Source organism: Colias croceus, chromosome 10 (assembly GCF_905220415.1).
Source record: "Colias croceus chromosome 10, ilColCroc2.1".
Taxonomy (NCBI): domain Eukaryota; kingdom Metazoa; phylum Arthropoda; class Insecta; order Lepidoptera; family Pieridae; genus Colias; species Colias croceus.
In genome coordinates this window covers 6,470,764-6,614,942 of record NC_059546.1, presented here as the reverse complement: position 1 = coordinate 6,614,942, position 144,179 = coordinate 6,470,764, and the positions used below count along the sequence as shown (strand labels likewise).

General features: G+C 33.1%; 6 protein-coding genes across 9 annotated transcripts in view; 2 read left to right on the top strand and 4 right to left on the bottom strand.

Annotated features, from left to right (window-relative positions):
• Window positions 1–8,227, bottom strand: part of LOC123694776 (neogenin-like) — an 8,788-nt gene extending 561 nt beyond the window's left edge. Inside the window, exons 1-17 of one of the 2 annotated variants that reach the window (XM_045640337.1) lie at window positions 8,013–8,227; window positions 7,386–7,578; window positions 6,879–6,982; window positions 4,653–4,806; window positions 4,191–4,395; window positions 3,933–4,119; window positions 3,601–3,725; window positions 3,393–3,527; window positions 3,077–3,274; window positions 2,686–2,986; window positions 2,490–2,605; window positions 2,129–2,340; window positions 1,703–1,863; window positions 1,505–1,633; window positions 1,058–1,230; window positions 433–893; window positions 1–149 (exon numbers count right to left, since the gene is read on the bottom strand). The exon at window positions 1–149 is cut by the window's left edge and continues 561 nt beyond it. In XM_045640337.1, coding sequence (XP_045496293.1) covers window positions 68–149; window positions 433–893; window positions 1,058–1,230; window positions 1,505–1,633; window positions 1,703–1,863; window positions 2,129–2,340; window positions 2,490–2,605; window positions 2,686–2,986; window positions 3,077–3,274; window positions 3,393–3,527; window positions 3,601–3,725; window positions 3,933–4,119; window positions 4,191–4,395; window positions 4,653–4,806; window positions 6,879–6,982; window positions 7,386–7,578; window positions 8,013–8,100 — 3,024 coding nt within the window. In that variant the 5' untranslated portion in view covers window positions 8,101–8,227 and the 3' untranslated portion in view covers window positions 1–67. The remainder of the gene's footprint in view (window positions 150–432; window positions 894–1,057; window positions 1,231–1,504; window positions 1,634–1,702; window positions 1,864–2,128; window positions 2,341–2,489; window positions 2,606–2,685; window positions 2,987–3,076; window positions 3,275–3,392; window positions 3,528–3,600; window positions 3,726–3,932; window positions 4,120–4,190; window positions 4,396–4,652; window positions 4,807–6,878; window positions 6,983–7,385; window positions 7,579–8,012) is intronic. The other variant, XM_045640338.1, reaches the window with a different exon arrangement.
• Window positions 8,228–21,283: 13,056 nt separating this feature from the next.
• Window positions 21,284–22,126, bottom strand: LOC123695205. Its single transcript, XM_045640972.1, has one exon. The coding sequence runs from the start codon at window positions 22,124–22,126 to the stop codon at window positions 21,284–21,286; it is 843 nt and encodes a 280-aa protein (XP_045496928.1).
• A 9,178-nt stretch (window positions 22,127–31,304) lies between these two features.
• Window positions 31,305–33,886, top strand: LOC123694791 (probable salivary secreted peptide). The gene is made up of 2 exons (XM_045640358.1): window positions 31,305–31,703; window positions 32,464–33,886. The coding sequence occupies exons 1-2, from the start codon at window positions 31,518–31,520 to the stop codon at window positions 32,602–32,604; spliced, it is 327 nt and encodes a 108-aa protein (XP_045496314.1). The 5' UTR covers window positions 31,305–31,517; the 3' UTR covers window positions 32,605–33,886.
• A 12,949-nt stretch (window positions 33,887–46,835) lies between these two features.
• LOC123694785 (protein held out wings) lies at window positions 46,836–111,792 on the bottom strand. Of its 3 annotated transcripts, XR_006751863.1 has the most exons (8): window positions 111,475–111,792; window positions 67,646–67,779; window positions 56,518–56,634; window positions 55,885–56,025; window positions 55,064–55,184; window positions 53,535–53,858; window positions 51,330–53,059; window positions 46,836–49,260 (listed from the first exon to the last, which is right to left on the bottom strand). XR_006751863.1 is itself a non-coding variant. In XM_045640351.1 (7 exons), the coding sequence occupies exons 1-7, from the start codon at window positions 111,599–111,601 to the stop codon at window positions 53,031–53,033; spliced, it is 993 nt and encodes a 330-aa protein (XP_045496307.1). In that variant the 5' UTR covers window positions 111,602–111,792; the 3' UTR covers window positions 50,191–53,030. The 3 variants fall into 3 exon arrangements, 2 of the variants coding, with proteins under 2 accessions (XP_045496307.1, XP_045496308.1); XM_045640351.1 differs by lacking the exon at window positions 46,836–49,260 and having other exon boundaries at window positions 50,191–53,059; XM_045640352.1 differs by lacking the exon at window positions 46,836–49,260 and having other exon boundaries at window positions 50,191–53,059; window positions 55,079–55,184.
• Window positions 111,793–114,678: 2,886 nt separating this feature from the next.
• On the top strand, window positions 114,679–131,590 carry LOC123695204. Its single transcript, XM_045640971.1, has 32 exons — window positions 114,679–114,700; window positions 115,622–116,684; window positions 116,794–117,034; window positions 117,102–117,219; window positions 117,605–117,859; window positions 118,239–118,825; window positions 118,989–119,143; window positions 119,493–119,678; window positions 119,857–119,980; window positions 120,189–120,342; window positions 122,535–122,758; window positions 123,143–123,356; window positions 123,598–123,794; window positions 123,989–124,153; window positions 124,749–124,955; window positions 125,130–125,334; window positions 125,647–125,833; window positions 125,965–126,142; window positions 126,251–126,472; window positions 126,559–126,726; window positions 126,948–127,046; window positions 127,126–127,200; window positions 127,276–127,379; window positions 127,506–127,555; window positions 127,721–127,919; window positions 128,023–128,235; window positions 128,745–128,886; window positions 129,106–129,250; window positions 129,787–129,965; window positions 130,173–130,394; window positions 130,658–130,741; window positions 131,429–131,590. The coding sequence occupies exons 1-32, from the start codon at window positions 114,679–114,681 to the stop codon at window positions 131,588–131,590; spliced, it is 6,546 nt and encodes a 2,181-aa protein (XP_045496927.1).
• A 720-nt stretch (window positions 131,591–132,310) lies between these two features.
• On the bottom strand, window positions 132,311–134,683 carry LOC123694786 (non-structural maintenance of chromosomes element 1 homolog). Its single transcript, XM_045640353.1, has 5 exons — window positions 134,463–134,683; window positions 134,073–134,371; window positions 133,560–133,718; window positions 133,091–133,224; window positions 132,311–132,535 (listed from the first exon to the last, which is right to left on the bottom strand). The coding sequence occupies exons 1-5, from the start codon at window positions 134,569–134,571 to the stop codon at window positions 132,373–132,375; spliced, it is 864 nt and encodes a 287-aa protein (XP_045496309.1). The 5' UTR covers window positions 134,572–134,683; the 3' UTR covers window positions 132,311–132,372.
• Between the last annotated feature and the right edge of the window lie 9,496 nt (window positions 134,684–144,179).

Genomic DNA, 144,179 nt, shown 5'->3' with positions numbered 1-144,179 from the left:
TATATACACTTATTATAATTATTGCTTTCATTACACTTTAATGATATTTTGTTCTTAATTGAATAAGTTAGCTCCGGTACGAATGTCCTGAACAGCCCGAGGCACCAGTTTGGGTGCCGTATGGATGCATTTCTCGATATGGCGATTCCCTGTTTAAATTATAACTCATGTTATTTTCAAATTTTATGAATATAATATGACTCTGCTGCGAAAATTACATTTAAACTGTCATGAATGCGTTAAAAAATTAGATGAGATAAAAAGTACATTTACATCATTGACAACAAGGATAAACAAAGATTTTTGCCTAAAGTTCAAAAAAATTGGTAAAGAGTGATAAGATTTATTGGAAATTACTGATTATTATTTACTTTTCGATTATCCATTATTAATGTTAATTACGAAATTGACTCTTGTACTAACTGTACTAACCTTTCATACGGCGGCGGTGGGAGAATATCACACAAATTCATTCTACAGTTCTGGTCACTCCTCGTAGATCTTGCTTGAGTCGCGTACCTCGGTTCTTGAGATACTTGTCTGAAACTGTTCTCCCTTGCCAACCACTGCCACTGAGGGTAATCATATTCTACCTCAGCAATTGCTGTCCACTCTTTGTTACCATCATGCTGACTGGATGATTTAGATTGCGCAGTTTTACACGAAGGACATTCTTCTATTGAAATGTCTTGGTCATCGCCATTACCACATTTCGTCATATCACTATAGTCCTTTGTTAGTGTTGAACTATTGCTACTACTTCTACAGCATGTGGAACATTCTTCGTTAGAATACTGGTTGCTATCCGCAAACGATCTAACCATACTATTGTCATAGGACCCTGGACTAACTGCACATTTGATGCAGGAATCTTCTGCATCTGTGTGATGGTCCTACGTCAAAATAAAAATAAAAATAATTTATCAAATTCGTTTTAAAGAAGGCTCCCAAAAACAAACAAAAGGAATGGCATACCGAAGAACAATAATTTGATTTCAACAATTGAAATTATATTTTCATTGAAAAGGTTTAAAAAAGAATAAAAATTAGATCTTACAATAATCAGACTGCTGACCTGGTAATTTAATTCGCTGTATATAGCACTGGAAGCATACGGTTCTGGTGGATATTTCCTATTGTCCTCTTGTAGGATTATATTGCTCGTAGCACTTGCGTGTTGAGGTAGACTGTATTCAGCTTCCATAGTCATCGTACCGATAGTATTGCTACCTATAAATTAATCTTTGTTTTGTTTTCGAGATTTTAAATAAATATGGAATTGAATATTAAATAAAAAAGCGGCTAGATGAAATAAAATTAGAGAATAGTTTAGTCTTAATTAAATCTTATCAAGATTTTAATTCACAAGTTGATTGAAATATACAAATCTTTAAAGCATTCATAAGTTTCGTATGTTAATCAAAACGATGAACTCATGAGACAATTCAAGTAAAAGCCTTTAAAAAGGATAAAGTAACGTTAATTATGATGATGTGCGACATACCATGTAAAAGACTTTGATGACAATTCAGCATTTCAACGCGCGGCTCATTAGTTTCGTACAAAGGCCTTTCTCGCATCCACACTGCTTCTTTGCCGAGCAAACATTGTTGAGTATTCGTAATTGGAGTGCCTGTTCAAAAGTATTACTTAATATCTCTAAATGTGAGAAATAAAATGAATATGGGCCTGTAATACGTACTCGCTGCATTGTGACTCTTCCGTTGTTTCGATTGCTTTTGTCGTAAATAAATTATAATACCACCTCCGACTAGAATAATTCCCAATAAAATCAAACTTAAAATTAAAAGCCAAGTTTCTTGGAACACTGACAAGATTGCCTTATCTCTAGCTGGCTCCGTTCTGAAACAAGATTATTTAACTGAACCATCCATCCTTATTCTGAATAAATGTAAAAGATGCAGAATTTTTTTTGGCATGTGACTGCAATTACACATCATAAGTACTTTAGGAAATTCTATCTTTTTAAAAAAATACCTTTCTACCGTGAGTCATAACTATATTGAAAAATTTACTTATTTCCTATTTTTGCAGAGAAATAGTACATTTTACATAAGAATATAATCCAAACAAGCAAAAAACAAACAAATAATTAAAGTATACTCACTGCACATAATGCCGCTGCGACTGAGTAGGCAGCATGTGAATCTGCGCTGGAGCACTGAAGGGCCCGTGGCCCCGGCGTGTAACCGCCGCGGCTCGAGCGATATACCGTCCCCCTGCGCGCAAGGAACTTGCGGCAGCCGCGCGTGTACGAGCGCCTAGAGACATCTGACCCACTACGCGACCGTTATTGCTTCCTCCCACTCGCACCTCGATCTAGTCAATTAATTTTGACAATTTATTCACATACCAATCAGACACAGAACATATTATCATTCAAAAATTGACAGCCATTATTTCCAATTTTAAACATAGAAAGAAAACCTTATGATGAATGAATTATGTAATCAAAAAAGTGCACAAACCAAATATCCTGAAATATCTCCATTCCACGCGTAAACTGGTGGCGGTTCCCAACGAATCCACGCTGATGTTGAATTTATAACTCCAGCTGTGACACTTTGCGGTGAAGCTGCAGGAACTACAGACATCATTTAATTATTATTATAAAAACTAGGAGCCATGAATTTTATACTGAAAAACTATGAAGGTAATATTTACCATCTTCCTCAGTAAAACCGGTCTTCATGTTGGACGGTTTTCCAAGTAACAACTTATAAAATGGCATCAAAAATATGTTATACTTGGCATATGGTATCAACCCTGTTAGAACGTGGCTCGACGATCCACTATTGTGAACCGTAGTCATAGTGAAATTCTCAAATTTAGTTAATTCTATTAAACTATCTACACTACTATTGGTTTGTATGTCTGGAAATTCTAATGCATGTTGTTTATTTAAAGATGTTCCATTAAACCATATTTTCACGCCTTCTAAATATTCGTTGTAATCTGTAAGTACCTAAAATAATAATACAATTATAAATAATAAATTTTTCTCTTTTCAATATAAACATTCGCTATTGTGCGATTAATTGCTTTCTATGCTTACATCCCAAACAATTTTCAGTGTTGTTGATGATATTCCTTCAACTCTCCTTAAAACTAGAACATCTTGTTGTAAGTATCTACGGGCTTGTACGAGTTCGTATTGAGTCATTGGCGGATGATTTTGAGGCTTATTTAAATCAGGATAAGGCGATGATGATTCAAGATTACCATTAAAGGAATTTGCTTCTCTTCTTAAGACCTAAAAACATAAATTTTTATTCATAGAAGTACTTTGTAATGGGGTTATTAAAGATATGAACTTAGTAATGACATTTTATTTTAAGTTAATTTATTTATGAACCTATTATGATTCTAACCTGTAAAGTAATAGTATGTAATGCACTTCCTGCAGCACTGACAGCGACACACGTCAATCTACCCGCGTGGCGAGTCAAAACTCGATTCAAATAAAGCGATCCCGAAGCGTGTTCTGAATTTGGAAATATGAGTTCCTGCATTAATACAATCATTGTTATTAATAGCTCAGACGGAAATAAATCATTTCAAAAGATGTTAAATTTTCACCTGAGACCCCTCCATTGTCCAAAATATGATTGGTTTTGGTGAACCATCTGCTTCGCATGGAAACGAAACTGATTCTCCCTCCCAGGCAGTTTGATCAGAAGGCACACGTGTGAAATGAGGTAAAGCTAAAAGATAAGTTCATACAGTTGTATATTTTTAATTGCGTAGGTGCGTGATGTTATATTTTGAACAATATAAGCAATCGATTTTTTATATTTAACCTTTATAAATTACAAATATGTTAAGACATCGATGAACACAGAGAAATTTAAATAAATTTTCGTGATATAATTTAAGATTTTATTTATAAGTTATGATATCATTATCCTTACAATGTACAGTAAGAGTTGCACTAGCAACACTAGTTCCCGCTTGACTTTCAGCTCGACATGTATAAGTGCCAGCATCGGAAGACACCACTCTATCAATTCTCAAAGAACCTCTTCGTATTATCGCATATGGAGATAGTTGACCTTTGTCTCGAGACCATGTCACTGACACATCTGACTCTGGTGAGGCCTAAAACGTAATAACATAACTGAATGCATGCATTGACTTTATCTTCGGTTGCAATTTTATAGCTCACTTACTTGACAATGAAACTCAACGTTCTGGTTAATCAGTGCCGTTATATTATTAGGTTTCACTAGAAAATGTGGTCTTCGTAATACGAGTAATGTGGCAGGGCGAGATTGTCGTTCTCCGGCCACATTAGACGCCACACATTTATATACACCGCTATCGGTTGGAAGACTTTCGATAATCTTTAAATTACCACCATCTACTATTGCTATCCTGGAAAAGGGTTCTCAATTTATACACTGGTACATTTTCATCTTATTTCGCTATTTGTTAATTTTAAAGTTATTGTGACAAAAATAAAGTAACTATACTAAAATGATATTATACGTGTTATTTTACATACATAGAGTTAGCCAATATTTGCATATATTAAGGATCGAATATTGGCATGTCAATAACTTTATTGTTAGCGTACTTAATAGAATATTCATAACCTATCAATAATATTCAAATTCGCATTAATATTATACCTTCCATTGACATCAACATCTAACGTCCGTCCATCTTTAACCCAATGAACTGAGGGGTCTGGTGCCCCTTTCGGTGACGCACATTCGAGCAGCGCTGGCTCCCCACTTGCCACTTTTACGTCTTTTGGTTCGTTTCTGAATTCATCTCGAAGCACTGTATAGACAATTTCAAAAATTGCATTGGTAATCGGTATCTATTGGCACCAACTAGTATAATATTATAGCTTTGATTGAACTGTACAGTAGTACATAACATACTGTACAAATGAGATTAATTTCTGCTTCACAATAGTAAGCAATTATAGCATATTTTAGTATAACAGAATACAACTATGATTAGATTAATTTTATATGGTGCAAATAACATTAATTCAGTTACACCGCTTAAATTGGTTTATAGTTGGTATTATACGTTGGTATTTCTACTGTATTAAATATAGATTCAGATTCCATTTTATATTATTCAAATATGAGTATCGTTTATTTTGTATTATTTTCCATGATTCAGAATTTAAATTCTCGAATGAAACAAAAACATGGCGGTCCGACGTGAAATGATATTTTGATCGCCTCCGATCCACAAAACCCAACAAAAAATAGTGAAGTTATTTAAAATCGCTCCAAATACTTTTCGCTATCATTTTATCCGTATATTTGGGAGTTTATGCGAATTTACATAGATATCAATTGGATAGAAGCACTTTTAGCACCTAATATTCAACAGCATTGGCAAGAACAATACCACACAATACACTTTAAAAAAATTGCACTTGTTTCAATATTTTTAATTAAATTTAAAACGAAATAAATGCACATTGCATTTATATGGAAAACCGTAAGTGAACATTTTAATATTTTAATACTAAAAGTTATACAAATTAAATTTCAAAACATTGTTATTACTTAAATGCAATTTTGTTTTTAATATCACACGTTTTAATAACTGCATCTGCTTGCTTTCAGACTGAAGTCGTTAAAACTTCTAATTAATACACAGCTATTAAGACAATTTAAAAGTTAAGTAAAGTTGTCTCTTGTGCGTACTTTGGAATGCAAGAATATAATCTGAAACTGCATTATCTTAAATGAAGATGGAATAATATTAGGCTAAAGCGTAAATAATTTTAAAAATCTGATTCATGCAAACCAACATCTTAAATATGCATAAAATACAAGAAATCTTGAGTTTGATTAAAATGTCAGAATCAATTCAACTAATTCAAATTATAATGAGCTAATGGATTAGGTATTCGTCCATTTTTATCTACCTATGTCAATAAAGAAAATTTCTGCATAAACTCTAGCAATTAATAATATCAATAATTGATATCTATATATTTAATTGCATTCTAAAATTAAATGGATACAATAAGTCAACCATATCTATTGTTTATCATGCCTCATAATACGAGATGTCATATTAATAGATAACCATACACTAACTATAAAAAACTTCATTATGCATTCAAATAGCGTTCATTGACTCGCAATTCTAATGCGCAAGTCTATATATATAATATATTTAACACGTATGTTTGTTATGTCTACAGAAATTATTTTCACCTGCTCAAAATAGTTCGCAACTGTTAATTTTTAACGAAAGCTCTTTGCAATGTTGATTCTGAGAATTACTTCTATGAAGTGTCAATTATGATTAATTATTTATCTACTTAGAATGTAACTGTTATTTGTCTTAAATAAATTATCATATTATTATAATTGATACCTACCTACATGCTTAGTTATAAAAAAGTTTATTATAGATACAGGTAGGTACGAAAGCTCGATTCGATGTAGTAGTGAAGTGTATCGCAATTCGCAATTAAGAACACCAAACATTAATTATTTGCATAAACAATTTGATTACCTATACAATTATGTTTATGAAAATAAGAATTACTGATTAATCTAATTATTTTTCTCTGCTTATAAAAAAGGCATAATAATAATTATATGCATAACAATTACAAGCAACAAAATAACCTGGTGAATAACTATAACATTAATAAATTTTATTAATGTGGTACCTGCTTTATTGATTGCAGTAATTTAAAACTTTCTTAAATTACCATCTTAAGCATATATACTTAATCATCAATCAAATTGGTGAACAATTACACGCACTACATTCCATTTCCGTTCCGTAACGCATAAACGTTTGTTTTACTTAAACGTATTACATTGCTCCCTCTCTATAACCGTAGTACTGAAAGCTCAATACATTACCTGCAATGGTCAGCGTCGCGTTCTTGCTAACTGCTTCCCCGACAGTGTTACGTGCGACGCACCAGTAGACGCCCTCGTCACTCTCCTTCTTACCACGCATAACCCTATAAATATAACTAACTAAAGAACCAGGATTTGTCTTTAAAAAGAAATATAACATGCCTAAACCAAGTTTTAAGAGAATTAAATATAATGGTATTCCATAAAGGTAAAAACTAAAGAGTACTCATTGAACAACAGTATTATTTATACAATACAACAAAAAAAAATATTTATTAATTTATGAATGCTTTACTGCTCAAGATAAGTTACAAATTGAGACTCAAACTAGGATACATTGTAACAAACGGCGGCCTTATCGCTAAATAGCGATTTCTTCCAGATAATAATATATAAGTAATCTTTATTCGCGTCTTTATTTATTTCAATATAATCGTCACCTATATCCTACCGTTATAACATATTCACATATTTAAACAATAACATTATACAAAAATATTCAAATACCTGAGAAACAATAAACCATCTTCAAGTAAAACCCTATGTGGGTGGTCAGTAGGTGCAACTGGGCTCCCGTCTTTGTACCACAGGATCGTTGGTTTGGGCTTCCCTTCAGCCACGCAGCGGAGGGTAGCAGGTTCGCTTCTGCCTACTATGGTGTCAGCTGGATGCTCCTTTATACGGGGAGCCCGGCTTTGGGCTTTAAATATGGGAACTTTAGTGGTGTCTATTTAAGTCGGTTAAATAAATTTATATTTTAATGTTAATTTTTTTTGTAATTGAGCCAAAAATAATTAATTAATCCATAATAACAATGAAACAGATAAAATTATAATAATGAATAATAATTCACGTTCAGGTAGAGCAAAAGCTCTAGCTCTAGAGGAAAGTTGCGGAAATATCATGGAAGGTAAAAGCGGATGTATGGATAGTTATTGTTATCATGAATTCATTATAATTTGGCATTATGCATCACTGAATATATTTTCTTATTCGTGTTATTTATATTATGAGCTTTTATTAAATACATAAAAAATATTCAACCTGCGATAAATAGCTATTACTGTTTAATACTCCACTCTTATTCAATGTTTACAATAACATATTAATAATAATTATAAATAAAATACATACCTAAACACGCCTGGAAAATAATCAAAACATTCAAAAGTACTAATAACTGATTGCACTTTCTATCACTTCTACAAAATCCCGCGACCATACTGACACTTATCACTTATCACGGTTACACATATTCACTACAAATCATTCATTGTTGTGATACCGCGAATAGTTCATTCGATCATCGCGATGTATGGAGCGGCGGGTGACACAACCACCCCGCTTGACGTCCCAAAGTTTACTGCCCCCCACTAAAGATAGTATTTCGCGCCGACTCAGTACCACGCACTTGCCAATGTGAACTTTATGAAAATCACTGCAGGTAAGCCTATAGGTAATTAAATTTTCAGCGACTTTTCCGTTGCAGTTTTATTTAAACAGCGTTCCTTTCCGGAACGTTATTCAACGTAATGGACTCTACGTTACAAATGCAGCGATTTCTGCTGCTATTTGTCAAGCGGTACGAGAGTTTTCATTAAAATGCTCTTCAATAGTGACAGATTAAAATATAATTCAGCTTTAGTAGGTTTAAAAAAATATTTATGGAGTAGTTAATTTAAAAATGAAATGAATTTGCTAGCAAATTAAATTAGAATTATTGTTATAGTGAGAAAAGTATAATAATTATCTCTACACTAAATAACTTTCGTAGTTCGCTTCGCTTAATAATTCGTTTCTTGTGTCTATGTTGAAGAATTCTTAGTTCATTCATATTTAGTGTGCATGAAAGCTTTCACACGGATATTTTGTTTAAGAACAGAAAGTGGTCTCCCAAAATCGCGCATATTATGATAGAGCTCTAGAAATTTTCGCAGTTCTCAAAGAACACGAGGCCGCCCAAACTTAGCATACGCTAGACCAGAAGCATAATGAAATGACGTCACATCATCCTGAATCCAGGATTATCTCCCGCCAATTCCACACACGTGTTGGGGACGTGTCAATTGTGAGTCAGCGATGCGGCTCACGTCCCTTGTTACCTAACTGTTTTGCGGGCAGGCATCCTGATTAGAGGATGTAAGGATATTTGGCGGTACGCATACGAGATAGTGAATATAACGGTTGTAGTGTTTTTATAGTATTTAATAGGTAGGTACTTAAAATATTAAGTATTTACTCTACATAATTTCTGGTATGATATGATTTTTTTTTTTACGAGAAAGTACTATTTAACGTAAATTATTTGTTAGCTCTATGAACATTGTTGGAATAGATTTATAAAAATAAAAGAATTACTACATGAATCTTTAGCTGATTGCTTTAAAATAACTATACATAATACTAGCTTTCCGCCCGCGGCTTCGCCCGCGTTTTCATAGAAAACCCCGCATAGTTCCCTTTCCCGTGTGTTTTCCGGGATAAAACCTATCCTATCTCTCAAGTTGGATTAAACTGCACATGGTGTGTGAATTTTATTATAATCGGTTAAGTGGTTTAGGAGTCCATTGAGGACAAACATTGTGACACGAGATTTATATATATTAAGAAGATGTAGATATTACTTAGTAATGATTAGGTATTCATTAATTGTAATCAATTCCATTATTAGAGCCACTCTCTTTTATGTGCTACACAGTAAACATAAATACATACAATTATTATTACATGCTTATTAAACTTAATATATCTCACTTAATATTTATAAGAAATGTTCGTAAACATCATGGATATAACCAAAAATACGATACGAATTAAGAGCCTTTCCGTTCCTGAGAAGTCGGACAAAAAGAGCAACTTTTGATGTCTGAAAGAGCAATTATCATACACCAGCCATGTTGATTTTGTTAATTACAAAAGTCGATGTTAGAATTTATTGAGGTTAAAATGATGATTACATGAATATTTATTGTTATTGCGCTATAACGCAATAAAACGAACAAGTACTAGAGTCGAAGGTTATAAATTTGTACATTAAAATAACAATACGCAAGGATTGAGAAAACTTATATTGACTGTTATTGTAAAAACTTTTAATTTTTCGCCAATAAAAGAATCTACTTAAAACTAGTAGATATGGTTTACATGCCTGGCTTATGAACTGTGAAAACAGAAGAAATGCTATGTGATTAAATTTAGAAAACTTTTTCAGTTTTAAATGAAATTCAACTTCTCTTATAACCGCCAACTAATTTAAACATAATGTGTAATATCTACTAATAATCGTTTATTTTCCTAAATATTATCTTATGTATTTTATATTAGTTTGTTTTTATATTCGATTATATGTAAATCAAGGTGGTAGCATTATTAAATTATGTATTCCAATGAGTCCGTGAAGGTACAGAGTACAGAGTCAGGTTACATAATCAACCTATCAGTTGAGAACAAAGGAAGGCTTCATTAACTCTATTTCATTGAAATATTCATGAAGTGTGCCAAACGGTAAACTGAGATGAGCCAGAATATTCAGTTAACCATCCAATACAACCAAATAGGTATTTACTTAGCATGTTGCGTTAGATACACAACATGCTAAGTAAATACCTATTTCATTTAATGTTGATTACTCCTTTCATGTTTTAATCTGACTATGTTTAGATATACGTTTTGAGAGGTGCTCAAAAATAGATCAAATAAATAAAATGAAGATTTGAGTTTACCTAATGGAATAGTTTCATTCATCTCTTGTATAAATATACAGTCCTTTTTCATACATAGTTATTCCATTGTTGCACGGATTTATGCTTTATAAAAAAAAATGAATGTAGCATTGTAGACGACAACTGTATTACATTGCATTTCGATATTCAATATCCCCATTACCGCTCATATCAATACCACAGCCCGGTACGGTACCCAAAATGTCTCAATAAAAATGCACAGAAGCACTTCCTTGCGAAGCGATAGCATAAATGCACCTTTATTTATTTCCGAGAGATAAACATGCAAGGTTTGCGAAGATAGTGCATTCCCTGCACGTACACTCGGACTTATGTCAGGTGAAGCTTAGCGGCACGTGCGGCATCGGCTTGCGGGACTATGATAAGAATGTTTGTTCGAGAAATGGGTGCGTGGCTATTTTTAGAGAATTAACACTGAGGGGCGATAAGGCTAACTATTAAGGTTTTGTTGTATCAGATGTTTGAGAATAAAAACGACAAAGCAGCTCGTTATGATCAGATTTTAGAAGTTTCCTTACAGCTAGATCGTTTTAATGTTTATTGTACAAATAGTTAATGTTCGCAAGGTAAATCCTGATAGATAGTGCAGGTTCCATATAATACCTTATGAAAACATTATCGTTCGAATTGAAATATAGCAGAAGTATTAATAATTAAAATAGAACTGCATCAACATTGGTCCAAAATCGAATAAATAATATTTAAACACCAGTTTAAATAGGATTATAAAATCCCCTTAAGATTTTACACAAAACCATTAACTGCGTAATTTACAAGACATTAGCACTTCAAAATGTGATTTAAATTATAGCGTTAAAAGGAAAAAAAACCCGACACAGTAAAAGTTTTTAACGTCGGAGCGGCGCTTGCCAAGTAAATTCCCATCGACATAAAGCAAGCTCGGACAAGCGCCTTAGGGGCCACTAATTCAATCAATTGGCTGACCATAAATAAAACGGAAGGCATTCTCGATACTCACGTAATTGAGAAGCAAGGATACGGACGGCTTAAGCGACAAATCAATTAAGCTAAGATAAAAAGGATGCATTAATAATGAGGGGACGAATTTGATAACGTCAGGTTGGCCCACGTGATACATTCGTATACGGATTACTGCAGATACGGGATACTTCTTTTTGTTAAGAGCATTTTATCGACGAGATGTTTAGTTTCTTTTCTGTTCTGCTCTGCTCAAGAAAGAGAGGTTATTTGCCCGTAAAATATATTAACGTTTTGTAATTACCTATCCATAATTCGATATGAAAATAAGCGAAACAAAATTGATCGGTTTATTTTGGAAACGAAGCTTAACGTAAACATAAACAGGCTTCCCCTAAATAAATACGAAATGAGAAACCAATACCTACAGAGCTTAAGCTCTAATCCTTGTTTTTGTCAAGGGTGCCTGCACACAAATGAAACTGACAGCCTCTACGAAATAAAAGTGAAAAATCTCATCTCACGAGCGCACTCTCTAGGTTAACAACAGTGCATTCGAAATTGTGCTGCATGTTGTTTCATTGTTTTATTGCTGTAAGAATGTTTTAAATTCAATAATTTGTTGTTTCTGTAGAGGCTAGTTTTTCTTAGAAGACAAGTAAAGTGTAGTTCCATAGCTCACGAAAAAAAAACAAGTGCATTGATTATTAATCAGTTGATCGATGGATTATTATTAATTGATAAGAAAGACAATATATATAATTAGTAATATTACATGGAAGTAAATTAATATTATAATAATTAAAAAAACAATACCGCCCATGAGACCATTATTTATTAAAACTTTACTTAGACGATTCAGCAAATATTTATTTTGTATTAATTACCATGATATTATATTCGTCTTCTATGTTTTATGGAAATAACCCATCCATCTTTCGACTCCCGCGAATCTAAGTTTAATTGTGAACAAACGATAGAAAACAAAATGGCTGCGCTAAATCCGCCACGTGTTCTGTCTATTAGCAGTGACAGTTGACACTATTGGGCTAATGCCAAGGGGTGACTCAGTTTTAAGTATTAAACTGAGATTAACGTAATAAGCGCTAAGCGATCCCCCTTTGTTTATTCCTTTAAATAATTCATCAATTTTATATAAACGCTCTATCTTTACTCTCTGTGGTATATAATGTGACATTTGTTTTACTAATGGTATAATATAGAATGTAGACCACCGCACAATAGTAGCGCCGTTTAAAAAACTGCTTGTGTGCCGAAATCACGTGTCAGAAGTGAAACTTCTCTGGCAAGATTCAAAGATACCAAAATCGTCACCTTACTCCATGACGTGACAGCATTGGCATGAATCGACTTTGAAATTTTACTCTCAACACGCCTAAAGAAGTTTTACTTCAACAATAATTAAAATATAAATGGAGTAATGTACTATTTATACAAGCGATATATTATAACGCATACTTTTACTTAAAATTGTATGTACCCAACGGTGTGTTTCATATCCCTAAAACAATAAAGGAAATCTGGACACATTTGTGTTTATTAAATCAGTCCTAATCATTCCATATAAGTTACACAATAAAATATTCACTAAACATATCACAAGTGATTCTGAAGTCCGAACTTCCCGGCGATATTTCATTCGGTTGATCCTCTTATTATGTTATTACTTATCGAAGCAATAAGACAAGAGTAATGGATAACAAATTACTATAAATGCCCTCTATTATCTTGGACGGAATTGTCAATCGTATTGCGTAGGTCTGTGCTTGTTTATAGTGTGTGTCACTGAACTGGTGGGATGGCTGGACCGATATTGATACAATTTTGTTTGGGTGGATTGTTACACGGTTCAACCTAGGTTAGATTAGACAAAACATGTTGCGAAATATAATAATTTAAATATATTTACTTAATATGGTCAACTGTTACACAACTACCATTCTAAAATATTCGTAAACCTCGATATTTTATACTGAAGTCTAAATTCCACAGCCGTTTTCAATCCGAAAGTCCGTCCTGTTGATTATATTTGACTGCTTTAGAGAAGGTGATTTTTTTTTGTCGAGTTCACACTAATTACCGAATTTCTCAATTATTCGTAGATTTTTTTAAGTAAGCAAATAAAATTGCAAAAAGAAGTAAAAATAAATGTTTATAGATAAAAAATATGCAACACTGTGAAGTGTTAATAACAATAATTACCTACTTCATTTAAAACAAATCCAAACATTACATTTCTTATATTACTACTAACGCGAACGTTACTAACATTACCCTTCGAACAAATTAGGTACTGATAACGCTTATCAGCCGGCTATCCCTGGGGTCGGGAACACGGGACGAATTCGCTTATCAATGCCTTAGTATAGTAATATGTTTTTGCGAATGTTTGGAAGATATTTCGCACTTCTTACGAGATGTTAACATGATAATAATTCTGTTCTTATTTGATTCAAATATTTTTTTCGTGGTAATATACAAACTATTATAATATTATTGTTATGTATACTTTATAAAATTTGTTGTTTCTTCTAGCATTTCGTCTAAGAAAATTTGAAATAAATAATTTATATACGTACCTACGATTAATTTAATTATTGCAAACATTTTGACATTACTTTCACTTTATTTGCCAGTAAATATCCTGTTATAGTTTTTAAACGTATTTTGCTTTATCTATAAATATTTTTGTTCAGTCATATTTTACACATAATGTTATTTACGTAGGTAGTATCTAAACCCTATTCTGTTGCGATCATCAACAAACATTTCTTGAGCTAATGTACTGTAAAAAATACATTACTGTTATATCTACAGAATATATGGTGTCGTTATTTTAACGTAAATCTACATAATAGATAATATTATGTACCATGTCTCTCTATTTTGTAGCAAAAATAGAACGCGTTATGAAAAATTTTAGAAATTCCGGTTATTTATACTCGATTTCTTTTATAAAATTATGCCGCCTATAAATAATTAGAAGCATTTATTACATTGCACATGTTGCATTAACGTTTTTAATTTTATTTTATAAAAGATAAAATAAAAAGTTATTTCTATGCTAATTAGTGGGTTCCCGTCGCAGTCCAATTATTCTGCCTTCTAATAACAAAGGGTCGGCTTTTTAGAACCAATTTTATTTGTCTCATTTTGGGTATACTATATAAGCAATCCCATGTAAAAAATTAAACAATAATATGTCTGTAGAATGTATCAATATGGAAGTGTAGCGCTACATTAATTTTTCTATTTCATTTTGAATGCTTATTACAAGGAATTTCCAAATAATATTACTAAGAATCAAAAGGATTCAAACCTTATTCCACATAAACCATTGTACAATACAAACCCGTTTATAAATCCCAACCCTAAAATACTTCCCGTAAAACCGTGAAGTAGATTGTTTCCAATATTCTGGCGGAAAGCAGCGAATGGATTTGGTCAAATAGGGACCCTTCCTTGAAATAGGATGTGCGAGCGATTTCCGCGGCTTCATTCACCCGAGTTATCTCTGTTTTGAAAAGGAAATGCTGTAATATTGTGTAACGAAGGTGTGACTTGAGACGTGTCAATATACGTAACACAATGGACCATTGTCGTCGCATTATTTGTGATCGGATATCGCAAATGCGTTTCATGAACGAGGTTAGATTAAATGAGTGAACGGTAATGTGACGGTAAAGAGAATTCTTTATGTTCAACCTTTTCTGGGTTATTTTTGTGATATGAGGAAAAAGGTGTGTACAGAAATACGTGTGATACAATAAATTATTACCTAATACATAACCAGTCACAAAGTTATTTTTTTCTTAAGTGCCTGTTAAAAATATTTGTTTAAATTTTCAAATAATAATTAATTCATTGAAATTGACAAATCGCTCACTCCGGCTCAATAAATTCTATCCCAAATAAAATACAACAAACATGCACAGTCAGTTCACACAAAATTATAAAAAAAGTTTATATTTTTTATTATGAAGAGGCCTGTAACCGCTCAATTCTTCACAGAACCGTTGAAATGATATGAAATGAAATGAAATGAAACGAAATGTCGTTACAGGCTTTCATAAAAACCTCTATACTGTTCTTGTTAATGCGAACATTTTTACATATCCCCGAGGCTGCAAACGTTGTCTAGACTCGGGCGTATTTCACAGAAATGCGAAAGGGTATGTATTAACGTTTGGTTCGGAGCGTGGTGGTGTGACAACCAAATTGGAGACGACAACATGCTTTTAGCGAGTCTCGTCGCAAACCCCTGCGGATAGTGGAATCGCATCATCGCGGGTGTGGCTTAGTGGATAAGCGAACTTTATTCAGTAATTACATTACTCTATGAAAGGAATGGCATAAAATCTTGGTTTCCATTTGAAAAAATAACTGTTATGATCTACTTATACGAGTTTATCTGCTGTGTTTGTGTTATTTTTCCCTGAATTTATAGTTATAAATCGTACTAGTGATAATTGCTTAAAACTAGAAAAAATGAACTAATAACTACAGGTAAATAAATTTTACGTGTATCCTGTTTTGTATGTAAGCCTTAAAGACTTAAACTACGTATTAAATTTACAACATCCTACAATTTACTACGTACCTATATGTTTATAAATCGTGTTGTGACTAGTAACATTTTCAATTTCAAAGTTTACCTACGTATGAATTCAGCCAGAGCCGATGCCATATAGCCTATAAGTAAATAAGCTGTTGTATCTGGCAATGATCAAAAGTTTTGGCATGAAGAAGTAACAAAATCCGAATAGGTACACCTTTATAGCCAAGTAAATGGGGTTTTATACGCTACTTTATTGTGTACATACCTAATAATTACTTATTCAAGGTATTTAATGTAATGGTATTCTAATGAAATTGTAGTTCTGTTATTCCAACCCCTGTGATTTAGACCAAACCACAATGCCACGTCTTTGCCAGTAACTATAATAAGACATTGTTTTAACCAGGTCTTTCAAAACCGTAGACAATACATTAAACAGGCTACTGTAAAATATGTTTATAACTGACAGTAGTTTTGTAAAAATTTTCAGATTGTAGCTCGCCAAAAGAATAATTTAAACGTGGTTCATATGTTTTAAATTATAACTATTTTGTTGTTTTAAAGCAATGTAATGTGTGTTTTTCAGATAAGAATCTTATCTACCCTTTTAACTTTTTGACTATCAACAATCGATCTTATTTATATAGTTAAAACACGTAAGTAAAACGCACAAAATAAAAGCTTATATTAATTCAGCAAGACTGTAACCTCGCATTCCAATCCCATTCTATCTCAATCGGGTGACTAATATCTTAATTTAGTGTGGACAAAAAATAATCAAAGCTCCAAATATCAACCACGACTTGTCTGACATCAATAAAAGAAGTCAACGTGAAGGCACAATTAGCTTGCATGTGACAGCTCGTTCGTCATCCACTAAGGGTGGATCAATTAATGCTTAGCCGAGCTAACGGAACGTATGTAAATTAAAAATTATTTGCCGGTGGTACTTTCGGTAAGGTTAGCGATAATAATCAATAATATATTGATCACGGCCAATTTATGTTAATTATTTAGTTAACATGTTGATGTCGCGCAGATTTGCGCATGGTCTGTTTGTTTTCTGAATAGCATGATGTTCTTTTTTTAATCAAGGATGAGCAAACATGGCAAAAATTCAAATTTAACTATTCAAAAAGCCACATAATTAACGTTATGCTAATCGTACACAAATCAATTTAATTAGCAACATCGTCACAACGATTTGCAATAAATTATCTCCGAATAGGTATATATGTAATTCACGTTAGGCGCCAACAATCGCATCGAACTAATCTATTCGACTGTCACAAAACCGGATAATTAGGGCTTACACGGATATCCGTATCGATTTGGTAGACCTTCTAAAAGTATTTGTATTGGCGTGCTCTCTAGATGTAGGTACTATATTAAAAGCATCTTTGCTATCATAGGATAATGAGTTATTCCGTAACATGCAGATTCATATGATAGAATAATTTGTAATGTGATAGATGTGAAAGATAAAACGTAGGGTAAGGTTAAAATTTTATACAATTTTTATTCAATTTTGTACCTTAATATATTATATTGTTTTAATTAGGTTTCTACTTTCTGAAAGTAGGAGTTTCTGAAAGAAAGTTTGGAGTCGTAAGTAGTGAGGTAAGTAATGAAGACTGAGAATTGAAATAACAACAAGAAGAATAGAGGAAGATGTATATATTCGTAAATACACGTTTTACAATAAATGAGAACAAACGACATACGCTCCGCGTCGAGGTCAGAACACGACTGCCTCTCTGCGGCCGGCCTGCGCTCGCGCAGCGTGATGCGCCCCCCGCGCGCGGCCCCGCATCATGCGATTGGACGGAGCTTATCGCGGCCTAACGGTACTCCTCGGTTCTAGTGAGGAGCATCGGTCGATAAAGTATTATCGATAATTTAAAGAAGTTATCTATCGATAATTTGGAGTACGCATCGCTTGTAATAAAAATGTAAATATAATAAATACAATATAATGTGTATAATATAATAATATGTATAATGAGTTACTTACATAATAAATATAATATAATATGTTTATGATAATATGTGTAATGAGTTACCTACACCACCCCCCTCCAGAGACCGTCAAGGGCGATAAAAATCAGTAAATCTTACCCGGCGCCCAGAACGAGTGACATACTCTTTGGGTATAACTGGCGGAGGTTCATCTTTATGGTCGGACAGTATGAAGGCCGGTTTAATACGGTCTATCGATACTGTGACCTCATTGTTCTTTAACAATATCTTAAAAACTTTACTTCCCCTTGATAAGACTTTATGTGGACCTGAATAAGCCGGTGTTAGAGAACCACGTGATGCGTCTTCACGGAGGAAAACGTGATCACAAGTGGCGAGATCCTTATAAACGAAGGTATTCGGCTTACCATGGCGAGTTGTTGGTGTTGGCTGCAGCTGTCTGGCAAAATTTCTGATGCGAGCTATGAAATCAGAAGTATCGGTAGTACCTACTGTGATGGGGTTAAAAAATTCACCCGGTAACCTCAGAGGTTCACCGTATACCAGCTCAGCCGATGAAGACTGGAGATCTTCTTTAATAGCTGTTCGAATGCCTAACAGAACCCATGGTAAAGACTCGGTCCATCCCTCATTCCCATGACATACGATAGCGGCTTTGAGTTGTCGATGGAAACGTTCCACCAGCCCATTGCATGCTGGATGGTAAGCAGTTGTATGCTTATGTTCGAATGCGGCCATCTTGGACAAACATTGGAATAACGCCGACTCGAACTGACGACCACGGTCGGTTGTAATATTTGTAGGGCAGCCGAATCGAGCTATCCAGCCTGAGAGCAAGGCTTTGGCAACTGTCTCCGCTGTGATGTCCTCGATCGGTATTGCTTCTGGCCAACGAGTAAACCTATCTACCGCCGTCAGACAGTACCGGTAACCATTGGAGAGAGGAAGGGGTCCCACAAGGTCAATGTGGATGTGTTTAAACCGTGCCCTGGGTAAACTGAACGTACCTAATGGAGCAGTCACGTGGCGTGTTACCTTGGCACGTTGACATGGGATACAGGCTCGTGCAAACTCTCTGCAGTCCTTGCGCACTCCTGGCCAGACGTATCGCTCAGCAACTAATTTTGCCGATGCATTAGCGCCAGGGTGGCTGAGTGAGTGCAGGCTGTCGAAGACCTGCTTCCTGAAAAACTTGGGTACATATGGTCTGGAAGTCGGCGTACTTACGTCGCAGTACAGAGCTATACGACTTCCAGGTATGTGTAGTTTCTCCAGGCGCAATGATGAACCCTCTTCTAGTAACTTAGAAAGTTCGTTGTCCGCAGCCTGGGCCTTGGCTAAATTCTCGAGGTCGACAGGCGCTTCCAGTTCCTCGATCCGCGACAGGGTATCAGCAACGACATTGTCCTTACCCGCTATATGTCGTATATCAGTTGTGAACTGGGAAATGAAGTCTAAATGTCTATACTGCCTGGGCGAACAGTTTTTCTTCCTTTCATGGAATGCAAAACTGATCGGCTTATGGTCAGTATAGACTATGAAGTGTCGGGCCTCGAGCATATGCCGGAAGTGTTTAACCGCTTCATAAATGGCAAGTAGTTCCCTGTCATAAGGTGAGTACTTTACCTGAGAAGGGCTTAACTTTCGTGAGAAAAAAGCTAACGGCTCCCACGAGTTATCCTTACGTTGTTGAAGAACTGCACCGATCGCCTTGTCTGACGCATCAGTCACCAGGGCGAGCTTAGCGGAGCAGTCTGGATGTGCTAGAAGAGCGGCGTTAGTCAAGCTCTCCTTACAAGCTTCGAAGGCAGCTAGGGTCTCCCTTGTGAGCTGGATAGGGTGTGATCCTTTTACTGAACCAGTTAACAACGCGTGCAATGGGGCTTGAACTTCAGCAGCGTGAGGAAGGAATCTCCTATAAAAATTAAGCATGCCCAAAAATGCCCTTAGTTGCCGGACGTTGGTGGGTGCAGGGAAATCTTTAATCGCCTGGACTTTGACGTCAAGTGGTCGGGAGCCTCGTTCGGAGATACTATAACCTAAAAATGTTACCTCTTTAGCCCCGAAAACACACTTCGACGTGTTTATCACCATGCCGTAGTCCCTCAGCCTACCAAAGATGATCCGGAGGTGCTCTTCATGCTGCTTGCCATCGCGCGAAAACACTAAAAAATCGTCGAGATAGCAGTACACGAAATCTAGTCCCCTAGTCATCTCGTCCACAAACCTCTGGAAAGTTTGGCCCGCATTTCGAAGGCCAAAGGTCATGAAAGGGAATTCAAATAATCCAAACGGTGTGGTTATTGCCGTCTTGGGAATATCCTCTGCGCTGACAGGTATCTGATGATAGGCTTTGACCAAATCGAGGGTGCTAAAGATCTTGCAACCTGCTATAGAATGGGCAAAATCGTGAATATGACGAATTGGGTACCTGTCGGGCACAGTGCGGGCGTTCAACATGCGGTAATCGCCGCACGGCCGCCAACCGTTGTCCTTCTTACACGCTAGGTGAAGCGGAGAGGACCATGGACTCTTCGAAGGTCTGGCAATCCCGCTGGCGAGCATGGACTGAAATTCCTGCTGAGCAATTTTTAATTTATCAGGCGCAAGACGGCGGGGTGATGAGGAAACTGGAGGCCCTGGCGTCGTGAGTATGTGATGTGTGGTGTTGTGGAGTACTGTGCGATGCGTACCAGCTGGTCGAGTGATTTCTGGGAACTCGGTAAGAATTTTATGGTAAGGAGTATCACCAGTTACAACTTTGACAGAATAAAGGCTAGTATTACAATCAGCTACAAGGCTAGCTACAGCAGTTACAGAAGTAGTATTATCAACTAAGCGCTTATGTCTACAATCTACCATAAGATTATAAAAGTTCAAAAAGTCTACGCCTATGATAGGTTTTGATACATCTGCTACTACAAAACGCCAAGTAAAGCATCTGCGTAAGCCAAAATCTAAATTTAAATGGATGTAACCGTATGTTGAGATATTGGACCCGTTGGCGGCGCACAGTTGAAACCCTGTTGGAGCACGACGATCTCGCAGCACCGAGCGTGGGAAGACACAGAGGTCGCTACCAGTGTCGACCAGAAATTGCGTCTTCGAGGATCGGTCGGTGACGAAGAGGCGACCAGTAGAGGATGGGCAATCGTCAGTCGCCATTATCGACCGCCCATGGAGTTTTCCGCCTTGAAGTCACAGGGGCGAATGCATTTACTGGCCCTGTCTCCAAATTTGCCATGGTACCAGCATAGTGGGTACTTTCGGTACTGGGACTGCGATCGTTGCCTAGAAGTTGACTGGCGTCGCGGTCGAGCAGTTCTGGATCTCGATCTTCCACTTCTCTCCGACCCAAGCTTCTGTAGTTGTCTCCGGAGTTCGGCCACCTCACGCGTTAGGTCGCTGAGAACTGCGCCGGCGCTTTCCTGGCTCACGGAGGCGACGCCAGGAGCTGAAGTAGCCAAGTCATAGACTCTGTCCGCTAAATCAGCGAGATCTTCTAGCTTAGCCGTACCCGGTTGGCCCGCCAAGACAGTCTGCGTGCCATAGGGGAGACGGCTGATCCAGATGGTTTTCAGGAAGTCGTTCGGGACATCGGATCCTGCCAAGCTCTGTAGGTGTCGAAGGAATCGGGAGGGCTTCCTGTCTCCAAGCTCCTCGTGCATTAGGAGTTGCTTCAGCTTTTTTTCATTTGACTCCGTCAGGCGTTTGATGAGCGTCGCTTTCAGTGTCTCGTATTTATTCTCCTCAGGAGGATGTATAATGATGTCCTTGACTTCTTTGGAGTATTTGTTATCCAGTTGGTTGATAACATGGTTGAACTTGGTTTGGTCACTAGTTATTCTGTTTATTGCAAACTGTCCCTCCACCTGGGCAAACCAAATCTCCGGCTCTTCTGGCCAAAATGGTGGGATACGCACGCTCATTTTGTACACCTCGTTGTCGGCATCTATCGATACTTTCCCCTCACTAGACGACTCCATGATACGTGTTTTCTCTGTCATATTTGCGTTCTTCACGGGGTCACCAGTTTGGAGTCGTAAGTAGTGAGGTAAGTAATGAAGACTGAGAATTGAAATAACAACAAGAAGAATAGAGGAAGATGTATATATTCGTAAATACACGTTTTACAATAAATGAGAACAAACGACATACGCTCCGCGTCGAGGTCAGAACACGACTGCCTCTCTGCGGCCGGCCTGCGCTCGCGCAGCGTGATGCGCCCCCCGCGCGCGGCCCCGCATCATGCGATTGGACGGAGCTTATCGCGGCCTAACGGTACTCCTCGGTTCTAGTGAGGAGCATCGGTCGATAAAGTATTATCGATAATTTAAAGAAGTTATCTATCGATAATTTGGAGTACGCATCGCTTGTAATAAAAATGTAAATATAATAAATACAATATAATGTGTATAATATAATAATATGTATAATGAGTTACTTACATAATAAATATAATATAATATGTTTATGATAATATGTGTAATGAGTTACCTACAGGTACCTACTTAAGCAAATGAACGGACTAGGTAAAAATGACATTCACAAAATTGTTACAATTATTTGGCACAATAGCCTGAAAACGGTTTATATCAGTAAAAATTGAATACTAATAAAATATTAAGGTTAGTATAATTTAAGAAACATTAACGGGGGACGAATGAGAAGGGTTCACTGGCCGCGCCCAAAACCAATTAATTTGACCGGTCATTCTTGGCGTAATTAGTAATATATTATTGTTATAGTATGTTTTTCGATCCAATTCAATTCAGAATATGAATATATTATCAAGGATATTTATATTATAAGGATATATTATGTCTAAGAATATTCAATTATTCCTATTCTCGAAAGCTTCGTCTACATAATTCAGTGACCTGACGTAATGCCTATTAATCTTCACAATATATCGTAATTAGACCATTAAAATAAAATTTCATAAGTTGAAGTAAAATTTGCATTTTGTTAATTATGCTCTTATTATATTTTAATAGAAATTCACTCTAAAGAAATTCATCTCTTGCAAAGGTTATTTTGTCAAGCAATGGTTACAACCATTAAGTTACGGTCTAAAATCCGTACAGCATTCGAAATCTATAATAATGCATTGAATCGTTTCGCAAACCCATCAAGAAATTCAAATTAGCCGCTATTGAAATCCTAACCACAGGTTGCATCAAACGCCGCCCGTTTAACAAACAGACGACAATCGATTATGACTAATCTAGTCCTTCAGTGGGCCGGGCAATTAGTGCCCGGATATCCTGGTATCAATTTGCGAAGCATTTGTAGGTAGATATACATAAGTCCACCCTCGTGGTTCTGTTGACCGCTATAATATTCACCCTTGTTGTAGTTTCTATCGCTGCGCTTTTAGTATTGAATTTGCTAAAGGTAAACTTGATGTTGTAGTAAAATATTTGATGCATCAGATAAGAAAAATGAAAGATTGGTGTTCAGTTTTATAATAATAATATGTAGAATAATAGTGAGAATTTTTAAAGAATAGAACAAATTCGATCACGCGGCGGTATTCTACTACTTAATCATTTTTTAGAAATGCACTATTCCAAAGTTTTTCATAAAAATATTCAGATTATGTTTTAAAAATATAGATACTTATTGATTAGTTATTCTAAATGCATCTAGATAATGAAGATGGTATTAAAACGACGAAGGTTAAATATTTGTACGAATTTCTGAATATACATATAATATGAATTCTTTCACAATATGAAAAGTTGTTGAATGTTGCAAAAGCACAATCTGTCCCAAATTTCTAAATGTTTATCATCCCAGTTTGTTTTCTATAGCCTATTTCTGAAGGCACACAAGACACCTTATCTAGATTGAATTAATTCGTATCTAAGGAGATTTTTACTGAAGCCGTGTGTGTAATTCTATTTTCCCGGGATTACAAGGGTCGCTGCATGCGTTGATTTAATTATGAGGCTCTATGCTGTGTGATTGAATTTTTCTCCCTATGGGCCTTGTTAAAAAGGACAAAGGGCCCATATTCAGGTATCGTTCGTTTCGTTCGTTCGTTTCAGCCGTGGGACGTCCACTGCTGGACAAAGGCCTCCCTCAAGGATTTCCAGTACGACCGGTCACCGGCGGCCTGCATCCAGCGGCTCCCTGCCACTCGGACCAGGTCGTCCGTCCATCTTGTGGGAGGTCGTCCCACGCTTCGTCGTCCAGTTCGTGGCCTCCATTCCAGAACCTTTCTGCCCCAACGGCCATCGGTTCTACGGGCTATGTGCCCCGCCCATTGCCACTTCAACGTACTAATCCGGCGAGCTATGTCGGTGACTCCGGTTCTCCTACGGATTTCCTCATTTCTGATTCGATCTCGTAGGGAAACTCCGAGCATAGCCCTTTCCATAGCACGTTGGGCGACGCTGAGCTTGTGCACAAGGCCCAGGGTTAGAGGCCACGTCTCTGTTCCGTAGGTCATCACTGGTAACACACACTGCTCGAAGACTTTAGTCTTCAGGCACTGAGGGATTTTGGACGAAAAGATGTTCTTTAACTTCCCGAACGCTGCCCATCCGAGTCGGATTCGACGATTGACCTCCTTCCCGAAGTTGGACCTGCCTAATTGGACGGTTTGTCCTAGGTAGACATATTCGTCAACAACTTCGAGAGTAGAGTTTCCAACAGAGACTGGAGTGGGCACAACATGGACATTCGACATGATTTTCGTCTTGTCCATGTTCATGCTAAGGCCCACTTGTTGTGAAACTCTGTAGAGGTCATCGAGCATTGCATTAAGGTCTTCCATGGATTCTGCCATGACTACGATATCATCGGCAAATCGAAGATGAGAGATGTACTCGCCATTAATATTGATGCCAAGTCCTTTCCATTCCAACAGTTTGAAGGCATCTTCCAAAGCAGCGGTAAAAAGTTTGGGCGAGATCACATCGCCTTGTCTTACACCGCGCTGCAATGGGATTGCCTTTGTACACTGATCTTGTACTCGGACTGACATGGTGGCGTGTTCGTACAAGCTTCTCAATACTTCGATGTACCGATAGTCAATACGGCACCGCTGGAGAGACCTTAACACGGCCCAGGTCTCGATCGAATCGAAGGCTTTTTCATAGTCCACAAACGCTAAGCATAGTGGCAAATTATACACCTCGGTTTTCTGTATAATTTGCCGCAGCGTGTGGATGTGGTCTATGGTGCTAAAGCCTTTACGGAAACCGGCTTGTTCGGGAGGCTGGAAGTCATCTAACCTGCGTTCGAGACGATTCGTGATAACCCTTGAGAACAGCTTATAAACATGGCTCAAGAGTGATATCGGTCTGTAGTTCTTCAATAGGGTCTTGTCTCCCTTTTTGAAGAACAGAACAACCACACTCCTGCTCCATGCTTCAGGCGTTGTGCCCTCGAGTAAGGCGGAATTAAATAGCCTCTGTAGCATTCTGAGGATTGGTTTTCCACCCACTCTCAGAAGCTCAGAGGTGATTCCGTCCTCACCCGGCGCCTTGTTGTTCTTAAGCTGTTTCAGAGCTATCCTAATCTCGTACAGGCTGATGTCCGGGATATCTTCGGTGAAATGTCGGGTTAGTCGGGCTCTTGGGTCTTTCGCCGGACTAGAAACAGGCTTGGCAACTGAGGTGTAAAGTTGCCGATAGAACCTCTCGACCTCTCCTAATACCTCTGGCTTGGCCGACACTACTACGCCACGATCTGTCTTCAGCTTCGTCAGCTGGCTCTGCCCAATAGACATATCTCTTGCAAACACTTTCGAGCCTTGGTTTCGCTTAATCGCTTCCTCAATGCTTGAAGCATTAAAGGAGCGAATGTCGTGCCGCAGAGATTTAGATATCCGTCTATTGAGCTGCCTATATGACTTAGCATCTTCAGATGTGCGCAGTGGCATAGAGCGCCGGTCTGCCATTAGTTTCAGAGTTTGGTCCGAGAGTTTTTGCGGATTTACTTTACGGGTTTTAAAGTGGGACCCAACCGCGCGGATAGTTTCTACCAGCCTGTTATTTAGATCGTCCACAGAGACGCTACTGTCGAGGCAAGCGAAGCGATTTTGGAGCTCCAGTTGAAAGCTTTCGGGGTTTTGGATCTGGGCATGGCAAGGGCGGAGCGTAGACTTCATTAGACGTGATCTTTCACGTTTGACATTAATATTCAAGATGCCTCGTACCATTCGGTGATCACTTCCGGTTTTCACCCTATGGATCACAGAGACATCTTTGAATATTTGTCTCTTCGTGGTCATAATGAAGTCTATCTCATTTTTCGTCCTTCCATCCGGGCTCAGCCAGGTCCACTTCCTGTGATTCGGTTTCTGGAAGAAGGAATTCATCATAAAGAGTCCTTCCTTCTCCAGAAAATCAGCAAGTTTCTGGCCCCTCGGATTACGTTGCCCAAACCCAAATTGCCCCACTCTCAACTCATCATCGCCTCTCTTCCCCAACTTTGCGTTGAAATCTCCCATCACAACATTGAAGTGTGTTTTCGAGGTATGTATGGCTCTACTTACGTCCTCATACATAATCTCCACTTCTTCATCGGAGTGAGCCGAGGTCGGTGCGTAAACCTGTATGACCTTCAGCGAATACCTTTGAGATATTCTGAGTATAAGGCACGCTACCCTGCTCGACACGCTCTCGATGCTTACGATGTTGTTGACGAGAGATTTGTGGACGATAAACCCGACTCCACCTTGGGACTGTTGGTCGCCCTCCCGGTAGAAGAACAAATTACCAGACGTCAACGTTATCGTGTCCTCCCCCTCTCTTCGGACTTCTGATAACCCTATGACATCCCATCGTAATTTGCTCAATTCTTCTTCCAGCTCAACTATCTTTTCGTCCGTCCTCAATGTGCGTGCATTGTATGTTACCAGGGCCAGGGGTCGTGTGGAGTGGTAGCCGGATCTCATCCGGTGATTCTTAGCACCCCTTGCCCCGCCGTTACCATGGCCGCTACTGTAGCCTGGAATAGCGGGGCTGCCGGGTACTAGGGGCCTGGTTGGTGGTGTGCTATCCATGAGGGGATAATGCCAGTACTCGCCACGCTTGGCAGGCGGGTTGGCGAGCGCAGTTGGTGGTAGGTAATGAATCGCGGAACGCTGCTGCCCGTTCCGGTATGATGTATCCCTTAGTCGCCTTTTACGACACCCACGGGAGGAGATGGGGAGGTGCTATTCTTATTATATTCAGGTATCAATAGAGTTTTATTATAATATATTTAAAGGCGCTTATTTCAACGTTCTACGTATTTCTATACAGTAATTTACTCTGAAACTTGAAAATTATTTCACTCAACTAAAGTTCATTTTATTTTACTCTGTCACATTCTTACAATTTTGTACCTACACTTTAATATGTGATCATCAATACATAAATTATGCATATCATGTGAGAATATACCTAGTTTTACTTATCTTCAAAGACCTTCATAAGAAAAAATAACCTTGAAACGTTGTGCAATACCTACCAGTTTATTTTTCTTTTTTCACTCCTGACCTACTTTCAACTAGCTGATAAGATGTGTACGTTTAATTGATTTTTTATAGTCATCATGCAGAAGTAGAGCATATTTACGTAATGCAAGGAAATATTGAAGGTTGGGTAAATGAAAATATTGTTCGTTCTAGTAAAACAATATTTAATCCTTATTTTTCCCATAAATTATTCCAACTCAGCTCTCATATCATACTGAAAGATGCACAAATTCGTATAGTCTCGTCGTTCGCCTTCATTACGCTAACAAAAGGGATACAGTTATTATATCAACGTCTACGAGAAACGAAAGATTGGCAGAACAAACAAGTCAAGATATTTTCGCTCCACGGTGTAATGCAATTTAAAGTTTTCGAGCCCACATGAGCCTTTGGCGGTTGCCATAGCAACGCCCTCTGTCCCCATGGCATGCTAGCGAAATTTCGGTAAACGCACGTTGTACATAAAGGAAACAGTTTACTGAAGTGAATATCATTAGCTCATCCAAGGCTTGAGCCCCAATTCCATTAACGAAAGCATCTAACTGACATCGTTTTATAAAACAGAGCGAAACAGCTTTCAAAATTTAAATAAATTCATATAGCATGCATGCACCATGCATGTACAATACAGGTACTAATTATATTTTTACATGATATTTATATGTTTATTTGAACACATATTTAAAAAAAATCAATGTTTGTTTGAAATTAATTTTATTGACTGAACATTTTACAAAACACTAATGGCATAAAATAAATACAGTGACTTGAAAATTACTTTTTTAGTTTATTCGTAAAAAAACCTCTACGTAACGCAAATACAAACCCACTGCAAACCTCAATCAACAAACAATAATAAATACCTATATGTATATCCTCTATTCTTCCACTAATATTTATCCGTATATCCTTCTAGGTTATGATTTTTGTACCATTACATCAATTATGGTAAAACCATATTCACAATCGGATTGCGGAACCTTTCTCCCATATAACATTGAAAATGCTTCGTTTGCTTTCATCCTATTACATTGAGTAGGGTATAGTGATTCACTGAGTGGGAAAATCCAGTATTAGAACCCACTTTCATTAGTGATACGCTATGCATTATAATTTGATAGGCCGCGGTATTATTGTAATAAATCATAAATTTTACGACAGAGATGTTGTACCTATGCGTAATGGTGAAGTTCAAAGTGTATATTGAAACTGTTTGTTTTCTATTTATAGGGCTTAATCGCTTAACATCCCTGTTTATGTGGAAAATATAAGTTCTTTTTTTTTCAGATGTAAATTTTGACATTTTTCCTCATTACGTAATTACATATTTAAAAATGTTTATACACAAACAACATTCTCAATCGAAAAATATTTACTGAACGATTGATTCAGATTGTCCTGCATCCTATTTTAAAATACTATCATGAAAATCTGGTCCTTGTATTCAGTAAATAAATGCACGATGCATAAAGTATTCTAGAAGGTTTTGTTTCAATTTATCAGATCCCTGAGATTGTGCTACTTACATGGGGATTTCCCGCCACGAGGTGTAAGCGACTTACACTTCTTATTTGTAGACAAAAGTTCCGTTTCTCAGTTCGAGAAAATGTAGCTATGTATATTGTACATGTATGATTCGTAACAAGCACAATTATTTATATTCGCAATAATATATAAATATCTAATTTAAAAAATAGTGTAGGATTCTGTGGTAGGATCAATAATTGCCTTTTGATGTTTTCAAAGAGGTAGATATGCATGTACTTTATTTGTAAGTACTTTATTTAAATCTATTTTTTAGTTAAAACTTCTGCTCTTCATAATATATTATAACTGCAATCAACTACGAAAACGTATTATAAATTTTGAACCAATATACCTAATCATTTCAAACCCTAAATACAATGCAGCAGGTATTTATATTTTCATTTCTGTATGCTCTCAAAAATACGTTTATTTCTTTAAAAATATTCCTCACATAAGCAAGTAACTCGCAAGTTCGAGATGCGATTCTAAACAAATTCACAAATAAAGCGGATTCCTCGGAAATATATGTCTTTCAATAGAGTTTCAGCGAGCGAGGCACAAGCTTAGTCGGATCTGTGGAGATAACTGTTCAATATTTGAATTCTGGATTTATTTTTATTTTATTTCAAACCAATATTGAGGCAACTCATAAATATGGTTAGGTGCGTTCGTTTTGTTTTGTTTGACATTCCACTGCGTACCTAAGTACATTATGAAGGAGCCTTTCTAAAATTGGAAATAGACAACCTAAGCATTTGGAAAAAATGTTACATTTCAATAAGCTAATATAATACATAATATAATATTTACTATTGAAAATAATAATATCAAAATGCAGTAAAGTCTACCTTATTGTGTGTCGAGTATTATCTAGTTGCGGTTTTGTTTCTCAGTTTGCATTATATTATGAAAATAGATGACCTTTCAATATGAATAATATGAACTCAGCATAAAAACAAGATACAAATTATTATATTAAATATAATTTTATTTAATTAAACCTTCTTGATTATTACTATATTGGTAATAATCTTGTTTGAACATTTCCCAGGATAAATACGTCATAAAAGTTTTTTTTTTCTAAACTGACTATTGAAACACCCGGTAGATATTTCTAAACGTTACCTTCACTCAAATTGAGTTTAATAGGTTCATATTAGACAAGAAACTTCAATTTCCTTCCAAATTACACGCTCACACAGAAAGGGTGAGACAAATGAGCGATTAATCTAAATTAAAACCATTATCTAACCCTTTCTCTTAGATAAAACAAACGTGGTTAAACATTGTACTTTGTTGTTTTACCAGAATGATTAATATAGTTCACTTTGTATCAGATAATAGATATGTATCATATATAATATTATTTTGTTTTAAACGGGTAAGTAAGTACGTGAAAAAAACGTCTAATTAAAACTTATTAACCCTGCACGATTAGTAAAAAAAATAATGATGTAAGAAAACAAAAGAGAGAAGATACATTTTAACAGCTGTATACAAATATTTTCAATTTTTTACTACTATTTACAAACAAATTAAAACGAACGAAAACTAAAATAAGCGCTACGTTACGTTTCCACTATATTATAGGCATACATTTAATTTTAACTTAGGTATACATTTAATTTAGCGTATAACATACACAAACTCATTTGCATGTTTAAAAAACATAAAATGTATCTTGCTGTTCATAATTTATTCGCTAAAGTGCGAAAAGCATAATTACATGTAACACTAGAGATAATTACAAGCTGCGAAGTACTGACAGGGTTAATCCCCATCAATTATAACACGAACATTTTGAAGACTGTTCAGAAAATCAGATTCATTTTGTTTATTAAAAATTGCCCTTTTAAGGTTGTTATCAACTTTTAACTCTCTTGTAACTGTCTGAGAGGCACATTATTAATCATTCTGTCAGATAAAATTAAATAAGAATTTCTTATTAAGAGAGAAGAGGTTTTTTTTAATTTTATTTTGTCAAATATAAATACTTCAAAAATTAAGTGAAAGTGGGTCACTCTAATAACAATACAAGGTGAGTGGAATATTTATTGTCACCAAAACCAATAATTTTATTCACAACCAAACACGTAACTACTATTCTAGCGTATATGGATTACAATCGCTCGATTGTCTATTGTTTCATATCAAAATAAACAAACCAACAACTAGTTATCTGTGCAAATTGGAATCCATCAAACGTGTTGTTAATAGCGCTTAATGGACTTTAGACTAAATAAAATTTAGCGAAGTGAGCGCTTCGATTGTTTTAACATTGCTAAGTAAACACGGTGAGGTTATCGGGCGTCCGTAAATAATTATTACATTCGTCATTTGTCGATTGCTTGTCGGGTAAGCAACACGATGTTATTTCGATTTGAAATGATACCGATATGCGGTTTTTAGTTCTGCTTGTTTTGTCTTCGTGTGTGTGTTTGTGTGAGAACTACGATATGATTGTTGGTGACACGGTGCACAGGAAGATGGTGTTCCATCAGAGAGTTAAGGACTTCGCGATACCGTTCAAGAAGCGAATTAAAACATTGACGTATAATGATGCCGAAAAGCGAATAATTAAGGTACATTATAATATTATGATTTAAAAGTTTTAATTTAACTATGCTCACCTAGATATATTTATTATTTCATCTATGTAATATTCAGTCAAGGGACGTGAAAATTCATTATATTGTTCAACGAAAATATTTTAATTATTCCTAATTTTGTATACAAATACCCAGTCACGACGCGGCCAAATGCAAATATTTTAATGACAACAAATCATTTACCGTCACCTTGATCGCGTCTCAATGATTTGTGACTATGCATTATCCTGCAATTTAAGATGGCAATTCTCATACAAACAGGTTTCAAAAGGAAAAGCTGTAGTACATATTAAGCATTCCGATCATTATATTATTGCTTCCGATATACATATAGGAAATAAGGTATTAAATTGTGGTATGGACAGGGAATTTCCTCTGACCATAATATAATATAAGTCACTCTCAAGGACGTGTGTGCTATATTACGCTTTTTTAATAAAAATTAGGCTTCGGTTCGAAACATCATTACATAGGTATTATACCTACCTATATATGTTTTCATATGTCGAACAATTAAAAATTTGTTAAAATACTCAGGATATTAAAATTTTCTCTTTAGTCTTTTGCACTACTTTAACTTTTGAAAAAAGTTGAATGGATTTTTCCATTGAAAACCTTTCTTCCCAGAAAAATGAAGCTCTCCCTCAGGATATTTAGAGTTTCACCGCTGTTTACCGCGGGTCGCGTTTTTCAAGTATGTATGGAAAGCTACATATAATATTTTTGTTTTCAGGGAATAGCAGCAATAGACAATGACTTTTCCCACGCCAGCGCTAATATAACAGACGGGGGGGTCGGCTATTCACACGTCACAGTAAGAATGAAAAGCCAACGGCATCACCCCCTCAACTTTGAAGTCGAAATATATGTCTAGACTAGACTTTTGTGTACAAACTGGATTCTCAATGGGCTGTGTGTGATAGATGTAGAAGTGACTGTCGTATTTAGTTAACATATAATGCTACGATCAGATTGCCGTGTGATGTTTCAGTTAATGTGTACCTATACCTTCTTGTCTTAAAAGATGGTTCAAGTATGATGAAAGAACGTTCGTGCATTATTTAAGAAATAATAATATACAATATTGTATTCACGTATTCACGAATAAGTAGGCTATGCGACTAGACAATACTATTGGTATTTTGATATGTGTGGTGTAGCTATTGTTTTCTGTGGTATTGCTATAATAATAACACTATTTCACGATTTATCGTCACGTCGTTTCCATCAAAATAAGTGTATGAAATAATTGATATTTTAGTCCTTATATTTATTAGAAATAGTTTTATAGACTAGTTTTTTCCTAGCTATGCATCAGAATATCTTTCTTTAAATATTATTCCTGTCTATCTGTTAAAATATTTTCAATAATTTATGCATAATAATAAAACATATGTAGGTATTAGGATTTAGTATTGTTTAAATTTTCTCACCGTATCATTTATTTGTAATAACCTTTATCCTGCATTTTAAGATGGCAATTCTCAAACAATCAGGTTTCGAAAGGAAAAGCTGAACATATTAAGCTTTCCGATCATTATATTATTATATTTCCTTCCGATATGCATGGAAATAAGGCATTCAATTGTGGAATGGACAGGGAATTTTCTCTAACCGTAATATAAATAAATGAATTTTGAATTTGATTTTTTTTGAATTTGGAATATAATTATGTCACTCTCAAGGACGTGTGTGCTTTATTGATAATTATTATAAGATTCTTATTTACATTTTCTTTAAAATTAAATAAATTTCAGTTCGAAGAATACTATTTTTTAACAATTATAATTATTATCTTAAACAGTACAGTGAACGTACAAATTTTCCTACTTTTCACATTCATGGAAGTAAGATAACTTATTTATAAACGGAAGTTATTAATTTGTTTGTCACGTAACTATTGTCTCGTCTCAATTATTTATAAATATTATTATTTACTATCTACTTTAAGATAATGTTTGCTAAGAATGTGTAAATATTGAATATCTTTTGTGAGAAAATGAAAACTACGATACGATTGTCACGTATTTAGTTTAAGATAAATTTGTTTTGTACAGCTCAAATAAATTAACTTTATGAATGTGAGAGATTTGGAAAGATAGGAGGAAGAATGGAATGGTGTATTGTTACTTTAATAAAGCTATATAAGTGAAGAATTATCTTTTATTTAGATATGAATTGACCCTAATGAATCTAAGATAAATAATACTCTATAATAATAATATCTTATTGACCCTTTTAAAAATTATAATAACGTGCATAGAAACCATTAAATCAATTATTTCCGCGTCTGTGAATTTTATTAAATTATTATTTTTAGATAACATTATAATCAACCGGGTCACTAGGTTCTATTTTGTCCATTGTTTTATATTCTACCAATTTTTCAGAGTATATTGATAAGAAATATTGTTCAATGATTATATGATAAGATTCAATTGTTTTTTATCATAGGTACTTTGCTTAAATAAATATATTTAAATTTCTGCATTTACTGTTTATCGCTGTTAACAAGGATGCTACTATAGTAGTATTTATAATAAACAATAAACATTACTTACAATTTATAATAAAATTAATTATCTTCGTGACATCATGTTTGTGTCCGTTTGTGTGATAGCCTCTTTAATAATTATACAAATATAGGTAGGTATTTATAGTTTTGATATATTATTATATTTAAATTTAGCTTGATAATTAATTATAATATCCAACTTTCATGCTATGGTACTTCTGTTCCCCTAACTCTCAAATAGACTGACCGATTTTCATGGGAAATGATTTATTTATATTTGGTGACGATGTATAATTCAGTAAATGAAAAACGCGCGAAAATTTATTTCATCCCTCGTCAAAAACTACTTAGGTACCAAATTTTAATTTACAATTCAAACAACAAACCTTTGTGTCCTCTACTTAACACTTAAGCTGAAATAGAATTTATTATCAGATTTAATAATTCCCTTTTCCGAAGGCGCAAAAACATCAGAATCGCCGACACGAACAAAAACAGTAATAAGATTAATGGAAAACACGAAACACATTGAAATTGTATGTCTGCAAACAGCCTATGATGGCGAGGTTTTTGTTAAAGAGGACTCTAATAAATCAGACAAACCGTGGTTATCCTAACAAGGATGAATGAAAGTTATGGATATGATATGATATATAATGTCTATAGTATTTGAAACTTTTTTATTCAGAGTCATCTGGCAAACTAGGTAGGTTGCAAAAGGGTTGCCCGCCTAACGCCTTGTATAAAGATATAAAAATATAGGGGGGACAAGAATAAGGAAAAAGAGTCGAACGGGTAAAGAACATGACATGGGCAACTGGTAAGACATAAAATCTTAGAGTTATAACCTTTTACGATGTATCCTGACGTGCTAATTGTTTTAATTTGAATCTTATGTGGAGACATGAACGTGTTAAACTGTATTTAAAAATATAGACCGTTACATTCACTTAAAATTCCAGGCACATCCAACAAGGTGTGTAAATTCATGTTTTAATCGTAGCACGGAAGTTGCAACGTTCCCGAAGGATAAACAAAAAGGGTTGGGTTTTTGCGGTCGGCCCTTCCTTATTAATGTAATAACTGACACTTTGTTTTATGGGAGTTAAAACTTCACTAGTTTATTTCGCGCCCTAATATTTACGGAATACCGAAAGACGCTCCGCTCATTATAAATTTTATAATACGGTTTATGAAGACATAAAAAGTTTACGCACAAATTAATCCCTACTTTTAAAACCTTTTACTTGTAGGTACATGAAAAGTTAATTTCTTAATCAGCATAAAATTTTGCGATTCATCTGTTTCATAATAATAGGCATAATATTAAAAAAAAGACTATTGAATCACTTCTATAATAAAGATTATTTATACGTAGGTACTTCAAAAACAACTAACCGATAGGTATGCACCTAGTCCTTATATATGTTAAATTTCCTTAGTAAACATCCTAAAGCTTTGTAATCAGTATAATCAATTAGAAGTGTGCTATATTATTAACTGTGACTTATTTCATCATTTGTCTTATTGCATATTTAGCAATATTCAAATATACATTAAGTACCAAAACAAAAGCAATGCCTAAACAATTTTCAAATCCTAAATCCGCATTTCCAAACGCAAAATAAGCCAATTGCAATTGCAGTTCTATTTTTACTGAAAATGTTAAAACAAAATGCTCCTTCACGTCGCTGGAAAGCCAACACGTCCGGAGCCGGGCTCCAATCGCAGTTCAAACTGTCGTCGTCGACATTCGATATCAGACGAACGTTCCGAACATTCAGGAATTTCCAATATACAACCTCTTTCTGATCCTTGCCTTAATATTTGCTTAGTTTAATATGAACCTTATGGCTATGGGAATAGATTTGTTAGTAGCTTTAGAGTTTGTAGGTTAGTGGAAAACCGTAAGTTTGTTAAACTTCCACGTTCTTATAAAGGTAAATTCGAAAGAGTTTCGAATTTATAGTGCCGTATCGTTACTTCTTAAGCGAAACCTAGTACTGGAATAATTTTGCTTTGTACGTGCCTGAAAATAATCATATAGATTTTAAGAGACATTTTTTCGTGGCTGTGTTTTGATATTACATATCTGAATCTTGATTATATTATTATTTTTTATCAGGTAATTTATAAACATATAAACAAACATAAAAACCGCATTTATATGATGATCAATATTATAATTAGTATCATTACAAACCAAATAAAACATAAATACTCATTAAGATAATATCTTAATTAACCAGTTAACGGTTTATTAAATTTATTTATAAATTAACTGAAATCTACAAAACTTTATCCACTCCAAATGTGTTTTCTTGTTGCAGAAAATAATCTCAAAACTGGTTTTGTGGTTTTAAAAATCTGGGTGAAACAGGTGACATAAAAAAAGAAAACAAAATAAGGGAATATTGTAATTCATTTTATTTCTAAATTAATATACATAGTAGATTAAGAATACTTATTCTTAAAGAATTCAAAATGTATCTAATACATTCTAATATAGTAAAATTCACAAGAATTGCTCCTTTTCAAACACCGTTTCCAACTAATGAAACACATTAACCATAATTAGTCCGCAAACTAATAAATAAATTGCTCCAAATTCAGCGAACATTTCGGGGATTTTGTTTAGAAGTTAATAAGACTGTGTCTGCGGGTAACCCATCCATCAATCAGGATCTGTCGGGCGGACTAATTTGCTCGTTTGTTTTGCCTTTAAACCTCCTGGCTTTATAGTGATAGGTGTTTGATTAAACTGCCCCCTTTGTGTACTGCTTTATTGTCTTTTATTAAACTTATAACATCAAATTTGTCCATGGATTTCACAAGATTATTCATTTATTCGGTTATTTAAATATGCCTTGATGAGGAGGAATTATTCCAGGTAGCTGTAAATTAAGTTGAATTATTACTTTTTTATTTATTAATTTCTTTCAATTCATTCGACAAACATTAATATAAATTCAAATCTAGCTAATTACAACACTACTGAAGAAAATCTCAAACTCAAAAGTAATTTGGGTACAATAAAAACTTTTCACAAAGCGTATTTGAGGAAAAACGACGAAAGGGAAAATGTATTTAAAAACTTCTAGACAAAAAGGGACGAAGAGAAACGGGCAGAACAAATAAAAAAGTATCCAATGAGTTTCTTTCCAGTTAGAAGTAATAAAACGGTTCTTGCTGAATCGTAGGGCGGCCCTTTGCACTGAGAAGTGGGAAGTATATTTGGAAGAACTTTACCCTTTAGTGCGGAGTGAATGGCCGACGCCGAACATGCTGTAAATCTTGATGGATAAAGATGTGCCTTTACATTACTACCGTTCTATCGCTCTGTAGTATGGTTCTTTTGTTTAGGAAGTAGTGAGATAAAATAATAAAAATAACCAGGGTTATTTTTTAACACACTGATGGCGACCAGAATCTAAATACCTACTTATATCATCAAATTATTGTAGGTATTTCCCACATGAGTGATGCAAATTTTATCTTTAAAATCTTGTTCAAGTTTTTCCTTATTATTCTTGTCTTTTTCAGACAAATCTGATAATTAATTAATCCTTTCCCTACTTCCATAAACACCCATTAAGTTTATGTGTTAATAGAAATATTAGATATATTAGAATAGAAAGAATAATACAAAATAATTTTCGAAATACTTTTCATGGCTATTAACGCTCGTAGAACGTATAAGGTGTTTTGGTAAAAGCAAATCAAGTAATACCATAAAACTTGTAAATAATGACAGGGTTATTGACAAAAGTGCTGATGTTGCGCTTGCTTTTGAAGAATTCTTCAGTAGTGTCTCTGCTACTATTACTAATAGTTTAAATTCGTCTTCAGCACTTGCAGAAACCTTTTTGAGGGACCATGTTGCGGGGTGCAGTACATTATTTGAATTACGACACGTAACTGCTAGTGATATTGTTACTGCCTTTAAGACGCTTAATCTAAAAAATACTTGTGATCTTTGGGGAATGTCCGTAAATTTAGTTAATAATATAATAGAAAATATTGCGAAAAATTTAGCTTTCATATTTAATAAGTGTTGTGACTATGGTACATTTCCTAATTTACTAAAGCTTAGTAAAGTTATACCTCTATTTAAGAAGGGCGATCAAGAAGACTGTAACAATTATAGACCTATCTCTATTTTACCAACATTAAGTAAGGTATTCGAGAAGTTAATATTAAACCAATTGAGTAGTCATTTTGCATCTAATAATTTACTGCACACCAAACAGTTTGGTTTCACAAAGGGGCGCTCAACCACAGATGCTGGAGTTGCACTTCTAACACATATTTATAAAGCATGGGAAAACTCAAAAAATGCTCTGGGGATATTTTGTGACCTCTCCAAGGCATTTGACTGCGTTGAACATTGTACTTTGTTACGTAAACTTAATCACTATGGAATTACAGGAAAAGCCCAGAACCTCATAGCGTCATACCTGCATGATAGGATACAGACTGTAGTTGTTAATGGAGAACGTTCTAGCGGTGCGTCAATTAACATTGGTGTTCCACAGGGGTCCATTTTAGGTCCCTTCTTGTTCTTGGTATATATCAATGATCTTCCCTATTATTTGCAGGATAGGTGTGAAATAGTTCTGTTTGCAGATGATACCTCATTAATTTTTAATGTGGATAGGCATGACCCAAATGTTGACGAAGTGAACAGTGCTCTTTTACACATATCTGAATGGTTTACTGCCAATAATTTATTATTAAATGCCAAAAAAACCACTTGTGTTGAATTTTTAGCTACTTTCATAGCATTATGTCCTATGGAATTCTACTGTGGGGCAAGGCTGCAGATATAGAAACTATATTTATCTTACAGAAAAGAGCCATTCGCTCTATATATAATTTACGTGCTCGGGACTCACTAAGAGATCATTTTAAGAATACTGGTATCCTTACTGTACCATCACAGTATATATTTAATAATATTTTGCATGTTCACAAAAACGCCGACTTACACACAAGAGTAGGAGATAGACACGATTATGGCACAAGGAACAGGAATAGAATTGAAATGCCATTTTTCCGATTAGCTAAAGTTAAAAATTCATTTATGGGTCAAGGTATACGCTTATACAATAGAATTCCTCTCAATATTAAAGAGTTTAGTAGTTCTAAATTTAAAACTTATATAAAAAATGTACTAGTTCAGAGAGCGTACTACAATATTCAGGAATATATGGACGATAAAGACCCATGGAGGGTTGTCGCGTAAAAACCACAGGACAGTTCTTTGCATATTATGATAATGTATAAGTTAGATATAAGTTACATATTATGTAATATTGACATGATTTTAAAAGAGCAACTATGGAGTTTCTTGCCGATTCTTCTCCATAGATACTGCTTTCCGAATCGGTGGTAAATGTTAAAAATACTTATGTAATGACGATTCGAAAGTGCTACTAAATAGTAGTCTAATTGAATAAATGAATGTTTGAGTTTGACGTTTTTCCTCCTGAAAAAAAGTTGGTTACACCGCCTGCAATAATAGGGTGAAGACCAAGTCATTCGCAACGCACACAAATTATAATATTCCCTGAAAGTTCATTAACAGTACGATCACGGAGCACTCTATGAAACTTGACGAAGGCTTTTGGCGGGGAAAGTTGCCGTTGCTAGGAGCAACGGCTACGCTGCGTCCATACAAATGACAAAGCAAAAGTTATTGAATTTTCATATCATCTGAATATTTGATGTAATTTCCTAATGGTGTTACATTGAAGATTCGTGCTGTGTATGTCACAAGATTGTTCTGAATTTGTTATATCAATTATTCAGATTTGATATATATAAATAAATATTGTTTGCTGCAAATAGTGTCTTAAAATGCGAGTGCTTATAATTAATGATTCTTAATTTTTATTATAAATATATGTATTTACTACAATTTTTTATTGACCGTGTGTAAATTTTAGAGAATTGAAACCTACCTACTATAGTAGGCCTATATGAAAACATACAAAGTTTCCTTCAGATACATTAATATCTCTATTTGAAATTGATTCTAATATTATCCATATACACAACGGCACGAATGTCAATAAAAATCATTATAATATGAAACAATATAAAAAATGTTTTATCGTCACTGCAGTAAGTACATAAAAACACCTATATAGATGGAAATGCGTCGTGCGTGGTATTCTTCGTAATATAAATCATTGTTACGAGCAGTTTCTTGCGAAGAAACACATTTTCATTACTCGTTAGAAAGTAGGGACAGACCATAAAACCGATGTGTTACTCTACAAAAATACTGTGCAACTATAGAAATATGTGTGTTTATAAACTATAAAGAAAAAGATACGAAGCGCACCACAACGTACCTATGGATAATTTAATATTTAAAAAATAAAAAATGTTAAAAACTTTAAAACAAGCTTTTATGATTGGGACAAAAATGGCGTGTCATCAAATTATGCCAACGATGTTTGAAAAGTGTACGAATTTTGAACTTAAGCCCTTTCTTTAAAAGTGAGTCATAATCAGCTCTTTAAAAGAGTCAGTAACATACAAACATACAGGTGAAGCTAATCTATGTGTGTTAACAAATCCCCTCTAATGTATCCTAGGTTTAGGGATTTTAAAAATACAACGCAATAAAAGTTAATCTTATAAAAATATTAATATTTCACTAATTATGCCCAAACATAGCCACATTTGTTGCACTCAAACCAAAAGCGTATCTTAAAAAATGACTGGCAGCTGTAACCGATATCTAGCCGTTTCTAATAAGGAGTGACATTTTTATAATTACACGGTTGAGAATTTTAGAAAGCGACTCCTTATGTGGGTATATGCGAGTCTTTGATTTTTTGGAGATAAAAAATCTGTAAACAAAGCCACACATGTCAGATAATTTTTGATATATTTTGGATTCGTAGAGCATTTTAATTTAGTGAAGTTAGATTTGAAAAACAAAACGTAGGCACTTTGTTGTCATGTATATTATAATACTAGCGGTCCGCCCCGGCTTCGCCCGTGGTACCTACATGTTTACGTTTTTTTTCATAAGAACCATCCTCGTACTTCAAGGAATAGATTCCGCAGCGCACGCGATGACAGAATTTTTATTAAGGAATTTTTTACACCTTGGGTTACATTATCGCATTTTTCGTAAGGATCTCTAATTTTTTTTAAAAATGCAATATAGTCTGTTGCTCAGTGAAATCGGTCCAGTAGTTTATGCGTGAAAACCATACATAGGTAATTATTACAAACCTTTCCTCTTTATAATATTAGTATAGATGAACTGATTTGTAAAACTTAATGCTGTCGAGACATATTTCAAATAATTAGATTCTGAATAGCTGCATAAATTATACACCCATATACGAAACTTAATACGAACTTCTGTGAAATAAAAACTAATTCCGTTGAGATTGGATATTAAACTCATAAAGACAATTTAAAAGCCGTTTAAATAATTGAGTTTCCAGATATTACGAAACTGTACGCGATTCTCAATTAAAATAATGAATTTAACACCCATAAAAGCTGCCTAACCAGCGCTAGAGTATGTTAAGCGGCTCGTAAGGCTTAATTAAAAACTAAATACGTCGTTGATTTAAACACAAGTGCTGGCTAATTACACGTACAACACCGTAATTAAAACGGTATCTTCATGATAATCTACGAGCTCGTATCTTGGATAAAGGTGACTTTAGTTTTGCTCATGCTTGCACAGAATTGAACAATTATTATTTCAACTTCGTACGTAGATAATTAATATAGAAAAAAAGCATATAGTTACAAATAAATGCTGCAGGAAAACTCTTTCCATATTTAATAAATCATTATAGTTGTTTCAATCTTTAATTAGAATTTTGGAGAAGTATTTCTATGAAGCTTAAATTAGAAAAAAAAATGTGATAAACAATTTCAATAAACTTCTGAATTTAACATTATCTAATGGGACCGTTTAAAACATTGCAGACGGCCTCACGTACATACTTTATTTGTGTAACTTTCATTATAATACTTGTCACCTGTCATATCGACTTACCTATCTTTGAAAACTATACTCAATCAAGCTTAGCAATCAAGGTTTATCGTAAACGCAGATTTGTCATAATATTACGACAAAATTCGTTTATAAACTGCTTTATCCAACAAAAACCTGCCCTATCAGTTTGTAATATTTCAACGTCTGTAAAGATCTCCGAGCGTGTAATTATCGGCCGTTAATTATGTATAATACAGCGATATAAACAAAGATAAAGTGCACCGCCATTTCTAAGTGTTTATTAAATGAAATATGATAGGGAAATTGTCCACTTTTATAGAGAAACGAGGTTAACAGCAGATCATGTATAATAGTGTATCTGTATAAATCAGTAATAGGATATAGACGGATAGATATAAAAATATAGGGAGATTCTTTAGTAGGTACGTAATAAATCGAAATACCTACGTAATGGGAGCAAACAATTTAAATATTCAGCTCGTTTTTGATGTTATGAAAACATGATATTTATAATTTAGCGTATTTTTTATAAATGTTCGTAGGTCGTATTTATCAAACGGCGTAATTGGCTTTATTTTCACAAATGAGATTGAAAAAACAATTTAGCTTCAGTAACCAGAATTGAAATAAACGTATGGCTATTTATTATTGTAAATATATTTTTTTTGTTTCATTTGGAATGATGTATGAAAATCTGTTTCTAATTTATTTTATTTTTCAGGTGTTTATAATGTGCTAGCACTGCTAGCTTATTTCCTTATTTCAATAAATATACATGTCTAAACGATTAGCAACTCCAATAAAAAGAAGGGCGTGTGTGCCGAGCACACGTGTCAGAAGTGAAACTCTTTTGGCAATGTTCAAAGATACCAACATCGTCGCCTTACGTTGAAGTTTTACTTTCAATGTGTCCAAAGAAGAGTAACCCTTCTTCGTACATTTTTAGTCAAAAACTAAATAAACACAAAAAAAATATACTGAAACTTGTTTACGCAACAAAAGTGAAGATATTCTTATTCCAACAACATTGATTTTGAAAACGTGTGTAAACGTATATGAAACGGAGTGTCGGTACTCGCATTTCTTACTCGCAAGGGGAAGTAGTTTTACGACCCCGCGCCCTCGACGTTGTTACGTTGGTCCGGGTTGATTCCTTGATGTTATAGTATAGGGAAGAAGAGAAGATACATTATCTTATTACGACGCCGATAATGTAATACGTATACTTAAGTAAAATCAGATTCATAATGGTTTGATAGTTTCAGCAATAAAAATATTATCGAGATATAATGTCCCTTAGGACTTAGATGTGAGATGATAAGAGCAAATTCTGTATTCAATTTTGTTCGATAGAGTTGGATAATAAGATCCGAGGAATATATTAATTGTAATCCTCACGTTGAAACAATTATAATAAGCGTCTTTATGTACCTACGTAGCGTCATAATAATAATATAAACATGGTATTTTTATAATGTGAAGTATTTCAATCGAAATCTATGTTTTTTCCTGTTTAATAATAATCAAATACTTGAACGATCTGAACATTCAGCATATACATCTCGTCTAAGAATGCACAGCGTCTTGAGAGGGTCCCCTAAGGTTTCGCTGCAATTTTACGAGTAACTGCCCCAAGCCAGCGCCCCTGCACGCACAATCCTTCGTCAACAATGCTACTAAATTATACGAATATATACATTTTGTGAACGTTTTCACGTGAAATTGCTGGATGAATATATTTGGGATTTTTAATTAAAAGTAAACGTTTGATGGCTACAATATACATAATTACTATGTATCACTACATAGTATAAGACAAAATCACTTTCTCTGTCCCTAAGTCCCTTTGTATGCTTAAATCTTTAAAACTACGCAACGATGTTGATGCGGTTTTTTTTATAAATAGATTCAAGAGGAAGGTTCTAATATAGAATTTATTAGGTTTTATACAAAGCGGGCGAAGTCGCGGGCGGTATGATAGTTTAATTATATGCGTCAATATATCAATAGAACCTAAATGTTATAATATGTAATAGAATTTACGAATGTAATAATATGAGACTTCCTTCTTCTGATGGTCTATTTAAGTGCTACGAAGAAAATTTCGTAGGCGTACAATATATAGAGCACCTTGATTAGGATAATTTAAATTAATGCTGTTTATTACACAACCTAATTCTGAATTTTGCATGATTTACTAGACTTTATATTACTTTTACTTTTACGTATAAACCAAATAAGTAAATAACCGTTATAGAACCGATATCCTATTTAGGACCTATTGAATCAAAATAAGGAGAAAAAAAAATGCAAAAAAATATAAAAATCCCGCTACAAACTGTACCTTGTAAATTATTATTAACCACATGACAGCAATCTGCATTAACTTTCATAAATGCTACACCTACTAACGTCCATCAAACGGTATATCGTTTATTACAAGATTTATCATGGAAAGAGTAATAAATATAAAAAAAATATCAGCCCAATTACCCGTCATTTACCTCATGCATATATGTAAATCAAAGTATTAAACTCTAAATTGCTCTAGTTCGTTAATAACAGGCAAGGATACCGACATGACATGCCTAGTGACACGTGAAAGGCATGTCCAATCTACACTCAGGATATTGAAAATAACTTAATATTTCCTTGTGAGAAATTATGATGTGGACGCAATCAGATGTAATTGTCGGATTTTAATAATAAGGAGCTTGCCTTAAGGTGAACATCTATATCAGAAGTCCGAGGGTCTAATTACGATTAAAGAGCAGGAAATGTTTTTTAATAATACCTACACTTAGGTAAATAGCTTCTATGCGAGGTAGGTAAAACGGTTTATCTTGAAAACATCTTTTTTTATCTTCACATTCACGAATAGCTAGACTTCAAAATTCATTACCTACAAACCTATAATTAGATTTTTGTAAAGTAAGTATATTAATAGTACAAATTAAATACAAGAAGGACATTAAAATTTAAATATTCGTTCTTTAGTTACTCTAGTGCTTTTCTTTCAGAAAACTGTATTTGTAGTTATGTGTATTGTGCTGTGGTATTGTGTAGAAATTTTTTTTTTTTCAATCTTAAATAGATATTCATAGATATTTTGCTGGTTAGTTCTACGCACATAGTTCTGTGGTTCTACGATGTTGGGTGTAGGTACGTACGTTCCTACGTAGAAAAATGTGCGTCTACGGCTTACGCTCACGTTTACCACCCCTTTAAATTAAAACAAGCAAGTATGAAATGGCGTGCAAATAGCACTTCTAAAATACACAGGCGTAAACGTGTTGAAATTTTTTTTCCAGGCATAAACCGTGGAGCGACAAATGCAGCTCTAAACTGCCGGGTGTTTATTCCCACGTAGCTACCCCCGGAATGGCGAATTTAAAATTCCATTTTCTAGCATCGCGAAAAGTTCAAATTGCAACCATTTAAAATGCTCAAAGTGCGTAACTGCAATTAAAAATTCTTTACAGTGGCTAGTTTGTAATCACAAATTTTGTAGCGACTCCGGGTATAGCCAAATGTGAGAGCGCAGAGAGCGTACCAAGATAAACAAAAATGTACGTTTTGACTTAGAATGTTACTATGATGACAGCTTTATAAAATATGTACCTATTCTATGCGTTTTCTGATACACCTAACATAAGTATTTAGCGAAATATCTTTTCCTTTAATAGGTATCAATTTCTAACATGCTCGTTAATACTGATAAGTTCTGTGGATTGATGATAGTAAAAACTTAATGTTCCAAACAAGTCGAAATCAAAATTAAGATGCCTTACCAAGTGCATATACCCACAATATAGGTACCTGTAACTTCTATTTTAAGTTAGGTTTTTAACTTATCATTTATTGATAAAAAAAATAATCATTTGGAAATGTTAATGTCAATTATAAAATAATACAAATATTTTATACTATAATATCAAGACTATCTATGAGTACATTTGTAATACTTTTATCAATGCATGATTTTGCTTAATTTTATTTCTATTTAAATGAAGTAAATAACGAATTGGTTCCAAATTAGTTAACAAGCGTCCTCTTTGAGGAAGGACCCTGTACTGTAACCGATGAACAGCCACAAGCACAAATAGTTTCAGAGCTTTCGGCTGAAGTAGATAAGCAATGGAACCATGTTGGTATTGAGAGCTGCAGACATATTTAGTTACCCTGTTTTATCATAGATGGCGCTGCAACTAATATATTATGACGAGTTTGTTGAACTATTTTAAAACAATGATACTAATGATGAATTATGCAAATAGGTGATAAATACATTAGCTGTATAATATAATCTGTTAGAATAAAACTTCTATGAACTGAGTTTCTAATAAAAAAAGTAAATATTTCTGCAGCTTTTTGCAACACTGATACCTTAATTACCATTGACCATATTATTATTGTTGAAACTGAACGTGAATAAAAATTAATAATAAAAAAAAAACAAGTAGTTCTAATAGTTAGGTCCAGAATGTGATAAATCTTGAATTATTTCTTTTTTTCAATAGTCACCTCTTACAGTTATAGTTCATTTTTATGAAGGGGACATAATAAGGATAATTATAAATAAAACACAATACATTTTTCAAATAATATATTTACTAATGCCAAATCAATCTTAGACACACATTAAAACAGACATAAGTAATATGCACAATCTCACTTAACTAATTTTAACGTAGATAAAGATATACTATGATAATTTGTTTTTGGAAAACAATTTTAAGAATTCATTCTCCTCTATATAATACTTTTGAAAAATATGCAATAATGTATAAATATTTACAAAGAGTTTATAAAAGGCACTCGATTTTTATTGCCGTTAATATCGCTATAATAAGTACAATTAATATAATAATGACGTCGATTTTAACACGTCTCTGATGGCACAATTATGTTCTAAAACGCTTCGCGATCGCAAGCTATTAGCAACAGTGGCATATAATATACAAGATATTATATAGAAGCAGTTTCAAGCTTTGTACGTTTATAGTTTCTTAATGTCTATTGCTATTAGATTTCAAAACTGTGTCTATGGCATCGCACGTTTTTAAATGCTTAGATTTGTATAAAATAATTTTGTACCAAACAAATGTAGGAAAGCTTGTGATTATAAATAAATTTTGTATTCTTGAGTATAAAAACTAAATATATTCTTACTTATCTATAAATTATTTGAAATAGAATATGAATATTAAAAACGAAAACGTTGGGAAGCAATATTTTATTTTATTATTATTGCAGAGATGTGATTTTGAAAAGAAATACAGGGCATTTCGATCTTCATTCCATAAAAAATTGCGTGAAGTGACACTTTACTATGAACTATCAACAAATTAAGTACTTACACGATGAAGTAATCATGGACGGACAGCGTTTAAATTGAAAATTATTGAGAAAATATTCGAATTATATGACTGAAACGGTTTTTACTGTATTAATTATTTTGAATGTTTCGTATCATTTCCTAAAGGTATTGTTCCTAATTTTATTATAAGATTTAATCTCAACATCAGATCTCTTATATATTTTAAATATTTCTCAACGAATCTATTGAGACCTATAATAAAATATGAATTCGCATTAACACATCTATTGCACTAACGTTAATAAATGTAATTATTGAAAATATTATTGCTTTGACTTTATTACTTTTAAAAGCTATTTACAATAACAATTAAACTATGATTGCCCTAGTTGCTTTTTATCTATATCGAGACGTAAGCACAGAATATAAAAATCAATGTATAATAGATATTACAAAACCCATTAAAGAAACTTTTATTGCGATAACGCACTAGAGATTCTCGCAAGAGATTGCAACGAAGGCTTTAATGTAAAAAATATAATAAAACTATATACCTACTAATAAACCTATCAAAATAAAGAGATTAATTTCATACTCCATTGATTTATGCAAAAAAAGGTGAAAAACATTAACATTTAGTAAAGTTAACAATAATTTAATCTCTTCTAACTTTCCTTAACTATTAAATAAGCATAACAATATGTATAGAACCACAAACGTGAACATTGTACATTGTTAAGGCACTTGGGATGCACATTTGATATCCATGTATAAATATTAAGCACTAAAAATAAAAATATACTTCTATAAACATATTATTTTTGAAAATTCATGTACGCATCGACAATTTTTATTCAATATTGTAGGAAGACTTTTTCAACAATAATGTTTCTAACAGATGTTACGTCTGCAAACATTAGTCTTTGGTTTTAAGTTTATATATATTTCTGCCAAAATAAAGAAATCGACTCGTACATGAAAATTTATAATTATTATTCGAATCACTCGATCATCAGTCAAATCTTGAGTGCTGATTATATTCGATTTGAACAGAAAATACTTACAGTTTGGCCGCCATCTTGTTTAAGGCCACGATCTTCATCCCAGGAGTTCATTAATTTTTTTGTGATATTACATATTTATTTCTTTGTACTAGGTTTATAACTACTGTCGGTCAGGCACGTTTTACTCAAATAAAAACACTTGAAGCAAAACACGAAATAATAGTACCGAAATATATCCCTTTAGGGATAAATAAACATTTAATATTTTACGGCGCTAAATTTTAAAACATTTCAAAACTGAATAATAATAATTTTGACCATAATTTTCCATGAAATATATAAATAAATTTAAATAAAATTTAACGCCGTCATAGATAGGGTAACCTAGCAACACTCGTGCTAAACATAATAAGCGACAACAGAAGTACAAAATAGTGAATATAGTCGATGGCGTGTGCCATTAAAAATATAGTATATAAATTTGTTAATAAAGTTCATCATGTTATAAACATAACAGGCATATAAATGTTAATAGTTAGACTATTAAAATACATAGTAAATGTTAACGTGAAAGGCCCAACAGCTATAGCTACATGGTGGTCGATGTTCCGATGATAATGTTACGCGGCGACCGAGTCCGGTGGGGCGGGCGGCCGCGTCTGCTGTTAGTGCCTCGGCGCCTTAGCACGCACCTAGCCGGGTTAACGAGAAGAGAGAAAACAGAATGTTAGTATCGATCAAATGTCATGGTCCGACTACACGTAGCCTCAATCGCGAGCTCCAACGCTTCAACGCTTTTCGCTGCCCGCCGGCTTGAGTTAAATATTCGATTTATAGGACTTGCAATGGTAGGAAACCGGCACGACATGCAGCTAAAAGCGGTAAACCGTGATCTCGGATCGATGTAGGTGTACGGAATTCCAAAAATAATAGAATAATAAAAACTATGTTCGGCGGGAGGCTATCAGGCATTCGTGCCGCGACATTCTTCCTATCGTGGTCTAGTTAATTATTAAACAACGAATACTTATTTTAAATTAGTTGACGCGGTTAATGGTTGATGTTAAATAATAATTTAGTATGATAATGATCTACAATATAGGATTAAATGCCCAATAGTTCCCATAAGAGCAATGCTTGATACATAGTAGAACTCGAGAGCCCATGCTTCAAACATTGCCCAAACAAACAAGCATAGGTAATTTTTATATCACTTATATAGATAACCATAGCACCCCGATGCAAGTATGTAAGTTATTCAACACAGTCGCTTCATAGTTTAATAATATCGTATATGATAGCATTCACGTAAAGTTGTTAATAAGTTTGTGATAACGTATCAATAATGTCATTACATATTTGCATGTTAGTGACTCATATAATATAAATACATAGTTACAAATATCTGCAAGTGACAATAGCAGTTATGACGGTGCATATCATAATTATTATTGAGACAAACGGGGACTTGGCCTTGTGGACCTGCGTGTTAGTTGTGTAAGGCTACATTTGGCCAAATGACTGCACGTCATCAACTTTATCGACTGTTCAATTCACAAAAACAATTACAATTACACCGCGATCGCGAACCTATACCAGCTAAAAAGAAAAAAACCAACACGTAAAATTTCAGATAATTTATTGCATATAATATCCTTTCAAAATGCATTTGATATTTACAATCAACAATTGAAACAATAATAATTAAACAAAAATCAATCCTTATATAAATTTCTTCATAAAATTACGGATAGCGATTTGAAACGAAACTCATTTCATATAAAGCGTGAAAAATACGTAAAACGACATTGGTATGCCTTTATAAATCCACAAGGACACAAGTGCATATAACCTTACAAATAATTGCTTTCAAATACGAAAGATATATAATAAAATAATACCTAAGGCAAAAATAGAAACAACTAACTTATATCTTATATAAAACTTATATTGACTAAGAAAAACTTGTGATGATTATAAAACGCAAGTCAAAGGAGGTGCATTTTGTTTAATACTGGATTGATGGCACAAATAAAAATGCGCTGTCCTTTGACTAATACTGGGGAAATCGGGAAAGAAGGATCTCACAACCTGAGCTTAGCACCTCTGGACATTTGGCAGATATATTAAAAGAAAAAATCTATTGATAAAATGGACAATTAAATAGAAACACCAATCCTTCTTCCCTCACTTAAATTTCTAAACAATACCCGAAGAACATTCAACGATCACGTAAAGTGATGCTATGAGAACATGCTGTGATATTTCAGCATACATTTTTGGTAACATTGGCGTTCATTACCGGGCTTTAGGCTTGTTACAAAATTCTCAAAACTGTTATATCCATATCACAACATGTAACAGATAAAAAAAACTCTATAAAAATGAAGTATAAAAATCACAGTTTAAAATTATGCAGATTCACTTCAGATCCAGGATGAAGTAGTGACGGGCATAATACCTATTCACGAACTTACTAATAAGAGCATAACTAATAAGTACACAAAAATAAAGAGGACACAGAGAGACCATAAAGCAAAGGCGCTTACGCAGTCTTACTGACGAATATGATTGCTAGAGCGTCTACTTTCACAAAAGCTACAAAATATTTAACTGGCAATTGAGTAAGTCATTAAATAAGGAACCAATCTTTCCTCCATAAAATAATTCATAGTTACAATAACAATAAACCAGTTAAATATTCCTCAAAGAAATGCAAGCGTATTCATAGTAAGGCATGCGTTCCGTGCGCGCTTCTCACCTTGTGAACAAAATGGCGGCGTGAGAGCAAATGGCGGGTTATTTAAGGCGCCGGTAAGGCCGTGCGCTGGTAAGGGTGCTCCCTCACTTGCGCGAGCCGACCCGCCCTCCGCACGACACCTAGCGGCACAGGATATTTATCATCTGTGTCTGAACAGAGCATTCTTATCAACCAATGCATTATTTTTTTTACGAATTCACACCCAGGTTTTTTGATACAAGTGAAATTTCAGTCGTGATTAATGAATTTAGTTTTATAAATTTTTTCTTAACATGTATTTATGTGTGAATTTACGGAATATTTTTTACCTCCTGGGTGGTATAAATGCTGAAAAAATATAATATAATCTCATCAATAGCTAAATTTGCATCACTTGCAATAGCGTAAGCACTGGCAACAAAAATATAAAAAAAAAAAAATTCGAAGCTTTTAATTTGGCAGTATCACTAACATATTCTATGTGTGCATCTAAGCCTATATAACCTATTTTATTATTGCTTTGGAAAAACTAAAAGAGATTTCAAATCGGGTTATCCCGCTAAGGTACGTACAAAATGGCTGATTTGAGAATCAAATAGAACGTTTATCAGAACTTGAATTGACTAAACTGCGAAAAAATCGGACATACAAGGTGTACATCTACTCATTTTATAAAGCTCACTCGTTCCTAAGCTAACGTATAATCTTCAGAAGATAAAAATATGTCTTAACCTATGGTATGTATATAAATACGATAATATATTATGGCTAATAAATTAATAAATTACCATACAATTTTAAACAATAGAATAACATTTTGTATGTGTTCTATGTCGTTCTCTTTATTACGTTAAAATATTGTCAGAAACGTAAATGTGTCGATGAGAACTTATTCGTGTTCGTATAAAAATGTGTATCGCGTAAATTATCAGTGTGGTTAATATTTTAAATATAATAATTATAATTTGCGAATCATTGTAATATAATTCAAATCGTAATTGGTCCCTTTTGCTTGTAATCGCTGAATTTTATTTTATTTATTTCGCCATTCAGAGATTTTCCTGTTAATATAAAACTGATGTTATTCACAACTGTGAAAAAAAAAAACGAGTAAACATGCAGGATGACCGAAAATATGAAACTAAGGGATGAAACATGTTAATGTATTAGTGTTGTTACAAGCAAGGGTAATCACAATACTCTAAAGATATTTAAATGAATAAAAACTATTGGTTAAAAGACAAGTGTGTGTGTGTGTATAAAAAATCTATGTCTTTGTATACGATGTATCGGTAACTTAAGGGTTTCTATTGGCAGTTTAACAATATTATCCTAGAAAACTCCATCTAAAACTGCCATTCGAAAGGAGTCAAACATAAAATATAATTTGCAATAAATACGTAAATTATATTAATCTGTGTAAATATTAAAATCTGCTATATAATAAATAATAATAATAACTCTTTGTTCAAAACAAGTTATACTTTCAAATGACTGTACACAACAGACAGAAAACAAAGTTTAGAAAAATCTAAACGTAGGTACAAAACACGGATTTACAGCTACATTGTTCTTAATTAAGCTTAGTCTATGTTAACTGATAATATGACTCTAGAAAGGCATTCGTGTATATAGATCTGTCAAGGACGGTAAATATGTTGCGAAGGCCGGTGATGGGAGCCTGTCGAATCTTATTGAGGTCTGTTGCGTGTGCGGCCAATGTCAAAAGCCAGCGAGAAGATACCTCGACGCTGCAACCCCATTAAAAACATTTAGTTCAAACACAATTCAAAAATTTAAGCCTTGGATTAGTCCGTTAATTTTGTAGTCACGTGTAATGTTAGTACTGTGTTAGTACTACATGTAATATTTCCTTCGGGTGGATTAAATGTGTTAAAATATTAAAATCGGCTGGGGTTAAACAGGCAAGCATTTAAAGTGAGTGTCATCTTTGTAAGTATGATTCCTAGATCTAACATTACATTACGTCCAAAACTAAGCTGCAGAATACAGCATGCGGTTATTTTCTACAACGTACTACTCTAACGTTTAATCTCATGTGAGTTTTATCTATAATTTTCCTACCTAGCGTCACACTGACTACGTTCGCACGGACGAGAACCCGGTACCTTTAGCGTTAGTATGAGCATCTGGCGACACCTGCGGTATGCTAGTGAGGAGTCAGGTGTCGCCAGACGCGGAGAGATCAACGGGCGAACAACCCACCCGTATGGTCGGCGGCGGCGTACTCGGCCGTGAGCAGCGGGTTGGCGGCGGCCGTGAGCGCCGCGTAGTTGGCGTAGTCCGCGTACGGCGACGCGTAGATCAGCTGGTGCGCGGGCTCGCCGGGCGACAGCAGGCCGGCCGCCGCGCCCGCGCCCGTGCCGTTCAGCAGGCTCGCTTGAGCTCCCGGGCCGGTGGTCATGCGCGGGGAGAGGATGAGCGGCGCGCCGAGCGGGGCCTGCGCGCGCAGCGCCACGCCGCCCACGCCGCCGCCGGGCGCCAGCAGCCGCTGCGTCTCCGCCGCCACGCGCCGCCACTCCTCGTCAGCTGTGGACTCCTCTTCGTTGTATAACGTGTCTCGATAGATACCATTTTATACTATACTAGTACTGCCCTGGCTTCGCCCGTGGTACATATTCACGTTTTCTCTACATAAGAACCATCCTCGAACTTCAAGGAATATTATAAAAAAAGAATTAACGGAATCGGTTAAGCCCTTCTCAAGATAAGCGCTTACCAACACATTTTGGAATTCATTTTATATTATAGACTAGCTGTGCTCCGCTCCTATTGGTCTTAGCGTAATAATATATAGTCTATATTACTCGTGGATAATGTAGCTTTCGAATGGTGAAAGAATTTTTTAAATCGGTCCACTAGGTTTATGAGCCTATTCATTACAATCAAACAAAGTTTTCCTCTTTATAATATTATAGTGTAGACTAGGTGTTCGGCTCCATCCGCTTTTTTTTTAATTTTAGGAATAAAAATATCATATGTCCTTCTCCTGGTTCTAAGCTACCTCCCTATTGGCTAAATCAGTTCAGCTGTTCTTGAGTTATAAATAGTGTAATTAACACGACTTTTTTATATGAATATAAAAGATATTGAAATCTTTTCCCCAGCAGTGTGCACATATCGTGCTTTGCAAATCCCCACACGGTCAGAGTCACAATAATTTGTCACAGTGAAATCACCCATGTTAATAGTTAACGACCGTAACATGCCACAAATCAATTAAGTTAGTCATTTCTTAAGTCGTGACTCACATTCGAGGCAGAAGTGTTGTTCCGTTAATGAGAATTTTAATGAAAACTTGTAATCGTATTTACAACAGGATCGGTACAACTGTTATGTTATGTACAGAACAGTTATCATTAACGAGATGTTTTAATTTAATCGGAGATGTGCGCCTTGACCTCAGGTATGCGTTATTTCACATTTTCATACTAATTTGTAATGAATACTTAATACATGGGCAAGACAAGTTTTCTTACATATTCACATTAAGTACTTTGCCTACATAATTATCACTTACGTCAAATGAGAGGTTAATTAAATAGAATAAGGTAATCTCTAGTTAACCCAAGGATAATTTTCATTGCAATCGTTTAACATGTCAATAAATTCGAAATGTAATACAGTACCCATACTACATATAACAAAATACAATTTCCAAAGGGATTCCCAATAATGTTAGTGAGAGCTTAGCCTATGTAAGTATTAGTGACAAAACATGAATGTGACCATACTTAATACGCACTGACCGTTGACAGGCACGACGCCTTTCGCGCTCGAGTCGCGGTATGTGCCGTTAATGATGGCCAATTCCATTAATTGGCGTTTCTTCAACTCATCCTCACCATCTGCTTGCTGTGGACACGTGGAATAAATTATTAGTTGAGAAAATAACGTTAAATCAGTATTTACTTGAAATACTTGTAGGTAAACAATTCGTTTAAATTTCTAGAGATACAAGAGAGCTTTCGTTTAGTATACGCCATACTTTTTTATTTGAATGGTGAACTTCTTCCTGATACTTTTATAAAAAAAAATAACTTATAAATTATGTGGATTTAAAGGTGTCAAATGATTTGGTTTACCAACTACGTTACTTGGAAATTTAGTATAATAAAATAAACATGTAAATAAATATTGAAGCATATTTTTCCTTGATTATTTCAAAACAAGAGTTCGTTGTAACACTTACTGAAATAAATGACGATTTCCTTTTCAGAGACATGTAAAAATTATAAACCATCATGATCAAAGACGTTCTCAAATATATAGCGTGAATATTATAAATGTATTTATTTAAATACATTCCTTTCTAGCAATTAATAAATATTTATAATATGTGTTTCTATAATTTATATAATCTAGCTCTATGACTCATATTTCTATATTATAAAGATTTGAAGAATAAATTATAAATTGCATGTATCATACAATATTCCGAACACATTGATAAAAGGCAAGTAATATTCATAATTATTGAGCTTTGTTATAAAAGGAGTAAGTACGCGTCCTTTTAAAATTCTAGAATAATTTAATATTTGGAATATAAACTCACTGGAACAAGCAGACGCTTAACCTCCTCCACGGCCCTGGCCAACTTGATCTTTGCCCTGTTCTCCGTGTCTTCCACGGTGAGCAATACGTGTAGATCATCAGCCAGGTGCTCCCAATTTGGCTTGCCTCTGTTTGCGTCCTCCTGGAATGTACCCAACAAATAAATCATTGAACGCGCAATACACTACATAGATACACATTATCCTAAATTATACTAAGAAATTATATAGGAGAAAAACCAATTTTGGTGCCAAGAATGCCTTAATCCAATACAGTCAAACATAACTCCACAATCAGCACTGCACTACATAAGCTATTTCTGGATTATATACACAAATAACTAGTAATATAATACCAAAGTTGTTTTGCACTGAGAGTCTTCACATTCTGCTAAAATTAATTCTGTGTGTGAACTGCTCTATATCTAAATAATTTAACATTTATCTCCGATATTTATGGGACGGAAGAAATATCTTACACAACGTCCACTCGTTTCCTCGTTTGTATGTTAATTAGAACATACATCTTGTTTTTATTCAACACGTGAAAAGCCGACGGCGATGTTTGTCGTATGCATACTAATTACAAAATTAACACACATAATGAGGAAATTAAAGAAAACATTGATAATTACCTTCTTCTTGTCCCTCATGGATCCTTTGCCTCTGACCATGATTTTGCAACCTGTTTCTTGCTCCAGCTGCTTGGCGGTCATGCCTCTCGGTCCCAAAATCCTGCCCACGAAGTTGAACTGTAAAGAGACAAAACCAGAATTTAATACGTTTAGCAGAAATACAGATTCCCTCAACTGAGTTGTTTGATTATTTAAAGCTATCAATTTAGAGCGTAGTCCCATTAAATCGTTTGAGATCAGGAAATGCTCCCACGTGCGCGGTCATAGCATGAGCTACATTTAATGCTATTAACTGCTGGAGTAATTGCCAGTTTTCATTACGAATAAATCGTGTTTCCTGGATATTTGATTGTTGTGCAAATTTAACACAACCCTGGTTCTAGGGATCAGTCAATCCCGGGTACGTGAACTGTGAATAGGCATCACTGAAACTATAGAATGGACTAGATGGCACCACGCCAACAAATACAGTAAAAACATATTTGCTTTTCAAACGCATGTCCAGAAACTAAATGTTGGCCTAAGTCTCGAGATAACCGGCGCTAAATAGTGGATAAAATTTAAATCGGGTTGACAGTCGTCACTGAAAATCACGCTCGATGTATAAGATCGCTTGAAGTTTCAATATTTTGTTTTTGTAGAAACCTATATAAGAATGAATTTTAAAGCGGAGGAACTCAGACTCGCGATAGAAATGAGTTAGTCAAAACATCTAATGTACAAATGCAAATTTGAAAACAAAAGGTTTAAACAAAGCACTGTATAACATAAGCTATTAGATTTTTAAACAATGGTAAAGAAAAATGAGACACGGAAATGGAAACGACAAAAAGGTTGGGCTGTGTTTGTCGTGGTCTATCTACTACGACAACAATAACATAATTTAGTTGATCTTTCCAAAAGTTATAATGTTGATTGTTTATGTCTAACGAGAATATTATTTAGGTTGTCATGAATCACTAGAAATATCAAAGAAAACTGTTAAAAAAGCAGAAATTTGGAGGAGAACGTCCCAGTTTTCACTATTTTCACGCCACAACAAAGCAAAAATACAATGTCATTAACTTGAATAATTAAATCTCTAAATCTCCTCAAAGAAGGAGCTATATAAGTGTTGAGCGGTTTAAAGCCCCGCCGTTTCGTCTGAAAGTATTTATGGAATCTTTTATCGTATTCATATTTTAAAATATCAAACTCGTCTTTAAAAATAATTGCATTGTAGCGTTTGAAGTCTCTTTATTTAATCTTGAGAAATTTGGCAAAGAAAAATATGATAGTGTAAATATAGAATTTGCATACGGTGCTGAGAATGCTCTTATCGCTTAAACTTCAAAACGTCTGTCGGCTGTCAATAATATTATCTACTTTATTTTTTCTAAGTGCAAAACAAACCCAAGGCGGACGTGAAGCCATGTTGAAACGTCGCACTAGTTGGCTATACGCCCAGGTTTTCACGGCGGCAGTTAACATTTTCATGACAATACCGATTTCTGTATTTTCTAAACGCGTTACTGTACTAACAGCTACTTCGCAGTATTTGTTTATAACTTATGCATCACAACTATATGACTGTATTGTTTAACGTTTATTTTATGATTTAACCGTAATATTTGCAAGGTGGAAATAGAGGTAGGTATGTTTAGATAAGTACCAATCCAAAGGCTCTATAAATATATCGTAAATCTCATTATCATGGTATATTTTAATTTTTAGTTTACTCTTTCACCTGGACGTTTCAGTCAGAAAACGGCGTTTTTATTCAACTGGTATGAACTTTTAGAGTTACCCAAAATGTGAATTATTGACCATCATTGGTTTGACAAAGATATAGGATTCATTAAATTATTTTATTAAATGAAAGAACCTTGCGATCTACAAAACCATAGCTTTGATAAGCGAATTCTTAGCAACAACACTTTAGTAAATAACTACACAGTATACACTAAATATACAAAATACTTCCTAGTAATAACTCATTCAGAATTAGGTTGATAAGTTCGTTGTGAAACTACCGCGACGAAAGTTCTACGCCGTGGCCGGCTGCCGATTAGTCCATGTCGTGGAAATATTTCTTAAAAATATATTCTTTCTTCGTCTTTTGCTTTTCGGTTCTAAAATTTACAGTTAAATGCATTACGCGCTTCCAAGCCCTGTTTATTCGCTTAGCGGACGTCTGTTTATCCAGAAATAACATTCAGAATTTTGAAGTTGGTTTGAATATAGAATTTATTTAAAAACAGTTGTAAAGTTGATATTAATTGGACGAATGATTGACAGCCGGATATGGATTATTATATTTATGTTATTTATCATTTGCACTGTAATATTTTACACAGAAACTAAATATTATTTCTTTTTAAATCAAATTCGGCTTGAAATGCGTGCAGCGTGGTGAGCGAAGCTTGCTAACTGTATAAAATCTGAAAGCTTATGCTAATCATAAAAAGGTTAACTTGAAACGATAAATGACCCATAAAGCTAATTTTTAATACCACAGACAATTAGTAAATCACAAATTTATGGTTTGTACTGCATTTATAACTCCTTCGGCGTCAGTGCATCTAATCGATAAATATCAATACTTCCCACCGCCCGGCCAGTATAATAGTGTAAATAATGTTTTATCTTTAATAATACATTCTATACAACCCGAGAATCACCACGTAATCAAATTTAATAATGTTTCGAGCATTTTATAAGGTGTTATTTAATAATACGTTCATAATTATCGGGTTCAGCTGATTTACTGAAATAATAATACGTTACTAAGAAATTGTTTTGCCGCACCATTTATTAACCGTACATATACGTGTCATGTTTATTTTTGTCTGGTATAAAAAATATTTAAGGAGTAACTTTTAATAAATACCTATTGTTTTAATACAAGAAAAGTTATTTCAGAGTGAAACCTAATCATTTCCTTCAGGCGTTATTATGTATGATATATAATAGAATTAGTGTATCAAAATGTGAGCGGATACAATTTCACGTTAATTACCCTGATATTGCTAACGCGGTGACAATGGCCTATAATAAAGCTCGTTCAATAGAAATGTACGTTTGTCCATAATTGGCAGTAGTTTTGTTCAATAATGATAGGTCGGACGAAACACAAGCCACGTGCGGTGCATACGTATCTCAATTAGGTATTTTAGCTATCAATTGAAATTACCTCATTTCATAATTTTTACGATCAAATGTCAAAATCAGGGACGTGCTTATTTGGTGTAACAATGCATCAAAATGAAATGTTGCATTTTAACTGCTTTTATACTCTTTAAAGTTAAGACCAGACGGCATTTAATTTTGCTTAATAATATAAACACTTATTGGATAAAACTACAACGATATATCTGAATCTCTTTCTCTAAACTTCAATCAATTCTCATATTCTTGCTTATATTATTCAGAATTTAAAGCACACCATTTAACTGTTATCGAAGCATGTAAAAACGTTTGAACAAAAGGTTTTAAGAAAGTATTGTATCAATTCAAAGGTCATATCTGAAGTCAGTGCACTGATGACTGCATTGTTTAACTTTCCCACGAAATGCTCGTGTTTTTTCAGCTATTCCTGACTGAGCCCAATGCGTTGCACTTACTCATACTGTTTTCATTTCGCATATCCGATCTTCTTTGGTAAGCGTATTGAGATATGGATGGATTTAGAAAGAAAACAGAATATATGGGATTGGGTGTTGATGTTCGGTATTATGTTGAAGAAATACTTAATTGTTCCTCCGTTTCAATGATGGTAAAAATTTATATTTTGAATACTCATTCGAAATTTTGAAAATCTGATAAGGAGGAGTAGATACCTACTATGTAATAAGATTTCACCAATTTCAACGATGCTTATGTAATTTGCAAAAGGGATAAAGTACTTGCTTCAACCGGTAATTGACAGATATTGCAACTAATATATTGTACTTTCAGGTGCTATGAATGCAATTATTGATTGATGGGTAAATTCGTAATGTAGAGTAGGTACATTCCTAAACTGGTATATTACTTTAAACCATTATAAGCCCTTTATAAACGTAATAGGGCTTAGAATAGTGTAATAGTATATTTGGTATATATAATGGTGTGTATTGTACGAAGATTGGTCACGACGTGCGATACTTGCTGCAGGCGATAGGAATATAAAATATGGTTAACGTTTAATATTATAGAAACCTATATCATAGAAAATGATCTGTATAAGAATCTTTAAAATTAATACCAGGTGAATACCTATCTACTATTCTAAATAAAAAATCCATCAATTGATATTTACTCTCTATGTGTACATACAATATACATGCCTCTTTCAAATCTTTTACGTATCTAGCAATAATATTATTGTAAAGCTCGAGCAGTTGATTTTATCATGATTCCCTATTTCCAATATACAACTCAAGCTCTACTCATTCACACTTCACATTTCTCTGGCAACAAAATTGAGCACAACGCGTAGTAATAGTTCTGAAGAGTCGTCGCTGAGACACTTGGCATTCCTACTTAAAACACATTTCAACTGAATGGTCTTCAGAAATAGCCTGTGCTTTCCTACGCAGTAAATCTATTCATCCATATAATGTAGATCTCTAGTGGCTTCTAAAGTTCACGTAAATATTATATACTGAATAATACTACCAAAAAACCATTCGCGTCAAAACACGCGGTATTCGTAGGCCGTAGCCTAAATCTGAAACCTTTTGAAACATAATATATACGATAACCTATTCAAATGTACATAATAAATATTGTATAAACCCGGGAACTCCATACATATCAGAATAAAGATCCCATTAGCTTAAACGAGAGCATTTACAAGGTATAATTCGTGACCCGAGACAGGTCGGTCGAACGCACACGCCCGCTTGACCTCTTCAAACGGAACTTTGTTTTAACTCTCTTATATTAATATTTTTCTATTGAAAGCATATTTTTATGCGAAATTTAAAAAATGTTGACTAATATATTTATGAAAAATCATAATATTCTTTATGATTGATAGACTATTTTTTAATAACACGAAAAACATGAGTGTATAAATATGAAGAAATTCAAACGCAATATGCAAGGTATGAATATAACATATGTGCAACAGAATTTTTACATATATTTTACATCATAACAATACCTTAATGCTAAATTTAGAGAAGATCAATTTCATTATAGTGTTAAATTATCAACTCGTGTGACCCGCAACCCCTCTTATTATAAAAATTGATGTCATCAGAAGTTTGAATTTTTTCAACTATGTTGATACATACTCAAAATTATATTATGTAAAACATTAAAAAAGCTTCCAATACTAGGTACGAAACAATAAGTAATGCGAATAAAAACGTCATGATGTTATATTCTTCTGTAAACATAGTTCTAACAAACAAATAAACAGCTGCGTTGACTTAAAATAGAAACTTCGAATGAGAATCCTATTAATAAATAAAAAATTTCCAGTCACTTAAAATAATCATTTTACATAAAAAAGAATATGTGATGAATCATCACTACATATTACGTAAATACCTAGTACATATAACTGTATAGAACTAAAATTGGCAGGCCTCCTACGCCCGTTACGTTGAATAAACACATTAATAGCCTAAAATTTATCTAAAAGTTTATTAAATCAAAGTATGCATGAGAAAGGTAAACAAAATCGCCCACTTGTCCACGATCACACTATTTCTCTAATTGCCTACGAAAAACATATTAACCTCAGCGTAAACAACGGTTGAAACAAATAATAATGAAACATTGAGAGCTATTTATACGCATTAGCAAATTAATTAAAAAAGTATAAAAAACATCTCGTTTTAATGAAGATTCAAAAACAACATAAATTAAATAGTTAAGACGTAGCGTAAAGTTTCATATTTGGCCCTTTTCCAATCAGTGATCGTTAAATATTTTTGAGATTAAACCAACAAATCATAAGTTTTATAACAAACGTTCCAAATAAATTGGGAACAAATTCATTAAATGTATTATATGCGTGCTTTGTTATTGTAAATGAATTTATGGAGACAGGATTGAAAAAGATACCAACGTTATATTTTACAAAAATAATCAGATATTATCGTGTTGCAAGGCCAATTTTATAAAACGTTAAAATAGATTTGTGCGGTTTGCAGCTTTTTTAGAACGGACGTTGTATCATGAACATTCGGTAGCATAATATAATCTATAGTTTTATTTCTTCCTTTGGCTTTATGACGTATGACACGTTTCGATCGATCTGGTTTATGTTTCCTTTGCCTTAAATTATTACTATTCATACAGCGGACCTGGATAAAACAAAATATCCGTTACATATTTTATGCTTCGACGATTTACATCTTTTTATAGATCTTTATCTAAGATGTATGATTGAAACTATCAGAAATCAAAGCCAATGGAAGCACTTAAAGTGAACTATAGTATTTCAAAACAGATAACCAATTTTCCAAGTTTTATTTCTTTCCGCACCGTTCTCTAAATAAGTTCATATACTTTTTTTGGCACTAAACTTCGTATTTTTAAATGTAAGATACCATACACACATGTCTTATAATATCGTATATGTTACACTGTAATTAATTACCGTCCAACAATGAACAAGATCAGCAGTCTCCAGATGTGGTCTGGTCAGTATCCCATGTCATGCCGCAAAAAGCAAGGTAACGGCACACCCCGTTTTGGTAGGATTTAATAATGTGCCCTGTATGGCGTAGATTCTCTACTGCCTACTGCCAATCGAGTTCATCGACGTTGAGATTGAGGCCTAACTATGTTATTTAAACGTTATTAACATGCTTCAATCAATTGCTTCAATTAATGTTAGCCTTTATGAGGAAACCACGTACTGTTTACAATCTGGACAAGTAATATTCAGATTCAAAGATGCATATATGCAGGTTATAACAACTATAAATATAATTTATAAATACTTAATATTATTATGATTTATTTAAATTTTAAATGATTTATCAGCGTAGTGATATATTATTACGCATTAAAATAGACTAAATTGAATTCAAGATCATCGTCGTATTTATTTTAAATTTTTGTTACGACGTTTTTATTAGGATTTTTTTAATGATTATTTCTTATTAATGGTATGTTTATTGTGTTTTTGTATGCAATTTTATACACAGTTACAACAGTTGAGCTAACGATACAGTAAATTTACATTACAAAACCACTTTTTATGGGCGTATGAAAAATAAACGAGATCTTGTAAAGCATAATGTTGAAGTATCAATATGATCGATTGCTCCTATCGTCACTATAACCTGTGGAACCTGTATCACAGATAATATAATACCTGTATGTTATAAGTAGCCAAGAGTGATTGAGCCCGTCTGGTGCACAGGCAGAGCTTGCTCAAGCAATGCGGAATTACTCGCTCCACATTTGGCATGCAATTCTATTATGGAAATATCTACAGCTTTATCTAAATCGCGTATTTTTGTTACGAGATCAAAGATGACCTTTGGATGCAATTCTATTTAAAATTTAGATTGTTTTGGTCAGTGTGTCAACTGCTTGGATGTTTTCATCGTTTTCATCCGTTATGTCTTTTCATTTATTTGGAAAATATGAGGATACGATATTTGCTGCATATCGTGTCGATTAAGTGATATATTTTTAAATGAAAACTAATGCATATTAATTTCTAATTAACTATATTAAAATTTTTATACGGTACTCATAGTTTTGTTGAATATTTCCTATAAATAAAAATACAAAATAACAAAACCGGTGCATTCTATACATAAAACATTAGCCAAGATAAAATAAAATAACTATTGTTTCGAATTAACGTAAATGCATATATATACATAAATCATATGTTATTACATACATTAAATGAACATGTAAATCATAAAAGTGTAGAAGAACATCACACGAGCAAAGATATGTGCACAATCAAGTCATTAAGACGAAATTAGAGTGGCCTAAATGTGAACGTACTCTACACGAAAATTTTCACATAGAAACGTTCAAATTTTGTACCAGATACTACATTTTTATGAAGAAATTGTTGTTGTATTGTAGTATAAATAAATCGGAGAGACAACTAATTGTAGATAATATATAGATTTAGTTTGATATTATTTGGAAGAACCTTCGTAAAAGACAATCAAAGACAATATAAGAAAAAATAGAAGTCTTGTGTGAGAAAGTTATTTCGTAATCGTAGGTACTATGTATACATTGTGACAATGTTCACCAGGGAATATAGTAAGTAAATAAATAAAAAAAAACTTTTCTTTTAATTACAGAAACGAAACTAATTTGTACCCGACGCAATATGGGACTGCGTAACATAAAATAGCTTTCTGTTGTTGAAGCTAGTAAAAACCAAGGTAACGTGTATTTATTTTTGAAAACGCACAAGCAAACTAGAGCCATTGTTTCCACAAACGACCCGTGTTCAACCAGTTACCAGATCTATTTGTAGTTGTTACGCTTTACAGGTTTCCGTACTAATAAGTTTGGTTATTTATGTGTCGTTCGTATGTTTACTGTGTAAATATTAACTAACTAGATACCCTGGCTTCGCCTGTGGTAAATATATAGCCTAAGTCTAGCACTAAGTCTGGACTCTTGACATACATATCCAAGGGTGAAATAATTTTTGTAATGAATTCAGTAGTTCCTGAGATTTATACTGCTTATTAAGCACCATATAATTTTTCCAATACAATTTTTAATATTTAAATCAAGTATTATATACGATATTGATCAACAATTCCTCAAATCTTCTATAATACCATATACAGACCGGCAAAGTCAGATTAAATTCCACGAATCGGTAACATCGTTAGGACCATCACGATCACGCTGATCTCATAGAACGGTGTCTTTGATGAACAATCAATACCATTTACCGTACAATTTATCACAGGATTTATGCACGTATTGTTTCCCATAATTATCTTGTTGTTGTAGCAAAGAAAATACCTAGCAAGATAATAAAATATTGTCCAGATATGACAAGACGCTTAAAATATGTGCATACGAAACAAGAATTTGTTTTAAACTGTAAAATGCACTTACTATTTTATATCTTTATCGCTGTTTGATCTTTATTATTGAAACGATTGTTCTACTTTAATTGGTTGAATTTAAAAATATTTCTGAATCCCTAGGATATGCATTGCCAGAGGGACACTTTAGTAGTAGATCATGTTTGTTTTATCTTGAAATAAATTTTATATTTGTTAAATATTACGTTTAAAGTGTCATTGTTATCGCTTATAGATAGGGAGGCGAGGTAGCTAAATGGCGTAATTCAACGGCGTCGTCGAGACATATCAAAATCGAAAGATAAAATAATTTCGAAAAGAAAAGATTCTATGGTACAAACCATTTTAGCGGTGGGTTTGGCGTGTACGGATTTTCAAAAATGTAAAAAAAACAGTTACCCCGGCATTCTCGAGCGCGTCAGATATTCATACTACGTATGCTCCAAGTGCCTCTGATAGCAGCGGTATACTAATCTGCCGGTTTGCGTGGTGGGGCTAGGCATATAAATTCATCAAAAATGCACAAAAAAAAAATTTACTCGAGCGCGTCAGATTTTCGGAAGGGGTGTTAAGTAGGCCCCAAGGAAGCTCCCCTTAAAAAAACTGACGATTACGGCATGACGATAAGTTACGATGAATTTTTGAAAATGCAGAAAAAAAAGTCCTTTTGAAATACTCGAGCGCGTCAGATTTTCATAGGGGAGGTTCATCTCGGTATCCTGAAAGCATATTTTCTTAATCTGACAAAAATGTTGGTGGGTTCTCTTAATCTGACCGAAAAAGGTTTGTGGGTTTCTTTTTTTTAATCATCGTTATTTCATATTGACAATTTTTCTTAACACCCTCAGTTTTCGAGATATACTCAAAAAACCGGGAGTTTGAATTTTTATAATGCTTCAAGTAAAAAAAGTTTTAACTTTGGACAAAAATGAAATGAAAATTGTCATCGACATACTAATGAATAAGATATAGCCAATAAGTTGCTTCATATATAGAAGTAGTGTTATAAAAAAGCTTTAAAATCGCGCACGGCCATATATGGTTGTGACAGAACGAGGATGGCGCCAACAATCACTCGCTAGGCCTACAGTTACGTCTCGAAAAACAACCGCCGCATTGAACGTATCTATGGATCATTATTTCTCCACAAGACGTCCTTAGAGTTAATCACTTGATACGTAATGAGATGATTAAAAACCTTCATAAGAAACAACCTGCATTCTCTACAAATATACATATACAGATAATTTTTTATAACCAGCAATGTCTGGCATGGCATAAATCACATCCCTAAAATAACATACGGTCAGTGACTCCATTTCCATGTTTAGAACATCTCAAAAACCGTTTGCGTCTTTAGACGTTTGTAGAATAGGCCAATATTAATATTGAAGATGAATGCTACCGCTAAATATATTTGTAGATTCAATTACGATGTTTTCAAAGCTTTCATTTATTGTTACCAAATATTGGGATGATTCACGCATGACGCAGATCAATGAACTGTCTAAATAGGATTCTATAGCCTCTGCATATTACGGAGGTATCATTTGTTACAATCAATGAACGATATCATTCAGGACAGTGCGGGTTTCAACGAAGCGTGTAAGCCAATCGAAACACGAGATCGCCCTGACATAAGTCACCAAATGTAGCAAGCTGACAGCCTTGTCTTTCTATTTATATGACTAACACACGTTCATGCTGTCCCCTGGTGCAATAAAATTTACAACCTGTGACACTTATCTTGATTCACGTCGTAATGAGACAAAACCCTTTAGGATTACGGTTTAAGAATGCGAGATAGCTTTACTGAGCTCTGGTTTAAGCTGATGGATCTGACAAGAGTTTAATTTTGTCGAGCAGACTATATAAATGTTTTGTTATGTGTGTTGAAACTGTTAATGTAATTCCAAGGTTCATACGTTTCATTCATTAAATCCATTCATAACATTACGAAATAATTTACAATTTAATATTCTGCCCGTTATTTGCCATTACATTACATCATGCAAAAACATTGTCATCGATTTATTATTTCATTAGCCAATACATTGAAAAATAATATGTACGTAGGTATTTGGTATCTGTAAACTGAATGATAAATATAAATGACTTACATCTGGATGTTCTTTGACTGGCACGTATACTTTTTCTGTGAGTGTGGTGACCATGCCTTCTGCTTCCGGAAGAATGAGGGGCTCTTTCTTCACCCCATTTATTTGGAATAGATTCGCGCGGACCTTTGCAATTTCTGAAAAGAAATATTAGTTTATTAGTAATGGAATTGTTATGCGACATCTGGGTCTATAAATTAGAGCAATAAAATTCAGTATTAGTGACGATAATTTAAGACGTCCGCCCAAATGTTCACTGGAAATTATAAAATTTAATGGAGCGCTGAAAATTTGCATTTATGAGTTCTCTATTACGTCTCCAGGAATACAGACAGAATTAAACACAAAGAGTACAGAGTTATACAAACAAAACGTTAGTAGGTCAGCTATTAGAAAGAATTATTCAACAATCACATAATGGCATGAACTAAATAAGATTATAGGTACTGTAAATTAATTGTTTTTATTTCACGCCAAACGTATAATTTTTTTCCGCGTTTATACATTACACAGCTCACAATTAACGGTCAAAGTAAATGGTTCCATCAAGAATTTTAACGATCTCACATGAAGGGAACCGTTGTATAAACATTGAATTTCAATATCTTCCTTATCCAGATAAATAAGTGATGAGTCATCGCTTAGTATCCGGAGTACCTACATAATTGTACGACCATCTGTTTTTGTAACATCTCATGCATAAAAAGTGTGTCAGATCTTGGTTCGTTGCAACTGCACATTAAACAACCTACACGCAGATATCTATATAGAATCTATATATCTATATATCTAGATAATTCTAACGTGATTTAATTACTACAGAGCACATTAATGCATCTGAATTGATATATTCAAATGGCATATGGTACGGTGAAGCCAAGCTGAATTCTTTGTTGAATGTATGAGCTGTTTTTGGTTCACATGGTATCAAACGATACATGTTCGAGTGTCCATACGGAGCCCATTGAGGTCTGACGACAATGTGGAGGCTTTCACGCCATATAAGGGTTGAGAAGAGAGTAAACAAGCCATTAACCCGCAACGGAGTTCGTTTGATCATCGGATTATATATTTAATTGCTACCTTCGCACATAACGATGTCACTTTTTAAAGGCATGATTTCGCCATTGCTTTGCATGTTTCTTTTTATGCAAAAAATGAATGGAAATTTTGTTAGTATCTACCTATTAAATTTGTTTATTTGTGAGCATAATATGATATATGATGATAATTCTAATTTGTTTCAATATCCTGTGCTCATTTCTTGTGTAAAAATATTTGGCCTTAGGTACATACATCAAAACCTACACTTATAACAGTTGATTATAAAAAAAATCAGAAATAAAGCTTCTGTATATCCAATATGGTTAAATCTTGGTTAAATCCAATGTTAAAACGTTTACAGACATTACAAGGCGAACTTGGCAAATCACTTAAAGTCGTAAGTTTGAAACGTGACGTTGACGAGTGTCAAAACGGACCGGACAACTTAACAATACAAACGTCAAGTTTAAAGAGATGTCAAACAGATGAGGCCATGCATGAGATAATACTGTAAAAGGCGATTTTTCATTAATAAACCGTAAATTTAAAGGTTTCGTTCAAATTTAGAAATGATTAAGTTCTTCCAGCTCGGAAGAAATCGATGTATTCTCTCATGCGATAGAATATAGAGGATTTGTAAAATGGGCAAATATATTTTATACACAATTTCTCGATTTTAGCATTCGTCAGTAGGTAAGAACCAAAATAGTAGGTACCAAAATTGCAATAAACGTTTAATTTTACAAGATTCACAAGTATTATCCGCTAGACGCTCCTCAGCATATCTATGCCAGCACCATATATAAAAGGCTTTGTTGACGCAGGTGATCTTGAGGTTTTCCGTCCATCATTACACGCTCTATGATTAATGCATTCAAATTTATGATTAATGTATTCATACATGATACAACGTAGCTCATATTGTCACTTTGAAGTTATGTCACAACTCACAACGCGTCTTTGAAACTTGTATGAATGTGGAACGTTTAAAGACGTGCTGTTCATTCAACGTTTGATTTGAAATAGTTACATTTTTATGATTTAGATATGGTAAAGAATGATTATTAACCCAGTAATATAGTTAATGTTATGCAATAGAAACAAACAGAGATAAAGCGATTTATTGGTTAAATAAAAAATATTCAAAGGTAAACGTTCTCTTCACATAATGATTCATATCTGATAGCATTGTCTAGGGTTTTCCTCCCAGTTTTCATTTATTTGTTCAATGATATTAACTCGAAAGATAATAAGATAAAGATGAGTACATTTATCATTTTAACGTTTACATACAATATACATAAATGAATCAAATGAAAAATATCATTATAAATAAAAAAAACAAGTATTTAGTTATCTTCTAAAATGACAAACCAATTGCGACCACAAAAATAACTAGGTGGTTGGTAGGCAACCGCAAGTATATCATAATAGGATGCTTGTAATTCCAGTAGTCGAACCTATTATTTACCTAATATGTTCTATATCTCTCGAAGAATGAATATTTATGAATTTAAATGCATTGTATATTTTATTCATGACTTTGAGGGAAATTTACCGCTCATTAATACAAAATATTCATAGAGATTCTATTTTTAGGCAGGTAATATCTTTTAAAAATTAATATAAATATGATAATATGTTTTTGTAAGTTTAACTTTTATACTTAGATCTACACTTGAATTGAAATAATTATATCGTTTATAATATTATGCATATACATCGTTAGTGCAGTACAGTTTCATTCGCCACACCCGCATTCTCTTATACACCTTAAATTTTACACATATTTTTTTTTTCTCTTACTCCCTATTGTAACCAATTTTAATTTATAATAATTAAGTACTTGCTAAGAGGCTTTTTGTGTATTTATTTTAGAGGCAAGCTGTTTCTCCTAAACACAGGTTGCCCAGTAACCTAGCTAGGGAAACATTGGCTTGTATAAATAATTGTTTTGGTAGCCTTTTTATTTATATATTTATATATAGTGCATATATTTTATTACAATAAGACAATAGTCATTTATGACTCACGCACACAGCATAAATAATTTAATTAAACTAAAAACATTTATCTCATAATGATTTATCACACTCAAATACATAAATCAGTTTAACAAAAAGTCACATTTTTACTGGATTGGCTAAATGGGTACATAATAGAAAATGAAATAAAAGTAAATAGTGCAGCAGTCAAGAATACGTAAACCCATGGTTAAAGTTCTAAGAAGGAAATAAAACTATATAAAAAAGACATGTAAACATCTCTAGAGAAGTATGCAACGTTAGTTGTTTTTCTGCTTTTTCACCATTTGAAACATTTTTCGGGCTTTTACCCGAATTCTTAAAAAAAATAGCACTGGCATTTCGCACAATACCTTCACTGGTATCGCAAAATCTATTATCTATTTACGTCACAGTGTCTTGCAATTATAATTAATCAATACGCGGCTATTAACTCAGTCTCAGGATCACTTTCATTTTTGCCGTCGACTCGCGGAAAATTAAATCACATTAATTAAATAATAGCTCTCGCTTTATAAATCAACGAAACGTGGTAGTGAAGAGTAAAAGCTAGCGTCTAGACGTTGGAATTACATGGTGCGTTAATTATACAAGACAAGTACAATTGGAGCAGGTAAGCAAGATGCATTGTAGCGCATGTCATAATGATAAAATACCGCCACAAGTTTTTAGCTCATAACAGAATACGCCTTAATTGAAATATAAATATGACTCTCTAATTTGTTTGAGACTCGTTGTTCCAAAGTAGATGATGTTTATTGTTATCATAGGTAAAATAAAAAACATATTTACACACTTAATAAAAGTGTAAGTGCCTAGAAATTTAATTGATTATTATAAGATATGTATTTGAAGCGTTGGTGTGTAGTGTCATGGAAGAATTTCGTTCCTTGCGCAAACCTTGAGGAACATTCCTTAAATCTAGTTTACAATTATAGCCAGCTACATTACTAAGTTGTATTTTAGAATAAGAATAGAATACAAAAGCGAACTAATTAATGTACCTAAAATCATTCTGGTAATTTTTTGAGTTGTTATACTAAACGTCGTAATAGAAGTTCCGTTGTTGTATTTTCAAAATCCGGTTTTTTATGGATTGTCTGTTTTGAAAATAAGAAATACATACGATTTCATACATTTTGCATTATATACCTATACTAGGGTGAATACCCGTAGTGCAGTGAAAAATCAACAGTAAGTATACTAATAACAGATAACAATGTTAGTTTTATCAACGACACTGTCACGACTTACACATGAAAGTAGATTTCCTTTTTTGCAATACTTTCTATAGGTATATGTATTTTATAGACAATAGATGCTACAGACGTGTGCCCAGATAGTGGGACAGATAAAAAATCTTAAACATGTAAAAGAAAACGTTTCAATAACATGGGTAACCCTTTAATTACCCTCATAAAATTGAATACATTTATTTTACTCTACTTTCAGGGTACAATAGTTGTAAGCCTTAATGTAGCTAGCATGTAAAAGGTTTTGAAAGCCGGCAATACAAATGAGGAAAGAAATGAGAACAATGTAAAATGAACGGGAATTTTCACACGTGGAGTAGCGATGCGTAAAGAGCCGGCGAGCTTGCTTCCATTGGCACATGACTTGTATCACGCAAGTGTATTGGATAAAGTGGTAGATACTATGCGTATTTAATTATTTTCAGATTTTTTGTTAACATGAAGTAAGATTGTGATCTTTACACTAACAAATAACTAAGCAGTATTAAGCACACAAAGAATATAAACTTTCGGATAGATACACTCGTATTATTTTTATTACATTGTACAACTTCAATAAAGAACGAACATTTTAACCATTTTCTTATTAAAATCAACCGGGAAACAAATATTAATATCCATAATATCTTACCGCCATAAATAGAACAGTATACAGATACTCATATTGACGTATGCCATGCCCATGCCCGTATCTGCACAACATTATCACAACAATATTTCCTTGCAACAAATTGCACTGGCATAGAAATTTGCTATAACGGATTTATGGTAGCCACGGAATCATAAAGCATAGCATAAATAAACAATGATATTCCTGTTTTCGACGATGATTCACAAAAAACGAGTACGAACGCAAAATGTAAGATCAAATATAATTTAGATGCTATTACAGCACTCATTTAAGGAACCACTCTAGGTAAATGTTGTTTCAAGAACATTTAAGCATGTTATTTAAACAGGCCGGTCACTTTCAGTCAATAGAAGAACATACTTCCTGCTGACTATGTCAAGTGCTCATGTTGTTATGTTTATGCCTTATGTATATTCAAACGGTTGTGACTAGGAAGCCGACTACATTAAATAAGACATCATTTAACTTTACATTTAAATATCATTTATTTAAATTACGTGTAAGTATCGTGTACGCTAACTGGAGATATTTTATCTTCGTTATGATTCAATTAATATTTGCTGCTTTAGAAGTAAAAGTCCGTATGTATCTTGTTTCTAGATTCATATATTTTATGAATCTAGAAACTATGAGAATGTAGTTAGTTATGTTAAGAGTACTTTTTAATTACTTCTTCAATCAATCACGTAGTGAGAAGAAACTTACAGGACAATACAAGAGCATATTTTGTGTTTATCGCTATAGTTTGTTATTTTGTGAAATACCAGAATAAGTCACTGAAATAATTCTGTCATCACGCTAACAAGAAATTTATAGAAAGGAAGGAAATTCTACCGCCTATTAGTCAGTACTTCCATCCTATCCTTATCCTCCTTCCAAATATGTTTGTACATTTATTTTAAACTGAGCTATTGTATTTTGTTATTTGTTACATGACGTCACATGTTTCTGTTATATTTCGTTACAATACGATAATTTCGATACGGTCAAACGTAATGACGCATTGACTCATTACAAATTTTCAAACAAAACATTTATAAGAAAACAGAAAATAGCCGAAACAAATATTTTTTGTAGTATTTAATATAAAATTTCTAATGAACTAGACTAAATCACAACTGATTGGTTTTCATAGCTTTTGAGATTACGATCCCGAAACGCGTCTTTGAGAGGCAATCGCTCTGCGTTAGCATACAACAGATTAACAGGTAATACAACAAAGTACTTTCTAATAAATAATAATTCTAATAAAGTCGTAATCTTCTTATATATAAAAATGAATCGCAAAATGTGTTGGTAAGCGCATAACTCGAAAACGACTGAACCGATTTTGATAATTCTTTTTTTATTATATTTCTTGAAGTACGAGGATGGATCTTATGTAGAGAAAACGTAAACATGTACCACGGGCGAAGCCGGGGCGGACCGCTAGTTTCTAATAAAGAGATTAATAGGCAAACCATATTAAAAAGCTTCATTTTGACAAATATTGACTCCGTAGCAACCTAATTCTATTAATTCTTTGAAATGAAACAATAAATAACTTAATTGAATTCTGTTAATTCTATTCACATCTCACAAGTTTTCAAAATTGATACTCTATTCCGAAAACTTATTCATCACCACAATGTGTGGGATGACATTGATTCCTCTCAGAATGGTGACGAAATAAGATTGATTGTGAGTCATTTCTCAATGACCACATGTTAAGGACACGAGGCGAAGCAAAAAATATATACGTACATACGTTTTAGATGTCGTTAAAGGAATTAATTGTGATCATTTACAATTCTGCATTATTTGTAAAGTTGCAGATTATTATTGAGTCTTGTCGAGAATTATTGTAGTACCTTCTAAATCAGTTCGTTGTTTGCTTGTAATTTATCTGACACAGGTACAAATCGTGGTATTTATTAGGTAAGTATGTTTGTAATATTGAGTGTGTTTAACGTTTCCGTAAGAAAATTGAACAGTGTAATGTTTCAATTGCGTATTTGGCAAGCGATATTCAAGAGAGCTTGCGAAATGCTTCCACTTTAATGTAGGTACTTAGTACGTGAAAATTTATGCGTATTTGACGAATGTGTTAAAATAGCGAGGTTTACAGCCGAATGCCGGAGACACGGATGTTATGGCTCTGTCACTGTTAATTTTGTATTATGTTTATAGAAAGCATTTATTATTGAGTATTAATAATTTTATTACAACCGTCTACGCAGCTGATGTAAGTATATTCCTTTGTTTGTAACTTATAAGTTTAAGACATAATTTATCACTGAGTCTTAAATAAATCCAAGTTTAAACTGGCCTTCTATCCTTACGATAATTTTATATATCTACAAGTAGGTAACCTATACGTCGAATACCAAGAATCAAGACAGTTGCTCTGGATACAACGACCTACAATTTTAGGATCCAGCTGTAGCATGAACGGTGCGCGGTTGACGGTTCTTTTATTATAGCTATAAAATCGCTGAAGTAAACCAACAGTTAACTGATTTAACGTCTAATATTTATTTTTCACGGTTTACTTGTAAAACGGTGTAAATAGAACGCGTTTATGGTGGCGAAAACTATTCAACGCGCTGCCAAAGTCGCGTTAAAGTTTCGTAATAAACTTTTGTTAGTGTGATGTTTTTTCGTCGTATGATTTTATGTAAACATTGATTCTATGGATAATTAATAGTTTATAACGTCCGGTGTTAAACGCTAATTAATTATAAACTGCGATTGATCCGAACTGTGTCAAAGAATTTAGAGCGGAAAAAATAAGGAAATAATAAAAAATATACGACAGAAATTCTTGGTATTTTTTTAAATTGATTTATTATGTCCTTTAATAATTAATAACGTATGTCTCAAAAAAGTTAAATACCTATCATCAGATTTACGTATAATTTTTAAAATGTTTATCTAATTATAAAATATGACTATAACCCGTTAACTCATATCGCTAGTAATTTTAAGTTTAAACTAGTTATAGAACCATTTACTATAAACAGCGAAACTATTTGCTATATAATAGAATGCTAAATAAAATATGACTAGCATTATCCATATTGGATCAAAATTAGCTAATAAAACGAGCTATTCTGAATGAAATAATACATTTTCGAGCACCGGCTCATAAATCTTACCGCCCGCAATAATATTTAATACATAATGGAACTTTGACATCGAGACAATAGATAATTCGGGCACTTGGCAGGTACAGGCATGGTACAGGTAATAAAACGCTTGTCAACCTAATCATTAATAACACTACATCTTGTGGTAGGTAATACAGTCAGAAAATATTCACATTTAAATCTATGGTTAGTGTAAAATGTAAATGCGTTTTTGATATTTATAGTACCTAAATTACTATTATATATTTATTTTTGAACTTTATAGTACCTACCTATAAGACCATTTAAATTGAGCTTACTTACTTTACAAATAGAGCATATTGGTGTAAAGTTGGTAGGTAAAAGTTATACAAGTAACATTTTTATATACAAATATTCTATAGTCGCTCACAATAACAATCCATTTATCACCTACACTTCAAAGGTTTTATTTACCCTTCACGTCACGTCAGTTTCGATTTTGACGAATACATAATAATGAGGTGTCGGTAGTTGATATCTATCAGATTCCGCCCACGCCATACCATGACTGTACCAGGTGCTGATGTGTCATTTAAAGCATTGAGACGTGAATTTGACCATGTTATGGTAATTAAGCGGTACGATTAGTTAAATTGAATGAAATTGATTATGTTACCAATAAATCTATTTATAAATCCAATCGAAGCTTTGTATACGTACCTACTTTAAGTTTTTGTTACACGCAAATTAATCATTTATTAAGATACTAGCTTTCCACCCGCGACTTCACCCGCGCAGTCAAAGAAAGACCCGCATAGTTCCCGTTCCCGTGGTATTTCCTGGATAAAAACTACCCTATGTCCTTTCTCATGTACCAAAATATCTCTATACCAAATTTCATGCAAATTAGTTCGGTAGTAAAGGCGTGATTGAGTAACAGACAGACATACAGAGTTACTTTCGCATTTATAATATTACATTAGTATGGATAGAATAAAACTAACAGGCTGTCAGAGACAACGCGAGCACGCATTTTTCGCGACGCGATTTCACGAAAAATGCAAGTCAATAATTTCTAATTATTACTTTCTTAAAAATCTATGTAGGTAGGTATTAGGTATTGCGAAGAAAGCAGTTATTCGATCAACGATACAAATGGTAGTTAATAGATTACTTTTCCACTCATTTATGATATCTATCAGATGATATTATATTTATCTACCATAAATCCTTATGTTAATAGCAGCATCAACGAGCTTTTACTTTCTCGTCTCTGTAAACTAATAAGTTACGTATCAGAAACATAAAATTTTGCACAATATTATATCACTAGCCTCAAACACTCGCAAGCTGAATAAATATTTATAGAAAACACTTAAACTATAAGTAGCAGACTTCTTAAATTGCGAAATAAATGCTTACGTGTACAAGACATTTGCAAATGTAACTATTGAATATTAATAAACTATTTTTTCCACTTGCAATATTGAATTACAAATCATGTTATATTTACACAACAGATAACATATTTTCAGCTCCTAAAATAAAGTAGATTCTTACGATTTCTTGTAAACATAAAATGAAATACAGTGGTAATATAATAAATTAAGATGAAATGCGTTTGTTTTTCCAAATCTGATGGATTTCGCCAATGACCTATTATACTAGTAGACGGGGCATACGCCAACATCATTGCACTAAAAAACAGCGTAATTAATACATACCTACTTACTTACGCATTATCACCAATACAGTTGTTCTCTCTTTCACTCTCACGCACGAGAGATATACATGTCTCACTCATGTACTTCGTAATAACAACTGCCGATTAAAATATAAAAAGAACGTCCAGCCACGACGCTGAATGGTGCGTGACTAAGTGAAACTCGGGCACTTAGCTGAGTTTTTTCTTGCCAAAAATAGAGAGCGGGTAACGTATCTAGCTTTTTTATATATCATAGGATTTCGCTTCAAGATTTTCTTCAACTATATTATTTACAATAACAATACTTCTACTACAAGTTTGGATAATGTAATTATTATGATTGTTTATCTCTCTAAATAATTCTAGAAAGATTTTATTAGTAACATTGTGTACAAACATCGTTTTTGGAGCAAAATTGATGACTCGTAAATCTTCGCTAATCTTATAAGAAATTGAGACACAGTGCAAGTATTTCGTTGTAGCTATTAAAAAGTATTTACGAGATTTATTTAACGATTTGTTGGAATTTTAAACTTTATTTATGGAAATTTTCCTAGCAAATACCAACAAGTTAGGTTGGCGAGGTTCCCAGTTATTATTGAAATAGCCACATTTGAGAAATTATTCCGTTTTATGCATTATAATGCCAGGCTTCATTTGCTTAATGGCAATGAAGCAGTATTATTTTAATGTAAACGTTATCCTTGGCAGCAATATTCTCTATGAGAATTCATGATGTGCTAAGGCGACATTTTACACAGGTGGAACAAGTTTAAGCGATTACATGTTGATAAACAAAGACGTTATGTAGGTACCCCTAACCACAATTTAAATCATACTTAAATAAAAGACTTATTACCTATATAGAGGAACCTTATAAGTAAAATGGACGCATGAGTTTTTACGTATGTTCATAGGTATATATCCCAAGGATTGTTGTATTCGTTACTTAAATGATATGTCGTGTTTTCTATTGCTTGAAATTGCCCGGGTTTTTTTTAGTATTCTTAAAGGTTTCAAATATATAATTTTTTCCATGTAGGTACCTATTCCTTGTACCCAGCAGGTATTGCAATGTTATTTCGATTCGAACAGATTACATCATCGTGACAAATACTAAAGCTGACAAAATGATGCATAATCTCTAAATCAATTATCTTATTTAATTTTATTACTTCATTGTTATAAGAAAATCTAAGAATTTATTTAATATTTTCCTATATATAAATGTGACCATTGTAATGTTAAATCAATTTTACTTTTGCATATAGATTGCCTTTATCGTTTTCACCATTAAATGAATATAAAATATTGTTATCATACGGATTGTTAATTATTATTTAATTTTCAGGTAAACCCGCATAATAGACTTGTTATAACAAAGACACTGCGACATCAAAGTGACAGCTATGTTTTTTTATACAGTCCATCAGTCAATAGTGACGTTATATAAACTATTAAGTCAACTTCAATGTTGCTTTCAGCCATGTATGGGAGTACTCAGCGCTTTGTATGTTGTAAGTCAAGACGTCAAAACATGGTCACTAAAGGTCCGTAAATTAATCATAGGGCAGAGGTACACGGACCTCCCGTGGGCCTAGCACTCACTAATTGATTACGGCGCTTGTCCACATCACAAAAAGTTCAAAGGTCCTTCGATTACACGTCAATCAACATTTTTTTTGTCACATTCGTCATGCATTATGTCCATTATTCTATGCCGCTAATAAAATGTTCAAAACTAATCGATATAATGTATAAACGATGGGATTTTAATCCGTTGTGCCACGAAGATGACCGTTGTCTTTAATCGCAAATATATTGCATGAAATAACATTAATCAATTTATCCTTATTTTGCAATATATTTTATAAGTCATTTGTATTACTAAACAAATTTATCGCACACGATTATTCAAAAGGAATTGATTTTACTACTAATCGCACTAAATGTATCGCCGGTTATTTTTTATACGAGGTTCCCTTAGTATAATGTTTCCGGAGTGACTTATTACAAAATTTAATATATTATGATTCAAGGATGGATTTATGATTTTAATATTCGTGTCATTAGCAAAAGGATATAATGTTTAATTTAAGGTCATCAAATGTTATCTCAGTAATGTATTTGCTAGAAATCATCATCATTAAAATGGATATGTCTAATATTTTCTAATTACATCTTTTGTTAATAATGTCATAGGTAGATAATTGATAAAAAAAAAAATCTGTTTTAATGTAATCTCCAAAAAAAGAATTTTTCCTGTATAAATCATTAAAAAAGACGTTTTATAATATATATAACCATGTATAAGGCATTAAGAAAGATAAATTGCATTGTAATTTTGTAAGATTTTTACTGTATGTGTACCAAAAGTTTTTAATAAAATAAATAAATAAATAAAAATGGAAAAAAAAAAAAAAAAAAAATGTCATGATGTAATCGGAATACCAGTGTCTAATATTAGTGTAATCATGTACCTATTGATATTTTTTGAATTTATGAAGTTAAATTAATTAGGTACTTTTTCATAATCCATTTTACATTTACATAATACTAGCGGTCCGCCCCGGCTTTGCCCGTGGTACATATGAAAAATAGATGTTGGCCGATTCTCAGACTTACCCGATATGCACAGAAAATTTCATGAGAATCGGTCAAGCCGTTTCGGAGGAGTATGCAGACTAACATTGTGACACGAGAATTTTATATATAAGATAATTTTTTCCATCTATTAAGATTGCACTTATTTCAAAAGAGCTATTCCAATTAGTCATCATATTATGAAAAAAAAACCAATAACCCTTCAACTTACATAATTTCAACAGAAGTTCTCAGACCAAAATGCATAAAACACTCAAGTTAAGAAATGGTAATTAAAATAACTGTGGGGTTAGGTTCGCCTTCAATTGATTCGGTTGGCTGAGATGTAATTAGTTATTTAAAGGCAATGCCGACGGTAGCTGGCGGCTCGATTGTACCTACATAAAGGGCTTTATATTCGTGGGCTTAATACTATGTTTGAGTAAACTGCTGTTTTGTTCTCTAATGTTTAAACAGTAAGAGACACTGGTCAAGACATAAAACCATGCTTGTATCTAGCCGAAACATATTGGGTAGAAATGGACTGTTAAAACCGGGTAATTAAGGAAATAACCTACATTATGCTTGGCTTATCATACCTATAGTTTAAGGAAAATTGGAACACCATAATATACCTAAAAGCTAATATACGTACGTTATAGGTAGAGTATAATAAGGTAGACAAAATTTCAACAGCTGCGTTTATAAATTATCATGTCTAAGAAGGGCAGAGTATAATATAAGAAATGGCTAACAATCGAATTATGGAAATAAATCTTGTGTCAATTGAGTTATCACTATCACTACATAGTATAAAACAAAGTCGCTTTCTCTGTACCTATGGCCCTTTGTATGCTTAAATCTTTAAAACTACGCAACGGATTTTGATGCGGTTTTTTTAATAGATAGAGTGATTCAAGAGGAAGGTTTTAGTATATAATTTATTAGGTTTTAGACAAAGGGGGCGAAGCCGCGGGCGGTAAGTTAGTTTATAATATAACAATGCTTTATATAAAAACATTGTTATATTATATTATAAGTGTTTTTATTTTTATAATATAAAAACACTTTCTATGTGACATTCAGGCCATACATGTTACGTATTTATCATCCCTTTCTGATCACATGTGCATGTCAACATGTGTTACATACTGGACTATTATGCAAGCGCCTTGTAAGAGTACTCAATATCAACCTACACGTACTTAATTGCAAAACCCAATCACTCTTCCTCGAGTTCTAGAATAAGTATCCGCCTACGATAGATTATCTCAATATCGAAGGTGAATTGATCGCCCACGGTTCACTAGCTGTAACAAAGTAGCCGATTCGCTCTTGTCTTAGTCAGCCATGACCAATATGGACATTTGGTTGATGCAGTGTGGGTGGAAGACACGGCCCCTACCCTTATAAGGGAATCTAATTCTGCGCGTAGTGCATGTCTCAATTATGTAATGTGGACTCTGAAGTGGTTTGTTTCAGATGCCCATTAAGAGCATGTTTATTTATGTAACAAATGTTGAAGTTGTTGTTAATTAGGTAATTGATATGGAATATGTCATGAATAATTGTTGTGTTGATGAATTGTTTATGTTACAATATATAAATATAAATGAATCCTGTGATGGCGATTTTTTCCTATTTACTACACGTTGTCCTTTTCGTTGCTGTCCTAAATTTTAAATTTTTATGGGGCAACCAACCCACAAAAAGTACCTACACACATAATACAGAAGACATGAATGATTTTTTTATATCTTTTCTCGACTATATTTTTACAAGTATCGCTTGAAGTATTGAGCAATTAGAAGTTAAGAACCCTCATGTGTACCGTTTATCTACACATCAAATAGTAGGGAACTTAAAAATCAATAATGCTCTATCTTATCTAAAAATAACTTTGAGTTATGTAATATGTTTAAAAGATATAGGTACCGCGGTTTGTTTAAAGAAGCAGCCGATCATTAGAGCCTTTATCAAGATCCATAATATAATAGAAGTATTTAGTAAGGCTGAGATCTTAGCTTTTAGAACAATGGAAATATTATCTATAAATGAAACGTGTGATAACAAGGCAAGAATTGTAAAACTTAATGGAGGCTTTCAGATAGGTCATTGCATACATCCCTTTCCTAATAAAGCCAATTTAAACCTTTGCACATACATACGAGTGAAGTATAATAATTTAATAACTAATTTGATGAATGTGTTTATGATTTAATATTTATTGAACAACTGATTTTGCTAACGAACGTTCATATACGTCTGCCAATTAAGTGGACTTTGTCATAGAAAATGTCAATTAATAGTAATTGGTTAATTTGTTCATGAAATTGGTTCTTATTCAATTCACAGTATTAATAGTTAACCTATTAATTTGAAAGTGTATTAACAAAATTATGACCAAAGTGTTTATTTTATGAAGTATACAAATCACCCAAAAAATTCTTCTTCTTCTCTAACTAGCAGCAGACCACACAGCAGTCGAATCCCTAAATCTTGCTTTTATATAAATCTTGATTAAGGAATAAAATGAATCATAATAATGCACATTCGAGTAGGATCGTGGCTTGCTATTCTCCTAGTAGACAGTAAAATAGTTTTCCCGTTACTTTCCCACATATATAATATTTATAATGGTACAATCAGACACAACACATGAACGACTGATAGTTCTAACCACAGGCTGTAATTCACACGAATGGACCATTGTGAGGCTTGTGACAAATTACGAAACCTCAGTCTACATTTCTTGATGACAAATAATACATTGTATGGAACTCAATTTGCATAGCGATACTTACAGTTAGGGCCGCTGCAGTATTTGGGTTAAGACGATAAAATATACGCAGTAGGTACAAACGTGATACAGAACCAAATTTAATTTAGCACAGTTGAAACAAATCATAACTTTTATGAGTCTATTCTGGTTAAATTGAATTATGAGAATTTGCGTAAGTCAAAATTCCTAAAAGTTGCACAAAATTTATGTTAAATTAAAACAGACTAATCCTGCAGAACTATTAAACAATATACTTTATTATACTACTATTATTGTATAGAACTTTTAATATAACCCACAATGTAACAAACGTATTATATGACACAATACTAAGCCCTAAGGAAGCAGTAATTGCATGCAGTCGACAATATACCTTGAACAATAAAATTGTTATAAATACCTAATGGTCCTTCCATTTGATCATCTGATCTTTGTCTTTATAACCCTGTTAACTATAAAAGGTGATTTTGCTGGCTGTATCGTTTAGAACAAAATACCTCACAGATTATGTCACGGCGATAAAGGGATAAGTGGACGGAAGGTCACGTTTTGCAGATATTCTGCACCTTATGTGATAATGTGAAAACTATTATCTACTTTATAGTTTCAAAAGAGCTTTCCTAAATAATATATTTGTCAGTTAGATAACTTTTAACAAGGTATAATATCGAGCCAGTGACAATTGGCAAGTGACCGCTCAAGACCGGGGAAGGTGGAGATTTCTCGTTTCGGAGGCCAAGACCCACTTCGGGGTTTCAGCGCAGGAGTAAGTAAGTAAGTAAGTAAGTAAGGTAATATCTATTTCCAAAGTTATTATTGTAATGTAGTGTCAATAAATAACAAAAAAATGTAATGTTATTGAAAGTCGATTTACAATACCTATCCTTCGAATGTTAATAATTTTCCTACCAGTTAAGTAGGAAATACATAAAACAATAGAATGAAGAAATGCCGTAATATAATCTGCATTAACATCTGCAGTCAATTTGCTAGTCGGTAGGGCATTGGTAGGGCACAAACGATGCTCTTTGTAACTTGAGATCCCTTCATGAACGAGGGCGCACCCTTTATTATAATATACCGCTTGCTGAAAATAAATTATAGGATAGTAGTGCCTTATTAATAACTAGAAACATATTATATTAATATGATAAGATTTACAGTTTTTCAAAAGCTTCCACATTGTAGGTAATCAGAGATCAAAATTAGATACTTAATAATTTTACGATGAAAATCACATCAATATCTTAATTAATTTAGCGATAAAGATTAAAATACAATATAACCTACGAGAATTTATTATCTTATCGACAATTATTTATTGTTATTAAACATTTTATGTTTACAAATACACATTCATAAATACCTACTTGAGAATGATGATAGTCACGTGTTTATTAAAATGTATGATACATCTAGCGAAAATGAATAGCATGAAAAGTCGTCTTTTATGATAAAGTGAATACTGGAAAAGGATGATATCTTTATACATTTTCTAAATGAATAAAAATTATTTAATGTAGTTCATACTGAAACACTATCTACATATTATTTTAAGAAGCAAACAGTATTTTACCAATCAATAGATACATCAAAGAATTAAACATCCGTCTTTTCACGATGCTTTTTTTTAACTTTATGACTAAACTGAGAATAAACGAGCACATTATTTGGGTTCTCCAATTGTTACAGTCATCTCGTTAATAAATAAAGCAATTCAATTGATGTTATGATTCATGTTATCTTCAAAGTTTACGAAAAAAAAAGGTTTGAGATTACCTCATTATTACAGCATTTCCATAATTGGTGTTTCTATCATGTTTTGTTAACCTATTACGTACCTATTTCGTTTACATCACAGTTTACATCAATTATTTTTATAGCAACTTTAATTCATGTTCACGTGTATTTACCTACTACATACAATTATTGTACCGTATAAACATAGTATAGCATAGTTCTCTTTATACTATGGTATGAGTGAATATAAAGGGTTCGTTAATGGGTATGTAATTTTAGTAGTGTTTATAATTTTTAATTTAATCCAAGACACCGATAAATATACACTTATTTAACAAGTAATACCAAGCTTTAAAATATATTAATTATTTATATCCCGAATCTACGACAAAATCTAACACACTATTGAATACAAAGCCGGGCTAAATTCCAGGTATACGGTATTAAACACCTGTTGAGCCGCTACAGAATAACAAACTGTTTTGTTATGTTAAATAGACGCCTCATTTGATTTTAAACGAATAGATATCGTACTAGGATTTGAAAATTAGTAAGTGTTAACCTCAATGTTTGGTATAAGAATAGGTTCATATATGGATTTTGAGAGTATATGTACTTAGAGCTTGGAAATAAAATCTTGCTAAATATTTTTATAATTGGTAGTAAGTGCAAAATTGACAAACAATGTTAACAGAAGTGGATACATTCTCCTCAACATTCTTATAAAAAAATCAGTAGATATTATGTAGATTATTATAGGCGAGACGTAACAAAAAACAATAGCTTATATGAACCCTCACGACTTGTACATTATTTACTCATTTCAACGTGTAACTATGTAATTGAAATCGTTTTTATTAGAACTTCTGTAGAATAATAATATAGAAAGAAGTAATCCTTGTGAAAGTGATTTATGATTAACTACCCAGTTGATCTTATCAGATTACTTTTAACATTTTCATTAATTATTATTCTTGCTTTTCTTGATATATTTTTTAATAAATTACATTTTTTAACTACTTTATCACTTTGAGAACACTATGATTAAGTCGGTGCAATAACAAGAAATACAAAACGTGTCAGTTAATCACCATTACTGGCCATCGGCGGTTGTGAAAGTCTGAATCGTTTATAAAAGTTTAAAGAAATGCCTTTTAAAATCATAGGCACGTCGTTAAAGCGAATAATTATGTTTTACGCTAGCTAACATTTTTTGTAGATATACATTACAAAAAATATTAAAACATAGTTCGACTTTGATGCTAGAAAACGATTGCAGATATCAAAAAAAGTAAAAACGCAGATCTCCAAAAGTCAGATTTCATAATAATCTCAATGCAAAAAAATTGAACCATCGTGTACACCTACAAGTAAGCAGTTAAGGCAATTCTGTCATGTTTACTTTATTACTAATCTATTATCACTAATGACATCATCATTGACCAATTTTATGCGAAACCTATTTAACAAACGGATTTAAATAAGAGGCAGCTGTATTTTTTATTTGGCTTTTGAATACATCTCTAGCATAATTTATTTTCTTTTAATATGTATGACGACGCATCCTCTTCATAAGAAAAAGAAAACATTTTATACGAACATTTTTGTGCGTTCTACTCATTAGTAGACGTGCATAATCCAAAATCTGTTCAATAATTCATTCAATAAAACTCCTGGGCATGCATGTTGAGTTAATTATAGTTCTGTTGTCAGTTATATAATTACAACTGCAGCAAGAAACCTAATCTGCCATAGCATTAACAATTCTAGTAAATAATTACAACATTCCACCGGACCTGGAAACAAAAGAATACTAAGAAAATCAACCTCCATCACACTACAGTTATGATGATATTCCGGAACCGATCCGTAATGGAAAAAGTTGAATTAAAGATATACAATAAAACTATATGAACACGCTTCGTCGATCGCAAGTTCAAGGCAAAATCGAATGAAGGGACAAAGAAACTTTGATCTTATTCTTGTGTCATAAAGTCCGAATTCGATCGCTTGTCCCTTTATCGCTACAATAAACGTTTCAAAACTGCAATCACAAATTGTTACGTGGTAGCGGACGGCAACAACCTGATTGTACCGTTAAGTGAGACGCGCTGAACTGACCTAGTGTCGGGAAAGTTATCAGCCGGCCGAGTTCCGCTAAGGCCTGAACTCAATAAGGTACCCATGTGATCACCCTCAACTTTATCTCTTCCTAAATTATATTCTCAACTGCATATTGCCCAGTACTCATAATTTTGATCAAATTCCAAAATTACCTACATATTCAACATCTTCCACGTGCAACCGTAATTTTTACATTTAGTTCTTCAATACTGCTTGGTTTACATTATTTATAAGAGGTAAATGATGTTAGTATTTCCTTTTGTCCCACTTTTAAAGTATTATTATTTATAATGTTGCTTACTATTGCAGTCACTTCAGACATAGGTTCATCTCTTGACTGGTTTAACACTGATTAGAAAACTTGAGATCTAGAATGAGTTTGAAATTGAACTTTATAGGTAGCCTACTTATAAGAATAAGGATTGCACTCACGTCACGGGTCATGAAAATGCGATAAAATCGCGAACAAATCCAAGCTGATGTCATACAATGGAATAGAACAGGACGTCGTTATGAACGTTTTACGAGGATAACAGGAATCGAGATAGCGGTGTCATTATCATTGGCTGCTGTTCTTAATGAATGTTAATTCGCAAGTGGGAATTTATAATATTCGATTGTTATCTCTTATTCTAACGCTTAATATTTGCTGTTGTTTACATAGGTATTGTTTTTTTTTTTTTTTTTCATCTTTTCCAATACCAACGCAACCTACACTTCCAACGGCGAACTTTCTTTTCGAAACACATTTCTCAATTTGATTTAAATCGATTCTTTGTCATTTCCTATACAGTTTGTCAGTTTGGTTCAATCACTTGATCTATTTGGCAATTATATATGGACACGAGATAGTGTAATTATCATTCTTTATCATCGCTAATGAACGTTGATTCGTTGCAAGTGGAACTTATTCAATTGCTATCACTGTTTAAATGACATTGGCCTTTATTTACACTTCGAATTGGTGTTACAAACATTCGAAATTCAAATTAAAACGTGGGTAATCAATAATCAGTAATCTTATTTTGTTTTTAAATAAAATTACTGAAACAAATGTTCAAACGGCCAATGTTAGCTGCAAGCCATAGGTTATAGACAAAAAGCTTTCTTTACCTCCAAGCATGTGGACAAAATCGCGGGGGGTCGCTTGTAGAGTGTATGTTGTCAAAAAACCAATACGTTCCACAGATCCTCATAAAATTTTGTTTTTATTGGGACAGATAATGACTTTACCCGAAATAATAAGTATATTGCCATTTTCTCATAAATTGTTTCTTGGAAGATATAAATAATACTATCATTGACCTATATTTCTCGTTCACAAATTTTGCAATTAAAATGTCATTCATGCATTCTGATTAAGACCTATTAAATTCTCGAGCTATAAACACGGTAGAAGATGTTTATATAGCATCCATAAAACAAGAAATACAGATATGATTATCGCCGAGATCATTAAAATATATCTACATTATTATATAACATTATATGAAGCACTAAGAATCTGTATTTTCAAACTTAAAGCATGCATTATTAGCATGAAAATTAACATATCGATGAGTTGAATTAATTTCTTCTCGTCCAACAAAATCTGTTCCTTGAGTGTGTCCTGTGTATTGCAAATGGTCCCTTCAATAAATGCACTATTTAAAAGACATCTAAGACTAGCATAGGGAGATCCAAAATGCGTGGTTCCAGGGTATTTTTAGCTGCGGGGTCGATGTGCTTGTCTCCCACGCCGATCTCGGTGTTGCTAGTGAAAATATGTGGAACCGAGTGTGAAGTTACCATTTTATTAAGTCGATTATTAATTTTAGAATTAGAACACTGAGATGACAGCGGACACGTGGGCTCTGGCTTTTACTTTTTAATTGGTAGTGCGTTTAATAATTATTGTTTCTTATTCTGATTTCTGTTGTTTCATACATCAAAGATGAAACAACAAAACAATCTAATTTAAAGTTTCTGCATTTATAAATAATCCGAAACAGTTACGTTTTCTTAAAACATTGAACGTGTAGAACATGAATAACACGTTTTGTCACACAATTTGTTACTTTATAAATCATCCTTTTGCATTAAGGCCACCGCTATCTCACACTGATCTAAACTAGAAAAACAATATCATGCGTCACTTTGGTGGCAGCGGAATACTAAAAAGTGAATGGATTGCACTAAAACGAGTTTAGAATTGTTGATACAAATATTAGAGCAAATCATTATGAGAGATAAACAATAACTTTGTTGATTTTATCTGTAACTGAGTATTTATGAACCAATTCTTGTGAACGTTCTCTTATTACCTATTATTTTTTTGACATGTAAGAATTTTGTAAAGAGCTTGATTTAACAATATTTTTTTTAATATTCTGACATAACGTCAGATCATAAGAACGCAATTCCAATCAATGGGTACGGGAAATCCGCCTTGAAATAGGATCTTCTCTTGACGCAATAAACGAATCTGACGATAATATTGCATTTCCTGTAGATAATTTATATACGCTTTAATTTAATTATCATATTAATTAAAGCAACATACTTGTTGACATATCAAGGTTGACGAGATGTTAAAAATAAACGGGATAAAAGGTTGAATTATTAGGTAAAAATCGAGTCGTTAATACAATTATGCAATATTAGATATTAATACGCATATATAAGACCAATTTTGCTATCGAATTGGCTTCTAGGTACCTAATGTGTGTACACACCAGGTATGCTCTTACACTATTTTACGTAAGTACATAGTTGTACACAGTTGGTTAATTGTATATATTTTATCCCTATATGTAAACTTAAAAATGGTGTTTTACAAATTTGTACAATGTTTTAATAAAAATGTATAAATGGAAGTCAGGTAAGTGGGCTTGTTAATAATATAACGACAGATCGTGCGCTGCCTATTATGGAAATCGGTACGTAACAGCATTTTACTATCCTAGTGTCGAATACTTTAAATGTAGGTTATAGATTTATTTTTAAGTTCATCGAGAAATTTCCTCCTAATGTAACATTAAGGTTTGAATGAATAGGTAAAAAACGTGAAATATAACTATCTTTGTATAGTAAATGGAAAATTTTTCTCTTAGGGAATGTTAACAACTATAATTTATAACTGTGACTTTTGTTTTCGTGTCCACGAATTTCATCGTAAAGCGAAAGACTAAAATCTGTGTTAAAAATAACATTTGTCAACACGAATGAAAAATTGGAGACGTAGGCGAGATAGGTACCTACCTACGCCTTTAGAACTACGATCATTCATATTCAAAAAGAAATTTGTAATTGAATTTTTAGCTAAATTTAAGTCCGGTGTACTCTTGCCGTAAGGGACAGTCTACCTATATAAGTCACTAACTCGTCAGTTAATAAAATAATAAAGGTATGTTCCCTAAAAGATTTTGTTTTGCATCAGCAAAAAGTTAGTAGATCACTATGAATTTTTCAATTCATAGTGATCTATTAACATATGAATCATTTATTTCATTCATTAATATATGAATCTTAATTTAATTGTAATTTTATGTGTAGGTACATAATTTTTGTCAATGTTTATTAATGTATTTAATGTGTAATTTTGTAATTGTCTATTAATGTATTTTATAATTTGACTGTATTTATTGAATGTATTAATTTGTAAATTTTTGCACGCCATTTAAAATGTCAGTATATGCGATAAAAAAAATTTATGTTACACCTTATGAACAATATACGAGCAAATAAAGATATTTGAATTTGAATTTGAATAATATTAAGCTTGTGTTGTCACACGTCCAAAAACATGTAAGCGGATGTAATTTTCTGAAAAGAAAAAGTCGTCTAAGGTGTACTAAATCTCGTAAAGAAAGGACAGCGAAAATAAATCTAAGCTTACTAATTACTCTTTGGACGCAGTCCCAACAGATAAACACCTAAACATCGGCCAAAAATAAACAAAATGGCGTCGGGTTCATAATAAAACAATTTAATGGGCCAGCGCGTTTTCCGCGGTGACGAAATTTTGAGCCGACGCATTTGTGTTATGCAATCTGGATCAACATTTTGAGAAACACGTTGATACCGCAGTACCTAATTGCTTGTACTCTTTATTAAGGTGTTTCTCAATGTTAGCCAGAAGGGCTTCTACATTTTAACGCGGACGCGGGGGTGAACTGAAGGTTCACCCTGGTAGCGACATGCACAAGGGCGTCCCCCCTTGACGGGGACCACGAACCTCGGCTTGAGCTGTCGCTTGAGTGGAGGAGGCCAGAAGGGCCCTAATCGGACGGGCTAATTGCTTGTAATCAGACTTTTGTCATTAGCCGCAAGTATATATATTAATTACGATTCCGTCACGGTTCCTCGGCATTTTTTATGCAAAACGTATCACCATTATCATTAATATTATGACGTTACAACTACATATTATTAAGTGGAGAATGGAATTTTTCGTCAAAAGTACCTAGATGATTTAAATCGTCAGTAAAATTGTACTAAAACTGCAAGATCATGTTAAAAATAGTGGCATAAAATATTGAAGATCGTAAAAATCAATATTTGTAAACTATAAAACGTGTGTTCTATTTTTATAGGAAAAACAAGACGCTATTTACATAGATAAATCGTTATCTGATTTTACAGTTTTGTACTTTTAAATCAAGTTAAATAAAGAATTTCCTATACTGCAGGTACCAAATAGAGGAAATGAAGATGAGAAACATGCAAAGTAGATTCATTGAGTCGCACCATTTAAGGTCGACTGAGGTAGGTAGATAATACATTTTTCTTGCAAAACGGTACGTTGTAATGAATGAATCATGAATGAATGAAGAACGGATAGTAGAGATCATTTTATTTAATAATATACCTAAACCTAACTGAAAAAAAGTTAAAAATAACGACGAATTTTGATTTTTTTTTCCGAACGAAGGTAATGTAGTTTATCTACTAATACCCCGGCAAGAACCATCAATTTTACTATTATATTTTTACTATATATTTTTTCTTCTATCCACATATTCGCATCCAAAATCAAAAGCGTGCAATCGAAACTCAAGATGAATCCGCTTGTTCCCAGAGCGAGCGACGTCTAAAAGGGGTGATGGCATGGCATTTGTTTACGCGCCGGCGACCGCATGGGCGCGGCGGAAGTTTGCCGGAATCCCGCGTCATTGGCGACCGCAGTTTATATAACATTTGTAACCGGAAGATTTTTGTCAAGAGACACACGGATAATCAGATTTGTAACTCATTAGAAAGTGCTGGCCAATTAAAAGTGTTGCGTAAAGCGAAAGATGCGCTCATTGTGGGGACTCCCACTTTAATTTTGTAAAATGTTTGATGCTCCAAAATGTTTGTTTTTGAAGAAGTTATTGTTCAAATTCATGAAGGTGCATTAAAAGTACGAACCAAAAAGCAAAATAACTATTTACCTAAGAAATAGCCGGGTTGCATAATGCAAGGGACACCTCTCATAAAATAATTTGTAATGAGCTGAGCTGTGAAAATCAAAATTAATTAATACTGACAAGTGTATAACAAGGGCTTTCATTTGGCAGATTTTACGCCCTAGAATCAAATTATATTTGGATACTAATTAATCATCGCGATACAATGTGCTGCTATTTACTGTTATAATTTATGAGCAATGATTGAAATGTTGGATTCTTGGCAAAATTTATTTCTATACGTAGACAATGCGTTTGAATGAAAATGTTTCTAGTTTTGATTGTCAAAATCGATTTGTCCATTGTGATCCATACGATTCAATGAAAATAATTCGGCTCATTTAAAGGCCCTTTGTTAATATACCGGATGGATATATTTTCTAATATAATATTTTTTGGTTCATCAAGCACTAGGAGCTATTAGGCACACCCATCCTGTGTATCTTGGCATTTTTTATTACACAATGGCCGCGCCTTACATTGTTGTCACATTTTAATGACCATAAATACCTCGTTACCACCACGATGTTAATGGGCTTGGACCTTACGTTTAGTAAGTACTTAAAATCGAAGAAAATAACCATTCAAAATTACTGTAATGTGCAAACAAATCAGCTTTATAACATAATAACACTCGACTATTCACAAACTTGTACAATATGTACATACTGAATAATGTTAAAACTCTTAACAAAAAGTTTGACATTTTATCGTCAAATTAAACAAAACCAGTCAAAAAATATATCTCATGTATATTTGGAAAGACAACTGAACTTACAAAATGAAATTTACAACTAAACGAATCTAAAACTTGTGCATGCTGCTTTTGGTACAATGTGCCTGCCCATAATTGATATATTTTGAGGATCATTAAACGCCTATCAAGAAACAATAGCCGATTGACCAAATGGAATGCTAAGAACGTTTAATTGGAGTTCCATATTACGCAGATAAATATAGATTGTAATCAGTGGCGGTACGTTCATACAAGCCGAAAAGCCCGGCTTGCCTAAGGAATTCGCTACGAGACAGGAAAATACCCAAATTCACTTTTGAATATTCGCGCGCAACGAGCAATTCAAAATTTGCTCCGAAATTCAATGAAAACTCACCTACAAACAATGTCGAATTCGAGTCAAACTTTTTAATTTCATCCTTCTTGCTATCTAAATAAGGTCGTACTTTGTATAAACAGTGCGGTGTCCTTCTTGAGTGACATATAGTTTTCTCGCTTGCACTCGTGGGCTTTTACCGGGCTTTGCGCTTATCTCTTCTAACGTATGAAATTTCGTTGAAGTAGCTACATACCTATCTATAGAATTCTATAGCAAAATCTATGGCCAACAAAGCCGGGCTTTAACAGTGTGAAGATAGTTACGATTGCGCGTCGCGCGAACGAACGTCGTGAATATTATTGTTAGTATAGTTTAGCGCGTGATTATACCGGTGTAATTTAGGTTAAGTTTTTCGAATTTTGTGATAAAATAAGTGTCGCGACACAGATTGTATTGTAAATTGTGATGGTTTGCTTTGTGCTCAGCGGGGAAAGGTAAAATCATTAAACTTTACTGTAAAACAACAATAAATTTCTTCATCAAAACCAACTCCCGATTTGTGCATTAAGTCACATAAACCAAATTTTAATTGTAATGTTTACGAATTAATCGATTTAATGAATGAGAATTGGTTAGAAGAAGCCTTCTGATGAAACTTGCACATATTTTGGTATTTACGATTCTTGCTAGTAGGTACCTAGGTAGTTCTTCCACGGAGCGTGCTTTCTCAGCGTTAAATCGAATTCATAGGTAGGTAGGTACGTATATTTTAAGAAATACACAAGGCCAAGAACGCCTTTCTGAATTAACAATGACTGTCATTGAGAAAGAGCTGTTAATTGAATTAAAACAATCACCTAAGTACCTACTTCTATTCCGATGTTATAAAATATTTCCTTCAGAAAGATCGGCGTTTTGAATTAGAATATAAATGATCTGTACAATATTTTATAATAATATAATGTCATACAGTTTTATATAATTTATAGATATAGATTTTAATATGATTGTAATGGTAAACGTTTGACTCAACTGTTTGCGGGCGCGCGTGAAGATTTAGAAGATTTGATTCGGTATGTTCACATTTTTTATAAGTTTTATAACGAACATAGGTACCCAGCAAACACTTCGAAAAATTTGGGCTTGCCCAGTCCTTACACCCTAGGCACGCCACTGATTGTAATTTATCTCACAGACTATATATAATCTACATGGCGCCATTTCCATATTGTATTCAGTCATAACGCATAAGTAAGCCACACGCAATTACTGTGGAATACTTTGACGTTTACGGAAATTAATTTCCATTGGAATATGGGCAGAAAAACAAAGATAGTGCCACATACCATGCAGATATCAGAAGGCAAATTCTCTAATGAAGAACAAAGTAAATGTTTAATATGCATGTTATTTAAATTTAATAACTCTATCAAATTTTATATTGATGACTATTTGCATTTGAATTCTTTATTCTACAATTGGTTAATTTCTGCTACTGACGTATCAATTACCATCAGATCTTTTGTCTCATAAATTAAATCTTACTACAGGCGTAGATACCTACATCAGCACCTCTAGTATACCTACCTATGAGTTTCTTAAAAAGAGGAACATTAATAGATCACAAACCAAAGATTGTCTTGCGTTTAAATAACTCACGTGTTCAGGAAATACATTGATGAGCGAATATATTCTGCAACGTACCTGAAAACAAAATAAATTGTTTTAATTGTTTGTTTATTCTAAGACATACCTATCTTGCATCAGGAACCTTAGATTATAAGAAGGAACAGTTAACATCGTTTTCGTTTTAATTAAGACCTATTTACGGCGACTAATGAAAGAAAGAAAGCTATAAAGAATAGTAAACCTTAATTTCAAATAGTTACGTTCTACTTTTGCTTTACCACGATATCCATTTTCAGGGATATTAAAACGACGCCTGTACAGCTCGTTACGAAATTCGTCGGACGTTTGATATTTTTATACGACGAATGCATTCACACATTCAAAAATGAACATTAAATTTAGATGATGCTTTTTTAAAGTTAAAATTATAATAGCTATGTGTAAATAGGATGATAATATGATTAAACGTAGTATAAAGAACTTTTGACGCGAGTGATGATACTTAAAATATCCTAAATGTTGACTCAATCATACACAATCAAGAAGGTATTTCTAAACATATTCATAATGTTTTCTGGTAACAGGTAGGCGCATACTCGTAGTTCCGGCCTATCCCCTCGTTACGCTACAAATGTAATCAGGATTCACACACTTTTAGATCTCTATCAAAGGGCGCCAATAGGGGAGCGGGGGGCACGTTGTTACAGGGGTAAGAAGTTACACGCATTTTTTACCGGGATTTTAAACTCTTTGGTAGACGTAAGTGGACTCATTTGTTTCCTTATAACATCGTGCGTTGCAAAAAAACAATCAGTGATCCGCTGAGCGGCAAACTGTTAGGTTATGTGAACGTGTCTCGATTTCCATCAAGAAAGTAACAAAATCTTTTACGAAATTTTTGATTCCTGCTGTCTATATTTGTTATTCTCTAAATTCTTTTCACCTCGAACGTTCATAATGTATCGAGTTTTAATTTGTAATAGCGTTTTATTCTGCTATTGATATCCATTCATGGCGGCTTTAATTTTAGTTAAAAAACATACCATGGGGCAGGTTGTTACAATTTTTCGGGGTAGGTTGTTACATGTAAAGACTTGCTTCAGTATCATTTAGAAATTACTACGTTGTACTTAAAAATTAGAATAAATGGAAAGAAATTGAAGCTTTCGTTCCGACGGGCGCATTCTTGCTTTTTAAAACAATGGTTCATCTTTCAACTATTTTTTAATTCTAAATAATCCAAGTTTTTTTTTTTTAGAATGAGATTTTAGTTTGACTGAAGTGCCAAGTTAAAAAGTATAAATAATTTATAACAAGTTGGTATTTACTGACGAAGTTTTCTAATTCAGTAATGAAAAAGTGTTTTATATAAGATTTAAGAAAGTTCCTGCCAAAGTTATGTGATTATTCTGTTAAAAAGTTGGAAAATTACGATATAGATATTATAATTGCTTATAAATGTTATAAGACCGTTCAAAATAGTCTCTTTTATTCGTAACGTTTTGAAATAATAAAAAATAAATGATTTATTATTGTTCATTTTGTTTATTTACCTACTGTAACATCATGTCCCGAAGCTGTAACAACTAGCCCCAAGTCAGGGGTAAGTTGTTCCAATCGACTTATTTCAATAATTCTCTATTATGGGAAAAATTACGTAAATTTTAATATTTTTCCAATGCTATTCTAGTAGCTGAATAAACACACTAATGGTAAAAGTAATCAAATGTATACATTATTTGATAGATTTTGTGATATTAATAATTATCTAAAAATTGTAACAACGTGCCCCCCGCTCCCCTATAAAAAAAAACTATTCATCATACTATGGTTCAAGGATACTTTATTAATATACGAAAGTATATAAAACCGGTATAATTAAATCTTAATTGAGAAAGCGTAACTTGTAAATTTTACTTGGTTTCTGTAATTTTCGAGTTTTTTATGTGGTACATTTTAATACATATTCACTAACGTAATATAATTTCAAGACAAAAAAAATATTCTGCTAAGGTTGTATTGTTTAAAATTAAATTGCAAAATCGAAATCAGTTTGATTTTAAAATAACTCCTTATTGCGCGGATTATCGCAAGTACCTAACTATACTATCGGCAGTAATAAACGTAGGGAAACTTTTATTAATAAAAGTCAATGAAGTAATTGCTAATTGTAATTGCAAAGCAGTTATAAACAGGGAGCGTATCGTTCACACATAATTCAATGGTACCCGTACCGTTAACAAATAAATGCAGGAGAGGTCGATATTATGCGGGTCCCAGTGATTGTGAGACTGTACTGTAGTCTGTAGTTAATACTATAGTCTATACTCTATGGAATAGAAAGTGAAAAAAAAAACATGATGTTTTTATAGACAATACACTGAAGAAAGCTATTATTATTGACTAGCTATCCGCCCGCGGCTTCGCCCGCGTTTTCAAAGAAAAACCCGCATAGTTCCCGTTCCCGTGGGATTTCAGGGATAAAACCTAGCCTATGTTACTCGTGGATAATGTAGCTTTCGAATGGTGAAAGAATTTTTCAAATCTGCCAGGTAGTTTCGGAGCCTATTCAATTCATACAAACAAACAAACAAAAAATCAAACCTTTCCTCTTTATAATATTTGTATAGATTAGCATTAGTATTTGATGTTGAACTACATATTTGGTTTTTTGTGAGAACATTATTTAACACGTTCAATGCTCACGTTTATATTTAGCTCATAAATAGGACTTTAAATATTTTACGATCATTGATAAAACGTTTAGTTTTTAAACTTTTAAACAATATGCACCAACCAAAAAGTAAACATGACGATAAATTTTTGGAAAATTCAAAAATTTTAACATTTTAGAAACATTTAAGTGTATAAATTAGTTAACTGCTGGTGTAATGTCAACTCTTGCAAGTATTTAAATTATTTTAATGGCAACATTTAATATATATAAACTACACGATGTATAAGAATGTGCAATATAAACGACCCAATTATACACTGGCAAGGATCCAGTTGTACATATCTATTTAGCTAGTTTTCTAGATTACCTACAGCACTAAAATTTTTGCCTAGAGTTACATTGCATTCTGTTATTTACAATAAGTACGACGTAGATTTGGTAATTGACTTGTCATTTCTAATATAATAGGTATTATTTATCAAGTTATCGCTTATTTAAGGCGACTAAAAATTAAAATATGGAAATACATAATAATTATAATGAAATACAAACATAATTTAAGTACCGTAAAATTCATATTTTTTCGTGTACATAAGCATGTAGAAATAATTAAATTAACACATGACGTAGCACCGTCGTGGGCGCGCAAACGCACTTTTGCTGTTAAAGAGAGATGCCGATATATGAAAGAGGCAAGAAAGAACGAGAGGGTTATAATTTATCAGCATTATAAAGCAAAGACACTCAGCCAACTTCTGTGTGGTGACTGGTGAGTCATTGTATAGCATTTTGGTCATGGTCCAGAATAGGACATTTATTATAGCGGGCGCATTAGAATACAAATTAGTGACGAAGTGACAACCAAATATTTTGGAGTTAATCTGAATAATCATTGATTCGATTATACCTATATTACTGATTTGTATTATTAGAATAAAATAAGATTTATCAAATATTTTAATTTATAAGGAATGTTATTATATTTTTTTTTATCATATAAATTGCGTAATAGGTTGTCTAAAATTAATCTCGACAAAATGATATTTTGAATATAAATTTTGATATTTTTGTTTATCATCAAACGATATAATATAACATATTCTCTATAAATTAAAAGTTCAATAATAAATAACTTCATAAAATAACTAATCCATCATTAACCGGATTACAAAAACACTTTACAACGATGTAAGAGTATTCGTATACATTTCAAAGTAGCTACATAATAGGTTAAAAGTTATTAGCCAACGAAAGCATTCAAGCTTTACACAATAGCACGAATGAATGGTTAAACACAGTCCATCGTTATACTAAACAAATGAAATAGGTCCTTAACCATTGGTTAAGTTACGGCTGGTCAATTACCAAACAAATAGAACATTCTCAAATCATTGATTCACCATACATATTGCAACAAAACGTTCAATATACCTACCTATAAATTCAGTAGCTAAAATTTTGACTAGTCTAAAATAAAGTAGCATATATATATTCTTGTAATTGGAGCCTCCACGTTCAATATTAGGTACCTACCTACCTACTTATTTAAAGCAAATGATAAAATAATCCAAAACGCACATGACATCACTGTTTACTTTGCCTGACCCCTAATCATGGAAACGAGTGTCAGTTCAGTTACACAACTACATGAATGAATCTGTAAACATCTAAGAGCAATTAACCTATAGAGTACTTGTATCGAGCGTATACAATTTACATATATTTGTTTCTCTCTATCTAAAGAAAACGTCGTATGAAAGAATGAGACAGCTATAGACAACAAGCTACGTTTCAACATAGTCATGGCACCATTTTTACTATAGGTACGTATTTAGATAGATAGAAGGTGATAGTGATGGGATGTGCTTCAATCGATAAAATCGTGAATGTATTTTGCATTTACGGTTTCGTGAAATAATAAATAATAAAAAAACAAAACTTATAATTAATTTCAGTTGAATACATTATTTGTTTAATCCTACGTATATAATAAATGCGAAATTATGTGAGAAGGGATGTTACTCTTTCACTGCGGAACCGATTACAATGAAATTTTGTACATACACACATAGGTTAGGTTTTATCCCGGAAATCCCACGTGAACGGGAACTGTGCAGGATTTTCTTTAAAAACGCGGGCGGAAAAGTAGTACATTATAAAAGAAATTTTAAAACTTGAAATGTAATTTAAAATAAAGAAGGAAATGATGATAAAGTTAAGGGAGTGAGGAGAAAGGCACAGTCAGCATGAAGGAATCATGCAGCATTTTAACAAGTTAATAAAAGGACAGTCTTAATGAAAACATTTTCCTAACATCCTACTAATAAATCGAAAGTTTGTGAGGATGGTTGTTTGTTACTCTTTCACGCGAATACTACTAAACCGATTACAATGAAATTTGGAAAAATTACTTTTGATCCCGTAAATCCAACAGGAATGGGAACTATGCGGGTTTTTCTTTAAAAACGCATGTATATTAAGTATGTATTTCAATAGTAGTTTCTCATCTATGAGAACTGTCATTTAATCAACCGTTTAATTTTCACATAGTTACACATTTAAAGTAGGTAACTTATGTGTAAAAAATTTCAAAATAAAAATTCACTCTCTTTAATCAAATGTATTTATTATCTACAGGAACAAAAAAAAAACGTCAGCGTAAGATTGCACAATTCTTCTAGAGTATCCATCTTGATAACACGTAGGCTCGAAATGCAGTGAACACAATATTGCAAATTGTGGCGGCGTCCAATCAACTCATGTCTCACGTTTTATACCCATTTTTTATTTAGCTCTGGAAATCTAAAACAAAATGAATTTATTAATAATCTGAAAGAGAAATTAATAAACAACAAACGAAAACTAAAACACATAGGGCAAATAAAACAACCACGTGGTATGTTTTATTTTCCTGCGGTAAAAAATTTACATCTATTATTTGCAACAACAACTAAGTACATATAAATCTGATTTATGAAACAAAATAAATAAATCAACGTTAATATGAAATAGATTTTTTGTCATAAATCGATAATATACGCTAGATGTGTTACAACACTACGGTGGTAAACAAAATGCCAAACGTGATATTATTGTGACGTTTTTTAAAAATTATTTCATTATTTTATATTCCACAACCCCATAAAGTGGGTAAATGTTACAGTTACAACATAAAATTACAAAAAAGCGCTTGATAAAACCTTCAAATAGGTTTAAAACATAAATATTTATCAATTTGCTGAAAATCACTTACCGATGGAAAGATATTTTTACATTGTTTTTATCCAAAACTCCCATTCGACTAGTGATAGCCGGTTGCTAAACATACAATAGTTATTTTAGCACACTGACAAATAAAAAGAAACACTGTACACTTTATATTTTCTAAATATTTCGTTAAAAACACTTGACGCACTGAGCCCACCAGCTGGTTGGAAAACAAACTGACTGCCGGCGCGCTACGTTTGAAGACAGTGCAGATACTCTATCGCTATCTCAATCTGGCTTATGCTGTTATTGACTAAGAGTAAGTAGATTAGAAAATATGTATTTTGTTCTGTCTTAATATAAGAACTCTATAGGTTAATTGCTCTTAGGTAAACATTGGTTTACGAAATTGCCTAACGCGAAATGAATGGGACCCTTTACGGGTACCGGCGCCGGATCGACGCAGGCGCATCCCACGTGTTTCGCAATGGAAGCACTTTCAACATTTAACTGTTTGTGAAGCTCATTAGTAACATCCGACCTATCGATCGAGGTGAATATCGAATTTAGAAACATTCATATCTGCGTTGTACGAATATTATACGTGGGACGTGCATTTTAATAATTTGGGTGATATAGAAATTTTGTTTAATTCAATTGATATTTTATACTACCGAGCATAACAGCTAGGTATAATAGTAGACACTATTTAGATAATTACTCTAAAAACGTAACTGATATTGTTTTTTTAATTTACTTAATTACCTACCATAGGAAGATTATGGAATTAATAGCATTCAAATTACAATTTAATGACATTTAATTAAATAATGTACTTATAATATATCTGATACCAAAGTATTTATTAAACAGTTCTCAATAACTAACGATTCCATATAGAGTCATTGGCTGGTGAAAAGTTCGTACCACGCATCGAGATCATTTTGGATGTCGCCTACATTATGCTCTGAGAAAGTTGAAAAACTAGACCGTTCAGTCGAATCGTGTTATTCATGACATCATTTACAATCACACTGTTTTGGTTTTCACTCGGAACTCGGATGCAATAAACGCCGAAAGTTTCTTATTGTTAACTCGTGGGTCTTTTATTTTTCTGCATTTTGTTTTTTAGGGAAATTTCTATTTAATTTGAAAGTGCGTGAGTGGTCGTAGGTAATGATTTAGACGTCGCTACAGATTAATAATATGACCATATTCCAAGTTACCACATGGTTTTATATGAGACATTTAACATAGGTACATTTTTCGATTTAAATGAATAGTCTCTCAAAATGGTAGAGCATTGAAAATTCATAATAAAATACTATTTTCCAATTTTCAAACCAGTTCTTTATGAATCAAATTCAGCACGGAACTCTAAATTCTTCAACTCTTATCAAAATTATATTTATAACGGGACAAAGATAACAAGCATAGCATAACATAATTAGGTACTTACCTAAATGAAATTTTAAATTTCTCATCTCCTCTCATTAGTTATTTTGTTCACGACACTTAACATTATTTTTTTTAATCTACTCGTCGTTAACTTTTGACAGTTATGTGTCTACACATTCTTAAATAAAAACATTTTAATTTAATTCATTTTGTAACGAAACATGGACTGTAAACTCCCATTTAGTTAATAGCTAACAAAACCTTTTCTTATTTAATGAATAGTACGTAAACATAACAGGTAGCGCACTGAATCGCTGGATGCTAAGCGTGAAGGCCAAATAGTCAGCACAATGGGCAAATAATGTAAATAAAGCAATTTCTATTATATTCCAGCAATGACATAGTTATACTGAGCAATAAATTTTATACGCTATTTTATCAACTCTTAATTCTCGTAAAATGATAGGAAATTATTTGACAAGCCCGCCCTACTTTATAAATTGTAATGGGTTTACTATAAAACTACCGCAGGAATAGAACGAACAATAATGTTATGTAATTAGTTTACAATGGAGTTAAAACTGAAAACGTCGATAGGTTGGTTTTAATTAATAAGATATCATAACAAATTATGTAGGCTTGTATGGAACACGAGTGTCGTGTCAATCACTTAATTAGTCAGAAATTACGCAAGCTCGACTACATGATACCATAACAATCCATATCTGCATACATTGTACATATTTTTATTATAATCTCTTCGTGGGCTTGCAACAAAGGCAAGGAACTAGGCACAAGATACGGCGCATTCTACATATTCATAAGTTTTTATTGCCTCGTAATGATTGTATCAAAGATAAGCATTGATTTATAAGGTTAAACGACACAGAAAATGAAATGTCATCTGAAAAATTGTTCTTTAATTATTATAAATGCTTTAGTTTTTTACAGTTATCAAAACAGGTATTTGCCGACAAAAAATTGAACTTGCATTTATGGAAAACTATAAGAGATATATTGCTCTCATAAAAAGTGATTCATAGCCCAAAACCCCGTTCCCGTGTGAATATTTCCATACATAAACTGTATAATATAATATGTATGAGGCAAAACAAATGTAAAATCTAAGTTACGGTTAGTAAAATTTTATACGTGTAACCTAAGCCCATGTCACATGAAGGTTGCAGACGTAAATCTATCTGTCAAGAGTCAGTGATATCAATGAAGTGCGTTGGCGTCGGAATAAAATAAAACCTTTTTGGTCCAAACGCAAAGATTTATTCACCTATTGTGCTATGTGGGTCAACAGTTTTACATCGTCTGTTTACATTTGAAATAGCAACGCCCGATTCCAGTGTGATCTTAGAATTCATTTTCTTTGCTTGAATAAAAAATAAATACATTTTTAGTGCTGCATACCTACATTTTTAAATGTGACGAAAATCTATGATTAGATTTTTAATCGCTTTAGTCGGCTCGAAACGGAGTATGTCAAGCAAATAGGTAGGTACCTAGTTAATATTTTTTATAGTTTGTATTAGTAATGGCATAGGTACTTTGGAACATCCAAACTTTATAAAAAAAAATACTTGAAAATGTCAGTAGAAGATCGTCGTTGGTTTGTATAATTCATTTTTGGACCAAGGCGGATATAGAATAATTAGTTACAACTACGTTTTGCAGCAAAAGATACAAAATGTGGTAACACTACAAGAGCACCTTGATGTTTGAACATATTTTCTGTACTTAAACCGCTAATTTATTATAATTTTGACCTAATTCTGAGGCTACTTAAACAAGTATTTATTCATTTTATGAAAATTAAAATGAAATCGATTATCTACGCAGCTTAACTGCAAGATAAGTGCATACAGTAACATTTCCTTGTAAACAGTTTCAGCAACAAAAAATACAATAGAGGTCGCCTTTCCTTAATATGTTCCTAACCTCGCAACGTCCGTTAAACGCACCCAAGATGACTTGTAAGGAAGATAAACACGACATCCGCTGGTTTCCATCCGCCAAATGAGCGAAATGTAGGACTTGACATAGTAAAATTAAAAAATAATATTGTGGATTAAGCCAAGAATCAGGCATCCAATTTTTTTATCTACTCAACATAATTTTACTGGTAATGACAAAGGATCATATAATTAATTCATGTCACTAAATAACATGATGGATGTTAAAAACAAAATACCCGATTCAGATAAAATCAGCAAATCATTGACATAGGAACTAATTGCAGTTCGACTTCGAACAAATAACTTCCAATCAAGCACAAGAATTCTAAGAACATATTTTTTGAGTTATTTGAAATAATGAGAGCCAGTTCTGTAATTACAAGGGAGGGCATCAAATCACATATCCGTAGGCTCGAGCTTCTAAATCCCACGCTTTAGGTCAAGCTTTCCATGTTAACAATGGGTGATTTCCAAGAATAATTAAGTATTCAACAATGCAAATAGAGTTGTTTGTAAGACTCGCAACAATTAACTACTAGATTTATATTATTATTGTATATATTAAACCTGTTATTGTAACTTAGATCTTTCCTTAGCAAACAACTAGATTTATATGTGATACTCTCAAATGTCAACGCATTGAATTGTCAGGGTTTAAAATAGTAGATAGATATGAATTCCTGACCGAGATTGAAATCTAAAATAAGTTGATAGAAATACTTCTAAATATCTATGATTAAATTTTGTATATATAAGATACAAAGAAACAGTAATGTACCAAATGAGATAAATGTATTCTCAGAATAGCAATTTAGTATCTTCCAAAAACAATACAGATAAATGGTTACAACATGAGGCGAAAGTAAAAACGATAAATCATAACATTTGCGTAGGTGACCAAAAATTACGGCATTGAAATGCGTAAACGCATGGTAGGTCTAAGCAAGCGTAGGCTCACACCCACAGGACAGGTTCCCTGACGCTCTGAAGCGGTCGATTTTCATTTCAAAGCACTGCCCACGCGTCCCTTCCGAACGCATTCTTCGTTCAAGTACGACTAGCAATTGTCAACTTTCATTTAGTTTAGTTTACAGAGGCTTGTCATATGACCAAACTTGATTATGAGCTATTATGGTCCTTTTGTCATCACAATTTCTGTCACCTTCTAATAAAGTTAAGTGTGCGCCACAAAAATCGTAACAATGAAAAGGCAATATGAATAAAAACATACTTATGTTTCTTGAACAGATATCAAATAGAGTTGATAGTAATATCTATACCTGCTACAGAACCTAATAAAATATTGCAATCATGGTGAGGATTGTACCCTAATTGATTTTGATTTTGCATCCAAAATACAACCATAATACTTTTCCAAAGAGAACATGGGAGAAGTTGTAAACTAGTCTACTTTCGCAACCTATTTAATATCATTAATTCATAGATATTATACCTGCATCCGTAGAAAACCGATCTCTCATTAAATGAACGCGCACGTCGCGTAAGATTAACCATAGATATACTTGCACTGTCGTGGGAACGGACAAAGAATAGGTGTAGTATGAACCAGTTTTCTACAAGATGTAGCCTTATCGAGGTCGAGGATTATGAATTACTTGTCAATGATTTAAGATCAGTGACGGAAGACCGGTAGATACCTAGGTACTCGAAAAAAATGTCTTACTTTTCCCCACCAGCCGACAAAACAAAGCAGACTTATTGTAAAATTCTGAACCCAAAAACCTAAAGACTTCACGCGGCGTACCCCATCCTGTTTCGATCCATCAATCTTTCCTAACAAGGAATAAATAAATAATCTTTGTTTAAATGCGATAAAAAATGTCAACAGTTGATTATTTTAATTTATATTAATTAGTCAGCCCACATGATACGCTTGAAAACAACTCAGGCAACCTTGGCTTCCACACCTCCATGCTGCCCACGACTACCCTCATTTGGTCATCGCTGTGGGCGCTAACACCTAAACAACTAAACAACCTTATAACAAACCAGCAGAGTCGCTTTTGCTCGAGGGTTGCGGAACCATCAGTATAAAAGGTAGGTTGCGCCTACACATCAATATGCAATAATTGCGATAATATTATTCTGATCCCAGTTTGTCGAGCTTGATTTGATTTTAAACAAGGTAAGCAAGGTTATAGCATATACTTACTATGAATTAACGTTCCTAATAAGTGATAAAACTTCACAGTCCGTGATTTATATGTAACCATTAAGAGTAGGTATATAATTTATAGTTTATTTAAAACCTATGTTTTCCAGTAAGGAACACGCTGGAAGGCTATTAAACTCACTTTTATCTCTTATCAGGGCTTAATCTGCGAGTCAAGTGCGTGTAACGTTAGATAAGCTATCACTAAATCTGGTATGTTATTAGCCACTCTATTGTTCATATCAAGTGCTTTACACAAAAATGATAGTTCATTGATATATTATTATTATCTAAATTGGTCAATCTGTGTCATATTTTATCAATATTGATTGTAAATATGCATTTGTTATGATTGATCAATTTTCTATTTATTTACATTGCCGGCAGATTGTTATTTTGTTACGGCAGTGATTGTTTTCGAAACAAACTATGATTAATACATAGAATGTAAACAGTTTGCATGGATATGTTAAACATGATTCTCTTTGTACTCTCTTCTAAACAATACTGCTCGACGCTCGTACCTACATAAAATTTAAGTCCGAAGGTAGGAATCCGTTCAAACGGAACGGTATTTCAATCTCAGAGTAACGATAAACAAATTCTTGACAAAATCCAATTAACAAAAATCTAAACATGTTTACATACCTTCACTAGAGGAAAATGTATTGTACACCAATGTATAATTACCTACTGTAAAAATGTATTCCAAGAAAAAGCTACACAAACTACAAGGTTTGGTATGGTCGATGCGTAAAGGAATCGTTTAACAGTTATTACACAATCGATGTTTATTTCGAGCAAATGAATGGATCTGATCCCTTCGACACCGCAACCGGAACAGACAAATATATATTTGGCGTAGATTCAAAACATTTGGACCAAATTCGATTTGGGGCGGCTTAAAAGTTTCTGTAATTGATAAAACATATTCATAATCCTGGACAAGCACAGTAGTCCGGTCTATTTACACATTCAAGTTTACATAAATTCCCATAAAGCTGAATATTGGCATAGTTGTTCAAAACATCATTATAAAGAAAATCTCAAAAGTCCTCATCGTTCCGAGGTGTGCTAAAAATTTGGCACGGGGTCAAAGGTCAAAAAAATGAGTTTTTTGCGATTTTTAGCGAAACGGTGAGTTTTTTCGCAAAATTACCCCAGTACAAAATTGTAGATCACAAAATTCTCTACAAAAAATATATCAATAATTTTTTTCCTAAAAGCCACCATTTTGGAGATATAACGTTCCGAAAAGTTGGATCAGTCGTAATCCCTCTATTTTGCACACGTTTCCACGCCACCTATGAGGTAGTGTACAAAGCGCGTTTTTTTAACGTGGTTTCCCCAGTAGGCCTATTCCACGGGTCTGCTGAGATTTTATATGTTTTAAAACTATTTCAAAATAATATTATATATTATAGTGGGCAAAAACAACGGCGGTGTAATTAAATAAAATACTTAAAATAAAAAGTTAGTCGTCTGATTCATAACTGTCCAAGATTTCTGTTTCTTCTTCTTCTTGATCTTCTTCTCCTTCTTCTTCCTGTTCATCCTCTTGTTCTTCTTCTTCTTCTTGTTCTATTTCACACGTAAACTGCCCCAATAGCGATTCCTGATCGGTATCAAACGAATCTTCAAGAGTTGGTGACTCAACATTCGAGCATGATCGGCCTTGACAGTGTGTGCATGCCAGGGAACAAAACAGTCCAACTTTTCTGCAACCACATTTTGCACTACACCCTTTCTTGCAGTTGCAAAATATTGTGTTGAGAAGTTTCTCAGGTGCTGGTGGAAGTAAAGTTTGAACTGGCTCTAGTGTATTGTCGATCAACTTCCAACCCCAGTCTTTAGGGTCCAGCTGATTACCAAGCCACACTTGAACTTGGTAATATACCCGAAACAGATGTTGATGAGCAGCTACTGAGGTTGGAGGAAGAGAAGCTAAGTTGACTTGTTTTTTATTACGCGTATTTTTCACGAAAGATGTGTATCGCAACTTATCTAAGCAAGTGGTTTTTTTGGGGGCTCCGTACATAGCAAGAAGAAATTGAACTCCGTTGGTGATAACATGTTGTTGAGTTGAATTACTATTTTTAAAAACTTCAGCACATTGTAGTAAATCTTTTTTTTCAAACATTTTGAAAACTGTTGTTTTTCCTCTCCTGTAAAAAGCAGATGTCGTATCGCAGCCAGTTATTGCGTGTAGAAACAATACATGATTTTGACATTTAGGAAAATTGGATAAACTGTTTGATGAATATATTTTCGATTGATTTTGGGCTTTTTAGTTTAACTTATATTTTACATAAGCAAGTTACAATAAATAATAGCGAACTTATTTTAGTTCTATTACACCTTTAGTGACTTTCATATGTGGCGTACGTGTGCAAAATAGAGGGATTACGACTGATCCAACTTTTCGGAACGTTATATCTCCAAAATGGTGGCTTTTAGGAAAAAAATTATTGATATATTTTTTGTAGAGAATTTTGTGATCTACAATTTTGTACTGGGGTAATTTTGCGAAAAAACTCACCGTTTCGCTAAAAATCGCAAAAAACTCATTTTTTTGACCTTTGACCCCGTGCCAAATTTTTAGCACACCTCGGAACGATGAGGACTTTTGAGATTTTCTTTATAATGATGTTTTGAACAACTATGCCAATATTCAGCTTTATGGGAATTTATGTAAGCTTCCTCCTGATTTTAGGCTTAAATAGACCGGACTAAGCAATCATGTTCTAGTTTTTATACACGATAAAAATAGATGTTTCCCAGTGTCTTGTTTCAGCGTAACTCGATATGCGACGCCAATTTACTGTCAACCTGCCATCGATATTTTCGTCAAGTCTTTAAATCTCCCGCCAGACCAATAATGTGTAAAATAAAACATTCAAGTAAGGTTGAAATTTTCATGGTCATTCGAGTAGCTAATTCAAGAAAATCTAAAATAGATATTGTTCAGCTTGTTGTTTTGTCAATTTGTGATGTTTCTTTCTTGTCAACGGTAGATCTTGAAATAATAAAATTGTATTTAATGGTTCCTGAAACGTCTACACGCTCGCCCTATATTTAAGAGCTTGCACTGTGCATACGAAATAACGATTAAGTCTCTTTCAGTAAGCACTACATATTTCTCAATATACTTATGACTCAATCCCCTATCCGAGTTCAGACTTATCAAAATTAAATTAAATAACAGACCCATTCGTTGGCTTGAGAGCTCTTGCTTTTTAAGGCAAATGTTAAATCAACGAGTTCTCGTGTGATGCAAGTTTAATATTAACGAATGAAATATGGGGTGTTCATTTCAGGTAATAACAATAAAAAAGGAACATTATCATCATGTCCAACATGTGAACTAATCTTAAAATGTTGTACCTATTCTTATCCAAAATTTCCAAATGTATCAGACATTTGGAAAATTTTCGTAATAGCTAAATGAACATATCTATTATTTTTAAGCTAAAGAGAAATGCCGAAACAAATCATATTAGCTTCGTGCTACTGACATGTATTAAAGTGCTTTATTCAAATACAATAAAATACTGCTGTGAAGCAAACATTTGTGGCATATGTACGAATGACGTCATTGATCTAAAGCAGTTAAAAAGTATTCATAGTACACATTAAGCCATTACAAATGTTTTCTTAATAACTAGTACGCATTAGTATCGGGTTCTTGAAGATTAAATATGATTTGTACTCGATTTTGAGCTTTAATGCCTTGTTTTAGGTGTCAAAAAGTATTTTGAAAGCAAACAAATTAAAAATTCTCATTTACTGCCAAAGCAGTGTGAATCGTTACGGTATTATGACAAGTTGTATGGAGGTGTCAGCCGGGCCTTGGGCGAGACGTGACTTGAGTTTATAATTGTAGGACTAGATCCTTTGCGAAGTTTTACTTTGTCTAAGTATATCGTAGAAAGCTTATATTAATCTTATATAGATACTTAGTAAGGTTAATAGAAGGTTAAAATCAATGCAGAACGCTGATGTCGCACCTAAAAATTAATTAGAATAAAATATAAAGATAAAAAATGTGATAACTTCGCGTTAGGCATGCAGTACACTGAGCTAAATTTTTTTAGAGAATCAATTCCCCTGAAATTTACTTTACAAATAAACGGAACATGTATCCAGTCGCGTTGTTGTTAAATTTAGTAAATACCTATGACAAAGCAAACAGAATGTTATATTGTTTTTATGGGGTAGTAATATTATGTAAATTGAAGAAGAATCAACACATTTTCTATAACTTGTTACAGTGCACATTTATTCTTATCAGCCGATTTCTCATTTATCCACAGTAATTTTTTATGGACTGATCATGATCAAGATTTCATAGGCTAACTACCTACTCGATAATGTTTTGGTTAGGTAAATACTAAATAGGTAGTTTAATTAAATATAATATTTAGTCAGGTGTGTCGCAAATATTTACCGAACAAGTTTGCTTCTTAGTAAAATTGAAGCCATTTTTCATTCAACGTGAAGGTATCTAAATTAAAACAAATTAATGCAAGAAGATATCATTAATATTTCTAATATCATGTGATGTAGAAAAAATTTTTCTTATCAAATATGCTCACAAATTTATTACAACAAAATTACAATCACGATAACATTGCCATACAAACTTGCTTACTATTAAGGTATTAAAATGAACAGTAATCTTAAACAAACATTCCTAAATCACTTGTCTATATTCCAATTTCCAAGCAGTGGTTCAAGATAAGGACTCTAGGTACATTCTACGCACGGAACAAATTCAAGCAGTAATAAATCGAATATCGAGGTGATAGCGGTCAAAACCCTGCGCTTGCGTTGTTGCGTACAAATCTCGTATGGCTGAAAACGGCGCCTACGGTACCTACGCGATGTGGCGACATACCATTAACTCACGCGGAATGTACCACGGCCCTACGAACAGGTTATCCCCGCAGGACATACGATCCTTCGCTCTACGCGCCCTCATTTTAAGACATTCACTACTAATTAGAATCATTTGAAGAATGGCAAGTACTTCAATTAACGCTAATCACAAAACTAGTTTATCGGATCTCTTTCGACATTCACGATTGTCGGTCGCAACTTGAACGGAGACGTTCTGCTTTACTTCACTTTTCGAAACGAAGGATCGCATTACAAACTTCACTGGACCATAACTCGACGGGCGAAGACAAAAATAAACTTAATATCATGTGCGTTTGTCGGCGCATTCAATTTATGATCGACCGGGTGACAAAATCACCACTGAATTTACAGAGAACTGCGAGGTCATTAATATGGCGTTTCACGTATCTTTTCCTGTTGACTTACCTTCATCCAAAAGTCGTTCCATGTGCATGAAAACATTCGGGAACGCAGCCAGTTGCTTCCTGTCTTTGAGCAACTGAGCTAAGTAGTCCGCTATACTTTGCGTCGAAGGATTGTTATTATCACACATTTTGAATACTATTCAAAAAACTAAAGACACGTTGAATGTTTCTATTATCACGGTCGATACGTTATTGTACTTTAGTAGTTAATTATGTGTTATTTTGTGAAATACTATGTTAGAAAAGTTAACTTCACTACCACACACATCGAAGTTTCGGTCACCACTAAATGACGATTGACGAAGTTAACTGAAGTGAAGTTGTGGGTGAATATAGCTGCGCCTGCGCTCTTGTCGAATAGATTTTTTGTGAGCGCGTGCGACTTCTATCTTCAGTGTAGGCGTAAAAATAACATATAGTGGTCTCGCTTGCTCTAACGGGGTTGGAGCGCCCGTCTCTTTCTTGCACGCGGTGACGACCGGCAAGAGCGCCATCTAGTTAACCTAGTTACAACTAACACAACTGGTCATTAAATTGATGACGAATTAAATCTGTGGACTGTGACATTATGACTTCAGAGATCTAAATTGTACCTAAGTACCTAATTGTTATCTAAAATTTGATAAACTTGTTTCGATGTGCAAACTACGTTCTATGCAAATCCCGTACAGGGACATAGCAAAAATTATACATTATTCCCTAGAATAAGAATTATTACACACAGATGTATCTTTTACGTAATTTATAATTTTAATTACCTATATTATAAGGACACCGGCCATTATGTAATAATATAGCAATAATCACTGTTACATTGGGTAATGGGTATATTATAATAATATATAAGTATGGTAGGTAGGTACCTACTTATATCGTTAAATTATACTAAATGATCATATTTCGGTAGTTAGTTATTTTCATAGTAGATATATAATTCTTCAATAATAATCATTTTATGAGAAAATGATTAAAGGTGTCCGCAAAGTAATTAAACATAATTACTGATACCTAGTAGGTGTTTAATTAGTTTGATTAAAAATCACTTCATTAGTTATCACTTACAATGTTTTTGTCTTATTTATTGTAATGTATTTCAGTATTATTTATGTGGGTACTTTTTAATATTGTCCGCAAATAATCAATAATAGTGCAACAACACGTTTTCATTCGCTCCAAGAAACTAAAATTAGTATCATTTTTACAAGACTACGTCAAGGTTTTTCGATAGTGTTCTTATGGGTATTAAAGTAGGTAAGTACTTATACTTTTTATGATATAAATAAATTTAAAATTAATGAAAATAACGATTCCATTAATCTTATGGTAAAAGAATTGTCTTTTGCAAGCCTATGAAGGGTTGAAGTGGTACCTATACGAAAATATAAGAACTTTTTACTGCTTCATCATAGTAGACATTCAAAGACATTATGTTTTGAAATATAATCCTTCTTTTCTATGATAATATTTTTATTTTTGTGTTAATCGATACTTACCAAGCGGATAACAATAATTAGCACACGACTGACTAACCTTGTCTTGGATCTAAGGTCTACCAAACTAGGGAATTTTGTTACACCTTATAAGATTGTAAAGGGACTTTGGTGATAAACATAAATTATAAAAATATATCTGAGCATTTCTAGCAAAAATAATCTTTGGGGTCAAAATATTACTTCATTAGCAAGATTAGCCGATAGGTAAAACATAATTCATAGCAAGCCACTTTACTCAAAGAATAAAACCTTATACCAAGAGCTAAGGCCCAGGGTTTACTAGTGCTACGTGCTACCAATCTATAGGATATCTTTTTCAATAATACCCCCAGCTCCAAATTTAGATAGCAGTTTGATTAAATTACTTAAATAACCATTTCAGATATAGACCGTGGAAACTTTTAATCCGTCTAATTCAATAGATCCAAGAACATCGGATAGGGGTCAATTATCCATTTATCCTTTTAACGAAATTGATAAAACGTAACCAACTTGGGTGATTTTAATTGATCCAGTCTACTGCCCTGTTAAAAAAGCATTACATCAATTTCTGAAACATTTGATAAATAAGGAAGGAAGAAGAAGATTGAAAATGATGTAGCCCTATTATTTGCTTACCGAAGGAAATGATCAAGACAAAGCTTAGGTACTTAATATTGCTTTGAAGTTGTTTTTCAAATACAAAGCGAAATATTACTGACTTCGAGTCACAATCCAAAAACTGGGAAACAAGCAAATATGTTTCATATGTCCTCACTATTTTTATTTTTTTCAATTATTGTATTTATTCCTTTACGAATAAGCAAATTTTTAGTAGAGTACCTACACTTTATATTCTTCTTAATTGTGTATTTTGACGAACAAAACCTTAATAGAACCATAATTATAAAATATAGAGCTAAATGTGAAATACATATTAAATTATTTCAGGCATGAGCTGATAATAATCACTATACATTACTTTATAGATGTGAGTTATGGCCTGACTGGCAGTGGCTGATTTTTATGTTTCATGAACACCATAACACGTAATTACATATATAAAAATTTCAATCTTTGGCATATTTGCATCACTATCAGTAGGTTAATAATAAAAATAAATCTGCAGTTAGTCCTTGAATTAAAAAAGTATCAACTTATTTAATTTTGGACTATAAATATGAATATCTCTATTTATACTTAAGCATTAAAGACGTAAACACATTTATCGAAATATTCTTCTAGGTAACTCAGTAATCATCACTTGAGCGTATCTAATTCTTTAAAATGTCGCCGTAAATTGAAAATCAATCAAATTAATAAAGTGTTGTTAATAACGTAACAAAATATAATCTCTTAGGAAAGCATTCGACACAGCCATGAAAAATTTAGAAAGGTATTGTTATTTAATCGAAAATCAAATGGTCTCAGTTAAACACTGTATAAACATTAAAGATGAAGAGCTCACTCTAAAAGCCTGCAGTAGTTAGCAATTGTAAAGTTAACCCACGCTGGCACTGACTGGCCTACGTAATTTTACTTTCAGATTTCGAACAAAGTCACTGCGAAAAGCCAATACCAATAAAATCGTTTTATGACAACATTTTTCACTATTACATTCTGGATTTCCATAAACGCAACATCATTATGCGACCTCGTGCCGCCTACGGCAACTCGCTCGGAGCTAATTATCTAAGCGTTTTAAAACTTGAATTTACGAAGATGGCAATAAAATGGTGCCGCAAATGTGTCCTGGTAAGCAAAAACCTCCAGTCCAGTGAATACTAAGAACAAACTTTCACTAATAGCTGTTATTGAGAAAAACGCTCGTGGACCTGACATGAGGTTGATGTAGCCTTGTCCGCTGAAATACCTAGTTCGTAATTTAAAACTAACTTTTCCTTGATGATGTAATTATTAAGCTATAATGATTGTTTGGTCCTTGTTGTTTCTAGTTTTTATAATCATGATACAAACAAAGTTACCTGTAATAACTTATTTGCATTATTGTATTGCATTCATATTTTATAATGTTGTTTTTTTTTACTTAATCGAGCTTACCTAAAGCTCGAATAAGTAAAAAAAAAACAACCTAGGTATATCTTTTGTACGTACGCCGTACATTACTTCCAACATTTAAAAAATCCCTTACATTTCATACTTTCACGATTGTTTTAACCGAATTATGACGAAAGAATTAAGAAACTGTAATTACGAACAATAAGAAATGAAAATAACATCTATTATTTTTTATGTTGGTTTATGTAGGTTGGAGTGCCGTGTGCACATCATGCGTCTTGTGTCCGGCAACCTACAATCTGAGAAAAACATGACATCATGTGTGCTGACTTTCGATGGCTTCGAAACTTTATTGTATGAAAATGGGCAGCGAATGTATACGGAGCGGAGCCTACCGGTATAGTTAATTCTATAGGACTAACCAACTAGATTTCTAACCCATGATTATGGTTACTACAGCTGTCAAAAATCATTATTCTTGCGACTATTAGGGTTTCATTACAAGAATATTTTTAAACAACATTTTGCACTTATAATGCGTAAGTATGGAGTGCTAGTCATTTACCTACATTTTGGCATTTGGCCATTACAAGTCAGAACATGTTCATACGTGTTTATAGCAGCAATAAGAAAATAATATATCTTTCTCTTAAATAGCTAATAGTGATAGTGGAAACGGATCAAGCCTAGACATTTACAAGTACAGACGTGGCAAGGAAAAACATGGAGTTTTTATGAATCCTCTTGTTATGGGACGATATTCTGAAGATGCATCTCAAAACATTTTAATTGAAGTCGATGAGCAGAAACGGCAAAGGAGATATGCCATTTTGCAAGAACCTAAATCAGATATGACTAGCAATCGATTACGTTATTTTCTTCTAATTTACTCCAACCCGATTTGGAATATTTTTATTCTATCCGTACTATTTATATCATACATGTTCGACACGTGTCTTTATACTTTTCATAAACCGACCGAGAGACCCTTTTGGATTGCAATGTTGTTAATTTGCCTTAACTTGATATTTACTCTTGACGTAAGCGTTATTTTCGGGTTGAAGTTTTTTCAACAATGGCGAAAAACTTTAAACTTAGTGGAACCTAGTACCGAAAGAGTCGTATTCGATATAATTTTAGCAATACCTTATCCTTGTGTTTATTTGATACAATCGGATTTTTTACCTTTTGAGTTTTACGCAATTTCTCCAATAATGGCAACCGTACGTATCTATAGGATTATAGAGTACTCGTATCTAAAATCATCACAGGCCGGTACTAATCAATGGACAACATTCCTAGCTCAATATTTAATCCTATTTTTACTGGCAGTGCACACGTGGACATGTGTATGGTTTCTGTTTTCGTATAGATCTTTTGATGTACACAAGATCCGTACATCTTGGGCAAGTGGAGCAGTATATCTTCCAACTGAAACTATTTTGGATTGGCATTTTGTATGCGTTTATTGGTCAGTCATGATTTTAACGACTAATTCCCTAGGAGATCTTTACCCAGTGTCGACTTTAGAAAGAATTACAGCTACGTTTGCGATTCTATTGGGTTTTTTTCTAACAACTATTGTTTTTGTTGGATCATTAACATCGCAATTTATTACAATAACTACCAGGCGTGCGAAGTACGTGCGCAAATTGAAAAAAATACAAAATCATCTACGACTGATAAATATGGATGCTGAAACTACAAAACGAGTTATAAGGTATGTTTATACATAATAAAACATTTAAATTGCAAATATTGTTTACTTTAAAACATTTGTGTTCTATCCAATCAAGATAGCTTGCAAACGAATTATTCCAATATTGTAGGTACTATGAAGATTTGTGGTATCAAAAATCAGGTGTATTCAAGCCAAAACTTCTGAAATTATTACCCGCTCCCTTGCTGATGGAAATTTGTTATGACCTCAATGCTGTACCCTTGTACAGTTCCCTTATATTTCGGAAACTACCAGAACCTTTCTTGAGGAGACTTTCTTTGGCAATGTCACATCAATTCTACCTACCTGGTGATATTGTCTACAATCACAACCAAAATAAAAGCTTCATGGTAAATTAAATTAACTTAATACGTTCGATTTTAAAAAATAAATAATTAATATTAACTTATCCTTTAGATTTGCATAACGAATGGAGTTCTGGAATTACTATCGGATGAGGACGATGAAAGCCCCATGATTTCATTTGCCAAGGGAACATGTATAGGAGAAATTTCATTAGTTTTCAATATCCCAGGTCAATTAATTAATATATATCTATACTAATATTGAAGAGAGAAAGATTTGTACCTATCTGTTTTTGTATGTAAAAATTAAATCCAAAAACCACTCTATCGAATTTAAAATTCTTCGACGTTAGAAAAAAAAACAATTTTTTTTTTTTATTTTACAGTCTGCACTCTGTACGAAGAACAAAATAAATTAAATATCAGGAAGTATACCTTCTTCAAAGTAAATTAATTATCAGTATACCTTCATACTGACCATTTTCTTAGACTTGTCAAAATGTCCCCCTACTAGGAAAAAAAATGATTTTATAACCATAAACAACTTAGCTTTTTACAAGCTATATTATTAAGTACTAAAAGTATAACGGAGACATTTCCTTCCTTTTCTTACAGCAAGATGCACCGTTAAGGCAGCGACGTATGTAGAGTGCCAAGTACTTAATCACACTGATTTCATCAGAATCATGATTACATATCCAGATTTGATATTACAAATTCGAAGCGAAATTTGTGAACGAATTAACAGAAGTCATTCTAGGAAACAAAGGCAGTGTTCCAATACTGCTTTAAGTTTAAATGTATACGCATCGAAAGATTTGAAGAAGAGCAGCATTAAATGTTTGAAAGATAAGTTGAGATACATGCAAGGTAAGTTTTTTTGGGAATGCTCAATCCAAACGCAATTTATGGTTCATATTAGATATAAAAATAAACAGAAATATGTTTGAGTTGTACTAATGTGTAAAATTAATTGGAAAACTTAATATTTAAGTACCTATAAAATAGTTGTAATGTATAAGTAGACAAAGAAAAATGAGGTACCTAGCAAATAAAAATCGGTATCAAATATAATATAAATAAGATAAAAAGGAATTAATAACAACAAATTACAGAATCAATTATTAGCAATCAATATTAAATATTGATTTAATATACAATGCTATTGGGTGTGCTTGGAAAATTACAAACATTACTCATGTTATTGAAACTTTAAACAACGATAGCGTTTATGACTCGACATTTGCAGGTTTTACAGAAATAAATAGTCTCCAAGACGGTGACGAGCTTGACGAGAACTGTTTAGACCTCTATATTCTTTCTGAACATGTAAAAAAACGAACGTCACGATTCACCTGTGTCGGTGCTAAATTTCCTTGGATATTGGAAGCAGACTGTCATCTTGTAAAATATTGGCAATTATACATGCTTTTCATAGTATTCTACATTTGCCTCGTCTACCCATTCTTCATTGGATTTAAAAGAGAATTTCCATCTGGCATGTTTTTTTACACCGAGATATGTATAACGATATCATTGATGTTAAATGTAATCATGTCAGTCGTGACTGCAGTAAAAACTAAGAAAAAATACATAAAAAACTTTGTTTCGATATTGAATTACCGTATGAATACACTCGGGTTCTACATGGATTTAGTTGCGTTGATACCTTTTGAATTCGTTGTCATGATACATTCGACTGTTGGATACATGGACACTTACAGAAATCATTTATTTTACTTGTGTAAAGGCATCAAACTGTGTCTCGTTTGGAGAATATCAAGTTTCTTTGAAGAGCTGGAGAAAAAAGTGTCGACTAATTCAATTATTGTTAAGGTATTAATCGTTAAGTTAAAATCCTTGATATAAAAAAAAAAAACACGCGCCATGTTTATTTTTGGAGTTTATTGCTTCTTCAATTTGCTTATAATATCTCAAATGTTTCATAAAGATAAACAAAAAGTTGCTGTAAATATTATTGTTATCACTACGTTTTCAGATTGCAAAATATTGTGTCTACATCGGTTTGTTATGCTATTGGTCGGGGGTAATCTTGTATATGGAATCTTGCTTCGTGAATAGATGCTCGCAACATTCGTGGTTCGCTAGGGCTTTGATTTGGGAAGATCAAAGAAGTGGCGTAACGTCTACCAAGTATGCGTTCTGAAATTTCACATGTTGTTCTAGCAATTCAATTTGCGAGATTGGATATTATAAAAACAATTTAATAAAAACTTGATTCAATATTTGCTTTTGGGAAATTAATTGGGGGTATTTAAAATTTGAATTTTAAAGCAGACAATTTCTTTAATCTATACCGATATCTATTGTTACACAAACTTTCGTTTTCGCATCCCATATTTTAATGTTAAATATTTATATAAGTACAATGGCAATTATGGCAAATTAAATCAAGACATTTAGAGATATCAGAAATTTAATGATGAATTAAATAATTAAGTATTACTAAATTATATTTAATAAGTTCCATGTTTTGTTTCAGAACCAAATATCACGTTCTTACGTCAATTTATTTCGCAACTACCATTATTTTGTCTGTTGGTTATGGAGATTTCACACCCGGAGACGAACACGATATGGGCTTTGTTGCATTTCTAAGTCTCTTTGGAGTATTGTTGACTGGATATTGTGTTTCCGAGTTTTCGGCGGTAGTCACACATTGGTCGAGGTAATAACCATATTGGCAATATCGTGGCATTAACCTTGGAAGTTTTTCGTTTTGACAGTGACAGTATTTTAAACAGAACGGTGTACGGTGTAGAAATTATTTCCTTGGTTTAATAAAACAAAGGAACAATACTTTTGCGGATCTTATTTAAATAAATGCAAATGATTTTTTTTTACAGAACGAAAACAGCGTTTTTAGAAGTGATTATCACAATTGACAGGTTTATGAAGGAAAATAATATGCATCAGGCAATAAAGTCGAGAATAATGGCATTTTATGAACTGCAGTGGCAATATAATTCGGTAAATATTATTATAAAATAAAAGTAAGGAAGAAGTAACTATAGCTTTCCATAAATTCCAAATTTTATCCAAGCTTTCCAAAAACACTTTTGCAAACATCTAATTTTTATACGCTTGTAGGTATAAAATGGACAAAATTTAAAAAAAAATGTCATTGTTCGCGGTAGTGTTTTCGAAGAATTTAATTATATCAAATTTTTTATCATAGGGAGTGGAATTAACAGACGAAAGCTGGTTAAAGAACACAGTAGTGCCTTCAGAGTTGAGAAAGAAAGTGCTTCATCAAGCGCGGTTCAAGACGCTAACTTCAATTAGATTCTTTCAAGTCAAAAATAAAGCTTACATTCATACGTTAACAGAAAGTTAGTATTTATGAATGGAAGATATATTTGTATTAGGTCTTTTACACATGAAGCGATCATTCTTGGTATGTTTTCTTAGAAATATTTTTTAAAGTCTAAGTAGTTTATTGACTTAGACTGTATACTGCGTATATTTTATAAATTAATTATGAATTAACTTTACTAAATTGTCTATTAAATTTTGACTGAATTATGTAAGAAGTTAACGTAAAGTATGTATACGTTTAAATTTTTGCCATGAATTGTATCTACTTAAAGACATTAAACAATAATACGATCATCCTCAAACCATAATAGTTTTAGCATCTATTTAGGTTTAAAGCATAAATCAAAGATTAATGACCAAATCTATCTTCGTTGCGTCGTGCGAAAGTCGTTTACGTTTCCTTTGTTGTAATGGAAATGTTTAGACACTGAGAACTGCATACAAAAAGGGCATTATTTCAAATGTCCAAGATGTGAACACTCAATGCGTATATCGCCTTGGCTAGGACAACCAATCATTGGGGTGTAACACGCTTCACACGCTCGACCTATTTGTGTCAATTATGCGCACGCCGCCAGCTAATTACCGACTGGTGTATGATTCAAAAACTAACGTTGAAAGCAAGATGTTTGCTGGTACTGATTTTATATTAATTAGAATAACAAAACGAGCTATGACAGCGTTGTCAGTTAGCCCATTCATTTATTTTTGTTGCAAACCGTGTAAGATTCTGTGAAGCAATTTCGAATGTGTCCCTCGCGTAAATGCACATCTGTCTCACTTATTTATTTTACTGTACGATTATTTGGATAATAAACAATATATATTTGTTGAACTCTCCATATTGCTACTTATACACTAGGAGGTAGCAACGTTGACAAGTGAGCATTTTAGTATAGTTGGTTCTTTGATATGCTGTTCCTCTTGCTATTTCGGTTACAGTCCGGGCTGTCTGGCTGGCCGCAGTGGTTGCGTTTAATAGTGCGCATCTTATCTGCACAGGAAAATATCCTTAATTTAAAGTCATTTTTTAACGCGTAATTTTTAATCGTTTGCCTTTAGATAGATCCATTAGACATACATTTTTTATTGCAAGACGTTTTTTTCGTTGTTAAATAGGTGCCAGACGCAATTTTTATTTCAAAATAATTAAAATATCATCGAAATAAGTGAAATTCCATCAACATGAGTCCCAGTGAAGGATAAGTAATCACTGTGTTACTTATACTATATATAATATTCATTTTACTATTTACAGTTTTATTGCAACAATCTACCATATCGCCTCCTTTTTCCCAACGAACCTCAAATAGGACGTTAATGTAAACTTGATAAAAACCAAATATCATCAAGAAATTAAAGACTTTTTAACGGATTTTAAACGCGATTTATTCATTGTATTATTTTCCCAAGTCTTTAATTTCAAAATGTATAATACTCGCGTAAAATCAAGCACTAGAAAATACAAATATCATCAAATTCATATTTATACCCAAAAGTGTAATAAATATGAAACCATCTATTAAAAATATTAGTTTACTAATTATTCAATATAAGTATTAAAAAAGGATAATATAATATAAATAATAAAGTTATTACTTACCTTTTAAGCGGACTCATGTTGATGTAATTTCACTTATTTCGATGACATTTTAGTTATTTTGAAATAAAAATTGCGTATGGCACCTATTTTACAACGAAAGAAACGTCTTGCAATAAAAAAATTGTCTGATGGATCTATCTAAAGGCAAAAGATTAAAAATTACGCGTTAAAAATGACTTTAAATTAAGGATATTTTCCTGTGCAGATAAGATGCGCACTAATAAACGCAACCACTGCGGCCAGCCAGACAGCCCGGACTCTAACCGAAATAGCAAGAGAAACAGTATATAAAAAACCCAACTATACTAAAATGACTTTTTTTTTAACGTTGCTAGCTCCCGTACTATTAGAAACTACTGCAACTAGGAAACATAAGTACATAATCATTTTCTTGGAATAGGCTGGATACGTCCTACCTAGATGGTTATTTATCTTACTACGCTTGCTTTAAATAATGAGGACTAAATGTAATTATATACGTATTTTACGTGCAAGATTATCTCAATATCCTTACTCTAACAATCATACATAGATTCATGACTTCACGATTTCCTAACATTTTCTTACAATCACTATAAAAGCGTTTAAATCTTTGTTCTCTAGGTGCAAGGGACATAATACTGCCGCCGGGTGAAATAGTGTACTACGGAGGTACAGTTACGCGGGAGCTGTATATAATCGAAAGCGGTTACTGTCTCGTCACATCTAAGGAGATGCGAGAAACAAGGAGAGAGCGTGTCATTGGCCCGGGGAACCATCTGGGCCTGCTGGTACTGTTGTACGGCGTTCCCGCTGTTAGCACTGTGATCACTTTAACACATTGCAAAGTAAGCATTGTATAGCTTAAAGCTATTGTTTATACTTCACACAATATTTTAAAAGCGTTTAATTTTTTTTTATTTTTTTTTTATTACTTGACGTACCGCGATTGTGTATGATCAATATAATATACGCATGAATGATGTTTATCACACTTTGAGAAGTTAAAAATTATTGGCATGTTTATGTATTTTACGATGCCAATTTTATACTTTTGAAATGAATGACTATTAAAATAGATTTAAATATACATAATATCACGTTTAAGTTCAATCTATATGGTTGAAATGAACCTATACTAGGAATAGTATACGAAAGTGGTGTTCAGTAAACACCGTGTGACCTACCAATTTTACAGTTAAGCAATTAACATTACCCGGTTAAAATTTCAGCTTATTAGCATCAGTCACTTCGCGTATACATCAGCGCTTAACTTATTCCCTGACATGAAAGAACATGAAGGTTTATTAACCCCTGAAGAACTTCTAAGTATTGAACAGCAAGCGAAGTCGCAAAATACCGAAGCCTACTTGAAGCATTATAACATACTAATTGGAAAAAGGCTCACTAGCAGAATAACTAGTGTCTTACATGACTTTTTTAATGGTGAGTTAGGTAGTTATTAGAATTTTTAATACCAAGACATAAAATAAGTCTGATATGATACCTATTAGACATTAACGATTTTGCTGAGATCTTTTCAGCTCCTCCGTATATGTATGTGTGCTTTTTGAATTGTATATCGTAGCTTATGTAATTTTCCAAGAAAATAACTATTCTGTAACATTCTTCAAATACTATTAATTAGTATACTTACTTACTTTAAAAAATATGTAAATTATTTCAGATTCGTTTATAAATGTCAAAGAATATTATAAAAAACGCGATGAAAGTTATTGCAAATCGTTTCAACAGTTTGACATTTTGAATAATATATCTCCGTACTTGTTAATGCCGATTGTAATTAAGCCTGATGGTATTTTTCTTAAAGTATGGGCTTTTGTAAGAGTCATAACGGCCTACCTTCTATGTTTACTAATTCCAGTAAGTTTTATATTTTTATGATCATTATTGTTACCAACAGTTGGTTATGGAATATTATTCGTATAATCGCATTATTGTCTTGTAATACTTACACAAGCACAATTTAAGTTTTCGTTATTAGACATCTTCCTATATTGTTAAACTTTTACAAATTAGTAGCTACTCGAATATTTCTCACTGCTTCCCTTTTCTAGATAGTTGTATCAATGGCCCCAACTTGTGGCAACTTCAATATAACAATAGTGGTACTGGAAACCATTTGTTACATTGATATCTACCTAATGCTTCATGTAGCTTACTACGGCTCAAAGAATCAACTAATCTACCACCCTTATTTGACTGCGAAAAATTATTTATGTGTACGTATTATTTTAATATTTTATATCTCTGAGAAAGCTGCTGAATATAAACATTTTTGATAAAACTCCATATAATGATAGTATTCAAATCTTGTCGTATAGTAGAAGGGACAGAATATTATACGCTTGAAAATAATTAATAATCCATACTAATATTATAAATGCGAAAGTAACTCTGTCTGTCTGTCTGTTACTCAATCACGCCTAAACTACTGAACCAATTTTCACGAAATTTGGTATGGAGATATTTTGATACCCGAGAAAGGACATAGGCTACTTTTTATCCCGGGAAAATGACGCAATCCCGGAAATCCCACGGGAACGGGAACTATGCGGGTATTTTTTCTTTGACTGCGCGGGCGAAGCCGCGGGCGGAAACCTAGTAGAAAATAAAGGAAATTGGTTTGCTTTATAGGCACTACTTTTCACAATAATTAATAATTTTTTGTCCTTTTCAGTGACGCTGATCAATTCCGATATGTTCCGATATGTTTTTTGTTTACGAATTTAGTGTTCCGAATCATATATTTTGTCAAACACATATTTTGTTGTTTTTACAAACGGAATATTTGCAGTAACGTTCACAATTTTTCAGAAATCATTCGTGATTGACATTTTGACTTGCTTTCCATGGTATTTGCTTTGGAAGCTATTTATCCCGAAACACAATGAAATGCATACTGAAGAAGATCACGCACTGAATCCCCATCTATATCACTGTATTCTGAGGATGATTAACATTTTGCAAATTTATAAACTTTATGTAGTTTTTTGGGCAGAATCAATTGGCGCTTTAAAGCGGGTAACTATCTGCTGTTTTTTTATAATTTACGAATTGGGGACATAGCCGATATATTTTCTTTTATTTTATAATATGATGATTTGAATGTTTACACAAAGAGGAACGACATTATATTCCGTTCCGGATATTTTTTTTCTACTTCGTTGATTTCATTTTATCTATCTATATTTTCAGGCTTATCTTATGAGCGTGGTTCAGTTTCTTCTATTGACGTTATTCTTTCTGAATCTCTTCGCTTCCATCCTCATAACAATGTCCTGTCGATTTATAGTCGCTTACGACCAAGAAGACTTTATTAGGCGTTTGAATAACCATACAGTTACAGGACCTTTCATGGACACAGTTTTTAATCCTGGGGGAAATATGGTTTGTCAATTAGGTAATCATTATGTAAACGAAACTATCGATGTTCATTGGAATGTAATTATGCCTACTGATACTTCTTACGTTGAAATTAATGAGTGGGTATTGAAAGACGGATTTATTTATATAAAATATACAAATTACACGACACAAAAATTTATCAACAGGTAGTAATTATCAGCAGTAAAAAAGTCAGAACTTTTTATAACATTGATCACGAAAGTAATCGATTCGAATGTGGTTGTATTAAATAATTATTTTGACTTACAGTACTTACAACAGTAATAATCATTTTTTTAAAGTGATCAAAATATTGAATCATTTAAAGGTTCTTGGATAGACAGCGCAAAGATTTTCAAAGACAAATACCTAACGCCGACCAAAGTATACCTCTTGAGTTACTATTGGTCGGCCACAAGTTTCACCGGCGCCGGCTTCGGTGACATCACTGCTCAAGATACCGCCCACATGGTCCTGTCCATTTGCATCAACGTACATGGCGTTTTGTTTTTCGGGTGGGTTGATTTTATTATCTGCCACTTCTTGTTTCTCCTTTATTGGACATAGCATACGACGGCTGTCTCCATAATATAGCATTAATATTCACAAATCTGTTTATATTCATTTTTATTTATAACTCTTTCAGATACGTTTACGCCCGCATAGCCTCTTTAAAAGCAATGGCTGATCAAGTTATAACAAAATTTCAAGAGGATCTCAAGCATTTAGATTTATTTCTTAACAGAGAAAAGGTTCCATTTGTCTTGAAAAAAACGATCATTGACTATTGGAAATATCAATGGAAAAGGACAGGCGGTTGGTCGGTATGTCAAAATGTAATATAAGCTTAATATGCGGCGACATTAACAACCGGTATCATTTCGGCAATTACAACGAAAAAAACTTATGTGTAACTCGTTATCCTTATTTAGCATCAAAAAATATTGGGTAAACTGCATGCCAACTTAAATGAAGACGCAGTTTTATACATGTATGAAAAGACGCTGCGTGAAATACCGTTATTTGAAGATGTCGAGTATTCATTCTTCAGAGCTTTCGCAAAGAAACTTAAGGAGCGGTATTTCCAAAAAGGATACATGATAATCAGATCTAATGAGGTCATCAGAAATATGTACATCATTTATCGCGGCAAGGTAACAAACTAAAATACATACTTTGTGCAGCGGCGGCATAATTATAGTAATGCGTTCTGCTTGACATTTTTATTTTGTATAAACAGGTAGACATAATAACAGACGATAATGAGGTGGAAGCCTGTATGGGTCCTGGTGGTATATTTGGCAATATTCGAGGATTATCAAAATATTTAACCAAGTCAAATATACTAGCGTCAAGAAATTTAGATTTATTATATATCGAAGGACATGAATTTTTTACACTTCTAAAGGTTTGATAAATAAGAATTATTATCTATCTTTTTATGATTTATCTACCTATATCTTATATATCTATGTCATAATTCCCCTATATCCCATTGAGCCCCGAGCCGAGCGGCCACCACGGCGGCGACCACGACACAATAGATTTTCTATTGTGTCTGTGATTCCGGGGGCTGAGTTAATATTCCCCTTTTCATAAGACCATAACTTTACAACATTCCTTTTTCAGAGTTATCCTTCAGTATTAAGAAAAGTGAAATATTCCGTCGATTCTGCGCCTAAAGATTACGTTTTGCCAACAATGTTATCGGAGAGAACAAGTTTGGAAGTAAGTTAACCGCCTACATCCATATGAAATACATTAATTGCGCAAGACATATCGCAAATTATTTCTATATTCGTTTCAGCTTGAGTCGTATCCGTTGACGTATGAGGCGGATGAAGACGAGGATGATGAAATAGAACCGAATATATTTTTAGAAGTAAACTACTTACTTATTAATGTTTGTACATATAGTAGGATCAGTTACGTACAATTAGATCTCATATTTTGACAGAGTCCAGATAAAAGTATTGCTGAATCTCATGGTTCAAGATCGATAGCTTCCGGATACAATGCGGATTATATTTCAGCTATTACGTTAATACTTATGCCTCATAGGTAAGTGACGTATTCAGCTCATATTGTATCTGATTTTTCTTTGGACTCTCTTTTGTTATCGTCATCCGTTAGTAAAGACACAAATACACAATGAAATATATTCATGACTAAATTCTCTCTCCTAAGGTGGTTTCGAAGCAGTATAATTCCGGATAGTAAATGGGTTACATTCGTTGGTAAATTATAGTATTTTATTGGATATTTTTAAATACTGATGTAAACAATGTAATTAGTTATTACAAATTGCCAGTGCAATATCTATTAAGAATTTTATTACACATTAAAAGATTCGCTTTATTACGGAAATAAATTATGAAATAATTTAAAGTTTAAACTTTCAGATTATCTTATTCTAGCAATGGCGTATGCAGACTTCATGATTTTAGTTTATCAAATGGCGTTTTTATCAAACTCGTACTTTTTCTACATTTGCGTAGTGTTTGATGTAATATTTATTTACAAATCATTCCTTGATGTTCATAGCGGTTATATGAATAGATACGGCGAATATGTTTTGAATCCCAGAAAAGTAAGACACATGTAAGTAGCTATGTTTACACTGCCGTTACATTTTATTTATGTTCGAGTTATTAATACATATATGCTTTTATAATACATAATGTATTAAACATTTAATTTTAAGGTATTTTTCCAAGATATATCTCCGTCGACGAGATTTTCTAGCCAACCTGCCTCTATCATATTTGGCATTTGCAATGAACCTTTCTCCGACGATGCAAAATGCTTTATTCTGCTACCTCAGGACACCACAGCTCTTCCGAATAACGTATTTGTTCACTTATCGTCAACATAGAAAAATAAATGTTGGATCGGCCAATTTATTATTAAAACTTGCGTGAGTGTACCCCTTATTTACAGATAGAAATAAAAATATTGACAAATAAGACCTGCCCACACGGCGATACGAATCGCTTTCGGTTGAGTCACATTATGCAAATACATATAAGGCACAAGTAAATTAAATAAGTATTACAAAAGTACTATAACTAATCGTGCGCAATAGCTTCAGTACTGATTGGAATGAATAAAGTAGGTGTAGCTATTATAAAAAGATACCTATTAAATATCTACTTACCTATTTTGAAACATAAGTTAAGTATCGGTTGTATTGATTGAATACAACCGATAATAAAAAAGAAGTTAGACCTTTGTTAAAAAAATTATCTCGTTTAGAAATGTTACGCGAAGTTGTTGTTTCACAGGAGAATTAAATTTCCTAGCGTTCTTAGCACAAATCATAGACTTTACCTATCTACTAATAGATATATGTATATATATCCATCAAGGTACATACTATCGACGCAATCTTTTCCCATCGCAATTTACATAACATTTTCCTGCTAGGACAATCGCTATATGGGCATCGATACTATCTCACATAAACGCGTGTTTGTTTTTCAAATTGTCTTGCCTCACACCTGTCCACTGCACGTCCGCTAACTGGATGTCGAAGCCTGAATTAAATCTACGTGCTAAATATGCAGAGGTAAATCGATTTCGCAAGTTATAGATCTACCATCATTCAAAAAATAAGTTAACTTTGACATCGTATCGACATCGACATTCGTATCGAAAATTTTATAGCTCATAATATTGCAAGAATCAATTGCAAATATCCTACTCAGTACATGAAGATAGGTGCTTTAATAGCGAATTTCACAATGTAAAGGAACTTATAAACTAATCCATTTTATTGTTATTGCAGAAAAACTTTTTCCCTCTCTACGTAGCTTCACTATGGTACATAATAAATTTGCTTACAATCACTGGCACCGGAGACGTGTCCTCCCAAAATGATTTCGAAGTCATCGAGACCGTCATTATAACCATTGTTATAAAGTTCTGCACAGGTTAAGGTTTTTCAGTTCTTCAATTAAATTCAAATGCAGATTTTAAAAATCAACTTTTACTCTTTGCGCTTTAGAATCGAACCTTCTCCTTTTTATTGAAGCTGTAGGCCATCTCTGAGATGGTTCAGTTGATTATTATTTATCTATGTCGTATTGAGGAGGAATGTGATCAGTGTTTATAATGAGATCAAGATATGGAATCACACGCAATACGATTACACAGCACCTTCGCTGCTTTATTTTTCTACTACTTCGTTACTGAGAATTTCTTCATCCATACTAATTCTCAGTAACGAAGTATTATCCATACTAATATTATAAATGCGAAAGTAACTCTGTCTGTCTGTCTGTTACTCAATCACGCCTTAACTACTGAACCAATTTGCATGATATTTGGTATAGAGATATTTTGATACCCGAGAAAGGACACTTTTTATTACGAAATATGTACCACGGGCGAAGCCGGGGCGGACCGCTAGTATTAAATAATTGTAACGCATGTATACATGTTATTGATACCTTTATAATTATTATAGGACTCCTGATATCCGAAATGTCAGCACTTATAACCGCACATTCGTCCTCCCGTATCGCTTATGATGAGGGCATAAACGAATTACGAGATGGTCTTAGAGATACCGATTTGAGTGACCATCAAATGAACAAAATGTGGGACTATGTCCGTGAACTGTGGAGCAGGCAACAAGGAAGACAGGTAATTAAAAGATCAATACTATACTATGTATTTTGGGGCACAATTAATATTTAGCTAGGTATATGTTTAACTTTTCATCCTCTAATGAGAATCAAAAACAAAGTAAACCACAACATAGCAAAATGGAAATAATCTCTTATGTATTTCGGACAAATAATATCGGTCTTTATGGGATAATTCTCAGTAATAATGACTAATATTTCTCAGATGCCGAAATTAGTCTCGAAGCTTCCATTCCGCCTACGCTGTCAAGTAATGCAAGCTGTTTATGGGAGCCACATTCGAGAATCCGTCATATTCAGTAAGACTGACGATGATTTCAAACGAATGCTGTGTATGTGGCTGAGGCACTGTGTATTCTTCCCTGGGAACTATATTGTCCAATGTGGAGATGCTGATCAGTGCATTTACTTTATACATAGGGGAGAGGTACTTTTCAATAGTATTCATGCAATCTTATTCCTTATCTGATTATGCTTAATTGGTACAGCTAAAATAATGTTATACATAATACTACCTGGACCCTATGATTAATACAAGGTTTCCGGGTAAAAAGTAGCCTACATGCGTTCTTATCAAGAGTTCCATAGACAGAACAACAGAATCTTAAACTATGCTTATATGATGCGATTACAGTTACATAAACTGGATAATGTTATATGCGTATTCTAAATAAATGGTTTTATTTTAAGGTTGAAGTGTTAACTGTACATCCAAATATGACTGAATCCATCTACGATATTCTTGGCCCCGAAGACAGTTTTGGTGTTGCTCAGGTATTATAATTTATATACTAAATTGCCTCTAATATTCCCCTTGATTGCGTTTAAGGGCAAATTCGGAAGGAAGGAATAAAGGAAAAAATATTTACTATTATTAATAAAAATGGTGATAGATATGATTTCCATTCCTAAGTAATTATGCTAAAAATCAATACAGCTAGTTAAACTAACATAACTGAAAAAAAAAATACTCTCTTTTCTTCATTTGATTTACTTGAATATTTAACCGACTTCAAAAAAAAAAAGGAGGAGGTTATCAATTCGGCCGGTATATATATATTTTTTTTTTTTTATGTATGTACACCGATTACTCCGAGGTTTCTGAACCGATTTACGTGATTCTTTTTTTGTTCGATGCGGGATGGTGTCGAATTGGTCCCATAAAAATTTTATTCGAATAGGCCCAGTAGTTTTTATTTTATGAGCATTTTTGTCTGTAGGTATTTGTGAATTTTGCAAGTGCAAGTTTGAAGTCGGTTGTTTTTAACGCAGTTATCACTTGTTTGGTTATTAATTCCTAATAAGCCATGAGTCTTACATTATCTTTTACTCACATAAGTTCAATATTCACTAACCCATTGAGCCCCCAGCGGCCCGATCGGTCCACGACACAATAGATTTTCTATTGTGTCTGTGATTCCGGGGGCTGAGTTACTAATTAACTGATACGCTACTTTTCAGGGCCTATTTGTTGGTGTTTCACATCATTTCTCTTTTCGAGCAAGAACTATCGTCGACATTGTCTATTTAAAATTAGACGAATGGAAGTATTTACTAGATTTCTATCCTAAATCTGCAAAATTAGTACAAAGAAAAGTAGAAAATGTATATCTAGCAATTTAATTTTATTTTAATATTTTATTATTTTAATGTTTAATTTTATTAAAATAATTTTCATTTAAACCTAATTTTGCATTTTTTGTTAAGCATTGACAATCTAGTTTTATGAATATACTAACTATGATATTATATTGTATTTACTATTTGCACTTTTATATAACATAGATATACATAGATATACATAATATGTTACATGTATTTGAATAAATACACACAAAAAAGAACCACTAAGCTACATAAAAATCTAAAATTACATAAGAACAAAAAACACACTAACTACACTACACACAAAAAACAATAATCAAACAATTTGTACTTTTCTAAATCACATGCAAGTTTGATTACTTGTAACCTATTTAGAACTACCTTTAAAATGTAACGCATGTAATGTCTATAGTCTATACATATTATAATGAAATCGTAAGGAAGTAGAAACTGTACATTTAATATTTTTTTAAAGAATATTTGGAGGTGATCTTCAATTGAAATCAAAGTCAAAATATATTTTAAAGAATTTTAGTCTTAAACATTCATAATGTATTTTAATCGAATTTACCATAATTAGATAGCATAATTTATCTCTGTATTTAAAAATTTAATACTCATAGATAAGTATGTAAAGAATAAAAGCACTCAAAAGCTTTTAACCTTTCTAAATAGTGTGTTACAATCTCAACAAAATTAAGTAATATCCGGCTTGGGAAAAATTAAATAAAAAATAAATATATATAAAGTAATGACTTTTAATCATAGAACCAAAAAACAAATTAACTACATACAAAATACTATTCATTATGCCTCTTACGTTTCCTTGTTATCCGCTGAGATATTTCCGGTATAATATCTTGGCTCGATATTTCTTGTGTCAATTCGTCCGATTTATCTGCAGCCTCTGTAGATACCTCAGCTTCATGTTCTGTTGATCTTTGGCTCTGGGTAAATCTGGAACTGGATAAAATAATGTTTTAGAAAAACCATATATGTACTTTAAGAGCCAGCGCGCACGAGCAACTTTGTCTCCGCAACTATTTTGTCTCTCCCATCAATTGTATGGGGAGTTGTGTCGCTACGTGCGCGCACTTTCATACTAGCCCATGGGTGGGAGAGACAAAATAGTTGCGGAGACAAAGTTGCTTGTGCGCGCTACCTCTTAAATTTAAAGCAACACGAAGAGAAAACATCAATAATATATAATTTTTTACAGAACATTTTTATAGCCAATTGATCAACATTCTTATTTTATGACTAAGCAACGGCTAGGCCTTTAATGAACAAATTCTGTCTGTTTTTTTACAAGCCTTAATTTACTTAGTTTATCTTGAACACATGAAATTATTGTTATTTTAACCAAACCTTGAATTAAATCGGTCCAGAATCATAATCTTAAAGCAGTTCAAAATCTTGCCTAAATTAGTCAATAACACACAAACATAAAGCAAAAAAAAAATGTGCCTTTTATAAATAAACAGAATTTTGAATCAATTTTTTTAAGTTTAACTATACCTCTGACAAACAAGCCTTTCCAAGTGCTCTGGACTGAAATCAATCTTACAGCATGGCCATTTTGACACTTTTTCTAGATATTTATTGAGGCAACGAGTGTGTACCGCTTTAGCACATCCTATACAGTTGTAACCCTGAAATTATAAACAACATATTCAAGAAAATTAATACAAATAAAACTATGTTCTAATGACTTGTGTTTAATTTTTTTTTTTTTTTTTGGTGGGAGGCTCACAGTAGAAAGAGTGAGTTCATTTTGAAAAAATAATGGATGTGATGAAGTGTAATTTCTAGGACATCGCATCGCATAACACAATATATTTTCAAATAAAATGTGTAGCAGGTCTGGATTATATTTTTTAGATAGTGGAAATAATTGTTTATGCATTGAAAGAAAAAGTGATTCTCAATTTTGAGTCTTAAATTGTTTTAAATTTTGTAATAGCTTTTATTATTTGTCAACACTTACTCTGAATACAATTTGCTTGCACAAGCAACATTCTTCAATAGTATCTGGCATATTCTCTCTGAAATAGCCTTCAAACTCATGAATAGTTCTCACGCCTAAAGCATAGTTGTTTTCTTCTTTATCAAGGTATCGCATGCGGCACCAAGTGTCTAGCAATTTCTGAAAACATAGTGTATATTTTCTTATATCTAGGTAAACAATCTATTGTAATACTACTAAAGCTGATAGGTTTACTTTATTGCATGTTTGAACATACTAATCTCAAAAACTACTGGTCTCGGAATTAAAAAAAAATATTTTCGTTGATGTGCTATTGAATAATGTGACTTTCAGGATAGAAAATGGAAAGGTTCATCAATCAGTTGCCAGCATGTAGGTACCTAGTTTGCATGTCATTCATTTCAATAATCTATCTAAACAATCATTCCTGCAATACATCTTAAAACGCATGTCATGTTGCATATCATCTAGGAACAACTAAATAACTTTTTATTTGAGAATGTGCATACTCACTTGTGCATCTGTCTTGGTGTAAGACGATTTCATACTTCCAACTAAATTAAGAGCATGTATTCCCGTAATTTGTCTTCCTTCAGTATTCATTATTTGTTCTAAAAGAATTCTAAAATACTCAAGTTCAGATTGAGAAAATAAGTTTTGCGATTTTGTGGCTTCATCATAGCCCAAAGATAAGAATATTATCACTTCTTCTGAAGTATATTCGTCATTTGTTATTTTAATAGATTGCTTCAAAGGCTTTATTTGTTCGTTTATCTGTTTAACTAAATCTGCGATAGAAAAAGTTTGATCGGCTGAAATATAAATAATTTATAATTAAAATTGAGACAGTAGAAATAGGCAAGAAATGTTCAAATGCAATTAAAATTACATTTTAATACAAACCATACAAATCCGTTAGAAGTTTTTCCGCTTCATTTAGTGATATCACTCCCAAACTAGCCACTGTTCTTAATAAATAACGATGAAGATCACCGTATTCTGTGGTTACCATTATTAAATTCCACTGTTTTTCTTATTTTGTTAACTTTTTTATCTCACTTGGGAGTTGGGATAAAATAAAATCCAGTAAAAAACCGGCGGCCGCGGCGTTCATAAAAAAAATATAGACATAAGACAGCTGTCACTTGTCAAATGTCAGCCATGAGTGATATCAACAAAGATAAATAATTTATCTTTGTAATTATTACAAGTACATACGTAGGTACCTAGTACCTAGGTAGGTATAGCGATTATATGACAGTAGTAATTAAAAAAAATTATCATATAAAAATAATATAACTAATATGGTTTCGATTTCCAGATATATATAAACATTATACTTGATTTCATTTTACCCACAAAAAAATTATACGATTAAATTATTGTAGTTATAGCGCCATCTATAATTTACCTCATAAATTTTCTAGAAAGTTGACCAACATGAAGTATGTAATTGTGTATGCAGGTACCGGAAGGTAGCGTTGTAATAAAATGAAACGTAAGATTAATATTAAAATACATATTATTATTTAGAATAATATTATTATTCTATTTTTTTTAAATAATACAATAATTGTACATCCATACTTATTATATTATATATTATTAATATTATAAATGCGAAAATAACTCTATCTGTCTGTCAGTTACTCAATCACGCCTAAACTCCTGAACCAATTTTCATGAAATTTGGTATGGAGAAATATCTATTAAAATTTAAAATATTAATACCCGAGAAAGGACAAGGGCTTATTATTATCCCGGAAAATGACGTAATCCCGGAAATCCCACGGGAACGGGAACTATGCGGGTTTTTCTTTGACTGCGCGGGCGAAGCCGCGGGCGGAAACCTAGTAATAGATATTATATGGAAGATGATATGCGTCACGGAGGTAAGTAGTAGACATTACTTAGTAACTATCCTATCCTATCCTACTAATATTATAAATGCTACTGTTATATAACTATTAAGTATATGTGATATGTTAAGGCTTAGAAATTTGGTTTGCCGAGGTTCCTCTGAACTCTCTAAAGCCTTGGGCGGCCACTGCTAACGTAAACTATGGAATAGCGGGATAAGAGCGGGATATTTCAACTCTTACCGTTTCTTGACCTGCAATGATATTAAATATTTACTTATGTATAACATAATCTATCTAGTATGTCTTCATAATATAAAAGTGCCATCATAATATACTAATGGATCTTACATTTCAAAGAGCATTTGATATTACATACCTACATAACTAGGTAGGTACCAAAATAGTAACGGAAGAAAGGTTTGGTGCTATTGTGCTTTTACCCTTTACATAAAAACTAGTCACAGTCTTGATAAATACATAACAACAAATAATAGCTACCTAGTAGGTAGGTACCTACCATCGAATCTCACGAAAAATCGATGTGTTCTGGGAAACTAATTTATGCTTAATTTGTCAAACTATTTAGTTTTAATAGTTTACTAAACAATATCAAAAGCTTAGCAACTAAATTAGGACTCCGATATTTTCTTTAAAAAGACTTTTCTAAACCACATTTTTCCGAATGTCACTGGCGATCGACTGCGGTGCTCAATTACACGGACCGTTTTAATTGCGATCGTGTTTGTGATAGCTTCTTTTCTTTTAAATTGTTGCTTTTTAACAATAATAATACGCCAACATCCAAAATTACAACTAATTTGAAATATTTACGATACTGATACTTTGGAGCCAGAGCAATACATATTATTATTTTATGTTGTAAAATGTAGGTTCTCTTGGATTTGAATGGTAACAATTATTTTTGTATTTATAGCTGTCTTGGTAGATTGTGTTGGTAGATAACCAACATAGAAACATACTCAAACACAAAATTGACTTTACAAAGTAAACTTTTGAATCGTCAAATTGTTTACTTTAACATCGGTTCGGAATCTCGGTTGAAACGAACTTATAATATCACTAACTTTTAAATGTCAACAAAGTTTTGTTATAAAGTAACTTTAGCCTCTACCAAAGCATTTCTAGGAAGTAACGCACAGACTAAAATATAGTGATAATTATATCCTAGGTATTTATCGTCAATGAATGGCTTTTTATTTATTTCATGATAATTCTTAAAACAATGGATAATAAAAACTTCAAAAGAAAAATATCCAGTTATTTTAATAAACTACTAGTTTAGTAGTAAATTATTAGATTTCATATGAAAGCTTCTTAACCTCTTTAAATTTGTTTTATACCTACGCAAGGTAGGTAAATACCTACCCGTTTTACTATAGCTATGTTAACTACAATAGTCTATCTAATATTGAAATTTTTTATTAAGATGCAACAACAGCTGCACACTGCCATAATATTGAAGTCTATAGTTTAATTTCATATAATCTAAAATTTTGCCCGCTTCCTACAAAATATAACCTAACTATAGTACATAGGTACCTATAGTGTATACGATAGCAAAATTGAACACACAACTTCTACACAAGTATGGTTCTATTGGGGACCTAATTACTGCTCCGTACCCTAATTGTTGCGTCCTGTGTCCCGAGCAAGGTTCTCTTATCAATTATAGGACTTTGACTCCGCACGACCGCATCCACCTATTTCAGGCGGCAAACTTTATATTATGAGTATATACAATGTAACTAATTTATCATCTAATTGGGAAGACTGCGGCATTTGTTCAGAACATAGATGCTGTATTATCGAATATATTTTCTACCTAATTCCTAAAAATGTACACACTTAATTACATACAGCTTATATAATATTACGTGATCTATCTCCAATTTCACTTCGTTACTGTTCACTTTACCAGAACTTGGAAAAAATGTGAACATTAATGTACTTACATCTTGGTAACTCACGGACCACGGTATCGCCTTACAAATAATTGAAAAATAAGTTCGTCGCGTTATACTCTCCATGGCTTCTCAAAACGTTGATAATAAATAAGTTGGGAAGGCAACTGGTAAAAGAAATTCAAGAGTCACAATAATGAATAAGGTTTTCCACTCCTGGAAAAGTTTCGTACCAAAATTAAAGAAAAGCTATGAACAACGCAGTTTTATGTAGTCTTGTAAAGTTTTTTCCGTCTGAACTTTTGAAAACCGTAGAATAAGAGCTGTAAAATAGACTCAAAATTTGTGTTTATTATTAGTTAAAATGGTTTGGAAATTAAATAATAATTAAAATATCTAGGCTAGTGTTAATATTTTGTAAAGAAATTAGCCAACTTTAAAACATATTTTTTACTGTTTAAAAGTTTCGCATAAGTAGTTTATTTTAAATTTTTTAATTACCTACGGTCTACTTTTCGGTTTATTATGGCATGAAAATAACAGTCATACTCCAATCAGTATACAAGTTAAGTAAATTTACAGACAAGGGCCCAATGGAAGTGAAATATTTATAAAAAGTTATTGTAGTTGAAGATTGTTTGTATTTTGTACAGTCAAGATTTTGAAAGCTTTACAACGGTTATTATTTTCATTACAAGATGTGTTCATAGTCTACAATATGAGTTGGTAATTTCATTAAATTCCCGTCTAAATTTCAGCATTTTATAGCCATACAAAGCGATATAAAGTACTTAGGTACCTCCAATGCTCCATTAAACCTAAAATAAGGAGCGCCCATTCATTACATTCTCAGGAATTAGCGTCGAAATATGAATATGGGAATAAATTCATTAGTTTTCAGTACCCACGCATGCTTTTAATAGAAGGCATAACTCGTTCCGTAAATTATCTAAGCTACGGAGCGCTTTCAAAACTTTTAATGGAGTCAATTTGGCTTCGCATTCAAAACACCTAACGTATGTGAGGCAGGTAAGCAGGATTTATACAAACATTAGTGCAAAATATTTCGTTGCTTAAACTCTAAAATAACAATTGAATTTATTTATGGCTCTTGATCAAAAGGTTTTTTTAGGACTATATTATCTCTTTAACATTTGTAATATGTATTTATATTCTTAAAAACAAATTAATTATTAATAATACCCCGATTTTTTCATTAGTTTATCTAAGGTAGAGTCGACTTAACATACATTTAGGGTTATAATTATATTTTGACTTAAATTATTATAGTTGCAATCAAGGTTGCAATAGTATATTATGTCTTCGTTGCAAAAAATCTAACCTAATGACAAAAAGCACTACGAAATTCAGAAGCAAAGCGCTACAGAGACAGTACCTGTCCACAAATAAAGAGGAATTTAAAATAAATGCACCTCTATTTATTCGAAAGTTACGCTTTCAAAGGATAGCAATAAAAAATGAGTGCGCGCGAAAAATATTTTCCGCGTGCCCTCTATGAAAACTATTCTGAACATGTGAATAGACTGGATGGAGCAACTGCATGTTTTAATCGAACTACAAAGAGAAGAAATAACCATGTACCGTGGGGAAGTTTGAAAGTGTGCCAAATTGTAGTTAAAGTTTACCGCTACCGCTAGATGATTACACTACGCCGCTTAAAAATCTTTTGAAAGGTAGTTTAGAAAACTTATTAAGTAAGGAGTTGGAAGCTTTTACGTCGACTGCAATTAGTTAATACTAGAATCGAAAGTTTAGCGGTTGATGTTTTTAAAATAAATGTAATTAGTAATTTTTTAAAGAGAGGAAGATGCAGATAGTTAGATTTAAGCTTAGATTGCTATCATAAATATTATTTTAAAATACTCAAATAACTGTTTTTTCTCTCAGTTTTCTTTTTTCATTTTTGTTCAAGTAAAAACTTGGGTACGTTAGAAGTTTTTAATTCTTAGTAATTTTTGTTTCTTGCCAATCCCAATTACCTGATAGTCGTATCAAAAAATTTACAAAAACTTAACAATTGGTATTTAAAAAAAATAGCATAATATCTTAAATAGTAGTAGTAGGTACTTGATAAAATGTAATATAATTTTTAATTGGGTAACTTTGTAATTGTAGATTTATGGTGAGTATGAATACTGATGAGGTATGTTCTAGCTATAATGTATGAAAGTATACGATAATAAATTTAAAAAATATTATCAGCTAGTTTATAAGCAAGTCATGGCTAGCCAGCGATGACTCTCAATATTTTAAAGCCATAATAAGCGCAGTATCAGCCAGTTACGTCGATACAATATTCGTTTACATAACACCTTCCACGGGTAGATTACTGCGATCTTTACAATTTTACAGAGCATTGTTACCTTGTTACGTAACAGCTATGTAGTATTCTTGTTATTGTTCAATATTCGGTACTCGTGAACTGTTAACAATTCGAGTTGAAGGCAGTTGAGGAACTTTTAATGGAGCAATTTGGAGGTGTATTGAAAACAGCCGCGTCGGAAGCGACATTGAGTGCTACGAGGTTGCCGCTCACCTCAACCGATTAAGAAAAGCAATTCTAATTCCGTAGCTGGATATCGTAGCATTTTTAACAAACAGGACTTGATTAGCTTTTTAATTTATAAACACGTTTAGCTGTTTTGTAAGTCTCGCTTCTATTTCGTTAATTAAATGTATCGATTGTGGAATTTAGTTTGGATAGAGTTACGCGTCAGTTAATGTCGTAGCATTACTTAAATGGCTTTTTGAAACGGAATCTTGTTCAAAGATCAAGCTAGATGAAATAACAGCAACGCAAAGGTTCTGTTACTTGAATTTAACTTGGAATAAGATTTAGTTCAAGAAGGTATAATGGCCAGATACTAGCACAGAAGTAGGTCGTTTAGCTTAAAGCTAACTGAATGCAGTCCATTAAAAGTTTAGGAAACCCTCATAGCGTCGGCTCGAAATTGAGTCTAAGTTAACGATTTATGTGTTAATATTAAATACCTATCATTTTACAGTTACCGCCTAAATGTATTTAAGTCTAAGGTTAGGTTAATTATTTGAATGAACAAACGAATTTGAAATTGAATCATTTAAAACTAATTCTGTATTTGGCATATTAGATACGTACTTATTATCATTTTAGCAAAGCATTTTATTTTGAATACTTTTTTGAAGATGTGATTGACATTTAAGTATATTTATCATAAAGGCATGTAATTTATCAGAAAAATAATATTTATATTATATACCTACCTACTTATTATTTAATGCAATCTAGAGTAATCGTTATTTTGATCAAGATGAAGATTGAAGAAGAAGACGATAGTATCATAATTGGTCCTAATATTTACGACATTAAAAAGCAAACGAAAACATTGGCCTCATCTACATTTCGCCTCAAAACATTTCAATTTATATTTCCGTTTCAATTGCGTGCAATTCAACCGTTTAATTATACGAATTTGCTTTCATTTTCTAGAAGTGTGTTAATTAAGTTTCGGAACGTTGAGTTTTAGCAGAAAAACGAAAATTTGTTTTTGGTTAATTGGTTCAGGGATAGCCGGCTAATGGTAGTCGCTAGATAGACTCATATTGTAATGGCTATCATTTTACACTGATTTATGTTTTTAGATAGGGAGGCGAGGTAGCTAAATGGCGTAATTAAACGGCGCCGTCGAGACTTATCAAAATCGATAGATAAAATAATTTCGAAAAGAAAAGCTTCTATGGTAAAAACCATTTTAGCGGTGGGTTTGGCGTGTACGGATTTTCAAAAATGTAAAAAAAAATAGTTACTTGGGCATTCTCGAGCGCGTCAGATATTCATACTACGTATGCCCCAAGTGCCTCTGATAACAACGGTATACTAATCTGCCGGTTTGCGTGGTGGGGCTAGGCATATTAATTCGTCAAAAATGCACAAAAAAAAAATTTACTCGAGCGCGTCAGATTTTCGGATGGGGTGTTAAGTAGGCCCCAAGGAAGCTCCCCTTAAAAAAACTGACGATTTCGGCGTGACAATAAGTTACGATGAATTTTTGAAAATGCAGAAAAAAAAAGTCCTCTTGAAATACTCGAGCGCGTCAGATTTTCATAGGGGAGGTTTATCTCGGTCTCCTGAAAGCATATTTTCTTAATCTGACAAAAATGTTGGTGGGTTCTCTTAATCTGACCGAAAAAGGTTTGAGAGTTTCTTTTTTTTAATCATCGTTATTTCATATCAATTTTTCATAACACCCTTAGTTTTCGAGATATACTCAAAAAACCGGGAGTTTGAGTTTTTATGATGCTTCAAGTCAAAAAGTTTTAACTTTGGACAAAAATGTAAAGAGACATTTTTTTGTGTAAAATAAAATTACCTTTTTTGTTTATTCAAACTTTTTTTTTGTAAAATGTATCGTTCGCGACTTATATACTGCAACGCGTTTTTCGGAAGACGAAATGGCTCCTCCAGACTTCCGGTCACGCGGAAACCGGCAGATTTTGTATTTTTAGTAAGTTTTAGATTATATTCTTCAAAATAAAAATAAAAACAATCGCGCTCGAGAATGCCGGATTAACGTTTTTTTTTTACAAGTTCGCGACCCTATAACTTGGCGGCGTCAAGGACTTATCGTCAGATTAGTTAAATTTAGTCTTAAAACACTAAAATCAACCCCCAATATCTTAATCTGACGCGCTCGAGTATTTCAGACTATCGATTTTTTTTTACTAATCTGATCGTCTATCCTGGGCGCGCGTCACTACTTAAAGAGCTAAATAGTTAACAAGGTTGTTCTATTAGGTCTAAGGTATCTCTCATATCTTAAACTGCCACGCTCGAGTATTGCAGAAAATTCCCCTCTTCGCCTCCCTATCTATTTTATACTGACATTTCTTGAGCATTATATTATGTTGTTACTAATACCAGTTGCAGGAAAATAAATAGTAATTTTACAAGAAATGTTAGATATTTTTACTGTTCCTATTTTATATTTGAAGTTGATCCTTTCTTACTATTTCTTTGAACGCACTTCTCCTATTTTATTGAGTTCTAACATCTTTATTCTATTCCATCTAATGTTATTCACCTCGTCTTTGTTATTGATTGTGATAAAGATTCACGTTAAAAAGAGTTCCGCAAATCCGTAACTTGTTTATAAAACGACATACTTAAAACGAGGAAAAAATTAGATCTGCCACAAACTTTAGTTTCCATCCGATTTAATTTCTTTCCACGTTTGCATACTGGAATAGCTTTGAGTACAGAATAATTTCACGGCCGCTTTGTCCCGCTGTTCACTGTGATAGCATTGTATGAAATTTTCACTTTAGTATCATCGACTGCTAAAGATGCATTCTAAATAATTTTTTTTTATTATTTTCCGGCTGCCTCTTGTAGAAAATATTTTAATGATCGCTTTGACGTGGTATGGAAGGTATACTGAATGGATGTGTTTGGCATCCCTTATTCTGTATTTTCAGAAGTATTTGGATTATCAGCTTTTGTTGACCGGGTAATTTCGTTTAGGTACGATTTATTGTGATACCTATCGAATACACAAGGAATGCATATAACAAACATATATATTATAATGTTTGTTATATTGAAGGTATATTAAATAATGCTATTATGTATACCTAGTATATTTTATATCTGCAAGCTCTACTGTTTATATTTTTCACTCACATTACTCTGCGTTTACCACAATAATATTAAAGTAGTTTTCAGATTTCTGTTGATATCAACATCAAATCGGTAATTCATATTTAATTTACTCGGATAATATGCTCCCATACTCTCCCATATAAATTAGTCGTGTAAGGTTTGCTTATTTCAGATAGTTCAATAAATTATTTTCATTATTACCAAGAGCAATTGATTTAATACTATAGCAGTATTAACCGACAAATCATATTGTAGGTACCATTTAAACGAGGAATCAAAAATACCGCGTATTCTAGAATGCCTGCGATGTACTGATATGATTTTATGCCGGATAACTTTGTAAAATAATTCGGTTCATCATTGCTTTGTAGCCGTATCGAGCCAGTCCATAAAAGCCTATTATAAATTCTGTTTCGAATTCCCAGTAAGAATAAAAAACAACAAACACAACGTACGAACCGTATAAATGGTTCTAAAATCGAGCGCTTTGGTAGAACTAGTTCTCGCTGAATGTTACATTGAAGACAACTTTTAGTTGTGTTTTGTTATTTAATTAATAAATGAATGATTAAGAAATATACCTACATCTGTTATATACATACTTAGGTTTAAATATAATAATAATATAGCCTTTTATTCTTAAACATAGGTTAACAAGAGGTCCCTAAGTTTCATGTGCCTTTTGGCATATTCCTCCTCTAATTCCTTCCAATGGATTCTGTCCCTTGCAACTCTCATCCAAAATGGTCACGTAGTCTGTTTCAAGACGTCTTCATCGTGTAAGGTTTAAATATACCTAGGTACACTTAAAATTTCAACATAGTACTTAAAGGTTATTGATATCATATTTTTTCAAAAACAGTGGTTTGCATCACAATGAAAGTATCGTAATTTATAAAAATCTTTTAAAGTTGCCAGGAACTGCTCGGGCGAAAGTAATTCAAACAAAGTAGATAAAAGTTGCGGCGCTAAAGAAGCGATTAAAAGAAAAATTAGCATTCTTTCAAATTAATTACTCTCATAATAAAAGTTTTACAACAAAGTGTATAAGGCTAATCCGAAGATTTTTGGTAACTTTGCATGTAGCTTTGGTTATCTCTTTGTTTAATGTAAATAAAAGGTCTGTTTTATTGTGACACTGTTATTTAAAAAGTTTCGTTTTAAAACCGCTAATGCT

Excerpts from the sequence above, each read along its gene's own strand:
- LOC123695205 (XM_045640972.1), bottom strand. The coding sequence starts at position 22,126 with ATGACAGAGAAAACACGTATCATGGAGTCGTCTAGTGAGGGGAAAGTA.
- LOC123694791 (XM_045640358.1), top strand. The coding sequence starts at position 31,518 with ATGCGGTTTTTAGTTCTGCTTGTTTTGTCTTCGTGTGTGTGTTTGTGT. Across the intron at positions 31,704-32,463 it reads CCGAAAAGCGAATAATTAAG|GGAATAGCAGCAATAGACAA; the intron begins GTACATTATAAT and ends TTTTGTTTTCAG.
- LOC123694785 (XM_045640351.1), bottom strand. The coding sequence starts at position 111,601 with ATGTGTGATAATAACAATCCTTCGACGCAAAGTATAGCGGACTACTTA. Across the intron at positions 56,026-56,517 it reads CCATGAGGGACAAGAAGAAG|GAGGACGCAAACAGAGGCAA; the intron begins GTAATTATCAAT and ends GGTACATTCCAG. Across the intron at positions 53,859-55,063 it reads CAACGGTCAGTGCGTATTAA|CTGACGAGGAGTGGCGGCGC; the intron begins GTATGGTCACAT and ends AGGAGTCCACAG.
- LOC123695204 (XM_045640971.1), top strand. The coding sequence starts at position 114,679 with ATGGTGCCGCAAATGTGTCCTG. Across the intron at positions 119,144-119,492 it reads AGTGGCGTAACGTCTACCAA|AACCAAATATCACGTTCTTA; the intron begins GTATGCGTTCTG and ends GTTTTGTTTCAG. Across the intron at positions 129,966-130,172 it reads GCAGGCAACAAGGAAGACAG|ATGCCGAAATTAGTCTCGAA; the intron begins GTAATTAAAAGA and ends AATATTTCTCAG.
- LOC123694786 (XM_045640353.1), bottom strand. The coding sequence starts at position 134,571 with ATGGTAACCACAGAATACGGTGATCTTCATCGTTATTTATTAAGAACA. Across the intron at positions 133,719-134,072 it reads ACACCAAGACAGATGCACAA|AAATTGCTAGACACTTGGTG; the intron begins GTGAGTATGCAC and ends CTATGTTTTCAG. Across the intron at positions 133,225-133,559 it reads GCAAGCAAATTGTATTCAGA|GGTTACAACTGTATAGGATG; the intron begins GTAAGTGTTGAC and ends TTATAATTTCAG.